Below are 110,265 nucleotides of genomic sequence, written 5' to 3'. Positions count from 1 at the left end.
AAGCAAAGGGCCTAAGAGTGAACATGGGTAAGACCAAAATAATGATCTCTGGCATCAACCAGAACTCCCTAAGAAGATCAGGAAAGCACCCTTGTTCGGTATGCCTAAATGGAACCGGTAGCAACTCTATCTTCTGCACTAAGTGCTCACACTGGGTCCACAAAAAGTGTGGTAGAATTAAAGGGTGACTCAGACCGGGCCCACACTACTCATGCACACGCTGTCAGGGCACAGCAAGACCAATAGATGGCAGGCCGGTAAGCGAAGTTGAGGTTGAAGGTGGCACACTTGACGTGGTAGTTGACTTTTGCTACGTTGGTGATACCATGTCTTCTGGAGAGGGGTGTGAGCATGCGGCTATAACTCGGTGCAAGTCAGCCTGGAAAAAGTTTAGAGAACTCCTCCCTATCCTCACAAGCAAGCAACTTCCTGCTGCAACCAGAGGACAAGTTTACTCCAGTTGTGTGAGGAGTGTCATGCTCTATGGCTCTGAAACGTGGGCTACTTTATCAAGCACCGTCAAGCGCCTACAACGTAATGAAAGAGCGATGGTAAGATGGACCTGCCCAGGCAAACCTGAAGACAACATCCATTTTGAGACTCTGCTATCAAAGCTCAAATTAAAAGACATCAGTGAAGTCCTCCAATTAGGCAGACTGAGATGGCTTGGTCACGTTGAGCGCAGCTCAAGCTGGATCTCACAGGTCAGATGTGTCAACATCGCAGCACAGCGGTGTCAAGGTAGACTAAAGCTTTCTTGGGAAGAACTTATAAAACGTGACCTTGTAGCCCTGAACATGGACTCTGCCATCCCAATAAATCGCGAGGTGTGGAGGGGAAGTCTTCGTTCTCGACAAACAGACAGGCCACGCCCTCGACATGAGGATTAATTCATGGCCTGTATAATCAAAATTGGTTGATGATGATGATAGTTCATCCTCGCCCACAATATTTTATAAATAATAATGTAATAAAATTTAATCTAGCAACATTTAGTTGCAGAGGTCTCTGTACTAAAGTAAAAAGAAACAACTATGGTAATAGCCTATATGAAACACGACTGCTAAGATATTATATCATAATGAGTTGAATCATCAAACTTCATTAATTCAGACATTTAGTTTAGAATCTCACACAAAATTTGAGGTACCCTACTCACATCACAAATTGATAACACAAGCCAACGCACTTTTTGTGTCAGCATAGTAAATGTCATTCTAGGGTATATTTTGGGTGCTGAATTCAAAAATCACATAAGATTTTTTGCATCACATCAGGATTTTATGATATCTGGATGCTGTTTTGGTAAAAATGGGCAAAATCGACTCCTGATCTGTATTGGTAGACTATGGCGTTTCATGGAATTTGAACTCTTTTTTGTCAACAAGGTCTGTGATAAAGTCTAAATTCATCACGATAAAGTCTAAAGTCTACACAAGAGATACAAACATAATATTAATGAAAACATTGAGGTATTTCAAGACCTGTTTTATTCTTTTTATTTTTAGTTTTATTGAAGTGTGGTAACTTGAACCTAATTCTTCAAAGATTATCTGCTAACACTAAACGTTCAACGTCATTTTTTTTACAAGAGTAGGCTACAATGTTACTTTTTTCGTGTTAAGAAGTAGGTTTGATGGCTGTGCAAATCCCCAATACATATTTTAAACCTTTTGGTTTTGCCATCTTTTCCTTTTGTTGGTGCTACAGTTGTGTGTTTGTAATGTCATTTGTTATTATGTTTGCGCCAGCAAAGAAAAATAAAATTGAAGAAATTGAATAGAATAGACACTTAAAAATAGGTTCAATTCTACAGAAAATTCACATGCACATTTGGGAAACGTTACTCTGGACAAACTTTCGCTTGCATGATTTTTGTGAATGTTGTGAGTGGATTTAAGATTTCCATTGATCTATCGTCTTAGGTTTTCCACACAAGCTTTACATGCAGCATGTGTGGAGCCCATGATTTGTCCTGATCACCCAGGCGAATTTTAAAGTATGTAAGATATGCTTGTTTTACAAAACTTGTTATGGTTTGCCTTTGGTTAGGAACAGTAGCCTATAACTGCTACATATGTAACAAAGAACATCAGGGTCATTTTCACACTTTTTTGAAGATGTCATTCTGCTACTTATTCACACCACAAACAGAATTAACACCTTGCTAATATGAAAAAATCTGAATACATGAAAGTTCAAATAAGAATGAGTCATAGACAAGTTTCACATGCGCTTAAATCTCCATGTTCAGCGAAAAAGATAAAACCGATGTTATTTATCAAAAAGTAGAATGGTACTAAGCATTCAGGCGAAAGTGAATGTAACCCTGCCTGTAAGGGGTGGTTTATGGACAGTTCTCAGAAGGTACATAAGTTGGATGGTCTACCATAGACAGATGGTCCACTAGCCAGATGGTCTAGGTGACTCGTTTGACCAGTGGACCATCTAGCTAGGGGGGCTTCTAACTAGTGTACCTTCTGAAGGTAGGTCGGTCACTCCAATGGTCATGGTGTCATCATACATCTCCAAATGTTACAAAATAAAATCATTTCCATAAATGTGACAAATTTTGAAACACTTTTGGCTCATAAGGTCTTTATAAAACGGTAACAGTAAGAGAAAATTCGGCCAAAAAGCCAATATTATGAGAAAAAGTATCATGCAAACATCTCAAAAACCTGATGTGATGGATAAAATCTGATGTGATTTTTGAAATTAGCAGCCTCAATATACCCCAAATCACATCTTACATTGCAGACACAAAATTTTTTATCTTTTTTGTTGGCCTGTGTAATTAATCTGCTTGAATAGAACATTAAGGATATTATGAGTAAGGTCAAAGGTAGGCTCATAAGTTCTAAATGTTTGTTCAAGCTTTCCATTTAGCTGTTCATTCTTTAACTTGGATCTAACTTAAACAAAACATAAGTCTTAAAAATTGCCCACCTAGTTTCAAACTAGGGGGGCAAAGAAAGGGCTAGGAGGGCAAGAAAAAGGACTAGGTGGACAATTGCCCACCTAGTTTATATGTGAAAAGATGCTATGATGTACTCCCGTCAACGTATGATCTACCAACCATCTGGTTTCATTGATAAAATTTGTACGGCATTGCAATAAAATTTCTGGATATATGATACCGATTTTTAACACTTTTAAGAGTCAGGTAGGCTATGCTTTTATACTTGCAGCACCTAAAGCTTGTTTTGGGATTGGTTTATCTTTCCAAATACGATATGAAAGCTCAAGGCAAGAGTTTATGAAACTTATCACACAGATATTATCTGACTCTCTTAACACTCTGTTACGTTAGATCAAGGACTTTCTCCATTTTGTTACAAGAAGCCTGGTCTTCATCTCGAAACATCAGTGTCGATCAGTTGTCTGCAGCTCTGTCGTTGGCTTCTTTAAAATACCAAGAATTAGTATTTGTTTTCTCATTTGATCCTTTCTTGACATCGTTGAAAAGCACAAATAACTTGAACTTTATTTAAACAGTTAATCTGTTAGCTTTTTTGGATTGAATTTAACTCATTTCTAGGATCTGCGGTCAAGAGACGTATGACGTTGGTCACGCTCTGTTGCTCTTTCTTCTTTATTTATTTTTATAGATCATTTCATGCATGCGGTTGTCTGCGGTGTGGCTGATGTAAATACTCACCAACATGAAGCTTTGAACGTCTTCGTCACGACAAACAGGTTTATCAATTCGGATGGATTTTTATTCAAGTTCAGTTTGTCACCGGAAGTATCAAAGTTCGTGTATTATATTTTATTTCAACTTAAGTAATTATAAATGTTTTTTTATTGACGCATTGTCCTGAATTTTTTTTCAGTTGAAATATTACTGTAACTTTTCTATGAATTTTTTTCAGCTGCATTGTAAATGTTTACCTACAGACATTAAACCTTATGCCGCATATAGCGCAGTTAATTTATCATTCTACTTACTAAAAGCGAAATCTAGGGTTTGTGAAAGCAGAAAACAGCCTACTTGAAAAAATGTTGCAACATTTTAAACATAAAATCTATATAAAGAATCGTTTTTATGATAGACGTGCCAGGAGATAATCATTTGTCCATAATCGCTACATCAGTATATTACTCGTGATGGCAGTCATCTTTTTTCGCCTCAAGTGCGATTATGTCTCATCCTCCCTCAATTGAAAGATAAGTGCTGCCTCCGACCGCAAGTTTCTCTCCAAAATTTAATTGCGAAAAAAATATCGACTCTTTTCTGCGTGATGTGTCGACGACAAATTTTTGCAAGAAAAAAAGGTTCAGCTGTTAATTTCAAATATAAATTAATTTCGTTCACCTGATAAAGGTAATAGCAGCGGAATTGTCTCGCATGCTGTTTCAGAGGAGCTGCGTTTGGTCAAAGAACTTGGATAAGAAAACAAAAAAGCAATTGTTTAATAGTGCTTACTTGGATTTGGCACTAAAGACCCAGGTTCAATTCAGGAGAAGATTCGGCAGTATACGGTAAAGTTTGTAAATTTGTTTGATTTATTGTGCTCACAGATTAATAACATAGTTCAGCTTTAAGGAGGAAATGAAGACGTTTTTCACAGAAGGTCTGTTGCTTTAAATTCATTAGCTTTTTTCATGCATTAGTTTCACTCTAGCTGCGATAGTGTTGTTGTTTAGTTCGGATATGGCTTGTGATGCGATTAAGAAAACTTTTGGAAGTTATTTTGACTTTGTTGTTAAATTACTCAACCTTGACATTAATGAAGATCTCTCTGCAAACTGTGGTCATATCTTCAAATTTGTTGAAATCTTTATTAAAACATTATTTACATCATGCCACGTTTTTCAAGGGAAATATGTGTGACCGTATCTGAAGATGATTGCGATTTATCATTTTAACCATGCAGTTTTTTACTGTGTTCAACCAACTTCAATTCTTGTAAATATGAAAAAGTTTGATTGAATCGAGACTTACAAATGAAAACGAACGATTGCAGAGTTGCCATTTAGAGTAGAAACAATGCAACAAGATGGTATAAACGTGTAGGCCTATGCGTTATTTTCTCTCAGTTAAAATCACGTAAGCACCAAGAATCAGAAAACAGCGAACTTCCAAGCACAACTGACTAATTATGACGACACATTAAAGAAGTATAAACGGCGGTGATATAAAGCGGTTAAACTAGTTGCGGTCCGCTAAACCTCTCCGGGCAATGTCAAGGCGCACCCATAGTTAACATCCTGCCTGCTGCAGGGTCGCCGTGCCTATTCGAGACGTCTTTTGCTCTGCTTGGAGCTCATTGTAATCGACTTTGGATGACAGCCCTTTTTTAGCTTTGAATTAACTCTTCCCAATTTTCTTGCGAACCATTTGCGGATCTTTGTTGAGATTCGGTGTTTCCGTTTTCATAAAATTATTATTGATCAAGTTTATCCCCGGTTTCATATAAGAAGAAATCAGTGAATAAGGCTGTTGCTACTCTAATGACTTCATCCGTTTTGAACTTACACCGTAAGGATGCAAAACTAAGCATGTGGTTATTTAAGTCATGGTGTTTTCACCTGAAAATACCTTTATTAAAAATACTCAATCACCACCTGGTTTGTCTCCACTAGTGAATCTGCAAACCTTGGTTCGATTCTCAGTCGGGTTATTTCAACAATTTTGAAAATGTATTTGATTATAGTCTTAGTGGTGTAAAGCAATCAGAGTAAGTCGGATTATAATGTGGTCACATCGTCAATGCGATACGAAATTGAAAAAAAGCATAACCGCTAAAAAACCTTGGTTATTTCGTTTACTGGAGCGACTACATTCGAACCATGCTATCATTATTGTTACCACTGCAAAAAATGGGGATTAGGTAAAGGGCCCATGCTCACTTACTACTCTTCGGGGATGAGGATATGGTTTTCATCATATTCGACTTTCGGCACTGATGCAAGGAGGGCTGCCAGTTTCTTTTTCCAGGGTTACCAGTTCACTTTCCCTTCAGCAATTACGCCTACCCAATTTATTATACCTTGGCTAGAAGTGAGCGGTCTTTATTAACAACCAGCTTAAGCCGGGAGTCGAACCAGCATTGCTATATTAGAAAACCATTGTCTTATTTGCTGCGACATCTTACCACTTATGTTCGATCATGTGGGCGAATATTTAGGAACCGCAGAATTTTTAACATGAACCCGAAGAATCGTAATTGAATGGTCTCAAATGATTATTATGTGTTGCTACTACTGCAAGGAATGAAAAAAGAAAACACACACACACTTGGCAGTTTTTATTTAACCTGATTTTGTCTTAAGCTCATAGGAATGTTGACTGGATAATTTTAAACTTTTTGACATCCATCTACAGAAAGTAGAAAGCAACACTGTTCGAAACAATAAAAAATCAAAACATTTTGTTTCAATAAAAAATTTCTGTGTTTTCTTCGTTTGGTTTCAAATCGAAATATGTTTTTAGGGATGTGCGTTGTTTTTGTTTTTTTTATTTGCTTTGAAACCAAAGAAACTCTATTTAGTGGTTGGCCTTGAGCGGTGCTCTTCCAACAGTAACCAGATTATTTAGGACAAAAGGAAAATAAAATTTTATTTCAATTTTACTAAAAAAGTCTTTGCTTTAATTTTGTATGGATTTACGTTTCTTGCCAATAAAGTAATATTTTTTTTTTATTTTGAGCAGTTTTTCTTGTGTTATAAGCACGTGGAGATTCATTTCTACTAAAAAAAGAAACAAAAAAGAAAAAAACGTTTTAAACAGCCCTAGTTGCCTAGTTGATAGGCATCAGCTGTAAAGAAAAATTAATAAGACGAAATAAAGTTGTAATCTTATCACTTGTTGTGATCTAAATAAATTCATTGTAATTTAAGAACAGGCCCACTTCCCACGTCTTCATAGAAGCACTAGAACTAAAAACATGGGCATCGTCTCTGATCTACGAAGATTCGCACCATCGCCTAGTAGCCGTGTCTGGCACAGCCAATCCTTACTTGAGCTTATGAGCTGTGCCCAGAGGCTAGTATTGTTCAAATGAAGGCTTCCACTTACGTTCAACAGAATCGTGCGTGTCTGAAGACGCTTTTGCACCTTCTAATGCATTATTTGACCTTCTTAAACACGTGGAATAGAGAAAAAATTGATGCGCAATTTTTTTTGAATTTTTTTTACATTGATGCAACTTGTTTACAAAATTCAGAGCTCAAAAATTTCTCATAAAGTCTCTTATTACCATCGTTGTGTTCACACGTATCTGGAACCTTATCTCACAGATTTGCTTGAAACAATACAAACTATCAAACTAAACTATCTCCAAAAGGGGTATGTTGTGCTGACTACAGTGGTTCATTTGTTTTAGGATCACCCAACTGGAGGTAGCTTACATTTACCCCTGGGGAAAATTACATTTCCAAAAGGGGTAAATTAAATGGAACAGTAAAGATAAACTTTTTCATAGATATAAACTCTCACGCAAAAATAGCTCAGAGAATGGTTAACTTCCCAAAGATCAGCTATTATTAAACACAAGTAAAAATTTTGAGATCTTGATAATAGGTGTAAGACGTCTTGTTAAGTCATAACTGGTGGTAGATCTGCAACTGCATACAAAACCCCAATGTTTTTGCTCAATTTTTAAAAATATTCGATGGAATGAGTCCAAGAAGTGACAAGTCTGAATCGTACACAATTTTTGGAGTAGGTAAATGCTCGAAATTTTTACCCAAAAAAAGCCGTCTAGGTGATAGTGATTTTACGTGCAACAAAAATTTAATGTCTTGATGTGCAATCAGGTTACTGATATAATCAGTGTTATATGTAAAAGGCGTGTTTCTTTATTGTATAACTCTAATAAATTAAAGATAACTAACATTTTGTTAATAAAACGATTTCTTGAATTTTAACAAACATAAAGTCTAGCCTACAAATGTTTTTCACATCTGAGGTTCAAATACAGAATTTGGCAGTGTTCTTCAAATACTACACTTGTTTAATTGTTCTTCACAAAAAAGTTTTTCTAGGTAAAAAGTAAATCTCCAACTGTTTTCCTATCAGGAGCACTGCAGTCAATTTTGCAATTTCATTTAGAAAAAAATCAATGTTAAAAAGGTGAAATTTTCTAGCTGTGCAAACTAAAACACAACTGGTTAATAAAATCGTGCGAACTTCCAACCCCTTTTGCTCACCAAACTTAGCAAAATTTATTTCTTACGTCTACAGTAATCTTTTATAAACCTCTTCGCATTAATGGTTTTCTTACTTGTCCCGGTTTTTATAATAGTTCATTAATTTAAGTAGAATCAACGTGTCTAGCAGCTTGATGAATGTAAGTAAGTTGCACATTTGCCTGCAGGGTTTGTTGAAGTCTTTGGTGTTTGGTAAAACTGATGCTTTGATAAAAATAATGCTTGTTATCAATGAAAAAGAATTCCATTAGAAGTTGCAATTTACCAACCGTCAGTAGGTGAAATCAAGGTTGCCTTGAGCAACGTCGTGCTATCAGCTAAGCTTGACTAGGAGCCAAGGAAAATAGCCTACCTACATGACAAACACGTTTCTGTCATTTTTAATTCCTCTTGAAACGATTTCTAGTCACAATCTGACAACTTGTATATATTTATTGCACCAGTTATAGTAGGGTTGTGCAGATAGACCTGCATATAGTTGGCGTGATAATGCAAATGAAAATATGTGGACTTGAAAATAAAACTAGCTACATGCGTGAGGCAATTATCGTACATCTTTTGCTTTTTCAAATCACATAAAAGTCATCAAAACTTTTTTCATAGTTTTTAAGTTTTAATTTTCCTTGAAAAATTGAATTTGTTGCTGTCCAGTAGAAATACCTCTATGTTTGTTTAGTTATTCTACTTCCATTTATTTTAGTAGTTAAATATTGTCGTTTATAAACAACTCAGTGTAAACGGTTCTTTATACTTTAACAGTGCGTCATGAGGACGTTACGTTGTCTCTTCGTAGCAATAACGACTTGCTTGCTGCAACGGTGCTTGGCCCAAACCAGGGAAGAAGACTTTTTGGCTCTGGCTACAGGAAAAATAAGAGTAAGTTTGTTTTTTTATCAATACAACAACTATAATCTATTTAACTTGTATTTTTTAGCGTTTAGTTTTATTGGTCGTACACAACAGATTGTCTACAAATAAAACAAAGCCTTGAACTCACATATAGAGCGGTAGAATTTATTATAGATGCCTCGATGCAATCACGATATAACTGCAAAAAATGAGTGAGTGATACAAAACAATGAAGTTCAACAGATTTTGTAAAATCTTATTTTGTATTTACTCTTTGAGTGATTCATCTTGTGGAAAATGATAAAAAAATAAATTTAGTTTTCATTTTTGTATGACACAGACGATTTTAAAATTGATTATTAGTGATTGAGATCTTTAATAACCATGCCCACTTGGATTACAAAGTAAAACGAACAACAAAAAATAATTTTATAAGTAAGATAAAACTTGCAGTTAAGATAAAAAATATTTTTGAATGCGCTTTTTTCTGGACATTCTGCATTACAAGACAGAGTTGCTGTTTGCCGGTACATTGAGTTTTTATGCGTTTTATCATGCAAACAAATTCAAATGGTGGTTGTGATCAACGCTGACTGCGATTGGTGTGTTTATTAAATACCTTTCTGTTGTTTTCAGCTTACTAGCTTTGAATCTGTGTACGAAGATTTTTTAGTCCCGTCAACAACCGCCGAGGTATACACTTGCGCGGTGCAAGACGACTTTAATGGACGTAGAATCAAACAGCACTGTAATTTCAATGGCGGTGAGTAGAATCACAAATTTTGTTAGCTAACATTTATATATTTTACGTGGAGGATCGTTAGACAATATATCAGGCGCGCTATCAAAATAAAAATTTAAACCTCAAAATATTTCTGCTTATACGGAAAAACCCGGCCCCTCTTTGTACTGGTAGTGTATGTAAAAAAGGTAAAGGTGAGTACTACACTTAATCCAAGCATCGAGAGATGAGAAGATAAAGTTCTCATTATAATAAGTCTTTGGCACTAACGAGAGTTCAGTGGCCAGTTCCTTTCTCTCAACCGCCTTTCCTTCAGCAACTACACCCACCCAATTTATTACACCCTAGGTAGAGGCGAGTAGTGTTTTTCAACAACCAGCTTAAGCCGGGAGTCGAACCAAGATTGCATGGTTGGAAAACAAGCGCCTTATCCACTGCGCCATCCCACCGTTCAGTAGAATATTGTATCTTAATACAGTTATAACAACAAAAAAGTTTTTAGAATTCATTTTTTTGTCACAAAGCAATGACAGGTATTTGGCACATATCGTCAAAAATCTGGGTTTTTAAAAAAGTCCAAAAGCCTGATCTAAAAGCATCTTCCATAACCCCTTTGTCAACTCTACTGTCCACGTAACTTTTGTGCTTTAATTCGTGCTAAATATAATGTGTATAATTTACACCAACGTTTGAATAAACCATAAATAGGCTTGCGTGCTTTCACATACAAAAAATCATTGTGAGTTAATATGCTAGTTCTATCGTGGAGCCCATTGTTTTTCAATTTTACGACAAACAAGCTTGGCAATTCAAATGTTTACGTTTTATTTCAGCAATTGTGGCCCAAGACAACATGACCGAATGTGTCAGGACCTACGGTTGTTGCTTTAACAGATTTGAAAACATTTTTTCACCTGGTGTGGTAAGTATGCTTATGTTTATATGCGTAGCATATGTTAAACACATATCTATAAACAGATTTACTGAATGTCTCTAACAGATCAGAGCAGTTACAAACTGATAATCATCGCCAACAGATAGTTTAGTTTTTCTCTTAGATTTTAACCGACATTGTATGAGAAGTGTTTCTCGGCTGGCTAGTGTGGAGGCTACACCGGTATGGTTACCGAAACACAATGCTCGCTGTTCTATAGTGAGTAGTCAGATAGTGCTGACGCCAGGAAGATCGCTCCTTCTCAATATTGTATAAGAACTTGTGTATTTTGCTATACACGTCATATATGTCACTTGGTATAGCAGTATGACGTAACATACCCTGATGAGCTCGACAACCGAAATCTTGTCTCGTAAAAAACGAAATCTTTACCTATCAAATATTAAGCCTCCGAAACAAGAGTGGACCAAAATCCATTGAAAAACGAGCTACATGTTTCTCACTGAAGATGTGTTGCGGAGTATGCGTTAGGAAGTTGGCTAATATTCATCAAAACTAAGCATGGGACCACCCTTGACACCCTCTACTTATTGTATCTTTGTTGTCAAATTGCATCTCAGTGATTTGGAATACTTTCTTGTTGTAGCCAATTTGTTATCAAACGGAACTCCTCACTAGTTACCGACAAGGTACAGGTACAGGGACATCGGTCCTTCCTTCTACTTTTGAAGGAACAGGAACTGGCTTTCCTGAAGGCACAGAGCCGGGTGCTGTGCTGACATCTTCTGGACCAGGAGCAACACCTTTGACGCAATCAAGTACGTAATTTTGACGCTATTTCACATGATTATAATAATAGCCATGTTTTTTATTGTGCACCCATTGTGACAGCATAGACTACGAATAACATATATGCAACACCACAGTCAGCTGGAAGTAGCGAAAGAACGTGAAGAACGTCGAGTTCTCTGCTCTCAAATAGTTTGAAATGCCATTGAGTGTCGTGCCGAGGTTCAGCCGCGTGTTCTGTAGCATTGTCTAACCGACGCCTATGCGAGTGTTGCGCAGACGTTCAAACCACCCCGACACGCAGCCATCAGATGATTGAGCATTCAACTGTAGCTAACTGACGTTTTGCGTTTGTCTTTTTTTTTCTACTGACATTTTTAATTTTTTTGTTTTATCAGTGAGGCCATTCATCTTCGGGGATCAAATGTTTACGTATAACATCGACCGTCACACTTATGCCGAGTCCATTCAAATGTGTAACCTTGCCGGGATGCGGCTTTTGACTATTGATACCCCAGAAATACAACAGGCCATTCTTCGAAACCTTATGCAGATTGGAATTCTCCCTCCTACTTCTTGGGAAAACATTTTAGCCCCAGGTTATTGGGTTAACGGAAATGACATTCAACAAGAAGGTGTTTGGAGGTGGGGTACTGGGAGTAGAATTCCACTTAATGATCAAGAACCTGGTTACCAAAACTGGTACCGACAAGGAAGATTTAACCAACCGGATGGGGCGAATCCAGCTGATGATTGCTTATACGTCAGTGGTTTGGTTCAAGCTGGAGGACTTGAAAATACTTTGGGAGCTTGGTTTGACAGCAATTGCTTTGCCAGAAAATACTTTATTTGTCAAGGTCCCCGCACGATACGAGGTAAGTGGATATGCGATTCTTCCACTTCATTTGTTGCACTTTGGGGCTGAAGATCTGTCCGCTTTTCAACCCTGATTAAAAAGGTTATCTCGGACTTCACTAAGTAGTTAGCAATTAGTCAATCTTAGCTATCGTTGTCTATCTGTCTGTTTGCTGTCGTCTGCGGCCTGTCCTTTAGAGTAACACTTGTAGTGGACATGCGGTAGCTCTTTATTTCTGCGGTGAACCGCCATTACGAGTGCATAGTAAAAAGTTTCAATGCGAATAAAATGTAATTAGATTGCTTTTTTTATGAGTTTTACGGATGTGTCATCACAGATGTAAAAATTGTTAAGGCATGCCTGTTGTGTTCGTTCGCTTTCTTTATAATGTGAACTCGTTGTTCTATAGTTTCCATGCTGTGCAGGTGTACTATGACAAAACCTTGTGCGGACATGTGAAAAAAAAAATCTATTTTTATTGAATATCTTATCGATTCTATGCTCTTGAACTTAATTTCATGATTGTTGCTCTTCAGATCCGTGTACGTCGTCTCCTTGCCGAAACAACGGCCTTTGTAGACCGACCCTAGGAACGAATTTTGAATGCCTTTGTCGGGAAGGATATTCAGGAAATCTATGTGAAGTCGCACCAGGTAAAAATTTGTCAACTTTTGTATTTTAAAAATTAAAAACTAAATTTTGTCAAGAGAATGAACCCATTGCAAGACTCTCGTTAGTCACACTGTCTCGATATATCAGCTCCGTTTTGAAACCAAAGAATTAAATTGCAAAGTAACAGAACAGTTTTGCGTGCGATGAACGTGGGTCGGGTTGCACGTTGCACATTTTACGAAATGACACCACAGACCTGTAATTGCTTATTACAGTGACCTTAAGTATTTTTGTAACAATAAGCGCTTTGACTTTAAAACTCGTCATTTTTGCGTATTTATTTTTAAGTGAAGATCGCAATGGCTTTTGGCCTTTGAAAATTAATGTAATTTTGATGAAAGAGATGCCAACACTTAAACACAAATAGCTGGGGATAATTTTGATTCCATTTTTACTTGTTTTTTTACAAAGCTTTCAGGCATTCAAATGTTGGTTCTTCTTACTTATTTGCATAAGATACAGATTGACCTTTCAAATTTAACAGAAAATGTTTATTTTGCTTGCATGAGAAAAAAATTTGCATTCTCTTTTAGCCATGTGCTCCATACTACATGAAAATGATCAGATACATGACTTTCATTTCTACAGTAGATTGCGCTGTCTGGAAATATCCATTGTTCATTATATTATGACGAATGTGCATGCAATAAATGACCACGCAGCTACCTCACGCCTAGCTAGCCTAATTTCACACTGGTTGAACTTGTCGGGTTGCCAAACAAAAAATAATGTTACTAAACGTTGCAAACTTAACCCGTTAAGTGTGTGATTAAATTTTCGCAACTCGAGTTACTGTGCTCATTTAATTCAACGATATTAGAGAGTCCCCAGCCTACAGAGCAACAAGCTTTTGTTTTAATTTTCTTTCGTATTTTTTTGCTTTATTTTGTCGTTTTGACCATTCCGGAGAAGTCAATATTGGACAATTGTTTTCTGATGTAATCGTATTGTCACTGAATTATTTCTGTCAGACTGTAATTGTCATTGCAAGCAATGATCCTCGGTTTCTTTATAGCGCTGTTCAGACAAAGCGAATAGACTTAGAGAAAAGTGAAATTAAAAGTTCCATGAATAGTTGCGATCACGAAAACGACAATATTTGTCGCACAGCCAGAGCGACTGTCTCGGACGACAATAAATTGTTGTCATACGCAACAGGTTATGACATAAATGAATCCTGACCTTTCCGCCGGCTACGGTTTGTACATCCTTGGTTTATCCCATGGTTTAGATGCTGTTCTCCATTTACACTAATTAGGCCAAGTTGCCAGCTTAGAAATGGCCACAGTTTGATAATGCTGTGGAAATCTTTGTGTAAAACTATACAAAGGCTATCTACAGCTTATACTGCATAGTGGTTGGCAGATATTAGTTCTAGAAGCTGGTGGTGGGTATGTGTAATTATTTTTGTTTATTTACATAATACGGCACTTTTTTATATTGAATATTACAATTTTCAAATAAACCTTACGATTCCTATCTTTTTGTAACATTTTGTAAAAATAAACAATATATTGTTTTGTTGCTTTAGTTTAAAGATGAAAACACGTGTTATTTATAAAACAGAACCAAAATCCAGGTCTCTAACATAACTTTATAATGTGTTTCTATTATACCTGAGAAATCTTGTTTAAATTTCACTTATGCATTTTACAGCAAATTCTTGCTCAACTGTGACTTGTAGAAATGGAGCAGCGTGCAGAAATGTTGGGAATTCGTTTCAATGTATCTGCGCGCAAGGGTTTTCTGGGACCTTCTGCGAAATCGGAAGTGATCCAGGTAGGCCAAATTCTTTTATTGCATCTTGATCGTGAAAAACTTAAAGCTTTATCATTTAATAAACTTTGATTCCTTTAATTTTCTGTTTAACAAAAGAGTTTAGTTTTCATGCATTCTGTTGAATAGTTGATTTATTGCAATTGTTTTAATATTTACGATGCATTTGCATGCCGATTTAGTCTTTTGCGAACACTTCGGTGTTAGTTTAGGCCTAAGTTTCAAAGCATTTGTAGCCTTGAAAACCAACTTCTTTAAAATTTCTGTTACCTGCTGTGATAAGACGATATTCAGTCTATATTAACGAATTCAACTTCTTTAGACCCCTGTGCCTTTTCACCATGCAGAAACGGAGCTCAATGTATCTCGACACAAACAGGCTTTCAATGCAACTGCCCAACAGGGTTCACTGGGCTTATATGCTCTGAAAGGGTGGCAGGTGACGTAAACCATTTGCTTCACATAAGCCTATGAAGATTAATGATAATAAATTCGTACGATGACAAGCCTTACATTCATCTACATTTACGTAAATATTTGAGTCATCTATTGCTTTCGCGTCGATTTTCTCGTTTTCTCGTCAAACGTAAAGAAACCAGGAGAACTCAAATCGAATGGAAACTGAACTGAAAGTACAACGCAAGCGATAGAATACGTCATAGCCTATGCAGTGTGAGGAAAAAAGAAACATAAAATTACTTAATCAAAAAGCGTACAACATAAAATGAATTGTGACGTTTGTACCAAGAACGCAGGACTTACAGGCGTGTATAATCTGAAAATTTACTTGTGCATTGTGCAGTGAATCCTTGCGCATCTGTGACTTGTAGAAATGGCGCAGCGTGTAGAAATACTGGGAATACATATCAATGCGTTTGCCGACAAGGGTTTTCTGGAACTTTTTGTGAAATTGGAAGCGAACCAGGTAGGCCATCGTTCTATGCTAGTTTAACATCCTAGTAGGCTAACTACTATTATTATGACGTTCTTCTATCGAGTCCTCTAAACTTGATTGATGCACCACAGATTGTTACATTTTTTTGCGACAGAGTTGTAGGCTGAAAGGTCCCATCTACTGTATGAGTGGTAAACTGAGGGCACGCAAGAAGATGGTTCGCTGTTTGTTCTAGTTACACTAATACATGTAGCTGGGCCTGTGTTGTAGCCTCACTTTACCATAGCAGATTTGTAGTACGGCCAACACCGATTCGGTTCGGAATCAGTTTAATATTTCCACTTTCCTCAAAAGGTATTTGCTCCTGGGGGGAGGGACCCTGATGGTAAAACCTTCATTTAAATAAAGGATAGGTCATGGAAGTATCGTTAGACGTTTTAGTAGAATTACGTTAAAGCGATGTAAAAATGGCAACGCACGCTACGTGGATGATTTCTAATAGCTTCTTTTCTATGTTAAGTAATGTAGTTAATACTGTATATGTACTGATCGTAGGCTACCTCCAGCAACTTTGAGTATAAATATTTTCTAACATGAAATCTCAGGAAGCCCAAAACTTTTCCTCGTTGGCTTTTGCTATAAATTTACTGATTGCATTGTACTTCATTGGGGAAAGTACTTTTAAAATCATTTTGCTAAGAAATTACTAAAAGCTGGATAGTTTGCACTCGTGTGCTTGAACCAAACTATATGACGAACTTCCTTGTTAACTGCATGAGTTGTCCGATGAAAAACTTCTGATTATTATGTTTTTTTGTTTTTGAAAGCCAGATTTGACTCTATGGTAACCTGGATAGTCCATCTGAGCTTATTCTAACGTGTTTAAATAGTTTTTCAATTTGTTGATACTTCTTGTAGAAGGAGCGTTCTACCTGGTGTAAGCATAAGGCTGAGTACTCGCCAAGGTAGCGTCGAGAACTCTGCGGCATGAATTAGTGGTGCGATACTGATGAGCCTAGCCTCAAAGGCAAAACACGTGTCTATCGCTGTCAATTCTTGCAACACTCGACTGCTGAGAAACATTTGTTAATGCTGTTTCAGACCCTTGCGAGTTTTCACCGTGCAGAAACGGAGGCCAATGTGTTTCTACACCCAACGGGTTCCGATGCAACTGCCCATCAGATTACTCTGGGCTGGTATGCTCTGTAAGAGTCTCGAGTAAGTATATTCTTGCATTTTACCTAAGTCTAGTTTTGTTGCGATTTATTATTTACTTCACGTAATCAAAATAATTTCTTAAACTGTTGTGTAACAAGTGTTATAATGCTCAACCCTGTTGTATTGTTGTGTCATGCCTGTCTTTGGTACAAGTAGAAAACTTGTTGAGAAAGCCTAGAAAATCTACTTTTAAACGTTTTTTGCCATTCTTTTGTTTTTTCAAATCTGAATCGTATTGTAGATCTGAATGTATTTAACATTTTGTTAAACATTCGTTAGTTCTGAAATTGTTTTTTGACTTCTTCATTCAACAAATGCAGTGTTTCAGTGTTTGGACAAACACTATAAAAAGACTGAAAACGGCCCCGAGTTCACCGGACCTTTTACATTTCATCATTAATATCGCCATAAGCAGTTGTAGTGGTTTGGTTATAGATAGCTCAATAAATTTGTATATGCATTACAGTGTTTACTTCTCGATCTCATTGCATTGTTTTTTCTTTATGGCATAACGATTAAGATAAAAAACGTTGAAACATTGACACAAATGTCATGCATTATTTAATTTCAATCATTTGTCGCATACAGATCCATGTGCGGCTAGACCTTGTCGGAGCAACGGCCAGTGCCGGCGACTCGGTGGCAGTCGATATGTATGTTTGTGTAGGTTTGGCTTCAGCGGCGCAAACTGTCAAAATGGTGAGTATTTCACTTACTTTTTTTTTGTATTTCATGACACTTCACCAAACTTTAGAGGGAAGTTCAACTTTCGAACTTTCGGTTATATGAAAGGTGCTGTTTTAACTTGTTTGCTTATACGTTCACTTGAACGACCAAGTGAATGTGGCCAAATATACGGTTGGATGAAGCTCGTACTATTTCTCAGTTAGATTTTTTGTCGTGCTGTTTCTCAGTTGAGTTGCGTTAGCGTAAAAACATTTATTGTAATGCTGCTTCGGTTTCAGCTTTATTTGATTTGTACTGTTTTTTGTTTTTTTTCTATTTTTCAATGAAAATTTGTCGTTTGCGGCAACCACATAGTGGTTTTTTGCTTTTGACCCTTTCCAAATCCAACCGTTCTGCTGGTGTTGTGCAGCAGGTACATGGTTAGTTGATTATTGTTATAAAATACTGTTTTCACTTTGCTCCAGGTCCTCCCGCAACTACTACTCCGACTACCACACAAAGAACTACAACCCGTGTGGTCATTAGTAAGTAAAAAGAGAAACTTGGTCTTTGTACAACAGCTAGCAAAAGTTTCCCTTTTTACATCGTTTTTACGTATGGTAGTGTTAAGTGAAACGATGTAAAAAGGCCAACGCTTTCGAGCTGAGTGTTTTCTTGTGTTATTGGAAAAGAGAAAAAAGGCTTGGTAGCTTTTTGCCCCAGATGAGTATCGTATTCAAGACCTCTCGAACGTTTGTTAGATACTTCATCCTTCATCCACGCTGGCGGCAGTTAGGCTACTATGATACATTTCCGTACAATATAAGCATCACTTGTCGGTCCTATCAAGGCGAAACATACCAACGAGAATAGGGTAGCCCATGGCCACCTAAAGATACGGCCTGATTTGTCACATTTTGCAGAAATTTCCAGGTTTTTCTAACTTTGGGCGAACGTTTGAATAAATTTTTCTAAAAATTAGATTTTTATGTTTTCTTTACTCTTTTTCTCAGATGACACAATAGGTTTTAACATCCTCTCATGTTGAAATACAAAGAAAATTCGATTTCGAAGATTTTAGTCAGACTGTTAATTTTTTAATAACAGTCTGATTTAGCATTTTTCAACTTACTTTTTCTCATTTGCTACTGCTTCCCCAAGGCAACAAAAAAGTTTTATGTCATTAGGAAACCGCAAAAAGTAAAAACATCTCAAAAAATGTCAGTCAAGCACTAGCAGTAGCTGTAATCAAAATCTGCAAAATTTGACAAATCAGGCCGCATCTCCAGGTGGCCATGGGTAGCCTCTTCCTTTCTCCCTGCCTCTGTTTCTTTAGCATCCACAAGTATACCTACCCAATTTATTACACCGCTGGTAAAAGTAAGCGGCTGTATAATACAGTATAATTTGGCTACATTAAGTTATAAAACTTTAACAGGAAGTGGCTGGTTGGAGTGGGGAAGTTGGTCCGAATGCAGCAGGACATGTGGTGCAGGAACATGGATCAGGTTCAGAGGATGCATCGGCGGTACCGCTGGAGGTTCTATCTGTCCTGGTGCCGGCCGTCAGGTTAAAAAAGTTCCGCTTGTTTTTGTCTTTTTTTTTACTGAACTTTGTCTGCGAGAGCGTGTATTCAGTGACTCTTGGTTCAACTAATTTAAAGAACATGAAGGCAATCAAAGGGAATTTTTGGAGTTCATCGAAATTTCTAGAAAAAAGTTGTTTACCATTTCAATTTTTTTAAATCTTAAGTTTCTCTTTTGCTGCATTGTGACAAGTTTTTTTTAGCCTCAGCTTACTAAACGTTTTGTACGATTTCCAGACCCAAGCCTGCAGCATCGTAGCCTGCCCAACAGCTCCCCCGATCCCTCCTATGGCTTGGGGACAATGGGGCTCATGGAACGCATGTCCCGTGTCTTGTGGAGGAGCCTTCCGACTCAGGTACCATCACTTTTCGTTCTTGTGATACTTTTTTTGCTCAATTGTTTCAAGTTTGTCAACACCCTGACAGAAAACCAATAGACTGGGAGATGCATTACTTTGAACCTGGAAAAGTAAAAGATTGGAAACCGAACATACTTTTGGTTGTGAAGGCTTGATCTAGTGTCAACAAACGTGATAGTTTAAACCCATTTTTCACCATTAAGGTTTTTGCTGTATGGGACCGCTCCATTCGCCAGTTCGTATAGAAAAGAGTCGTTTCAGTTGCAATCTTTAGATACACAGCATTAAGAACTGCATCACTATACTGTAGAATGATGATGTCATCATTTAAATAAACTTACACAGTTCTAAGTGCACATTGTTCATTTTTTCCTTTTGCAATCCAGGAGCCGGACATGTGAGAATGCCCGTCCTGGTCAGGAGTGTCCAGGAAGAGGAGCGGAACTGAACGAGTGCTCCACTAATGCTTGCCCAGCATGGAGCGAATGGACACAGTATTCCACCTGCTCGCTGACATGCTCAGGTGGCATACAATCTAGACAAAGGTGAATTGAATTTTTTTTTGTTTATTTTGCATAGATCTTCTTTTACATTCAATTTCAATATCCAGCAATCAACTCTTATCCATTGAACGATTGAACGCTGACTCTTCTTGCATTGCATCAATGTACATCATCAAAGCGAACAACACCTAAAAAGCAAATGATTAATTGGAGCCCAAATTTTTGTACCATGCAAGAATCTCGTATACTTTTTTTCATCATTGTCCTGTTGTACTGTACAACATTAAGTATTTTCATTTAAGCCATTCGGCATCTTTTTTTTATGCAAATATTGAATGGTAGAACTTGCCGAAACGGAAATGATTGTCGGGGAAGCAACGAAGAAACCAGGGTCTGCAACAGTGAGATTTGTCCATTCTGGGGACAGTGGAGTCAATACGGTGCTTGTCCAGTCACCTGCGGTGGAGGTAAAAAAAATAGAAGGTTATTTAAAATTGTGCGAAGTACTAGTTAGGCTCATGTTGTTTGTGTTTTATACGTTGTCCATTAATAACTACTTTACAGTAGGCTATATCAAAATATACTTCGCATGCAGAGAAATTGCTGTGATAAGTAAGATTTAAAAGTCATAGTGTAGCAGTCAACGTAGAAATGATATTCTTTTTCTCTGTTAGTGTGACGTACAAGAAATGTAGTTACGACGTCTGGTTACCCTCGACAGCGAAATAAAAATTACGGAGTTCAAAAAGAACGCAAACATTTGTTCGACACAGTGCTGACCAAAGCATGTGTTTGTATCTAATGTTTTTACCACAATCGATTGTACTTGATGAGTTGTGGAATGAATTGTTAGAATCTTTACTCTTGAAACGAAACAGCCTCTTTTATACCTCAATATTAGTAGTTACGCATCCTTGTCAAGGCTTTCAACGATGCAGTTCTAATCATCGAGTGACGGGTTGATGTGTGAAGTTTTGTTTACACTTATAGTTGAAGTGTCGTTGACTGCAGTAAATATTGTCCATCTATATGTTTATGATGTGAAATCAACTGCATTGCGTAGATTTTTTCATCTTTTCATGCATTTATTATACAACAGATCATCCACCCTCTGCCAAAGTTGTATTTTGATTAACATATCTTTATTTTTAGCCCAACAATCTCGCACAAGAGTATGCAGATTTGGCAACGTTGGCCAATCAGGCTGTGATAGCATCGATGATGCTGTTATGAGGAGGGATTGCGGTGCACAGAATTGCGAATTTTGGACCGAATGGTCGACAACTGATTGCTCGGTCACATGTGGCTCTGGGACAAGGGTAAGAAAGAAGAATTTGATTTTTAACCAATCATAAATTTGCGTAGAATGTAAATTAGAGCTGCTATATAAAGCTAGGCTTTTTGATGCAAACTGGAGAGAAATTTTACACCATTTCATCTATTTTTTTTTTGGCGATTTATCATAAGGGAGTCATGTCTACTACACTTTCCATGTGGGAGCATTCGAACATTTAATTCTCATCATTCTATGCCAATGTGGCTTTGACTCGAATGACTTTCAATTTTTGTGTGCTTTGATGATATTTTACGAAGTTGTTCAACTAAATATAGACGTACTTAAGAGCCTCCCTCCGCTCAGGTTACTAGGCTACGATCTATGGTTTGTTTTGTCAACAACAATCGCGAACAGTTAACCGTCAAACTTTTGTTGCCGTTGTTTACAACTGTGTCAATAAAGAAAATAAATGCCTGTTACAGACACGAAATCGAATCTGCTCGAATGGAACACCAGGGTTGCCAGGTTGTCCCGGCGACGACAGTGAAACTATATCGTGCTCAAGAGCTCCATGCCCGGCCTGGGGAGAGTGGAGTGATTTGAGCCAATGTTCAAGGACCTGTGGCGGAGGAACACAAACGCGTACAAGGTGATGTTTTAGTCTCTAGCAGTTGTCATCGAAACATGTTTTGTCCCATTTTATATTAGAAGCAAGTTGAAATATGTGGATTATTGAACAACAAACTAACTTCTATCGTCTTTATCTGTCACACTTGCAACTCTTGTTCTGACTAGTACTTTTTACAATAAGCGCCATTTTGTTACGAAATTAAAATAGTTGCACTTATTTTTATTTGTATCTAGTGCCTCGTGGTGTGACATACCGTACATAAGAAAAAGGATTTGTGAACACTGTGTCTTCCTTTCTGTAAGAATTTGTCGAGTTTATTTCATTGCTTAATAATGTCCGTGATCTTTGATTCCGTTCTTCCGTTAATAAAACTGATACCTCGGAATAAATTTTAAATTTGTTCCAAATATTCTGAAATCGTATAGCATGTTCATCATCCCTTTTCTACCTCAATGCAGGGAATGCCAAAACGGCAGAGAAGGCGTGGATTGCCCAGGAGATTCTATAGAAGGAATCACGTGCAACGGACGAGCTTGTGAAAGGTGGGGCGAATACTCAGACTATTCCTCTTGCTCACGAACATGCGGTGGTGGAACACAAACGAGAACCAGAAACTGCATCGGAGGATTACCCGGAGATCCCGGATGTCCAGGAGCAAGAGAGCAGGTGAATAGTTTTGTTTGGATGAAATTTGAATCATGGGAAGACCAACTGAAAATAAATCAAAGCACAGTATTGTCAACTTAGTTAACAGAATCTTACGAAAATACACGTCGACAGCTTTGTAATGTTTCTTTTTTTTAATTTGGACAAGTTGTTGGTAAATTCATAGAAATACTGCTACTTCTCCGAACAACACAACAATACGTATGAGACCCTTTTCTTAATGTTAGTTTGTGTGTTCATCAAATAAACAGTCAGAGAATAATTTGCTGATATGAATCTCATTGCATTTTAAATGGTAAGCTATTTTCAAGTTTTAGAAACGTTCACAGTTGCCGTTGTTTATTTTTCTACCGTTTTGCTACAGCTCCAAGATGTTATTTATAACCTGCTGATTTGGCCCTTGCACTTTTTGGAGCAGAGTTGTTGAATTTTGTTGCTTCTAACTAAAATAAATAACGAATAATAGGATTTGTTTAACGTTCGGCAAAATTCTACTGTTGCGACACAAATAAAATCATTGAACTTTTTCGAAGTTTACTGTACATCTGAAAAAGAGAAATATACGACAGTTAAATAATTGACAATTTTTATTTGATGACCGTACTTATGCATAAGTGGTAATTTAATCAAGATAACATTGTGTCTGCACCTACCACTGATACATGTTCAATTATATTTGTTATAACTTTACAGAGTCAAACGTGCCGGGCCAACACTTGTCCTACCTGGGGTCAGTGGGGGTCATATGACGACTGTCCAGTCACATGTGGAGAGGGGGTCCGAACCAGGCGCCGGACGTGCCAGCCATTTGGCACACCTGCTTCTCTTTGTGGCGGATCAGAAACTGACTCGATAACTTGTGTCGCGTCCGGTTCGTGCGACTTTCTCAGTCAATGGACGTTCATCGACACCTGTTCGGTGACGTGTGGAAGTGGAACGAGAAGACGATCGCGTCAATGTCTTGGTATTCTATTTGTGAAACTTATGATAATGACTTAATGTGTGAAGTAGATCGTGACCTGTCAAATGCGACTTGTAAACTTTTAAAACATTAGTTAATTTGAGAACTTATTCTGGAGAGATGAACTCACTGGCCTGATATTGTCATGCAGTCTCTTAAAATTCTCATTTACACCTTTTATGTGTACTTTGTTTATACACATTGGCTTTAAGTAATTAGGTCATAAAAACAGAAGCAGATGTTCTGTATGTTTTTTCAACCCCTTTTCAACAATAAAGGAAGCTTGTCTGATGGAAAACTTTTTTTTTCACTTAGGAGGTGGAACCGTTGGATTCGGAAACTGCATTGGTCCAGTGCAAGACACGGTTTCTTGCACTCTTCCTGATTGCCCTTCATGGGGACCCTGGAGTGCTTTAGATTGTAGCCAGACTTGTGGGAGTGGGTCAGTGATCCGTCGAAGAGAGTGCGTCGGCGGAGTGGAGTCCGATTGTCCTGGCTCCGCAACTCTCGTAGAATCCTGCAATCTTGCGGTAATTTTATAATAGTGTTTCATTTACAAAACTATTGCAGTAAGTTATTATATCTCTTGTTGCTAATATTTTTTTGTAAGAAGTTGATATTGTTACAATGAGGTGTCCCCCGATAACTTACGCGTTGCATGTCATTGTGCAGCGTGTGATTATTTGTCAATCCTCAATATTTAGTGTAGTATGTTTTTCGGCAGCCGATTGCAACAAGAATTGACAGCGATAGACACCTGTGCTGGCTGTTCTAGCGAGTGCACTGTTGTGCTTACTCCCATGAAAAATGCCTCTTACGTTTTAGTTTAGTGTCATACTAACAACTTTTTGATCGACATCCTAAAACATACATCATCTTTCAGAATTGCCCAATATTCACCCAGTGGGGTAATTGGGGGAGTTGTTCTCTCACTTGCGGCGCAAGCACGCAGACACGTGTGCGATCCTGTCAGTTCGGACGGGTTGGAGATAGCGGTTGTGAAGGCCAGGTAGTTGACACAAGAAACTGCGAAAGCAATCCCTGCCCAGCCTGGGGCGAGTGGTCATCATACACTACTTGCACGTATGTCGCTCATTTAACCTATGGTGGAAAATACTTTTTGTTGTTTTTTGTTGTTGTTGTGTAGTGTATCTTTGTTATACAGATATGAGCATATCATTGCATGTTCTCTAAACAAATAATGTTGAAGTGTAGGCTAAGATATCCAAAACAAAAATTAGATTTTCAGCTTTCGTACATGAGCTTTCAAACTGTTGATACATTCCATTAAAATGAGAATATACGTTGTTTTACCTCTTTTACTGATTGTTTGCTATTAGATGAGTGCGGTTGTTTTATTAAGTATTCTTCATCAGGCAAACCTGCGGAGTAGGAGGATCACGATTCCGTTCCCGATCTTGCCAGAATAGCGGAGGAGACAACTCCGTTTGTCCAGGTTCCGCCACAGAGTCGCAAAACTGCAACAGTCAAAACTGCCCCGTGTGGTCAGAATGGTCTCTTTACGGAGATTGTAATGTGCCTTGTGGCACTGGAAGTCAGGTAGGCACATCGTGTAATAGTTTGCGTGTAAGACTACACTATATTTTCATCTATTTTCAAAACATTTTCATCTTTGTTCAAACCCAACGGGTCCACAGAGATTATTTGACCTTGGGATTAGAACCCATGGGTACAGTGGGATCATGCTGTTCTTAAACCATGGTCGTTTTGCAAGTCACAAAATGTTTAATGTACTTGAAATATTTGAAAGCGCGTGAATGGTTTTATATACCGAAACGGTTCAAAACCATTTTAGTTTCATAGAATTGTTTTACTTCTGTTGTAAATTTTTTAAAAAACAAAAGCACCAGATACTTTTCAAAAAGGTTTGATCAATTAGCTGACTCTTCTGTTATGGTGGTTGCGATGTTGATATGAAATTTAACTTATTAATTTCAACTTCGTGAGCGAAAAATCACATCGGAATTTCAGATTTTATTGTTTAGGATTTTCAAACTCGAAAATTGAAAAGAAAAACTTTGAAAACTTTGTTGAGTTATTTTAGCCATGTAAGAAAAAGAAGAGGTGTACTTACAAACATCTGCCAGATTGTCTAATAATGCAAGAAATATCTACAATCTACAATAAATAAAAAATCCATTTAGGTATAATCAACTTTCAGCTTATAAACTTATACTTTGACGACATAGGTCCGTACACGCTCTTGCAACTTCGGCAACCCGACCCAAAACGGCTGCCGAGGTCCTCTCACCGAGTCTAGAATCTGCAACACACAACCTTGCAGCAACTGGACTCCATGGACAGACTTTACTCCCTGCTCTGTGCCATGCGATGGAGGCATCTCATTCAGAGAAAGAACTTGTGTACTTGTGGATGGAGCAGATGAAAGTGAGTCTTGAGTTCAATGGTTTCGCAATCTTTTTCTAAATAGCTGTTTTCATATTTAACATGCTTCATAATAGAAATTGGTAGAGACTTTTTAGTTGTGTCGTCGTAGCATGTTTTTATCATGTAAAATAAACTAAACCATCACTAAACTAAACCAGTTGTAAGTGATACTTTGCTTACTTTTTGGTTTCTAAACACGGCTGTTTTTTTTTATCAGGTAATGAATAAGTTTGTCAAGCATAGAATAGTTCACAGAACTACATTACTGTAAATAAACAATCAAAATAATAATAATTTTAAAATCAAAAAATGTGCAACTGAAAGGGTTAACATTCTGTGATACTTTAGCATATACACCAAAAAACTGTAGCTTACCATGCTCTAAATTAAATAATTAAGCCTACCTGTGTCATGATAAAGGTGTTTTACGTCTCAGCAGTGACGTGACCAAATGTTCCCTTGGATCCGCTACTGCTAACGGTAGTACTGTGCTACATGTTTGATTTCAATCTAATCTTGTTTTATCTTTGATTAGACCTTCGCATCTGCGTTGGGAACGGGAGAGAAGAAGTCACGTGCAACCTTGATCCTTGTGCCGGCTGGAGCCAATGGGGAGAATACAGCGAGTGCACTTTGACGTGCAACAGCGGACTTCGATCTCGACGGAGAACTTGCCTCAACGGCCAAGTATGTTGTTGCTACGTTATCACAAAGATTGCTCTGGGGAATTGCAGCATAAGTTAAATATATTCTTTCAGCAGTAACGAGTTTTGAAAGTTTGATTTGAAAAAGAGTCTTTACATACAAAAATTGTTCAAATAATAATTCGGTCTTGTCAGCACAAGCTCTTTAATGAATGCGACTTTTTTTTCTTTCAGCCTGAAGACTGTGGAGACTTGCCAAGAGCAGAAACAGTCGTTTGCAACACACAGGCTTGTCCTTTCTGGGAACCGTGGACAGCGTTTGAGCCATGCACGTCTTCCTGTAATGGTGGAACTCAATCCAGAAGACGTTCGTGTGTAAATGGCAACCCAGGAGATGTGGGCTGTCTTGGCTTGTCAGTTGAAATGACAAGTTGCAATTCTCAAGTAAGGCAGAAGTATTTGCTGTGAAGTAGTGTATAGTTTACTGTAGGCTTTACAGCTGTTGATAAAGTTTTGATCAGTAAATTAATAATCTATGACTTTACGGTGTGCAGCCTAATCAGAACAACAGCATGCCCGATCAACTTCTGTTAAAGACTTGTTCGTAAAAAAACCTTTGTTGAATGACCTTTGCAATGAGCACGTTTGAGTTTTGAACGCTATCTTTCATTAAGTCGTCAACTGCATAGCCGAGTGCTGAGAGCACTGGTAGGCTATAACATTCGAAAGACCGCTGATACGACATCACTCAAGGGTGTATAACTGTATAACTGAGTCTTTGGCAAAACATTTTAAGGTTGTCTTCCCATATACTTAATCTAAACCGTCAACTACTAGTCAAATCGTCAAGCCGTAATCCTGGATACGACAAGACAATATACGTTGAGATGTTGTTTATAGCTGTTATGTTGAATAAATAACCTTGAAAATTGAGTCACTGTTGCATTTTTAGTCCTGTCCCACCTGGGGCCCATGGACCCCTTTCTCTGAATGCTCTACTACCTGTGGAGGAGGACAAAGATCTAGATCCCGCAGCTGTTCCAATGGAGTCGTAGGAGAAGGCGAATGCACTCCTGGCGGAGATTCAGAAATACGTTCCTGCAGCGACCAGAATTGCCGTAAGCTTTTCTATAGCACGTTGTATATAGTATAACTTAGAGGAGAAGTAGTAAAGGCTGTCGCAAAAACATGATTTGCAGCAAAGTATTTGGGTTGAATTAAATTATGCAAAAACAAAACCAACAACGAAACAAGTTGTAAAGTTGGCGACGTCTATTTGTTGCTGACGAGGCATAGTGGTTTGCCGAAAATATTCCATTATTTTATTTTGTTGTTTTTTTTGTAGTGATGTTATTCAAGCCAATTATTGCGTAGTCGGTCACTTTTTTAAGTGTTCGTGGTAGCCATGATTGTTTTGTTTTTTTTGCTAGAAATATTCTAACTGGCGCACTGCTTTATTAACGTGGTGACTGTTACATTAAGGTTATATCAGACAGGTTTTGATGCCATTTTAAATCATAAATCAATCTTTTTAAAAGTGAAAACATAAAAAAAAACCGTTGTTAACTTTTCCAGCGATACTACTTGAGTGGACTCAATGGTCTGCTTGCAGCACTACCTGTGGCTCTGGGACGGAAAGACGAAGCAGAGTTTGTTCGTTTGGAGACTTTGGCTTCATTGGTTGCATTGGTGCTGCCACTGATGCCAGAGAGTGTCGTCGACCTGTAAGTATTGGTTTTTGAAACTATTTTCGAAGCAGAAGAGTCGACGTAAAAGAAAGAAATTCTAGGGTTTACACTTCGCACCTAGAGTTTACACTTCAGAAATAGGATGTTGCAGTAGCAAACTAAAGTGCTCACTGCATAAAGCAGAGCCAGAAGAAAAAAAAGTAACACTTTCAGACGCTGCAATCGTATTCTCACAGATGATGTAACTTAAATTTAATTGTTTTGAACTTATTAATTGTTCAAAGGCAAGATTCGTTCATAAAACACTAGATAAATTTTTTCATTTTTCTTCGCCAAAATGCTGGCATTCCAGACAGCCACTTTATCAGGTCCACATCTGGTAAAGATCTAGACCAGGTGAAGCGGCTCTCTCGGATGTGATTAATAATAATATAATCTTTTTACAGAATTATTTAATAAAAATCCATTTAGCTATGCCAGCATTAGCTAGCAGAGGTATATATTATTTTATTGTTTATTGCTGTTAAAACCAAGGCCAGTTTCTATAGTTTCATTACGTATTTAACGTCAATACTTTCATCACTGTATCAAGCTCATTTTTGTATCTAAGTGATATAACCAGCGTTTATTCTCTCCAGCCTCTTCCATGTGGGTCATGGGGCCCGTGGAACGCCATAGGATCTTGTTCAGTGACTTGTGGAATTGGCAGTCAGCGTCGATTCCGCGCTTGCCAAGGAGGAGTCGCCGGGAGCGTCGGATGTCCGGGAGCAGATGTGGATACAATCGATTGCTCTCCAAGAGTGTGTCCTATCTGGCAGGAATGGTCAGTGTGGTCACCCTGCAGTGACACGTGCGATGGCGGCGTAGAGGTATTTTTTTGATTTTCACTCTTTAGGTTTAGCTCTAATTCGTATTTATCTTTGCTTTTGTTGTTTATTTTTTGTTTCTATAACATTTATCATATTTTTTCACATTTGTTTTTTTTCCTTTAAATATACAGTTTTCTTGCTTTACGAGTTATAATACCATGTATTGTTATACAGTATTACATATTAAGATATAATAATACAGTATACTTTATTAAAACAAAAAACACCAAAATCCAAACGGTATATCGTGTAAGACGTGATTCCAATAGTTTAGTAAATCTCAAGGTTAGGGTAGAAAATCTAAAGTTTAGTTGATTGATTTTGCGGAAAATGTGATTATTCTTATCCCTGCTTTATTAGAGGCGTACAAGAAGTTGCGTGGACGACGATCCATTCCAAGTGCGTTGCGAAGGCGAATCGTCTCAGGTCCGATCTTGCAATGACTTCCCTTGTAGTAAGTGTTTTTAACTTTTTTTTGCATCTTAACTTAGCAATTACTTAAGATTAGATATCCTGTTTGTTTTTGTAAATCAGAGTTAGATGTTGTTTATTGTCTCGCATTGTTGTAGTCTTCCGTTAAAGAGATTATCTCCAAGTAGTGTATTTGTTTTTTGTTTGTTTGTCGTATCCAGGCTTACACCCGGTGGTTGAAGATTTAGATTAAGTGTTCGGGAAGGCAAAGAAGCCAATCTTCGTGTCCACCTGCAGGCATGCCTTTAAGTGTCCTGCCACAGCCGCATGCTCTTGAGCGGTGTCGAACCGGCGCCCTTTCGATTGCCGTTCCAGGGTTCGCATCACTCGCTTATGCAGCCGACTAAAGTGTATTTAATGGCTACTTCCGTTCATCTGCATCTACAGTGTATACAATCTCATACTTGTTTTTCAGTTGATGAACGCGACGGCTCGCTAGTCCGAGAAAGTAAGTTTCGTTTGAACGTTTTTGTGACCCTGGATCTACTTGATACAATGTTAGACATAAAACATTATGTTTTTTTTAATATTACAGATTTTAACTATAAGCAATTTTCTCCGTGTATCACAGAGGTGTACAGGAACAGGTTTCGGATCCGGACCCGAATGTTACTGTTGTACACCGGTTCAAAAAGCAAAAACGGATCGGATCAGGATCCTAAAAATCTTTGATCCGTACACTTCTGGTGTATTACACTGTTGAGGATGTTTACGTCTTGCCCATCAAACATTGATTGTGCAAAAACTTAAATGGTGGTGTGATGATCTTACGAAACTCAGTTAAAAGTTTTTCGTTATGGTTTTTGCTCTTTGATAGTCAGCTGAGTGGCCTGGTGGGTAGAGTACCGACCTCAAGTCTGCATGTTTAGGTTTGATACGCTGTCGGACCACACAAAAACTTTTTAAACACATTCTTAGATTTCTTTGTACTTTGCCACCAGCATTTAGGGGATGAACTTAGAGCGAAAATATAATGAGCGGCTGCATTGAAAGCATTTTCATTGCAAAGCGCTATAAGTTATATTTCATCTTGCAGACTGTACTGTTTTGGATGTTGGTCTGATCATTGATTCAAGCAGCAGCATAGGAGCCGATAACTTTGAAGTTGTGCGCGACTTTCTGCGCAGGTTGCTGATGAGATTAGACGTTGGACTGGACCTCACAAGGGTAACTTGTTCAGTGTTTTTGTGAAACTCAAGATTTTCGTTTGAATCGGTACTCAAGGAGTTGCTTAATCTCTCTTGAATTTTACGCAGATTACTTTTTTATTAATTTTGCAGAAAAGTAGGTGTCAAAAATTGCTTATAACTGAAAATGCTTAAAACACAAAAGTGTCATTTTATCATTCAAATAAAGATTAATGATTTCTAGGACATGTCATAAAATTTCACTTAATATAAGCCAGTAGTTTTCATGTAATCCATCAACGTTTTAGGTATAGATGTAACCCGTCCACTCGTTAGTCCAAATAAGGTTGAACATATTTAATCATTTCTAATACTTTGTCATGCGTTAGTGTGATGTAGTTTATCATAACTTTGTTAAAGTTACGGAAAATTCAGTTTTGCTTTTATGTAACAAATTCAAATTAGGCTTCTTGCCGTTGCTAATTATGGTAAAACTGATTTTGCTGGTTGACGTCTCGCAGTAGAGTAACGTTATCACTTTGACTGTAACTTTTCGTTATTTTAACGTTTTTTTACATATTTTTCTTGTAGTTTGCCGCTCTACGTTACAACAATCGCATCGAGCAGTTGTGGCGATTTTCCGACTCCATAAGCAGAGATGACTTGATCACTCGAGTCAACAGCATCACCTACAATGGGCAAGGCACACTGACTGGTTTGGCCTTGTCGTACGCCGCCGCTAATCTTTTTAGCACATTCCAAGGCAACCGACCGGATGTTCCTGACCTTGCCATTGTCTTGACAGATGGGAGAGCTCAAGATAATCCAGAAATTACAGTCGCTGTAAGATTTTACAATTTGGGTAGATAGGTTACTTTTTTTAACCATAAACAGACATAAATGCTGTGTTGTTGCTCAGTTATGTCTGTCAGATGTTTGCAGCCAAAGAAACTTCAATGCGATACTGTACTGCGATTCAATTTTTGCTTTTTTGTTTCCACAGTAAGGGTTACTGCTAAATCATTTTAAAAGTAGACACAACACTGGTTTATAGACAGTTCGTAATATTTGATTTTGTGTTTGCAGTTTCATATTTTACCTTTATTTTCAAAACGCAGCTTCTCAAAGAGCGGAACATCCTTGTTGTCGCCATTGCTGTCACCGACTTTGTCGACATCGACCAAATCAACGCCATCGCGTCTGATCCCGATGAGGCGAACGCTTTCTTCATCAACGACTTCGCTGGCTTGCTGAACGTCGTCGAAAACATCGCTATCTTTGCATGCGGACAAGGTACGCTGAATATCTTGGTACGCTGAATAGTTGATAACAAACTACGTTTTTGTAACGTTGTCAGCATGCTGAGCCAACGTCAAATGAATGAACTTTTGTTTCGTTGTCTTCATCGTTTTGGGCCAGGTCCAAGATCGTTGTACTGTGACAGTTTTGCATAACCAATTCATTTGACAAAGACTGCCATTTTTATATCATATCGTTTCAACGTTGCTATACGTTGAAAAAATGTAAAAATGGCAACCGTTGCTGATTGGGAATTTACTCTGTTTTGTTCATTTCACCGAAACAACCGTTCTGATATGAGTTCAGTTTAAAGTTTTCAAGATTCAAGATCGAAGGCTGACTTCACCCAGCCTATCGAAAGCTTTAACCTTTTATAAATATACCAAGTCTTTTTCAACATGACGTTGTATGTTTGTAAATATATCACGATTTAACGTTTTTACAGCACAATGGACGCCGTGGGGTTCATGGAGTGACTGCTCCGCTACATGCCAAGGCAGCACCCCCAATACTCGCACACGAAGGAGGGAATGTGTCGGAGGCTTCGGTATCAATGAAGGAATATGCGACGAAGGGCCTTCCTCGGAGACTGAGGTTATTCTTCTGTTTTATGGCATTTTTTTTACTGAACTAGAAAAAAATGTATTTGTTTATATTTAGATGGTTATCATCATCATCATTCATTTTGCTTCAAAGAAGCCTCGTCTTTATCTCGAAACAATAGGGCCGACCAAATATTTAGATGTTTGTACGGAAATAAATTTTGAATCTCCGAGCCTGCTTTTTTTCTAATTGAAAATGTAAGCTGTCAAAGAAGCTTTCCCAATCAAAGGATAAAGATCAAATCAAACTATCAAATTTTTTTACAAATAAAAAGTTTTTGAATTCAAAGTAGTATTTGTTTAAAATGAAAAGATCGTTCTCAAGTAAACTGAGTTTTCTCATTTAGAACTTCAAGTTTATTTGATTTTGTGGCAAAGCGAAATTAAACTTTTTTGTTTCAGATTTGCAATTCGGAAAATTGTCCGTCATGGTCACTCTGGACACGGTACACTGAGTGCACAGTCACGTGCGGCGGAGGTTCTCAAAGCAGATCAAGGACCTGTAGGTTCGGCACTGTGGGATTACAAGGCTGCATCGGAGAAATCAGTGAAACCGTCGATTGTAATGCACAGGTGATGATCACGTAGAAGCTATACTTATGTTCAAAAAACGCTTTGAAAAGAATATTGTGAACAGTAGTAGCGTTGACAGGGGTCCAAGGGGTACTTTTAGACCCGGCCGAGATGATTTTAAAGCCCCTTAACCTTAGGTCCGGGAACTTGAAGCAACCACTGTAACACTACATTATAAAGGATATACAATAGTGTCTCTTTCTTAAAAGTGTCTTCATTTGGGATCAGATGATCCCATTGGTATCGTTTCAAATTATCCTTTCAACGGCCATGGTGATTTTTTGACACCGTGACTGCTAAGATGCAGTTGTGTTTCATTGCTGAAGATGAAAACAGTTTAACTTTCAAAGCGTTGTGCAAACCAAAAGTTTATTTTCCAAATTTGTGATTGTTTTTAGAACTTATTGCAGTTGGTGTATTGTTTAGAAAAAAGAAAAAAATATTTTGAAATATGGTGTAGATTTTACTTAGATGTCAACAGTTTTAATCAACGGTCAACACCTGTTGATTGTTGACAGTCTTGAAAATACATACTAGACCTTTCCTTCCAGCAAACGGTCTCTGTGTTTTAATAGTACAGTATCAAAATCATTTAAACCCTTTGACCTATGCCACTGTTATTTAACATACTTTTGCTTGATTAGCTTAACAGGCTCTGTTCGTATTTCAGTCTTGTGCGTTTTGGAGCGAGTGGAACCAGTGGAGCACTTGTGACGTCACGTGCGGCAGGGGTGTAAGATCACGCGGACGCACGTGCGTCGGAGGCGTCGCAGGGTTTGCCGGTTGTACCGGTTTCTCCGCGGAGACTGAAGATTGCAATGCACAAGTATGTTGAATTGCAGATCATATCATCGTCAGATCACTTCATACAGATCCATCTGACTGGATTTCACGATTATAAGTTAGAAGCGATTTGTAATTTAAAGTAAAATCGAAAACTGATACACGATTTTGATAACTACTTTCAATTATCCTGTTTCAACATTTTTTAAAAACAAGTTTCACCGAGATGAAATGCTCGAATTAGTAGAATGAGCTAACCCAACTGTCGCAAAAGTTTAAAAGCTTTTGTCTGAAATTACCTGATCGTTTGATGATGATAATAACAAACGGTTGAAGGGCGATACGTTTTGGCGGCAACTTTAAACTGGTTAATTTTAATTTGATCTCCAGCCATGCCCGAATTGGACGCCTTGGGGGCCTTGGGCCGGATGCACCCAGACTTGCGGTGGGGGAACATCCACTCGAGTCAGAACGTGCCAGTTTGCTACCGACATAGATTCTTGTCCCGGTGATCGATCTGAAACGGTCGAGTGCAACTTACAGGTAAGAAAAACATCCCGTTTTAAGATGGCAACATTCTTTATTTGTAGCAGTTTCCAATTTTAACGCTTAATTATGCGTCGTTACCACATTGGCTGCATGATCGAGTGGTGAAAGCCGTGGTACAGCACTCGAAGGACTGGGTCGACACCGCTCAAAAGTATGTGTCTACGGCAGGACACTTAAAGTTGACGCGAAGATTTGTTTTCTTGCCTTCCCGTCCACTTAAAGTAATCTACATCTTCAGCAACCAACAAAGTAAATCACATCGGCTGAGTGTTCCATTAGTCGTTGCACTTTTATCCATTTGATTTAATACTTTTGATGTAAAATTGTGATTTTAAGAACCTTAGGTTTACCATTTTCATGTACGTATGTTAAGTTATTTACCTAGATAAGAAAGGTTTCATAATCTCTAAAAATTGCCGATTGAGTATCACGTGATCACTTGTAGAGTATTATGTGCTTAATCTATATAAGTTACAAAAAAACAATGCATTTTTATTTTTTCACGTACTAATTCCGTTTTAAATTGTTCCTGCAGTTATGTGGCTTTTGGAGAGAATGGTCTCCTTGGACTTCTTGTCCAGTCACCTGTGGTGGAGGATCTCAAACACGTTCCCGGGTCTGTGAAAATGGACTTCCTGGTTCTCCCGGATGTCTCGGCCTCGCTGACGAGCAACGGAACTGCGCTGACAACGTGAGGGCTTCTAAATGCAACTGAAGTTAACCGGTTTAATCTGGAATTTATTTTCTAGAAGTAACTCACCGTTCATTTTGTTGAAACCTAAAAAAAAACTTTTTTCATTTAATTAAGTCGATTGGTTTTAATCCTTTGCTTGTTAACTGAATGGAGAACAGTATTTGTCTCATTTTAAAATAAATGGACATTTGATTTGATTGGACAATAGCTCGCCACTTGACCAATGAGCTTTAATAAACTCTAGGAAAGTTTTGATTTTATTAGAAACTACATTCGATTAGATCTGGTGCGGATCTTTACCAAATTAACTGCCTGTTTGAGGAAGGAAAGCTGTGATCATTACAAATTGTATAGCCTATTCGATTACGATTTGTTACAATTAGAAAACAAGCGAGTATATTGTTTCCAGGACTGTCCAAACTGGGGTTCTTGGACAGCCTGGTCTGATTGCAGTGCAACTTGTGAGCTGGGAAGTCGAAGAAGAACTCGCACCTGTGTCACTTCCACCATTGGAGTGTTCTGTATCGGAGAAGATTTCCAAGTTGAATCTTGCACTTTGGAGGTTCGTTTCACCTTCGATTTTCAGAACTAAACATGTTTTATGCTGATAATTATGAATAACGTTGGAAACATCAAAACACCGTACCAAATTCAGTCAATTCAAAATAGCAATCTGTTCAAAAATTTTCCACTATGAAGCAAGAGCACTATAATTCGTTCTGCAATTTTTCGGCTTCACTTTGCGAAATCTAATTTTTTAATATTTAGAGTGTCTGTCCAACATGGACTCCATGGCCTACTCCTCCTGATCCATTAGAAAATGATCCTGATTGCTCTGAAAGATGTGGAGGAGGAACTTTGAGACAGCGGAGGTCATGCATTGGTGGCGATCCAGGAGATGTTGGATGCGAAGGATCAGACAGCCGCTTGGTATCATGCAATCAAATAGTAAGTTGTCAGTCTGTCGTCAGCCTGCTGGAAGGATGAGATGAAATATTAAAAACGAATTTCCTCTAAACTGCTTGTATGTAGTGCATAGGAAAAAATGATTCTTGCGTAAAAAATTGACAGAGTGTTGACAGTTGACAGAGTGTTGACAGTTGACAGAATGTTGACAGCTGTCATTTAACAGTAAAACAGCTCCATCATGCTGAAAATCACCTTTGAAAATTGCGTATTTTATCTATTAAAATGTTATCCTATTCTAAATCTATTCTATGTATTTTTTACGTTTATGTACTTCAACTTTCAGCCATGCAGTGGATGGACACCTTGGGAACAGTGGGGCACTTGCAGCTTCACCTGTGGGGATGGAGTCAGACGCAGAGCAAGAAGTTGTTTCAGAGGCGAGATATCAGCAAATGATTGCCCTGGTCTTCCTTCACAAGAAGAATCATGCTCACTTGGGGTTTGTACTGCGCGCTATGTCTTGTCTATCAATAAATTGCTCATTTTGATTCATCATCACATAATGTCAAAGGTTATAGTGATAGTTCAGACCTAAAGCAAACCTGAATCTGAGCTCATATTTGAGACGCTATCACATTAGTTAATGGCACGTTAATATAATGACGCCAATTTTAATGAAATCCAAAGTCCTCAGCTAGTTTATCTCACTGAGTGTCTTTATATTCTGTACTGTTTGTGTATACTTCCACATGTATTGCAAGGAAACTATTTTAAGACACTGGTTTGAACATTTCAGTCACATGTTACATTATTTGCGTTTTTTTAGATTTTTTTTAACTGGCTAGATATCTTCTATCATGTTTTTGTGCTGACTATAATTTATTGTTGAGTGGTATTTGACGCACACGATAGTTAAGATCTACTAGCAACCACAATTTCTCTTGTAGCCTGTTGCGTTGCTTGTCTGTAGTTGGTAGTTTCATTGTTCACGTTGTTGCTCTGAGCACTCCCACTAAACAAATGACACAGCTGTTAAATTCTTTTTTTCGTGACAGGACTGTCCCTTCTGGTCCGCATGGGGGAGCTGGACATCATGCTCCCTCTCCTGCGGAGGTGGTGTGAGATCTCAAGGAAGATTCTGCATCAATAGCGTGGATGGTGTAAATGAGTGTGATGGTGTGGACACAAATCGAGAAGCCTGTGCTACAGATGTAAGCTTACTGAACGATCTTGAATTGTATGATTTTTAACAAATTTTCAACAACTATTGTACTTAAAGGCTGTGCAATGTGCTTTGAGATACTCTTAGCATCTTTCCCCGACAGGGCTCATAACGTTTCAGATTTTTTTAAATCCGAGAAAAACAATGTTATTTTGCTAAATGTTGCGTCACACCATTTAGTCTAGCACGTATTATTAAATAAGGACCTTCTGTATCCTCCTTTTAGGGGGAAACAGGCTGTAGAGGTTTTAGAGAGTAATAACTATATTTGATGGTATAAGTAATTAAACTGACAAATCCAAGCAACAATGCGGCATTTATCACAGTAAAAAAAAAGTTGTTGGCATTGAATTCCTGTGCTTGTGGCTCTACTTAGCAACCTCTCTCCCAAAACTTTATCAATATTATGATGTAAAAAGATGAATGTTCTTTAAAACCATCAAATGTTTACTTCGATATTTTCCAGCCATGTCCGATGTGGAGTCCTTGGACATTCTGGAGCGGATGTAATGCTCCGTGTGGAGGAGGATTACGAAACAGGACACGATTCTGTAACATCAGACAAATTCCTCAAGACGGCTGTGAAGGAAGTGGTTTGGACCAGGAATTCTGTAACGGAGAGGTGCGAAGTTTTGAAATAGATTTGTAGGTCTAGATCAGTGATTTTCAACCAGGGTTCCGCGGAACCTTAAGGTTCCGCCAGTAAGTCTAGGTGTTCCGCAAGTTTACATTCAAATCCGAGAGTCTATTTTATTATTACATGCATATTGTTTAAATATAATCAAATATTGATTAGGTTTGCCACTATAATAAATTTGCTACACTTTAACACGTTCGCTGCGGTCCCGAATTTTCGTTGTTTTCTTGTGGTGCGATTACCTTTTACTTTCTACTTTCACGCTAAATTTCGTCGACATTTTTTCTTCTCTTCAAGGAGTTCTTTCAGACAGTTTAATCGTTTGTACACCGGTGGGTCAATTCTATTAATCAAATGATGTTTTTTGCATAAGGCAATTAAATTATTGAACAGAGGTTCCTCGAGCTTTTGGAATGTTTCATTGGGTTCCGTTCCACCAAAAAGGTTGAAAACCACTGGTCTAGATATACTTTTTATTGTATTTCATTCAAATTTAAACTGGTGCAAAGTCTACTCAGTCCAAAAATGAATCATTTTTATTTATTTTTTAATATCAACACTGAGTTATCACCTAAAGAGAGTTAAGCTATCAACTAAGCTGTAGCTGCATGACAACCGACTAAAGGGCGCGGACATATAAGTTATAGCGGACATTGCTTACTTTTTGCTGACTTGAGACCAGCCTAATTTCTCCCAATAACCAAATCTACTATCATTACATCAGAATTATACTGCTAGACAGAAAATAGCTTGAAATAACAACTTTGTTATTTACAGTACTTTTTCCGTAGTGTTTGATGTAAAAATCTAGCCTATATTAATTTACCTTTTGTTTCCGAGCAAGCGCTCGTGCATATTCTATTACTCACTCATACAGGCTACGTTTCGTGCTGCACGAGCGCCTAAAGAATAGCCCATAGCCATACAAAAGGAGAACTTTGGATTTCAAGATCGGTTTATTATTATTTCATTGTAAAATTGACGGTTGCAACAACTCATTTTTCATCCAGGCTTGCCCAACGTGGTCGGACTGGGGCATGTGGAGCGGTTGCGGTGTGACTTGTGGAGAAGCTACGCAAACAAGACGTCGCATTTGCGTTAATTTACGTGGGGATTTACCTCCATGCCAAGGAGCGAATTCTGAAACTATTTCTTGTAACTTGGAGGTACGTGATATGCAAGCACTTGCTAATGTAGCCGTGATATAACACAAAAAATTGCCATCCAAACATCTTTTGACAATATTGTTTTGCTCGACGATTCCTATTTTTATCTTTGTTTAGGTTTTACTAAAGTAGGCTACGACAATATGATTTTGTTTTTTGTACTAACAAACATTTCTTGACTTATTTCAGTACGTTGTTATGAGTTTGTGTCTCGCTTTTATGAAACGTTTCTTTGATGTTTTCTAAAGGTGTGTCCATCTTGGGGTCCATGGACGCCATATGGTGATTGCAGTGCCACTTGTGGTCAAGGAAGAAGAACAAGAACACGTCTTTGTGTTCGTGGCCCTAGCGGGCTTGGAGTTTGCATTGGAGATGACTCGGAGAGGCAGATATGTTCTCTGCAGGTGAGATTTACGCTGCAAAACTTTAATTTTAACAAAATTCTTTACAAATGGCTTAATGAAATGCACGCACACAGTGAAAGAATACGTTTCAACATTGATAGCTTATAGGATAGCTTTCTGCGCATGTTTATGTTCTATTTATGCAGTTTGCCAGGTTAAACCTCTTTATGGAATATTTCTCAAAATTCTTCTTAACGGACTATAGCTATGGAAGTAGTAGTGTGGCATTTCAGTTTTGTTTTAACTGTTGATATCTTTACACATTCTCACAACCAATATTCATGATCCGTTACGGAACCGTCCTAGACAAGACAGCTATTTGATCTTGTGCAGATCTTCACCTGATCAGATCAAAAACGATAGGTTCCGAGGCGAGGATCTGCAACAGGTTTAAGTGGCAGTCAAGGATTGAAACCATACTTCACTGACTTTCTCTCTGTTTTCCTGAATACCAAAATACAACATGGTGTAATCTTATTTAAATAATATTCTGCATTCCATTTTTTTTATCGGTTATATAGGTCGCATAATGTGCTATAGACGTGGGCTACACTCGGTGTGTTTAATGCGTTTTTATTCGTTATTCTGTACTGTACGTGTCCAATGCATGGTGCTACATTTTTACGCTTCTTTTAGGATTGTGCCTCTTGGTCTGAATGGGGCGAATATCAAGCTTGTACCCGATCTTGTGGCGGAGGAACGACTACCCGATTTAGGGTTTGCTTACCCACCGGTGCTGACTGTTCAGATTTAGGACCTTCGTCAGAAAGTTTGACTTGTAATGCCCAGGTTCGTATTTCATGTTTCCTGGTACACTTGTGCAAACTAAATCAATTTGTCAGCGTAAAGTTTATGATAGAAAGAGTGTAGCAGAAATATAGACTAAACAGAATATTTGTTGTAATCCTATGACTACAATTCAGTCTAGAATACAGTAATTATGTAATTCCATCTGATTTATTTTACAATACCCCGAAAGTCTTGTTTGTAAATGGCTATTCAATCTATATACCGTATATATAATTATAATTCAATCTACTGTAGTTATATATTCAATCTACTGTATATCTACTGATATTTATATATGATATATATATTATATAATAAGTTTTGTTTGTAGCGAAACATTAAATTTACGTTCACTCGGGAGTTTTAAATCCTTTTTAAAATCATCTGCACTTTTTCTTTGTTTTAAAGATGTTTTGCTATTTCATTTTTAAAATCTTTTTTAATATTTTCTCCTTGTAGCGTTGCCCTGATTGGAGTGATTGGACTCCCTATGAAGATTGCTCTGCTACATGCGGGATAGGAGTCCGTACTCGGAGGAGAAGATGCAATAACCCGGCTCCTGGAGAAGATAGCGGATGCGATGGTGCTTCTAGTGAAGCTGACAGTTGTGAAACAGGGGTGGGTCTCAAATAGAAAAAGCTTTGTGTGCTCTGACGATTTATGTTGAATTTAGCACCTAGAAATGTTTTTAATTTAGTTTTTATATCCTTGCAATTGCTTACTTTTTTAAATTAGTAAGTGGAATGTCAGCAACCTTCACGCTGTAGTGATACGTCACCAGATTTAAAATTAGAGATTTATTTGGAGACACACATTTCACTTCAATTATTTTATATTTTTGTCAGCTCGCTACTTATACTTTAATGATAATGGTTCATTTTCACAGTTGAATCGTTAGCATCAGCTCTCGTGGTAATGATCTTTGTTCTAAAGTTTTAAACCCGTTGCAGCTTTGTCCATCTTGGACTCCGTGGACACCTTGGAGCGACTGCAGCAGAACTTGTGGAAGAGGAAGACGTCAGCAATTGCGATCTTGTGAAAACGGATTCCCAGGCCAGCTTGGGTGTATTGGAGACGTGGAATCGACAGAGGACTGCAACATCAACGTAAGATCGCCAGAATCGATTCGAAACGTTAATTTTTGTCATTTATTGATCATCATCTGGGACATTCAGTTTGTCTGAGCGTTTTTTTGTGAAAAGTGCTTCAGTTACCTCTTCTTTTTAGAGGCAGCAATTCAGGCAACATCCTCCAGCTGTTGCAACCAGTCTATTGTCTCGGCGTTAGGGTTGGTGAAGTTTACATTTCCTTAACTTGCTGCAAGTCTTGAAAGTAACTTTTGAGTTTTAGTTATTAAAATTTAGGTCATTTTTAACCACTGATTTTCTTGCAGCCCTGTCCCACGTGGACACCTTGGGGACCATGGGGTGAATGCGGGGAAACTTGTGGCAATTCACAGCGATTCCGCATTCGTTCCTGTAATAATGGTTTCGTCGGACAGAAGGGTTGCCTTGGCAACGAGAGGGATTGGGAACCGTGCATTCAAAATGTAAGATAGATTTATTCCACATGTAAGGACAAATTTTTCGTTTGTTATGTTTGAGGCTGATTTACCATTGTCTATTATACTTTATTACCTAATGTAGTAATTGCATGCAGTCTAAAACTTTTAACCTCCCTTTTCATGTTTTGATTCAATAGCACTTGGGATGAAAACAATTTGATTTTTGAAACGTTTGCTGAACATGAGCTCAGTATCTATACATCGAGCTCTTTATTTTTTTGATTTATTAGCCTATAACCTACCACATTATTAACCTGATGCCGTTTGTTCGATGAAGTGATGGGAGCGTAGTCTGCCCGATACACGAAAGGCATTAGATGTCATTCTTCTCGAGAGCACGGGCGGTATTTTCGCTAAGAAGCAGCTCATTTCCAAGCAAGCCTGTTTGGTTGTTTTAGAGTTACGATGCAAAAGCGGATTTTAAAGTTTGAAATACAGAACCCTGTAGCTTGCATGAGCAAAAACATGTTACAGATTTTGAGTATATTTCTTTGTGCTTGGGAATGTAGTTCTCTCATGAGATTGAGCATTCAATGAATTAAAATATTTTTTATCGCAGGCTTGTCCATTCTGGTCAGCTTGGTCATCTTGGACGACATGTAGTCTCAGCTGCAACGGAGGAGCAAGGACCCGCTCAAGAACCTGCATCAATGGAATAGATGGTCTTGACCTCTGCGGCACAGAATACACGAATGCCATACCATGTAATATTCAGGTAAGTGTTTTTAAAACTTTTTTCCCGCAAGAAATCGATGTTATATTCTAAAGTCAGTGTGACCTGCATTGCGATTTGAACTAGTAAGAAGCATTCAGGGTATACTGCGGCCTAAATCGTATTAGTTTGATGGTTGTGTTTGGTTTGCTGCCTTATTAATCGACTTACTTTATTTCAAAATCTTAGTAAGCTATTTCGTTGTGTTCCAATGCTGGGTTGTTCAGTTGTTTATTGCAAGAAATCCTACGGCAGTAGTGCAATGCATGACCAAAAGTAACTTAATACTGCACAAAACTTTAACCTTGCTCTGTTGTAGGTTTGCCCTGTCTGGAGCGAATGGACTCCATTCAGCGATTGCAGTAGACGTTGTGGAGTCGGATTCATAACTAGAAACCGCACCTGCTTCGGTGGCTACCCTGGTGACGACGGTTGCTCTGGCTCTGAATTTGACAGGGTATCCTGCACTGGACGGGTGAGTCGAACAAATATGGATATTACTAAGTTAAGTTGCCTCTAAAGTTGATATTTTAGTTCAATTTACCTAATAACTGCATTGACGCTTTTAGGTTAGGAATATTCAATAATTCGATATCTAGTAGGATAATTTGCAAAGTACCTAAGTCGGCACTTTTGTTTTTGTATAGCGCTGTATCCATTGCAGAATGCGTTGCTCCTAAGCGCTTTACGAAAGCTGACAGTGTCAATACAGCCGTATAGAGGCGCAACGGAGTACATTATTACCCGAATCCATTTCATTGCGCAGTGCCAAGCAGGAATTAGATTCAGTACCATTTTTTAAAAATCTTCGGGATAACCCGACAGGGTATCGAACTATAGAGCTACCGATTCAGAGGCGGACGCACTAACCACTAAGCCACTGAGTTTTTTGTAATGAACAAAGCTGTAAAGGATGCATAGTCGGGTGGGCTATAGCGCAACACATGAGCACGCGTTGTATGCCACGTATCATCATGCTTATGCACTTTGGTTGTATAGTAAGCTATTTATAAACATGGCATTGTTAACATCAAAGACCTAAAGCGGCTCCCTTTGACTGTAATTGTGCTGTTATTTTATTTTGGCTATTCTGCTTTCAGGATTGTGCAAACTGGGTGGACTGGGCCGAGTGGTCTATCTGCTCTGTTACTTGTGGAATAGGAACAAGGCGCAGAACCAGAGTTTGCTTTTCGGATAGTGGATTGAGCAATGACTGCGTTGGGCCCAGCCTCGAAGAAGGAGACTGCTTTGGATCGGTGAGCAATGATATTGAGATAAAACTAATCGTCATTAAAGTGTAGGCTACACGTAGATGTCTCGTTGTTTTGTGAACCCTTTTCCGTTCGCTAACACAATCGTCGATTGAAAACAGCAGGAAACGTCAGATATACTTTGTTTGCTTATAAACTATGTAAAGTCAACGATACAAACGGATACCACCATTTTAAAATTTGTTGTGAATAGTATAGGTTTGGTAGAGAGATAATTCTTGAATGCCATAGATAGATAATTCGATAGCAACTTGGTAGGATTGAATTGCATAATTCAAAAACAATACATAAAACAAAAAGATAACCGCATAAAATCGAACGTTTTCGGCAAAACCTTTTGCCCTCGTCAGGAAAATAACTAATTCATCTAAACAAAATAGCAGATACTCGTAAAATATTAATAATAAATGATTGAAATTAATTACAATCTGCACTGAGCTATGTACAAATACAACTGAATGAAGCACAGACACAAAAGGTGTTAACATTCTGTTATAAACCATACGGGAGTGTGGTCACAAGACAAGATAGCGAGCGGTAACAACATTAAGAAAATCAAGGAAAACCACTAAACAACATAAAACAAACGTAATTTAGTACAAATTTAATGAGAAAGATACTCTTCGGGCGAATAATTGCTTGTTAAGTTTAGGGTTGTGCTGCTTTATTTGGAGTGTCTCGTGAATTTTAGTTTCAAACTCTGATTGACAGTTTCGAAGTTTTGACAATTTATGTAGTTAGCTATTTATTTTATGTATTGTTTTTAAATTATGCAATTCAATCCTATCAAATTGCTTATTGTCTGAATCTGTTTATGTTATGAATAAAGATCAGGTAAAGGTATAAAAAGAAGTTAAAATTACACTGAACATTTTTTGCAAGGACTTTACATATTCGATTGCGTACATTCCAAACAGATTTGTGCCTATTGGTCGGAGTGGAACTTCTGGTCACGCTGTTCTGCGTCATGTGACGGCGGCACACGCTCCCGACGTCGAGTGTGCGTCAACGGTTTCGAAGGGGACGATGGTTGCACGGGAGGTTCTGAGGAAACGTCTCCTTGCAGTCCTGAAGTATGTCGCTTGTTTGCTGTTTATTTTACCGAAACATTCATTTATTAACACAATTTAAGCCTCACGTTGATTTTAAGAACATAGAATTTTAATATTTAAGTTTAGGTAATGGTCCTTCCGGCTGCACAGAAACTGTACAACTAAGGCTGTCCGCACGCAATTAGCAAGAGTACGATGAATAAGAGCGTAAGGCTTTCAGAATAAAATTACTGGACTTTTCTGTATAGCGTACTACAAGTGAAGAAGTGTTCCTATTAGCCTAAATACTAGTTGTCAACAAAGCAATAAAACCACGAGCGATCGTTGCAGCTATTGTGCTCTTTGACAGGCCTGTCCTGCTTGGACTTCCTGGACAGAATCTGTGCCATGCAGCGCATCATGTGGCGGTGGGATGCGTGTCCTCATTCGTGTCTGTGTTGGAAGCGACGATCCTGCAGCTTGTGGAGGAGAAAGTCGCAGAGAAGAATTCTGTAATGATCAGGTACCTTTACAACTTGACTTCTGACTTTGACATTACAATCAATGTTGTGAAAGGTGAAAATTTTGAACTTTTGTGTTCGGAAAATACTGGTGATTTTCTGATGCACGATTGATGCTAATTTCAAGGCGTGGCATTGTATGATTTGGCCAAATGATGACTAGGATCACCCGTTTTCCAACCAGGCTGCCCATTGCCCAAGTCCAGAAAATATAAAAACAATATCATCATTTGTTGAAAGGGTGCATAAAATTATATTCGTCTTTCAAAACTGTCTTAGAGGTTCAAGGCTTGTTCAGTCAATTTCCAAAATGTATATCTTTGATTTAAACCGAGTATCCTTGGACCTTCTAAACGAACCTTCTGGAAGATAAATGGTTATTCGGTTTTTATTTTTTACCACTGTTAATCTTTTGTTGTAACTTGTATCATTTAGCGATGCCCAGCATGGTCTCGGTGGGGTCAGTGGAATCAATGCTCTCAAACATGTGGTGATGGCTTCCGCTCCCACTTCAGAACCTGCCTGTACGGCGGCGATGACAATTCAGAGTGCGAAGGAGAAGAGTTTGAAAGTGACAACTGTTTCGAAAGAGTAAGTTTTTTTTTTTTTATGTAGCAGTTAAACGTGTCTCGACTTTTGAGCCTTCCAGGCTCTTACTGGCCTATTCACAAGCTGTGCATTACATATTGTTGCTTTGGTAATTGCTTTGTCATTTTTTTTTTGTAGAGCTCTATACTTGCACTATGATTTTACAAAACTAACGAACACATTGATGAGAAGATTAAGTTTGATTTATTTGTTATGTAACAATTAAAGTTGAATCACTACCACACATTCACATACCAAAGCTTAATATTGAAAACTGTTGAAACAGTAGCCTACGCAATTAAAACGTCATCCGAAAAGACGACTCTAGGCAGGCGACGTGCTACAGGAGCTTTCAACAAGATTATCATTCTTTTTTATTTTTCAGCCTTGCCCCGCCTGGAGCGAATGGGGCGACTGGTCATCATGTGATAGAACTTGTGGTGGTGGACGACAGAGCCGTATTCGAAATTGCAACAACGGAGTTAGAGGCTCTGACGGTTGCACCGGCAACTATGTTCAAACTTTGGAGTGCGCAACTCAAGTACGAAAAGTCTTGCAATGGTTTCATAAAACTCTTAATAATAAAAACTTGCTCTTTAATAACATTTTGTTGTGTAGTCGCCCACTTATTATGTCGTCACTTCTGTTTTGTGATAGCCTAAGTTCCGTATTTTATTGCGATTGTACCCTACTTGTTCAAGTTTTTTATTATTTTTACTTTTTTACAAAATACAGTCATGTCCGTTCTGGGACAACTGGTCAGAATGGAGTACCTGCTCTCAGACATGTGGTAGTGGCATTAGAAGCCATGTGCGATCATGTGTGAACGGAGTACCGGGCGATGTTGGATGCAGAGGAGACGTAACCCAAACAGACAACTGCAATGTCCAGGTAATGGAAGCTGTAGCTACTGTATGTACACGATTAAACTAAATCTTACTGGATAAAAGAGCTCACATCACAACATATTTCCATGCTAATCTCATTTTTTGTGGTTTTAATGAAACTGTTGGTAGCAGGCTATTACCCATGCTTATCTAATCCTTATGGAATCCAAGTAAAATAGCACTGTTTACATTCATGCATCAGCAGCTGTGGCATTAATGTAAAAAGGACTGATTTTGCTGCGTGGGTATTCTATTACATTTGCTTTAATCCATAGGCAAATCTGTTATTGTTTCTTTCTTACTTTTTTTGAGAAATAAAGGCTTAAAAACGGTTCTTGTGTTTTTTTTTCCATGATCGAAGCTTGCACTGTTTTACATTTTCTCAGGTTTGTCCAAGATTTTCCGACTGGTCTTTGTGGACCACCTGCTCGGCTACTTGCGGCCGTGGGACAAGGTCTCATATACGAAACTGTCAATATGGAGTGTTTGGAGACATCGGATGCGACATTGGAGAGTTGTTAGAAAGAGAAGATTGCACCCGAGAGGTAGGTTTATGTCCTATATGACGCTAACTTTTGAAATACCAATTATTTTAATGTATATTTGTGTAGCTTGGCGTGAATGGCCAAGTAGAGTTCCCTTTCGCTGCGTGTGTAAGTTTAATGTCGAAATAAGGGGAGCAGTTGACTCGAAGACTACATGTCACTTCGCTGCTTCCTGTCGCCTGTTGTATCGCATCTGGGATCGCAGTGTTATGTATGCTATTGCAATGGGCGCAAACAAAAGCATGGTTATTTATTATTGTTATTAAACATGAAAGACTTCGAACTAGAGTAGCTTGACATTAGTTGGAAACGATAGGTTTAGTGCAAATTTTTGTGACACGAAACGCGTCACATATCTTCAGTGATGTCAATGTCAAACAATAAACTATGCACGGTTACTTTGCAGGTGTGTCCGATATGGTCGGCGTGGGGCGAATGGGCTTCCTGCTCAGCAAGTTGTGGTGGCGGTACGCAGACCCACTCCCGTATCTGCCTTGTTGATGGCGAAGAAGGAATGGGATGTTTTGGATCCGCATCGGAATATCGTTCGTGCAACACACCGGTATGTTCTTCTATGTGAACTCTTAGTTTCAGGATATCTCTTTACCGCTCCGTTAAGGTTCAATACTGAATGCAGGAAACATGTTTTGTTCTTTAGCTTGAAATATCCTAATTTTTTTTTATAAATTTTCAGAGTTGCTCGTACTGGAGCAACTGGAATCCATTCCGACGATGCAGTATATCATGTGGTGGAGGAAACCGCATCCGGACTCGAGTGTGTCTCAACGGAGAGGCTGGCGATCCTGGATGTCCCGGAGGAGCAGCAGAAGCTGAGTTATGCAACACACAAGTAGGGTTTGTTTTTAAATTGTTTTCAAATCTTTAAAATGAAAGAATGTGAAAAATGTCCCGAAAAACGCGCCTTAAAATCTCTTTTTAACACAATAAGTAATGTGATTGTGTCATTGAGTCTTGCTTTATTTCATATTGAGCTTTCTGAGTTTATTCTTTCTGTGCTATGATGTTTGTTGACATTTTGAAGAATATTTGTCGTTTTAGCGATGTTGTTTTATCTCTAGATATGTCCAACATGGGCGTTATGGGGTGAATGGTCCGACTGCTCAGCAACTTGTGGCGGCGGCAGAAGCTCACGATCCCGATTGTGTATCGGTGGCATTGTTGGCTTGTCTGGCTGCTTGGAAGACGCTCGAGAATACAGAACATGCGCTCTTCAGGTTTGAACTCCTCATTTTTGCGTCGATTAACTTCGGGCAAAAATCTCAACAGTATTTTGTGCTTGATTTCTATAAATCGTTATTAGGCTTTTATCTAAACTTGGCCTCGCTAGAGAGTTAAATAAAGAGCTTAGCATGTTGTAAATCACCTTCATTTTAAGAGCATTATCATTTTATTTACTGACCAAATACAAGCTTTCGTGTAACGCACGATTGTTTGTTTTTTATTAGACCAAATGACAAGGCTAAGATGTGTTTTCGTTTTATAAAATCGAAGCCAGTTTTCATACAAGCTTCTGCAGAATTTTGTGATGTCAGTCTGATGTCGGCAAAATCTTGCCTTCTTTTGGTCTGCTTCATCTTCAAACTTCAATGCGCGCGATTACAGTCCTGAGTACTTTGTGATCACATTCAGACCTTCACAACCTATTGAAGCAAATTTCAAAAGTTTAATTTTAACAACATGTCTTCAGGAATGTCCGGCATGGTCAGGCTGGACTGAATTCAACGATTGCAGTGTAACATGTGGAAGGGGAACACGAAGTCGTAGCAGACGATGCAGCGCCACGGAGGCGTGTGGAAGATCTGCAGATGGCGTTCAAATTATTGGGTGCACCATTGGGGTAAGAAAACTTGTGGAACTACCATACATATTCATATTGTCGAGTCCTTTCAAATTTCTGTTTCACAACACGCCTCTGGGTTTTTTCATTATATGTCTCTGGTCAGCATCGCAGCTCTTTTGAAAGAGGACCCTTTTATTGATGTTTAACTGTGTCCTTTGAGATGTTAAATTCACACTTAGTGCAAAATCCAGTATGGCTAAAGCTGTTGCTGGTTCAAATTATCTTTTTCTACTAAAAGCCTTTGTTTTTTTTTTATTAAATTTATAGGATATTTAATTTTTTTGCGTTTGCGTAGTTTTATATATTTATGGAACAACATAATGAACTCTACTTTCTCTCAAAGTTTAATCACCAGCCTGGTTTCAGTGAACGTGTAGTTGTATGGCCACGTCGATTGAATTAATGTTTTTAATAAAATAGGATTGTCCATTCTGGAGAGACTGGGGTCAATGGAGCAGATGCAGCACAAGTTGTGGAGACGTGGGGCTTCGATCTCGTCTCCGGTTTTGTCAGAACGGAAATCCAGGCGTGGAAGGATGCGAGGGACCCGAATCGGAGACTGAAGAATGTGGAGGAAATGTATGTTGACTAAACCTTTGAGCACCTAAAAGCGTCAAGCTATTCTTCAAGAAAGTTGCTATATCTTCACCTGTAACTCATGATCCATAATTCAAATTACTAAAATTGACGTGACGTGTAGTTTAGCCAGAAAATAGCCTGCAAATCTCAAGCTTTGAGTTCATTGTTTTCATTTTTTTCTTAAAGAAAATCTTTTTTCTAGAAACTTTAACCCACACCGGAGAAGGCGGTTGGATTTTCTCATATGATGTTTGCAAATACGTAGGCTACAACCTAACTAAATGTCAAAGAAATTTAATCGATGAACAGGCTGTCAGACTTGTGACACACGACACTTTTCAATTTAACTTTACTTGCAAATTAAATTTACCACATGTTGGTTATTTTGTACAGCAATGCCCTTCGTTTTCGAACTGGTCTCTTTGGGCTGACTGTTCAGTGACTTGTGGAGGTGGAGTCCGATCGCGAACAAGATTCTGCGTCAATGGAATTCTTGGCCAGGAAGGATGCCAAAGCTATACCACTGATCAAGGATTCTGTAATGGCCAAGTACGATTGATGACTAAAGAATTAAGATTAACTACAACAACTATGATGTTGTAACTCAGATATGCTAATAGTCCTGTGGATATATGGTTCATTGGTATCAAACCACCAGATCAAAATTTAGTGATTCCTGCGATACTTCAGGTATCTTTAGGCCACAATCTCATGTTCGGTATGTAGTTATATTAAAAATTCAAAGTAAGCAATGATGAATACAGCTTCCGCAATGTCACCCATTTTGAGTTGTACTTGGGCTTTCATCAAGCTTCAGCATTGCAGTCAATTTGGTTTTTGCAACCTCATCGTTACTTCTATCGTCAGGCTTGTCCATTTTTCCCACCGTGGTCTCCCTGGTCCCTGTGCACTCAACCATGTGGAGGAGGAACACGTGTCCGATCACGAAGCTGCATCAACGGAGAAGCAGGAGACGCCGGATGCGTTGGAGACGTACTCCAACCTGGAAACTGCAATGACTTCGTAAGACTTTTGTTTGAAGTGGAATTTGTCTAATATGTTTTTTTTATTTTTAATGACACAATTTGTAGATAGTTTAGTGGAAGTTGTGCTTTAATATCTTAAAATGTTTTGCTTCCTTTGCTTTCTTGACAAGTGACCACGTGCTACTTTTCTTCAAGAAATGTGTTCTGTGCTTCATGAGAATGCAAAGTGCTAAGTTTTCTGACCTTTGTTACAGGTTTGCCCTACGTGGACACCATGGGGATTATGGAGCAGATGCAGCAGGTCATGCAGTGGAGGCATTAGACGAAGATCAAGAACTTGCTCGATCAATGATGATGCCGCTTATCTTGATTGTCTTGGAGACCTGGATGAAGCTGAACTATGCAACAACTTTGTAAGCGAGCACCTAAAAGTGCTTTTCAAATCCATTTAATTTATTGAAGAAGAAAATAGAACGATGTTGCATTTAACCAAATGTCTTCGTAAGAAAATGATATCGCTACGATTTCTAAAGAAACCATGAATTTATTTGAATTGGGTTACAGACATGTGCAGCGTGGTCAATATGGAACTCATGGACTGACTGTTCCGTATCCTGCGGCCAAGGAGCAAGATCTCGCTCCCGTGTATGCTCTGGAGGTATCCCGGATGTTCTTGATCAATGTCCTGGATTGGCTCTTGACACTGAAACTTGCATCAGAGGAGTAAGTTGTGCTGTTTACGAAAACAAAAAGATGTACCATCATCATGTTTCTGCTTTGTCTAAATCATGATACAAATGTGATGAATGGAGACTGAGGATGTGCCTTGCCAGACCCCGTCCTACCCTGATTCTAGGAAATGAGACGTAAAACAGGAAGTAGAAAAAGAAGAAATTGTTGGATTGTTAAGTTATATTTACCTTCTCTAGAACTGCGCGTTCTTGGATGACTGGACCCAATGGAGCGACTGCAGCGCCACATGTGGATCGGATGGTGAGAGATCACGCTCACGAAGATGCGTTGGTGGAGAGATCGGTCAGGATGGTTGTTTTGGAGATGCGGGACAATTGGAGACTTGTAACAATGTGGTAAGGGTAATAGTTGTCGTAATGAGAGTACATAACCTATTTTTAAATAGTATTTTTTTACAATTTGGAATGCTTTCGGTACGTTTTTATCACCTTGCTTCAAAGTTCACCTTACCAAGTAGTCGAAAGAAGATTCAAATCAGCTGTACAAACGTAAAAATCTTGCATTTACTACACCGTTTGATAGAATTTCTCTTTTAAAATTCTTGACAGAGCCTACCCTTTTGTAATGCAGTGGCATGAATGCTTGCAATCTTCTTCATGTGTTACACGACCGTAGCTCAGAGCATCACCCAAGCTCTTGCTGTATTCTTGAACTCTACTAAGTGTCATACAAAACACTTTTCAGACCAGGGCATTCGAGAGAATGATACATCGCTTGTTCCTGTTGGCATTCACAACTAGTGTTTTGTAAGGGATACTTTAAGTGCTACTTCAATGTTTGCGTGCATTTGCCGTTGCGGGTTCAGTCAGTCTAGATTTCTTGCAGTGTGTAATCGTGCTTTTGCAAAAACTCTTGCCCAAATCAACGTTTGCGGTTATTTCTCTTCTGTTTTTGTGATGCGATTTTATTATTTTTCTTACCTTCATTGATTCATTTTTTTTCCTTTTTATATTTTTTCAGCCTTGCCCAGTGTGGTCAATATGGGGAGAATGGTCAATTTGCAGCTCCACGTGCGGCGGTGGATCAAGATCTCGTGAGAGGATCTGCATTGATGGAGATGTCAATAACGCCGGATGCCAAGGACCATCCAGCCAGGAAGATTACTGTGCAGGAGATGTAAGATAACGTTGTTTCAAGAAATTCTGTCAAACCTACCGAATAAATCAAGTGACTGAGGATTGCTTAATATCTACTCTGTTTTGTACAAACTGGAATGCAAGTGTAGCTAGCATAGCTTTCGCAGAGTGATTGGTCCTGTTTTTTTCGCCTGTTCAAATATCTTCGACACAAAGTATAAATAAGACACAAGAAACAAAGTACAGAAAACAAAAAACATTATCCTGAAAACCTCTTCCTCGTGTGTCTGTGGCACGAAACAGCTTAATCTGCTTTCGGGAGTTAGCTCCATTTCGGTACCACAAACTCAAGTTGTTTCTGGTATAACATAAGGGTCGATTGCCTTCGCTGAGCAACCCAACAAAAAGCGTGCTTTGTAAAAACGTATTAAAAAACAGTAATGATATTGCTGTTAAATTAGCACGCTTAATTCAATTCCACAGGCGTGTCCGTACTGGTCCACATGGAGCGAGTACGGTCCATGCTCAAGGACATGTGCAGGAGGAGGATCGAGATCCCATTCTCGCATCTGCATCAATGGTGAGGTCGGCGACATTGGTTGTCTTGGCGCGACTGTTGAAGATGATTCCTGCAACAACAGAGTGAGTTTTTCTTCCGTCTATTTGTTATCACAAGCTACTGTGGTGGAGCAGTTTGTTTAAAAATAAACTCAATAAGATTTTTTTTTGGAAATATTAAACATGAACAGTTCAAACAAAGTTTATAAGTTATACAAATTAAATGGTTAAGTTTTCGGTTTGTTGAAGCAATGTTCGTCATATCTGCGGACAATGGACCGTAACAAAAATACCAGCGGCAGAGAGCTGTTTTGGCGTTTAGCGGTGAGCTAGTTTTTCAGTCTCGCAAGTATGAAATCGTACTTGCGAGGCTTATAAAAGACAATTCTATATTCAGCCTTGTCCGTTCCTGAGCCCCTGGTCGCGATTTACCGACTGCAGTCTTACTTGTGGAAGTGGCGTCACTAGACGGACTCGAACCTGTGTTGGTGGAACATACGGACAGGCTGGCTGCACTGACGATCTGACCGAAACCGTGCAGTGCAACGTCCAGGTGCAGTAGAAATATCAGAATTAACTTTACCATGTGCCATGCCTGTTTTCAGGCCAAGTTTGTCTTTGTGTACTCTCCTTCGTTGAGTTTCACGCAACACTTTAAGGTACATTTTAATAAATACCTCACATTGTGACCGGACATAAGCAAGGTTGCCATGTTTTCTGTAGAACTGAGCGAAGGCTGCTGTTTTCAACATTCCAGCAATCTGATAAATTTTAAACTTGTATGTAACTTTCCATGTTTCTACATTTCTTTTTCAGGACTGCCCTCGCTACGGAGATTGGGGAGAGTGGTCAGAGTGCACGGTGACGTGTGGAAGAGGAGTAAGAAGACACAGAAGAGAATGCTTAAACGGGGAATTTGGTGACGTCGGATGTGAAGGAGATGCAATCATGTTTGAAGATTGCATCAGAGGCGTAAGTAGAAAATGCTCAAGTAGATAGCAAAGGTCAAGACGTTAAGACAATAATATTGAATTAGAGCACATGTGTGTATAATACCCTAAGTTGTTTCTGTTCGAGAATTTGAACCATCATATTATCGTTTTGAACATTAATTGAAAAGAATGCGGTCTGTCATAAAAGAATTTACTGTTGTGATTGGTCGAAAAAAAATCAATTTTTTACATAAAATTTTCAGAAATGCTCATTCTGGCAAGATTGGACGTCATGGACTGCCTGTAGCGCCACCTGCGGTGGGAACTCAACCAGGAGCAGATGGCGGAAGTGCGTGAATGGTGTCGTTGGTTTAGGAGGTTGCCTGGGACAAGGAAGAGAAGAAGAAAGATGCGTTTTACCGGTAATTTTTTCTAGTCCATCAACTATTACTTTTGTGTTATTGTACTGTAGATACATACGCTCAAGCTATATTTAACAGATCGATTGAAATAAAAATCAAATTGTCCGTTAAAATTCTATTCACTTGGCTACGCAGTTTGTTTTCTACAAAATGTCCTAGTCACTAAGTTTTTGTGAAAGTTTACTGATTGAAGTGAGTTTGTATTGTTTATTTAATTCTTCAATACTAAGTTTAGTGTTCCTCTATCTTGATCTTCAATCTCGGCGCTAAACCACCGCATCACTATCATCATACAAACAAACTCGTTTTCTGCTGCAGGAATGCCCATTCTGGTCCTTCTGGACCAACTGGAACGACTGCAGCGAGCCGTGCGGGGGCGGCGTCCGTGCGCGATCTCGCCTTTGTATAGGTGCCGACCCTGGCGTCGAAGGATGTCTAGGCCCAACCACAGAGGAAGATTACTGTAACGAACAGGTTTGAATTGGCTTCGAAAAAATTTTTTTTTTGAACTAGAAGCGCAGAATCTGTAGTCTGTAACTCACACGCATTTTACACACACTACAGCAATTAACAACCTTTAATAAGAACGCCATTTATGGGTGACTGGCGTTTTATTGCACGATTGACCTAAAAAGTATTTTTCCATCAAATAGTTTTTGTAAAATCTATGTTTCACTTGTTAAAAGTAATTGGTTGATATGCTTCAGAAGTAAGATATGCAACATTTTTGAAATTCCAAAAAATGTCATTTTTGTTGGTTTTTTTTTGTGGCCGTTGTTGAAACTATTCATCCTACAGTACCATGACCTAACTTTCCCATTACTACGTAGACTAACTTGAAGACATGATAGCAATCGAAAGTTCTTTTTATGTTTTCTTTTTCGGAATATCATTTAGATTTTTGGAGACCAATAGATTACTCTTGTGTGGAAATTTAATATTTCTCTTACTCAGCAATGCGCCTACTACACGGATTGGAACTCCTGGGGCAGGTGCTCAGAGACCTGTGGCGGTGGAGTCTACACCCGACGAAGAACTTGCATCAACGGAAATGAAGGCGAAGGCGGATGCTTCGGACCAGCTACTGACAGTGGAATATGCGCACAAGTCGTAAGTAATTTTGTGCTTATAGGCTAGCATACTATGCGCTTGGCTTATTATATCATGTTAAATATAATAACTTTAAATTGTTAGCTTTTAAGTTTTTTTTTCACCATAAAAGAATGTTTCTTGCGTAAAGTGTTTTCTGTAAATAACAAATTTGAAGAGTTAGACATATTCCGCTTTGTAAAGTTTTGACTTTTGGACACTAACGTCAACAACTTTTGAAATATATGGTAAAGAAATTCGTTTCTGGCATTAAAACTAAACAAAAACATCTAACAAACAACCACGTGATACGTCACGCTAACCGTCATGCTCCAATGATCCTTGATACGCAGGAATGTCCGGAATGGACGGAGTGGGGTTTCTGGTCGGCATGCAGCGTTACTTGTGGTGGCGGTTATTCTCGACGCACGCGGGAATGCAGCACCGCCGGCAGATGCATCGGTGAGCCAGAGGAAACACGAACCTGTTCCACTGACGTAAGTTTGTTAAATCTGACTTTAATGACTTGTTTGTCTGTCGCTGCCATATTTGCTGTACGAATTACAATTTCTGTGATGAGTTGTTTGTATTTTATTGACAAAAACCAAATCAACTAAACTGAGGAGGCTTGAAAACATGCTTTTCGCTTGATCATTTCCATATAAGCTTAACTATTGCGTTATCCAGGTCGTTAAAACCTTTCCTGGGTAGTTGTGGGTGGTATTCCATTCCTGATCTACTACTGTTGTGAATCTTGCATTTTGGTGCAGTGATATCCACTACATAATGAAAAGTGGTAATTAATAAAGTCCTTCGCAATAAATCTGTTTTAGAAAGAGATCACACGCATTTTGATCATGGATTTAATAAAGATATCATACGACGATTAATTACTTACACCTTCCTCAACTGCATAAAAAGAACCATGTTGATCAACACATTAACTTCTTTAGAGCTGTCCTTCCTGGGCTGAGTGGGGCGAATGGTCGGCGTGCAGTGAGAGTTGTGGACGTGGTTTGCGGTCAAGGTTCAGAAGCTGTGTCGACGGCGCCATTGGGGATGAGGGTTGCCCTGCCGGACAAGAAAGCATGACTGAAAGCTGCATTCGAGGGGTGAGATCTTTTAGATATATGTCTCCATCTGCATGGTTTTTGGATATTTTATTCGACTGTTACTTTCAACTTGTTATGCTGAGCGTAAAACTTGCATTTTCTCGACTTTGCATTTACAAGGTATATGGCTGACCACCACGTTGGCTATAGAACCCAATGATAGCAAATAATTTGGAGTTGACTATTTTCTTGCAAAGTTTTTTTTAACTTAGCTCTTACTTGAAAATTTTATTTCTGCAAGTCACTTTGAGGCTGCTTTCATGCCGTTCAATTAAACATCTTTCAGTTCTGCTCCTACTGGGCCGAGTGGTCGGGCTGGAGCCGTTGCTCTGTGACTTGCAACGGAGGAGCGAGGAGTAGAAACCGGCTCTGCGTCAACAATGGTTTGTTCGGATGCAGCGGCGAAGACGCTGAACAAGAGTCTTGTGCCACCCAGGTGTGTACCCTGCTGCAAAATTGTTTATGATCCATCGCAAACGGTTTTCAAGTATAAATGTTGCTTCCTAGAACCACCCGCCCCAATAAAGGATCCTGTTATTTTCTGTAGGTAATGGAAGATTGATTTTATAAACAAATATAACCATAGTCTCCAGAATCTAAATGCAACTTATTTAATTGTTCACCACTAAAGTTGGTATTTTGCCGTAGTTTCATTTATATGAAAGAGCGTTTGAGAAAATAATAATCTTTCAAATATAAACATTGTAAGAGAGACGTCCGTAAATCGGAAAATGTGCAAACAGAATAATTCATTGTATGATTACAATATTTGATATTTAAAACTTATCTGGTCGTCATTAATAGGATTGTCCATTGTGGAGTGTATGGGAGAACTGGTCTGCCTGTTCAGTTAGATGTGGTGGCGGAATCCGGCAAAGGAGAAGATCTTGTGTTAACGGATTCCCCGGACTCATTGGATGTGGCGGCGACACGCAACAGGATGACTTTTGCAACTCAGAGGTGGGTTATCCTCTTTATTGTCGATTGCTTCTTCTCCAGGAAAGGGTGGGATAATGGTAGTAGTTTCGTATGACACTTTCACACGAGAGGCTCGTTGGGTTTGGGTTAATAGGCAAAAACCTGCTGTAAATCAACTTGCATTAATTTTTATCGTGTTATGTTTAAGTGAAAAATACCTTTAATAAAAGTATTTCTTATAACAAGTTTTCATCGCTTTCATTTGCAACATAGATCATCTGAAGCATAAAACTTTCAAATTAAACCTGCAAATATTGACAAAGTGTGCTTGTCATTGCTCCCTAGGTTTGCGACATCTGGTCAGCATGGGGAGCATGGTCGACCTGTACCGAGACCTGCCAGGGTGGTTTCACTACCAGAGTGCGCACTTGCATGAGCGAAGACGATCAACTTGACTGCGATGGCTCGTCAAGTGACATCAACATTTGCAACCAACAGGTGAAGATTTATAATGACTCGCTATTTAAAGTTACGTCTGACCAGATTGATAAATGGATGTGGGCCACTTGGTTGCTGTTCAAAAATATTTAACTTTTCTGACAACAATGATGCAAGATTGTTTGCTGCGCTGTTATTATTTTCGTCAACAGTTGCTGATTTTACGTCCATGGGCTATTAGGTATAGCTGAAAATTAAGAATATTTTCACATTGCATTTGAATTTTTGGAATATAATGCTTTCAATTTTTCCTAGAGTATTTAAACTTTTAAGAAATATTTGTTTTTGACAGCCTTGTCCATTCTGGGACGACTGGACCGAATGGGCCGCTTGCAATGTGCCATGCGGTGGTGGACTGCGCAGAAGAACCAGAGTTTGTCAGAATGGCTACCCAGGTGACAGTGGTTGCTTCGGCCTAGGAAGAGAACAAGAAGACTGTAATGAAAGGGTAAGTGTGTTTTCGAGCATTTGTAATGAGTGAACATAGTTAGTACCAAGATCCCCGAATACTCAGGATAAGACACACGGGCGTGGTATTTGAAAGAATGCAAAATTGATCAGACTACTGACTTTAAATAATTATTGTCTTATTTTATAGTCTTTGTTCAGCACTGTAGCTGTGTTACACTCCAGCCCATTTTTTGCATTACAATAAATTGGGGACCACCAGTGTTATTAACAATATGGTTTGAAGAGTAATGTAGTGTTTGTTTCTGCTTCAAAGTTTTGTGCCTTTAGAAATATGAAAAATAACCTGGAATCATGCAAATTGTTACAAATTTTGTTTGCAATTTTCTAAGCATCATAAAGTCCAAAAAGAATTGTCGTTGTTTCTCGCAGTTTCAATGCCATTAGCCCACTTGGAGTCAATATCAGAATTTGAACCCGGTCGCTGTTTTGAATATTTTTTTTCAAGCATTCGTTTTTATGCTCTTTACTAGCACTTGGATTCAAGTATGGGACTCACCTTCACCTTACTAGCACTTGAAACTTTTATTTGGCAGGCCTGTGTCTTCTGGAGCGAATGGGCCAACTGGACACCTTGCTCCATATCTTGCGGAAGAGGAAATAGGTCTCGTTTCAGAACATGTGTCAATGCGGACGAGGACAACTTGTGCGACGGCGATGCTTCTCAAACCGAGAACTGTGTTCGAGGGGTAAGTAGTTTTTTATTTTTTCAGCACAAATCCAGCTTCAGCCCTTGTAGATGAAAGTATATAGACTGCGTCATGCAGCTGTTAGGGCTATATGACTTTTCCGTTGCTATGTTATTAGTTTCAAAAATTGTTAGGCATTTGAATTTTTTCTTTGGAAATTATGCACAGTTTTCTACCACTTATCAAGTTCTATTTATCATCATACCTAGTTTTTGTCATTATTATGCAGGCCTACTTTTATTTTGACAAATATTTGTCCTTGTCTTTTTAAGACTTCTAATTAAATTTGGTCTAGAATAATCTCAAATCTCGGAAATCACGTTTACGTTTCCACAGTGATCAGTTTTATATGTGACGTTTGCAGACATGTCCATTCTTTAACGATTGGTCAAGCTGGACTACGTGCTCTGTGACGTGTGCTGGAGGGACGCAACGTAGAACTCGCGCCTGCATCGGTGCACAGGTTGGAGATGAAGGCTGTATCGGACCTGATGAAAACGAGAGACAATGCAACAACAGGGTTAGTTACAACTTCCAGTTTTATTTATGGCTACTCAACATAACAAACATTGCAACATCGATGACTAAAATATTGCGCAGGTTATCTATTTTTTGTTTAACAATGTCAACACCATTTTGTGCTTTATTGTTTCAAGTGTGAGAGAAAGAGAGTGAGAAATTACATCACAATAACATACAATTCATAGACATAGAGGAATGCATAAGTAAGCTTACTGTTGAATAACTCAATCTAATTAGCCAGGAGCAGAGAAAGACTATTTTGTCATTCAGTCAGCTGCTCCCCACTGCTAGGTGCGGTTGCACTGCACCTAACTTTCTGAAAGACGCAAAATAAATAAATCATTTGAACTCTTTCTCACAGCCATGCCCAACTTGGTCATCATGGGGCAACTGGACAGAGTGTAGCGCCTCATGCGGGGGCGGTGTCCGATCCCACACCAGGGAGTGCTTCAATGGACAGCCGGGCGATTACGGATGCAATGGGCCTGTGACTGTGCAAGAGTATTGTCAAAGTCAAGTAAGTGCCGCCATGTTGTTTTCGAAGTCACGTTTTTTACCTAGCAACTGTGCTGTGATATCTCAATTGTGATCGGCTTAGACTTATCATTGCGCTAATGCTCAACAGTTACAAGATAATTACGCCAGAATTCGATGATAAACAATTGGTTGGCCAAAGTTTCATTCAGTGCATTGCTACGTAACTTTTGGAAAACCAAAGTTTATCGAAATGTAAGGTGGTTTGACGTGGGATATACTTTGATACTGTTGATGCTAACCTGTTAAGTATCCATCATCATGGTTACGATAACACATTGTTTTATAGGCGTGTCCATCTTGGTCCACTTGGAACTTATGGTCATCATGTAGCCAGTCCTGTGGTGGAGGTCAAAGGTCACGATCTCGGCAATGCGTTAATGGTCTGGTTGGTGAAATCGGTTGCACTGGTCAGGCTGACGAAACAGGCATATGCATGATCAGGGTAAGTGTCAGCTGAACAGAACTTAAACTTTAGGCAAGGTTGTATTTTATAGGGGATCTAGGAGAATTTCTGATATTGAAACCAACAGCCTTATCAAGGTAAAATCGTTTCTCATATAACAAAGTTTTTCATTTCGCGTTTATGCAACGTCCACAAACGTATTCGTTGGGTTGATAGTTTTGCTCATTTTGTTGTGTGAAGCCAGAATTTGTCGGCAAAGACATTCAGTATTAGTTGCTTGATTTTAACATCAGCTAGCATTATTCCAACGTTATTACAGTGATTTGAATGCAAAATGCTAAGGCAAGTGTTACTTCCTGCAAACTTTTTTATTGATTTTAATAGGATTTGTGTGATTGCTTTGTTATGTTGATACAACGTAGCTTTCACAACCACACTGAAACCTCAGATGACACTGCTTTTTGTAAACAACTGACTTTGATAAGTGATCATACAATTTGCTTTCCCGTTTAGGACTGTCCCTTCTGGCAACCCTGGGTTGAATGGTCGACATGCACCCGAACATGCGCTGGTGGGTATCAACGTCGATCAAGGTTATGCATCAATGGGCGGCCTGGGTACGCTGGGTGCAGTGGCTCCGAGGGCGAAGAGCGTCTTTGCAATGAAGAAGTACGTATAGTGTAATATTTGTATCATAAAGATTATATGTTTGTTAAGTTATATTATTATAATTATACAACAATATTTGTAGTGCTAGATCTTATTGGGAATAAGTCTTAATGTCTTTTTTAACTCAACCTAACTTTTACAAAGTCTTCTTTTTGGGCCGTTTTATTTCAACTTTTTTTTCTTTCAGGACTGCCCGACATGGGGAGCTTGGGTACCCTGGTCGTTCTGTAGCGCTCCGTGCGGCGGGGGAACCAGATCTAGATCTCGAGCTTGTAGCGCGCCGTTTGGGTGCCAAGGACCGGCCAATGAAGAAGGAACTTGCAATAATCAAGTACAATCATTTCTATATACTTTTGAACAATTTTTGTTAAAAGTTTTATATTAACAATTCGTGAAATACGTAGACTATTTGGTTGTTTTGTGGTGTAGTCAATCTTTATTCTTTACCCATTTTTAAATCTACCACCCCGTTGAACCAAACCTGTTTGGTTTCACTATCATGGAGTCTTAATTAGCGTGGTTGACTGCCGTATTTATAACTTGACCGTTTGTTGCTTATTTTTGTCCGAAGTGATATTATAAATTCTTACGTAATGACGTATACTCAGCTCTGCGCAACGTGGTCCTACTGGTCATCCTACTCGCGGTGTAGTTTGACGTGCAACAGCGGAGTTCAAGTCCGAAACAGAACTTGCTTGAACGGAGAAGTAGGCGACGACGGTTGTGAGGGACCAGTACTTGACGCAATCAGTTGCAACACACAAGTGAGTGTTTTAGGCACATTTCTTTAAGGTTCCGCCATTGAGGTTTCTTTCTCCAGTAGCACATGCTTTTTTTTGCATAGTGGAAAGTACGAAACCGACTCCGAATCGGTCTTGGCCGTATCAAATATGTGATGGTGAAATGGAAAAAATACGAGCTCAATTTCATGGTCCTGGAGCACCGAACCCCTAACAATAAACTTGCTACACACCCTTGGCTGAGTAAGACTTTGCAGAGTACAGCTCTGTCGTGGAATGAATAAAATTTAGAAGACTCCACAAAATAAAAGCTTTTAGAAAACTATCAATCATTGGTTTACCTAGAACTATTCATTTTAAGCTACTACATCTTTTGATGACCCTTTTTGTGGTGACGTCAGTTTACTTTCTGCCCAGTATGGCACATTTTCTAAATTGCAGTTGCGTTGTTTTAAAAGTTTAATTTCTTTTAAAAAGGTGATTATGTAATTATCTGTAGAAAACTAAAAAAAATACTTTTTGCTTGATTAATAGCATAAGATCAAATATTTTTGATAAATAATTGTCTGTTAGGAAATGTTTTAGAGAAGCTTCTTTGTGAGTATCTTCAAATTTATTTATTGCGTTTTTCAGGCCTGTCCAGCCTGGACAGAATGGACAGTATGGTCAACCTGCAGTAGAACTTGCGGCAGCGGCCAACAAAGCAGGGAACGCAGATGCGAGCGTGGAATCCGCGGTGTGATGGGTTGCCGTGGCGATAGGCAAATGTTCAGGCCGTGCAGCATCCAAGTAAGCAGCTTTGTTGTGCAAAAGCCAGGAACTATGTGTGCCATGAGCAACAGCCGTTTTTATTAAATATATGTTTGTTGATGGTCTTTCAATATTACTTTTTGCAATTTAGATTCAGTTGTTTTAATTTTGACTTTCATTCTGATTAGGATTGCCCACGATACAGCGATTGGTCGCAATGGAGTGTGTGTTCCAACACGTGTGGCCTGGGCACTCGAACACGTGCACGAGTGTGCTCAGACACATTTGGTAACAGCTGTGTTGGATCTGCTGTGGAAAGCTCGTCTTGCGCCGAAGGCGTAAGTAAAAAACTGTTACTTTGTTCTAAAAGTTAGAGTTTGTTTCTATGCAATTTCTTGTTGAGCTTTACTGGTTGTATTTACTGCTTCAGTGTGTTGAACACATTGCATAAGATGATCATGTGAATCTATCGAGGTCCACAATGTTAATTTCATATTAAAAACAAATCAAACTTGTTTTTATTTTTTAGAATTGCGCCTACTACAGCTTGTGGGGCTTATGGTCACAATGCACTGTCTCTTGCGGTGGAGGAACTTATACGAGGTCAAGAGTTTGCGTCAACGGTGAAATCGGAGAACCCGGATGTGAAGAAGAGGACTCTGAAATTGGAGTTTGCGAACTTCAGGTTTGATGACCATGAAATTCTTATACGTGGACATTTCTTACTTGTGATAATTTATGCTGAAACATTTAGAGAACTGCTTCTTTTGACTTCTTGGATTTTTTTAACAGCCATGTCCAATCTTAACACCATGGACCAATTGGGAAGCCTGCAGTGCCACGTGCGGAGGAGGAGTACGGTCCCGAGAGCGATCTTGCATCAACAGAGCCAGTGGAAGCTGCAATGCTCCTGAAACAGGAGAAGAATCGTGCAATGAACAGGTTGGACTTTTTGAATATTTTCTTTCTAGTTTAACCTCTTGATATTGAAGTATTTCAGTCTCAGAGTTTATTGCACTTTTGAGATATTTTTATTGTAGACAAATACAGAATCACTGATGTCATCCACATAGAATGTTTGGAATGTCGTTTCCAAACTTACACGAATTTCACTTTTGCATACGTTTGAATAAACTGAGTATGACTATACGGTCATTGGAAATGGCAGCACTGCTGTTTTGTAGTTTGATTGGCTTCTTCACAAATACATGAAAACTAAACAGTAATGGCAATACGAAATCTGATTACGGAGAGAGGTCAGGAAAATCATAAATGTTTGGGAGTCGTTGTGCATGAAAAACATAAAAGTCTTCGAATAAATTTTTTAATGATTATTTGACACATCTTTCAGGATTGCTTTTTAATCACTTCGCATGGTACATAATTTTTTGATTATTTATGTATAACCAAACTGTTCTCTGACTTGCAGCCGTGCCCATTCTGGTCCCAATGGAACGACTTCGGTCCCTGCACCCGATCATGTGGAGGAGGAACGAGAGTTCACTTCCGTTCTTGCGTCAACGGGGAGCCTGGAGACGGAGGTTGTGAAGGGGAGCCGACAGAGATTCGTTCTTGCAACGGACAGGTGAGACCAAAGAAACTATTGCATGATGGTGCGGTTTGTAGCAATAAATTTTAAAGCTTTTTGTTACGGTTTAGTTTTCAAGATTAATTAGTTCACTTTATAGCCTTCGAAACATCAACTTAGACAGCACCAGTAAACCATACACTAAGTAACTCAACTAAATATCCTAGGCGCTTTAAATTTAAGCTTCTTGTCTTCTTTTGTATGAAACAGAATTTCAAAGTTCAGAATCGGTGATGTAAACCTGGTCCAGATAGATTCATACAAGGTTTACATAAGACGTGCATTTTCAGTACATTTTTTCGATGCTCTGCTCTATCGCACCAACGACTTGGCAGAAAATCCAGACTAAAGTTTGCAGAGCAGTCAATTTACTAAAAAGAGCATGGTTGAACGTACTCTGATGAAACTACGAATTCTATTAATAAATAAACGATATTGAACAAGTAGCTGTTGGCTTACACAAATCTAAGCTTTATAAAAAATTATATGTGCTTTAGCTTTAATAAACATAGAAATTGGATGCAATTTAACTTAAAATTTACATCTTAGGAATGCCCAGCGTGGTCCGAGTGGGGAAATTGGGGACAATGCAGCGTCTCATGCAATGGTGGGATCCGTGCCAGGACCAGAGCCTGCATCAATGAAGGTTGCGAAGGACCTTCGCTTGAGCAGGAAGCCTGCCAATTACAAGTAAGTGTGAGTCTGTTAGCCCTGAAGAAAAAAAATGGCCAGTCATGCCATTGAAAAAACGAACAACTATTTTGTTTGGCTTTTTACAAATAGTTAATTAAATAGTGCGAAGATTTTTGGTGGTTATGTAAAATAATAATATTTTTTTATTGTTAGGCTTGTCCATACTTTTCACAATGGTCTACATGGTCGCCGTGCAATACCACATGCGGAGGGGGAGTGCGCACACACACGCGTATATGCGTCAACGGTCGCTTCGGAAATGTTGGTTGCATTGGAACCCGATTTGAATCAGAGATTTGTGATGCAGGGGTAAGTCTCATGAGTTCAAACCGAATTGTTACTTAGAGAAAGGATTTTTAAAGTACAGTTTCACGTGAAAACAGCATTCACACCTTTAAACCAACTAATTTCTAGTAACAACAAATGAAGCGTTTTGCATTTTACTATATTAAAGTGCCATTACCATGCTTTACAATTTTCTTAAACATGTTAAATATTACGCCCTTTAAGGGAAATGAAAACAGAATACTTACGTGTTAGACCAATTAATTGAACAAATTTATCAACAGAGCTGTGCATATTGGGCAGTATGGACTCCATACAGCCCATGCTCACAGACATGTGGTGGAGGCATCAGAGAGAGGGCTCGAGAATGCGTTGGAGGGGTTGAAGGCGCCCCTGGGTGCCCTGGAGTTGGGTCCCAGCAACGAGTCTGCAACCAGCAGGTACGTTTGCGTGATTTTTAGTGTAAATTGTTGTGTTCGTTCTTTTTTTAATGTTTTTTTTTGTATTTTTGTAAAGTGTAAAAAAGTTTAGGTTTAATCATTTTTATATAGGTGTTTGAAAATGTTAAGTTTAATTTTTCAGTAGATCATGTACAAGCAAAAGTGTAGGTGATGTTTATAGAATTTTAGATTAGAAAAGCCTTGTGGGTATTACTGTAGGTCTCAAATTTGCAGCTGTTTTCAGCACAAACGTTCAGTGATTTACGGTTTAAAAAATCATTTTTCAATTGTTTTGCGTTTGCAGCCATGTCCTTTCTGGGATGAATGGACTCCTTGGAGTTCTTGCAGCAGGACCTGCGGAGGAGGCAGATCCACTCGGGATCGAAGATGCGTAAACGGATTTGTTGGTGACATCGGATGCGATGTTGGAGCTGCAGTGCAAGCACTGGAATGCAACACAGATGTGAGAATTTCAGTTGACAGAAAATATTTTCTTTAGACTATAAAAATTTGGCAAGACTAATATTTCACTTACAGATGACGCTCATTTAAAACTTAGCAATATCCCGTTCCTCTGCTGTCTTCATGCAACAGTGCAACATATTGCCACATCTCAATTTTCCAGCTTGCAATGTATTTTACTTTCATGTCTTATGAAATGAACAAGTGCAATGTTAACGTTAAACTTCAACGTTGCAGGATTGTCCGTATTGGTCTGGCTGGGGTGCATGGACTTCCTGCAGCATGACTTGTGGAAGAGGTTTCAGATCTCATACCAGGACGTGCGTTAATGGAAACATTGGAGATAGAGGCTGTGAAGGAATCACTGTGCAGTCTACTACCTGCATTGCTGGGGTAAGCAATTTCTTATAAACGATGCTTCAGATTCAAACTCGATAATTTGCGGCACTCGGCGGTTCAAGGCCTAAGTTAAATGCAGTTTAGTCTACTTCTTACGCGAAACTTTGCAAACATCAGCTGAAATTTTCTAACATAGAAAGTTGTATTCTGCAATCTACTTGCGTTAAGTCAAGTACACCTCTATCCTTGATTTTGGTTATTTTGCTTTTAAAATCTGTATTCATACACTACGCTGTGTTGTAAAGCTAATCCCCACACATTAATCTAAGCATGGGGAATGAGAAGATAAGGGTTCTCATTATACTAAGGTTTTGGCACAAACGAAAGTAGGGTGGTGGCCAGTTCTTTTATCTCTGACGCATTTTCTTCAGCGACAACGTTCACCCAATTTACTACGCTCTGGGTTGCGATCAGTGGGTGAGCCGAGCATCGAACCATTGTCCTTTGATTGGAAAGCGAGAGATTTTCATTTGACTTGTAGCTATCTTTTGATTAGTAAGTGAACACTTGTTTCTTTGTGATAACGTGGAACTGTTATATTGCAGCGTTGTCCATTCTGGTCGGAATGGAGTCCATTTGCTGGATGCAGCGAAGAGTGTGGCGGTGGTTTTACTCAGCGATATCGTAACTGCATCAATGGAGAAATTGGAGATGGAGATTGCATCGGACCTACCAGACAAAACAGCACGTGCAACAACGAGGTATTTTATTACTTTAAAGCTAAGGTTGGATTTGTTCAATTTCAGAACCACTTGTGGAACTAACATGAATTTATTTTATCTCTCTACAATTTTTGCTTCAACAACGCTGCACTTTAAATGGCATAGCTATGCTCATAAAAAACTATTCACAAAAAAAGCAAAAAAATAGCTACCTCTTCATTCTCATTTTAACTTCCATGTATTCTCAGCCCTGTGCTCAATGGTCTCCGTGGGCAGAATGGACTCTTTGCTCGCAAACTTGCAACGGAGGAAAGCGATCCCGGGAGCGCATCTGCATCAACGGAGCGTTTGGTGACCGTGGTTGTTTGGGCGCCATCGATGGCCAGGATTACTGCAACGCTCAGGTAAGATGAAGCGGTGTTGCATCCCTAAAAATGACTTTTAAACGCTTCTTAAGTCTAGAAATCTGTGATGCTAATGTATCATGCCTTGTGTGTATTCCCCAATATCGTTCATGGCGAGATAGTCGCCAAAGACTTGACGATTATCGGCATGTCCAACGAACTTGTCTAAGACCTAGAGAGTTGGATGTCAAAAGTTGTCACAGCGACCGAAAGAGACAAGCTTGTAGATGAAGAAGAATTAAATGCATCCAATACAGTTTAAGCCAAATTTTTTAATTTGTGTTTTAATTATTTTCTTTTAGCCATGTCCCGCATGGTCACTGTGGTTAGGATGGAGCCAGTGTTCCGAAAGATGTGGAGGAGGAACCAGGTCAAGGACTCGGTTATGCTTGAATGGAGATTCAGGAGATGACGGATGTGTTGGTCCGGACTCCATCTTTTCATCTTGCAACGAGCAGGTGATGAACAATTTTAAGAAGATAATTCACTGAAAATGATGATGCTGATGATAAACAATTGTACAACCATCAAGGAACAACAAGTTTTTTTAAATGATTTTTCTTGTTTGACTGCTTAACGAATTGTGACCAATTTTTTTTTTGCTTTCAGACTTGCCCTATGTGGTCGCCATGGGCATCATGGGGTCTTTGCAGCCGGACATGTGGAGGAGGAACAAGAGGAAGATCTCGTACTTGCTTCAATGCAACACTCACTGGTGTCTTCTGTGAAGGTGATGCCGATGATTATGGTTCTTGCAACGAAAACGTAAGTTTCGGTTTATTCCCATTTTATTTCTAACTATCACAACGATAACACAGCAGAGGTTTGGAAGAAGATGCAAGCCACAAAACGCGCACGTTAATACATGACTAAGATATGATGGTAGAAGGATGACTTAGATACTTGATTTCCAGCCACTGCTCAACTGCAACATCCTAAAGAAGCACTTTCTATCTCATCGTTCTTTCCAGAGACATCTCATATAGCTAAGCATATGCTTTGACCATGGGGCGTTGCACAGTCACTAAGGGGCAGGTTACCCACTCAATAAATATAGCAGAGATGGTTCACACAAAAGCATGCATTGGGATTTCTTTGTACCAACAATGGCTGTACCGAAAAGTTGTCAAATGTCAGTCATCGTGTTTTGCTAATCTTTAGAAAAAAGATACTGCATAGAAACCTTCATTATTAGATCTTTTACTCAATGAGCCAGCAGCGTAATATGTACTCTAAGAACAGTGCCGTTCTGTCGTACGCCATCAACAAAGCGTTGCAAGAATTTGTAAAAGCTGTGGAAAGGCAAACACATGCTGTTAATGTGAGGTTCACGTCGAGAAAAGCAAAGATACAACAAACAGCGTTGAGTTTAGGTGAAAATCTGGAATTATTTAAAATTTGGTTCTCATGCTGAAGACTGGAACTTGCTCAAAATGTGCATGCATAGGAATAAAAGAACGCATTGACAATGTGTAGCCGTATTGCTAGAGCAACTGCAGTGATTGTACAATTTCGCCAACGTTTGAATAAACTAGAATACCGTGGGAGGTTATATTCATATTTAAGAACAGCTGTCATACAATACAAACTAACCGCACCTTATATTCATTTTTTGTGCAGGAATTATAATTACCTAATTACTTAATAAAATTTGCAGCTTTGTCCTATCTGGGACGGTTGGACTCCCTGGACGGAATGCACGGTCTCGTGCGGTAGAGGCTCTACCTCTCGTAGCAGGGTGTGCATAAACGGACAGGTTGGACAACGAGGGTGCGAAGGCGATGCTGAAGCGTCCATCACTTGCATCAGAGGGGTGAGTTTCTTGTTTTGTCAAGTTACTTCTAAGTTAATGAACGGCGACGTGAAAGGATTTTTGCAACGATTGGTTTTAATAAGTTTAAGCTGTAAACTGTTGCTGGAATAAGCAGTATAGTGAAAATGCATAGCTGACTGTGTAACTGTCCTTCACTGCGCCTGGCTAATCAGATTGATTTGTTTGATGATGCTACAAATTTTCCGCCATTTTTTGTGAATTGTGTAGCCTACAGTATTGTGGTACAAAGTTTGTATGCCATTGTGTTACCAAATTAGCAAATAAAGTTACTTTTCTCTGGTCAAGTTTGAATTTTACCGGAATCAATGTTGTCATCAGAGATGTGTCTCAATATGTGCTGCAATGACCGAAGTTTTTAATGTTGGAGTCATATTTCGAATATCTGCGCCAGCAGCAGTCACGCAGGCTTGCACTGATGCAATAGTTTTATAAAAAGAATTGATATCCGTTGGTGTGGAAGATTACCTTTTTATGTTATGAGCCGTCAAACACCTGGGTATCTGTTTATCAAGATGCATGTTTGGGAATCTAGAGGTATCTGCAACATACAACATCAAAGATATTCTAATTCAAATGTAAAGATGTTGCAAATGATCTTTGCAGGACTGCGCCTTCTGGGCAGACTGGTCAACTTGGAGCGACTGTGGAGTGAGCTGCGGTGGAGGAGATCGACAAAGAGTCCGAGTCTGCACAAACGGAGTTCCTGGTGATGTTGGATGCGAAGGATCAGATACAATGACAGAGCCATGTAACCTACAAGTAAGTCCACAAGACATCAAGCTGTAAAAGAAAGATCATATCTTGCTGCAAGACGATTTCTTAAACAAATTGTAAACTAAAGAGCATGTATCTTACATTGTACTTGCATTGTGTCACATCGTATTGAACATTTTTATGACGTTACTTGTACAGAGTTGTCCGCGGTGGACAGCCTGGGGCAATTGGACTGAGTGCAGTTCTTCCTGTGGAGGTGGAATACGATCACGCTCCAGATTCTGCTTGTTTGGCTTGCTTGGGGACTCCGGTTGCTCTGGAAGAAATTTGGACAACGATTTCTGCAATGCCCATGTACGGTGATCAGATCATGTCAAATTTTGCATAAAAACAACTAAAAATGTCATTCTTTTTTGGGAATAAGCAACAGTAACATGTTGGAGCTGCAAATTACGAGTTTTCCTATCCGACTTTCTAAAAATAAGAGTTGCTGCAAACAATTGATCTCCCCTGATGATGCGGTACAAGGGTCAGGTTTCTATGAAGCAAGGTGGAGATAGTTTCTGAAAAAATCTGAAATGCCTTGTTTTTGTTTGTTTCACAGTCATGCCCAGAGTGGTCGCAATGGTCTCCCACATCACCTTGTCCCGTGTCCTGTGGAGGAGGAGAGATGACTTACATCCGACGATGCGTCAACGGACCTGTAGGAGGAAGAGGATGCATTGGATCGGATGAAGATCCACGAAGCTGCAATAGCAACGTAAGAAATTGATTGGTGTAAAGACTTTTCCTCTGAAAAGTAAAATAATAAGTTATCAAAATTATCATTAGTACCATTTTCTTCGATACAACGGATGCATATTTGTAATCGGTAGGTCTCTGCAGCAGATGGAGTATTTTGACTGGTAGACATTTTAACATAGGACAATTTTCTGTATGAACCAGCTGATTGCAACATTGTGAGCCTTCTTGCACTCTGCCAAAGAGTTAATTCTTGCATTGAACTATGTTTGGTAATTAGGGAAGAAAAAAAGGTAATGGCAGGGATGGGAATCAAACCCGTCGTCGAAATGACTACTCACTGGCCCTAATCTTCTAGACCACGCTGCCGACGGCGAAACGTTTATTTAATTTACTTTCCAACGTGCATGAATGAGAATGACTGGAATTAACTGATTTAAATATTGTCTTCTGATTGATTGATTGATTGATAAACCTCATCTGCTGCAGCTACCTGCAGATTACAAATACGCTAATAGTAACTAACCATTGCATAGTACTCATATTGCTTTTGAGAAATTGTCATTAGTTCACAAGACATAGATGGATAGTGGCTCCACTAACTTACGGTGTTCAAAAATTTATCAACGTCGCACTAACGTCAATTGTTGTCGCATTACCATAACAACCGGATGTGTTTACTATTTTCTGCTTTAATGAATTGTTTTTATAAATGTCATACAATTCAGCAACATTCATGAAGCTTTGATATTCCATTGTTTCTACAACAACTTGTTTACTTTCAGCCGTGCCCTGTTTGGGATAACTGGGAGCCTTGGACCGATTGCTCCAGATTCTGTGGAGGAGGAAGACGAAATCGCGTCAGGATGTGCATCAACGGACTTCCAGGAGACATCGGATGCGAAGGAAGAATTATTGGAAATGAAGGGTGCAATACGAATGTGAGTCGCAGTATTAGTTTAGTTTACGTTTGGAGAGTTTTGCTGTATTTGGAGCCGATGATTTATCATTTTGCTACTCCATAAGTGGCGATGTTTCAAGAACTGCATCGAAATGCTGCTGGAGAGCATCATCCAAGACATACAGACCTTTTAGACGTTGTTATTTCGGATTACTGATATAGTCATCTTTACGACGCCAAACTTTTCAATAAAGTAGATTGCTGAACCAGGTTGCTGGCATTTACCAGATCTACAGTAGATAAAGTACTCACAGCCATTGGTTGACTTTTTTCGTTACTTTTAACTGATTCTAACGTGCGGTGGCGAGAAATCTAAACTCTACTTCAGTGTTGAAGCACATTAGGTTGTGATTTCGGTGTCTTGGATATTTAGTGCTGGTATCTATGTTTAGCTATGTTTGCTGCAACAAATATTCTCACATTACGTAGTTTAGGAAATGACGTTTTTAAACGTTTTTGCCATTTCAGCGCTGCGCCAGATTCCAATCTTGGTCTTCATGGTCGTCATGTTCTGTCAGCTGCGGAAGAGGCTCCTACACCAGGACTCGAATTTGTATTGATGGTGAAGTTGGCAATTTTGGATGCATCGGAGATGTCATTGAAAATGGGGAGTGTATTGAAGGGGTGGGTTGCTTTGAAAAAGTTTTTTTTTTGGAGGTCTTTTACACTTTGCATTTTTTATTTTGCGTGAAATTAAATGTCTTCAGTTAAATAAGTCTGTAAAATACCCACATCGCGAATTAACTTGCAAAATGTTTTTCGGCAATTTTCTACAGTGGAATTTTACTAGAAAGACTACAAGCGTGGGTGGATTTGTGGTTTATATGGTCCAAAGTTGTATTTTGTGTTCTAAACTTTGCAGAACTGCCCATACTGGACAGAATGGTCTGACTTTGACTTCTGCACCGCATCATGCGGAGGTGGAACTTGGAGGAGATACCGTCGCTGCATCAATGGACCTCCAGGAGAAGGAAACTGCTCTGGAAGCTCAGAAGATATTGCTGCTTGCAATGTTCAGGTGAGATTCTTGCAAAAAATAGTCACAATATTTTTAAGTGTAAATAATTATTGTAATTTTTAAACTGTAAACAATAATCTCTTTTTGCTCAAAAACTTTTCCAAATTGTGTGATCTAACAGCATCTTCTCCGGTGTGACCTCTTCTTAAATTGCAGTTGTGTGTGTCCTGGGCACCTTGGGGAGCATGGTCAGAATGTTCATCTGTATGCGGCTATGGGCGAGTCATGCGCAATCGAGGCTGTATTAATGGCAACGTAGGTGATGAAGGATGCCTTGGTGAAGATGAAGAGACGAGAGGTTGCTACCAAGTGGTAAGTCTACGACTGTTTACGTCAACAGTGGTTTTCGATCCCACCTGCCCAGGTTTGCCTTTCGAGCAATGTAGATGCTGAAAAGCACTGCCCTTATTTTTTTACTCAATTTCCAACAATTGAAATACGATTTTTGACTGAAAAAGTCTAAAAGTCTTTTGAGTTTTGTTTTTACGGTAAATTTGTTAGGAAAGCAACTTTGCGTTCTCCATTCGTTGCTGCACTATTCTAGCTTAATTGTTTTATTGTACAAAAATAGCAGCTGATTTTGCTGAATCTGTGGCTTTTGGAGTCACTCTATAGCTGTCTAGTACTATGCTGAGTATAATCTGTGTTATTTTCGCAGTCCATCTGCTGTTGCAAGCCTACTTAAAATACAAAATTCAAATCTAAAGTTCAGTTCCCTGCATAACCAACCACTTAGTACTATATTACTTTAAGATTGCACCATAACAAGCGAATTAAGTTGTTTGTTAAGTCCTTCTTGGCTGCAACGCATATCGACAAAAGTTTTTACGTGTTTCCTTCAAGTGATGTGTAAATGACCACTTAACAATATGACACAATATGAGATTAAATAAAAATATGTAAACAGTTTTACTTTTCCCACTTGTGATCAGCTTAAAGTGCGTTTATTGCGAAGGTCTTGCTTTTTAAATAGAAAGGAAATTCCTTTTTTTCAATGTTTGCATCTTTATTGTAGGCGTGCCCGTCCTTCAGTGATTGGACAGAGTTCGGTCGCTGTTCGATGACGTGTGGCGGTGGCCTTCGGGTCAGAAGTCGGGAATGTCGCAACGCTATTCAAGACGTCATCGATTGTGAGGGAGATCTTCTTGAAGCAGTGCCATGCAACACCAAGGTATTGTGTGTAACTTGCAGAGTTCATTGTAGAAAAATATACTCGTAGTTGATTACGAAAAATCATATCGACCTCAAATACACAACAGAACCTACGTAGTTACACAACTTTAGACTCAGCAACAGAAAATTAGAATCATCCTTAGGTACATCATATACTGCATAACTGCATATGCTTATCATATTATCATATGCAATTATGCACTTTACATCCCACTGTATGCATTGCTATCGGCGATGTGCAATACAGTTTTAGCGCAAACAAGTCGGTTATTAGCGCAGTATACCGTGGAGTGCCAATGGGTTGCAAAAAAAATTTCAGTGCCTATTTACAAGTTTTTGTTTGACCTACTGAGTATCAAACCCGTAATTACTTTTTCTCAAAAACTTGATGTAAGTTAAGCCATGGCCACCTAAAGATATGGCCTGATTTGTCACATTTTGCAGAAATTTCCAGGTTTTTCTAACTTTGAGCGAACGTTTCAATATTTTTTTTTAAAAATCATATTCTTACGCTTTCTTTATTCTTTTCCCCAGATGACACAATAGGTTTCAACATTCTCACATGTTGAAAAACAAAGAAAATTTGATTTTGAAGACTTTAGTCAGACTGTTAATTTTCAATAACAGTCTGATTTCGCGTTTTTCAACTTCCTTTTTCTCATTTGCTACTGCTTCCCCAAGGCAACACAAAAGTTTTATGTCATTAGGAAACCGCAAAAAAGAAAAACATCTCAAAAAATGTCAGTCAACCACCAGCAGTAGCTGTAATCAAAATCTGCAAAATGTGACAAATCAGGCCGCATCTCCAGGTGGCCATGGTTAAGCTAATCCTTATGGGACAACTTCGCATTCATGTTTACTCCAAATTTTTTAACATCTTTTAGGATTTCTCAGAAACTTTAAAACAATTTTATATCGATCCTATATATCAGGTCTGTCCAACGTGGTCGGAGTGGTCCGATTTCTCAGACTGTTCTGCAAGTTGCGGAAGTGGATTGTCCAGGCGAACAAGACGATGCGAGAATGGCATTCCTGGTGTGATGGGATGCAGAGGACCGACCTGGGAGTATGTGATATGCAATGAACAGGTATTTTTGTTGTTTACTTACGTCGTTAAAAAAACGTTGCCATTTTTCTATATCATTTAACGTCGCCAGATGCTGAGACAAAGCAAAATGACATTTTTTGTTGCTTGAGAGATTGCCTTTAAGAGATTTGTAAACAGAAATATTGTGTACAAAAATTTCCAAAATTTTTCTCCCAACACTCTTCAATATAGCAAGTTTGTTGTTTTTGTTATGAATCAGCATCTTTCGCTGAAACAGTCTCTGCAATGTTGTTGACATTTCTAGGAATGTCCCTTCTACACCAACTGGACTCCTTGGACAGATTGCACTGTAACATGCGGCAGAGGTACACGATCGCACACAAGATTATGCATAAACGGAGCTGAAGGAGATTTCGGATGCGACGGTCCCTCAGACGAAACCGCAGACTGCATTGTAAACGTAAGCTTCATATATCCCTAGCTTCATAACTAGACCCTTTGCATCAAATTTATGTTTGAGCACACAAAATTAATCTGACCTTTTCTAATTTTTTGCTCAGCTGATACACAACACAACCTCTGAGCTTTCATTTCTTTCAATGCTGAAATCTTTTATCTGCTGGTTAAGAGAGGCCTAGAAATGAATTGAATTCCATGAAAGAAAACGATTTTAGTGTTAAAGTTATGCCCAACTTGTGTGAAGCAAAAACTTGTATTTGTCATCGGTAGACGAAGACTCGCACAGTTTCTACATGTACTGCGTTTGCCTTTTCTCCTCTGAACTTGCTATCCCTGTAAACGTTGCTGTTTATTTTCAGTCGTGTCCGTTCTATACTGAGTGGTCTTCTTGGAGTGAGTGCAGCCGTACTTGTGGCGGTGGCGATCAGTCGCAAACACGCATTTGTGTCAACGCTGTCAATGAAGATGACTGTGAGGGACCCAGTACGGTCAGGCGAACTTGCAACGAACAAGTAAGAATTTAAATGATGTATTGCATTATTATGTTTTACCCAGTCAGCAAATTACCCCTTTTTTTACATGGATTTTAGGTTTTTCGACGTTCAATCAATATAAAAATGACTGATATGCTAGTTGGAATAAATAGCAGCTCAACTTTCTCTAATAGGCTGGTTATGATTCAGGTAAAAAAAAAAATGAAAAAAATTACACCTAGATGGATTCTAATTTAGTTATAAAATACTTTTGTGTAAAGTAAAACAGCTTAGTATGAACAATCAAAGCAAAGCAATACCCGATAATAATAATAATAACGCAATAAAGCTGTTTTTGGATACACGTTGGTGCCTATTAAAATGCGATATCTGGTCAACCCTTTTATACAATTCTGAAACTTAGACAGTGTCACAAAAAACTGAGAAATGGATCGATGCCTTCGAGCTCTGGACATACAGGAGAATGTTAAAAACTCACGAAAACAAAAGATCACTGACGATGAAGTATTATTCAAATTCAATTCAAGCAAAATTCTCTTAAAAATAGTCAAATCAAGAAAATTGAACTATTTCGAACACGCAATAAGGCAAAACTCGTTACAAAGATAGAAGGGAAGATGAGTGGCGAAAGAAACAAAGGCAGACCAAGAATGATTTGGACAAGAAACATCTCTAAATGGACAAAATTAAATTATGAAAGTGCAGTACGAAAAGCTCATTATCGAGAACAATGGCGCATTGTATCCATGCGAAGAAGGAACGTAATAATGATGATGATTAATGTTTAAATTATGTTTCTTTTAAAATATAAATAAAGCTGCGGATGTAAATCTTACACTTTTGTATATCAGGCCTGTCCAATATGGACAGAATTTGGAAACTACACCGAATGCAGTAGAACATGCGGCGGTGGTGTACAACGGCACACTAGAACGTGCTTCAATGGGGAACCTGGAGACATAGGTTGTCGTGGCCCAGAGAGTGAAGAGCGTTATTGTAACGGCCAGGTAAAATATTATTTCTTTTGATTGCTAAATTGTTGCTATCACTTGTGAGGTACTTGGTAAAAATCATTTCTGAAATAGTAGTTAGTTTTGTAACTTTCTGTCATTCTCTATCATAAGAACCTTTCACGATGAAAGCTGAAGAAATAAGTATAAAATCCTTCTCTAGCCATGTCCATACTTCCTGCCATGGGGACCATGGAGAGCTTGCTCTGTGACCTGCGGTGGAGGAACCAGGACCCGATCTCGCCTCTGTGTGAACGGAATACAGGGACTTCCTGGTTGTATAGGAAATATAGGACAAGTCGAACAATGCTCTACAGATGTAAGTAGAATAACGAAACTTCATCTGGGAAAAAGTTTTCTGTGTTTAGGTTTGGTTTGTTAATAAAAGCTACGGAGTTTGTAGACAAACGGCCTTTGTTGTTGTTTCGTATCACGCTAAATACACACTTCACTACAAGTGCCAAACGCTTTTATTTATCCAATTTTTGAGGTCATTTGTGGACTGTGTGATATCCTTCTTACAACTGAGTTACTGGACAATCCAAAACGAAATCATCTATTGTTTGGTTTGAGGCATTGCATTTTAGACAACATAGTTGAGTTACCGTTCTTCCTCGATAAAGGTTTTCAGAGAGCAAATCAGTCGTTTTTTACACTGATTCAACATCTACAAACGTTAAAAAACGTCTAATTTGCCCTTTGGGTTGGCTTTTGCTCTTGTGCGGCAAGCAAAGGGCTGTAAAACGTCACTATAACACTTTCAAGTCAAAATATGAAAATTGGAGAAGTATTTTGCATGATATTTTTAAAAGTTTACACAATCAATGCAAGAAATTGTTCCCACAGGAATGCCCAACGTGGTCCAACTGGTTGTCATGGGCGTCCTGTTCCTCCACATGCGGAGGTGGATTACAATCCAGACAGCGTCTGTGCTTCGGTGGTGTCCTCGGTCAAATTGGTTGCCATGATGGCGGCATCCAAGAATCGCGCTCCTGCAGTGAAAACGTAAGAAATTACCAAAATAAACGTATAAGGTTTCATTTGGTTATTCGGATGTAGTGGGTTACAATTTTTTGCTTGTGCAGAGCAATAGTTAGATGTGCAAGTTTGCTTTAAATTTTTCTGTAAACACTGTGTGTGTTTTAATTGTTTAAGTAGGTGTATTTTTTATAAACAATTTATTTTTTTGCATGTATTTTGCCCAAAACTTGGTGGAAGTTTATGTTGGACCATCACAGAAAAGCGATATATTATGTTCCGTTTTAAATCTCTCATCTCACCACTGCTTCCATGCATCTTCACAAGTACCCCACCATGAATACAAACTTAAATCAAGTCTTAACTTTAGGAATGTGATTTCTGGTCTTTCTGGTCTGACTGGACAACTTGTAGCGAAGATTGCGGCAGAGGTGAAAGGTCACGTTCCAGACAGTGTGTCAACGGGGTCATAGGTGAAGGGTCATGCCTCGGAGCAAGTGTGCTCTCCGAAGTTTGCGAGCGAGGAGTAAGTACTAGCTACATTGCAACACAGCAATATAGTGTAGAACATATCACAAAACTTTAAGGGTTTTTAATAAAATTTACCAATTTCCTTTCTGTTTAATTCCATGTCGCAGCCTAGCAAAGTGCAATAAAATCTTTCGTCTGGTTCAAAGCGTCTTTTTGCTGGTAATCATAACAAAACTGATTGTTTTGAAGACAAACGCTTGCTCAAAGTTTCCATGGGAATTGTTTTCTTTTCTAACCAGGCCTGTGCTTTCTGGGGCGATTGGTCGACTTGGAGCGACTGTGGCGTCACTTGCGGCGGTGGCAACCGTGTGAGAATCCGACGTTGTTTCAATGCACTTCCGGGAGATGCCGGATGTGAAGGTCCTGATGTAGAGTCTCAGCTCTGTGGAATTACTGTAAGTATATGATCGATATGTATAATCCTTCTCAGCACAAGCATGCACGAGAAACCGAATAACTTCTTTTATTTATGTTCAATATATTGTACCAACCTTTCAAGCCGTTATTCTGCCTGTTAATTTAGCACCTAAGTTCTTAAAAAAGCTAAAGAATTGTCGTCTATTTTGTTTAAAAAAGTGTATTGTCTTATTACTTTAGACTTGTCCGTTCTGGAGCGACTTCAGCAACTACACAGCGTGTAGCGTATCCTGCGGAAGAGGAGTACGATCCAGAGATCGGGAGTGCCAATTTGGATCACCTGGTGATCAAGGATGCATCGGCGCAGCTGTTGTACAGGAGTCATGCTTCAACAGGGTATGCTGTCATTTAACATTGTTGAATAGGTACTGTAAAGACTTAAAGCCTACAGTTGGTCGTTGATAGAAATTTGCAATGGTATTGAAGTAAGCTAGCTACACTGGCTCGCAATTACGGTTAAACACGCTTTTGTGAGTTGAGGAAATGTTGTACGAAGTGTGACTTTGACGGTTCTTTTTCCTCTATTTCACTCGGAATCGATATTTCCAAACCTGTGTCGGAACTAATGAAATGAAAGTACATCAATAAAAATGTAAGAACAATGACGCAATGTAACAAAATATGAGAGCAATGACCCTGTGTGCGTATGCATTTACGGAAGACAACGCTTGTAATTCCGCTTTTGGTTGAGTGTTGGAAGTTTCGTCTACGGAGCGGTGTCTCGACATGTTTTCCTAATTTTTCTCTGTATTTTTCAGTTGTGCCCGCGGTTAGCCAACTGGGGTCAGTGGACAGAATGCACCTCCCCGTGTGCAGGTGGCTTGTCCTTGAGGACGCGCTCATGCGTGAACGGAAATATTGGAGAGCAAGGTTGCGATGAACGTGTCCAAGAAATTCGAAGTTGCAACGAAGAGGTGGATGATTTGCTTGCGCTTTTATTGCGGATTTGCACCATCTGTTTTTACTGATGGGCTTCACAAATTTACACCCCGACTAATACAAAGGCTCTTTAACTATTTTGTTTTATAGGCTACATTACGTCAATATATTTTACTGATAAACTTTAGATTTATAAAGTTGAACTTTGCATTAAATTGCATGTTGTAAAACGTAAAATAAGTTTTTCTTGTAGTGTAGTTAGTTTCTTTTCCTCTTTTTACGTTGTTTTGGTTAAAATAATCTTTCTACAATTATCTGCGTAGATTGTCAGAAAATATCACCTCTTGTATGAAAGTTCTTAAACTTCAAGAGTTAGGTTGCCACTTTCGTTTTGGTAAAACGCTATTAATACTATTTGTATTCTTTAGCCTTGTCCGTTGTGGACCGATTGGACCCTCTGGTCTTCATGCAGCGTCGATTGTGGTGGTGGAATACGTAGAAGAAGCAGAACGTGCGAAAATGGCGATCCTGGTGATACGGGCTGCGAGGGAGAGCCGATGGAAAGAGAAGTCTGCAATATCGAGGTTTGTTTTTTCGTATTTCCGTTTGAACTGATGCCTAGAGCCACACAGCCATGCTTAGCTTTACATTTCATCATGAAACTATTTTTGTGTTTCAGGCATGCCCAATGTGGTCATCATGGGATACGTGGTCCGAATGCAGCACGACTTGCGGTCGGGGCGTCAGAAGACACTCCAGGACTTGTACCGTGCCAGGGCAATGCCAGGGCGATGCTGTTGAGTTGGAAGAATGCCGTCGCGGTGTAAGTGTCTTCATGTTTTTCTGCAATACTTTCTCTTAGTAGTTACAACTTCAACCCGATTTCTTTCCCCAGCAATGCGAATTCTTTACCACGTGGTCGTCTTGGAGCGTGTGCTCAATGACGTGTGGTGGTGGTATCCGCACACACACCCGTATCTGCATCAACGGCGTTGAAGGAGATCCAGGTTGTTTGGGTGAGACTTTCGAAGCAGATCCATGCAATGGACAGGTTGGTCATGCATACCATTTTTACTTAGCAAGATTTTTCGAAAAGTGGTGTCGCCAATAGAATTTTTTTGTTTGTATCAATTTGATGCAATAATTGTATTTTTTTCCTGCTCAGTCCTGTCCAACCTGGTCTGATTGGTCACCCTGGTCGCGCTGTACTGCACCATGTGGTGGCGGTGTGAGGTCACATCAACGGGAATGCGTCGGTGGCGATATCGGCCAAAGCGGTTGTGTCGGTCCCACGCTGGAAGAACAATACTGCAATGGACAGGTGCATAAGAAAACAATTTTATTTGTTCAAACTTGCTTCTAATGTTGGTTTTCAAAACCAGATGCTAATTCATAATTTTAGTGTCATATTCCCTTTGCTTATGCAATATTCATCTTTTTGCATGAATTTGGTCCCACAGTTTTATCCGATTATGATATATCCACAAATAATACCGAACTTAGTTGTCGGTTAATTATTCTTGCTAGCCATCTCATTAATTTTTTATCAACGCAATTTGAATTTTTTTAGTTTAACAGTAAATGCTCTGTTGTCAAACTTGCTTCTAATTTTCTCACCAACTGTAGAAAAGTGGCGAGTTTTAAAATGATTTCTGCCGTTTAGTCGCAAGCCTTGGTGCTGCTGAGGTTGGTGGTTGTAACATTTTCTGCTTGTTGTGCAGCAATGCTCTGAATGGTCACCATGGGGACCATACGACCAATGCAGTGTCACTTGCGGCAATGGAACCCAAGTAAGACGACGTACATGCGTTGGTGGGGGTTGCCCCGGCGAGGACATCAACATACTGGATTGCAACACTGAGGTACGACGCATGGCAAGGTTTTTTTTTCTTTTAAAATTACATTAAGTTTACATCCACAACCTGCCAAGCAAAGTCTCCCTAAAATGCGCGTATGCGAATGACCTGCCAATTTTGCATTGCACAAAAACTTAAAAAAGCTCTTAGCCAAGGCATAAAAACCCTCTTAGCTTATCTCCTAGAAATGGCGACTGAAAAGCGGTTATTTGAGCGGACCATAAATTGAAATCTGAAGGGAAGTCAAGTATCACCAGACTCCGTTCATTGTTTTCATTATTATATTATCTTTGAAAAGAAATATTGACAAACATATCACATAATACCATTTCCAAGAAAATTCTCGGAGCTTACACCATAAAGTCTGGGTATTCACATAGGCTATCTAGGATTTAGCTACTACTCTAGGCTACCAATAACTTTTGATGTAAGATGATATCCTGCTATTTGCATTGTCATACGAGAGTGGCAAGTGATTTTGTTGACCCTGTGGTCTTTCGCTAAACCCGTTTATCCTAAAAGCTGAAGGCTAACGGCGGTGATAAGCACGTCTCGGTTACAAATCACTTTGAAACATAATGTCATTTTTACTGTATAGAGCTGTACGATAACTTGTTTTGTTGAAAGGCGTAAGCCTACACCACTTTGAGTAACCATTTTCTCACTCGTTTAGGAGTGTCCAGCTCTTGATCCATGGGTTCCATGGTCAGTTTGCAGTAGAACGTGTGGAACTGGTCTAAGACGAAGATCTCGAGGTTGCTTCCAACAGCGATTGAGGTCGTTTGCCTGCAGTGGAAGTCTTGGGGATTCCGAACCATGCGCTGTCCAGGTGCTGTCTTCATTTTTCTAATTGTGTTTTAATTTAGTTAATTTTCAACTGTAATCGCCCCCACACTATCGAGCTGTTGGTGGTGCTGCAATTCGAATGGCACATCGTACTTTTTTTTTAATATAGGTTTCTTTAGTGCTTGTAGAAATTTAATCTTTTTTTCTCGTGATATTTTTAATTCTTCTGCAATAGCTGAGTTTTTCAGTTCAACTTGAACAATCAGCATGTATTTCTGTTGAGAAGGAGCGATCTACCTGGAGTTAGCACTGCCTGACTACTCACTATAGAACTGCGAGCATGATGCGTCTGATGAGCACTGATGAGTCCAGCCTCATGGGCTAAACACGTGTTTATCATTGTCAATTGTTGCTGCACTCGGCTGCCGAGAAACTCATACAGTACAGTATATGTCCGATGGAGTTGTGGTGCAGCTTGATTCAACCAAAGCGTCTTTGTTTTTGTTTACTTGTGTTTTACCCTTTCTAACAAATTAACGCTCAGTGACAGTTTCCGCCACAATGGGACCAATTCCGATGAGAAAGTCCAGCTAATGCTGACCAACAAACATGCGACTAAAGCAATTTATTTATTTATCATTACGTTGATTGTTTTTAGGACTGCGCGTTTTGGGACTTCTGGTCTCCTTGGTCGCCGTGTTCCGTGTCATGTGGAAGAGGAGAATCTACTCGAACAAGAACCTGCATCAACGCTGATCCTGGTGATCCCGGATGTCTTGGTGACGTTTTGGAGAGACAAACATGCATTTTAGGAGTAAGGATTTTGTATAGATTTGTGAAGTTTCTTGAACTTATTCTTGATTGTTATGGTACTTGTGCTTTCATAGCGCTGACCGTACGACGTGATAAAAAACATAATACTGTTTGTTTTTTTAATATAGAACCGCGTCCATCACAGATTTGCGTTGCTCTTAGCGCTTTACTAAACAAACGGTGCCAACGCAGCCGAATAGAGAGGCAACCGATTACATTATTGCCCTCAATGATGTAACACTCTATAAAGGTGTTTGCTATGAACAGACACGGTATTGAACCCATGTCTATTAATTCGTAGGCGGACACTCTAACCACTAAGCCACCGAGCCGTATTTTAATTACATTTTCTTTGCTTGTGTTCAGACTTGTCCCTTCTGGTCTCCATGGGGCCCGTGGTCACCTTGTGATCAAACCTGCGGCCGTGGTGTCCGATCCCATACTCGTCGTTGTATAAACGGAGCTGAAGGAGATGAAGGATGTTTGGGGGCTCCAGTAGAACAAGCTGAATGTGCGACTCAGGTGATGACAAGCACTTTCTTAATATTGACTGCTTCCAGAAGTGGAGCCACGCTGTAAAGCAAACTTTGTAAACCAAGTTATAAAGCAGTCGTGAGGTAGATTACCTAAGAGAGAATTATTGTCAAGTTTTATGACTAAGTTTATTACTCAACGAATGTTTTATCAACTCGCTTCAAAATATTAAAGTGAGCACGCTATCCTCATAATGATTGCTTCTTTACTTGTTCTCATTTTTCCACCAGGACTGTCCATTCTGGTCTCCATGGTCTGACTACTCTTCGTGCACCTTCAGTTGCGGAGGAGGCCAGCAGTCTCGCACCAGGGAGTGTATCAACGGCGAACCAGGACAGATTGGATGTGCTGGAACAGCTTCGTATGATCGCTTCTGCAATGGAAATGTATGTAGCACTAGTTTTGTTAACTTTTTTAAACTTTTTTTAACAAAACAAACTCTCTTCCAAATCTTTATCTTCTTTTAAACGAGTAGGCCGAATGGTGACTACGGTAATGCAGATCATTTTCTAAGCTGATATGAAAGTTTAAAGGATCTGGTAAACCATGACATCATTGAAGTTACACATCAAGAGAAAAGCTGATCACACCTTTCAGATTGATTGATTGAATCTTTATCCTCGTACTGGGAAAGCTTCTTTGAGAGCTTAGTCCTGGCAGTTTCGCATTCTTGTAGACGTTTTAAACTAGTGACGCAGGACCGGTCACCGAGATTGACAGACGGAAGTTTCCGATTGTTAAAGTGTTGTTGCTGGGGAATTATTCCATTCATTAGATGCTGCTGAATGGAGAGAGTCCTTACGTGTGTTGCTCAAGCACACACCCCGAGAATGGAACCAGCGCCGCTTGATCCTAAAGCTTCTTCGTTTCAGAAGTCACGCGCTAACCAATTGAGCGATCGGAGCCGAACGTATTATTAAATTTTTGAAAGTCTTTTCAACAGTATACTCTTTATTAAGTTATAAAAAATCTTAGCTGATAAAAAAATGTTTTTCTTACCAAAAAGAGGTCTGTTTCCCTCTTTGTTATAAAGTGCAAATGAATATTTTAACACACGTGGATGTCATTTTTAGCCTTGCGAATTCTGGTCGCGATGGGGAACTTGGGGCTTGTGCAGCGCTATCTGCAACACCGGTGTACAGAGAAGAAGACGTGTCTGTATCAATCAATTTGAAGGAACTCCTCCATGCTTTGGCAACGCCACTCAAGAAACTTTCTGCAACACAGAGGTTTGTACGCTTTTTTTCTACTGTTGCTCTTAGATAAAAATGCGCTTGAGATCTGATGCAACCGATCAGCGTTTCCAAATAAAAATATCAAATACAAAATTAATTTTAGAAGGGGCTGATAAAAACTTTGATTTTTTTGGTTTAGAATAGTAGCAAACGTGTCTCTGACATGCATTGTATCATTATTAGGCATGTTCATCCTGGTCTGTATGGGGAACATGGAGCGAATGTTCTAGAACTTGTGGAGGAGGAATTCGTAATCAAAGAAGAGTTTGCATCGGAGATCGTGGAACATGTGATGGAGATGCAGAGCGATCAGAAAACTGCAACTCAGGAGTAAGTTTCTTTATTTTATCTTTAAAATTCGAACGAATCTTCGCCACTTCTCATCAACTGGCTCTGATGTTGAAAACTGTAACAAACTATTTTGTTTCAATTTTAAAGAACTGTCCATCATGGTCTCCTTGGGGCAACTGGGGTGACTGCAGCGTCACTTGTGGTATTGGCACAAGGTCGCATGTCCGCATCTGCATTGATGGATCACCAGGTGATGTTGGATGTCTCGGGTCGCCTACAGAGGAGGCCTCATGTACTGATGCGGTGAGTACTGAAAGATTTTCACTCTTTGCAAGAGTTAGGATAAAAACGAAAGCTTGAAAGGTTTACAATAAATTTCACGATGGTTTTTATTCTTTGAAGTGTAGTGGCTATTAACGTTTGTGGTTACCACTGATGGATTTGTGTAAAGCTTTCTCTTAAGGAAAGTAGCATTATTTCCGATCAAACCGACATTTTTATATTCTCATGTTTTCGACACAGATATGCTCTTATTGGAGCACATGGGGTCCATGGACACGTTGTTCGACGACGTGTGGATTCGGAATTCGAACACACACACGAGAATGTGTGAATGGCGATGCTGGTGAAGGTGGCTGCCTGGGAAGTGTCTCGGAAAGCGCTAGCTGTGACGGACCGGTTTGTCTTCTCTTTTCTAATATTTTATCTGACCTTTAGTTGATAAATCAAAAAGTTACATTTCACAACGTCGACTTTTTCATTTATAAAACAGAATATCTAGCTAAGATACTCACTCTGTTTTCGCCGAGCAAAACGCCATAAATTTGTGGAGTTTTCCCAATAAACCTTACGTGAGAGTTAAACTTATTTCTAATGTATTACATCTAGGATTGCATCATCGACTTTGACTGGACACCGTGGAGCTCTTGCACACGCACCTGTGGCGTCGGAAAGCGATTCAGAAGCAGACAATGCGATGGTGAGCTCGCTGGTATCTGTGACGACTTGCCAGGACAAGAAGAGATTTGCAATGAGCAGGTATAGAAAAGCAGCGAAAGAAATAAACTTTTGTGACAATGCCAGATGTGGCGGATAAAAACGTGATGCCGAGAGGGCTCGTGACATTCAAGCAATTACTTAGAGAACCAAATTTGCAGGCCAGATACCTTGATATTGTTCCCTCGATCCTCAGCTTTTTTTAAGCGTAGTAATATTAGTGTTTGTCATATTTTATCACACATATTGTATTTTCGTAGCATATTTTTCATTCACTGATTTATCAACCAACACAAAACAATAGTATGCATGCTCTCAATGATGATCAGCTATTCTGTGAGAAACTTTATTTTCTGCTGCTGATTTGGTTTCAGAATGCTTTTTATACTCACGTATTCTTACTATTCTTTGAAATTGTGAAAAAATTTGAATTATAACCCAATTATGTAATCGGAGATGCATTTCCAGACTTGTCCTTATTGGACAGAATGGGTCACGTGGTCTCGTTGTAGCATGACATGCGGTGGTGGAACGCGAAACCGCAACAGAGTCTGCGTTGGTGGAATCATTGGCGATGTGGGCTGCTTGGGAGACGCCCAAAATTCTGAAAGCTGTGGTGAAGGCGTAAGTCAATTTCGTCAGAAGTTGTAAAAAATATATCATCAGCTTGCAAACACACAAAAAAAAAAACGAAAAGAAAAAGATAACTATGTAGTTTGTATCTTGAACTATGTTTTTCTTTTCTGCTTCTCAAAAACCTACAATTGAACTCATTCTTTGATGGATACAAACGACCAAACTAGATCTTTCAGTTTTTTGTACTGATTATTTTCTTGCGCAGCCTTGCCCATCCTGGGGAGAATGGGAGAGCTGGAGCGGATGCAGTGAGACGTGCGGTGTTGGTACCTGGTTCCGCCGTAGAACGTGCGAAAACCGCGTTGGAGGATCTCCTGGATGTCCCGGAAGTGCGACGCAACAAGGAACATGTGGAAGTGAAGTAGGAGCAATTTGAATTAAATTCAATTTAAAGTCTCACGTTTTTGAACCCAATGAAGGAGACTCGTAGACAATAGGTTTGTGTGTTTAACATGAGCCCGCAATTTTATGATGGAAAAACAAAACACTAAAATGAATATTTTGTTTGATGAATGAATTCTCAAATTTCCAATTTTTTTTTCAGGATGATTCTTGTCCAAGGTGGTCCTCATGGACACAATGGAGTGATTGCTCCGTGTCTTGCGACGGTGGATCTCGCAACCGCAGAAGATCATGCATCAACGGGTCGCCTGGAGAAAATGGGTGTATCGGAGAAAGACAAGAAACCGGACTTTGCAACTTCCAGGTTGTTATTTTAACCACGAATCAGTGCTAAAATATAAGCAACTATCACAGACAATTTAGTAAAAATAAGGTTTTCTTCCTGGTGGTTTTTCATCCGTTTGTTCCATCTTTAGTAGGTGGATTCCTGCGTTTGTTCCCGGTAGCAAGAGTCCTAATGTTTTGCAGCCCCTCCGCCAAACTTTCCAGTTGTTAGAGTTGACTTCTCCTAATTTCCTTCATTTAATGTCGTCTTCTACCAGCTAGCATCTCTTCCTTGGCCTACCAATCCCCTCTTTGCTGAAGCGTTTTTGCCATTATAGGTGCCTTGTTATCAACCGTTCCTTTAACTTATCAGCGAATGACTGATATCACTAACCTAACCAATGATACTCATTACAAAGGCATGTGCAGTTTTTAAACAGTTTGTTGGAAAATTTTTTAACTTTTTTAGTCATGTCCCACTTGGGAGCAATGGGGATCTTGGTCCACTTGCTCCTCATCATGCGGAGGAGGTACTTACACAAGAACAAGGATCTGCATGTTTGGCACTGTTGGACTCTTCGGCTGCATCGGTGATACGTCCGAATCGGGAGAATGTAATAGCCAGGTAATGTTTGTAAACTCAATATTAAAATTATTCTATTGATCAATAACGTTCATTTGACAGTATTCTCTGTCAACTTACAGTTACCAACATTTGCACTAGTTTTACAGCTTTAATTTACCTTTAAAATAAGATGAAACTCTGCTGAAGAATTCCGGGATTATCATCCGATATAATTGTCATTTGCAGGACTGTCCACGATGGTCTTCCTGGAGCTCATGGGGAGACTGCAGTGTCACTTGTGGTTCAGGCATATTCACTCATGTCAGGGCATGTATCGGAGGCCAAGTTGGAGAGCTTGGGTGTATTGGACCCGTATCCGAAGAAGGAGCTTGCCAAGAAGAGGTTTGATAACGTTGGCGTATAGGTTATATATAAATAAATTTTAAATTACCAGAAAAGAAACGTTTTTAATTTAAAGCTTGGTGTAACATAATTGTTGGAGTGATAAATTTTATGTGGTGATTAAACATATATTTTTACTTTAATTTTTTGTCATTTGCACGAAATCTGGCATTCCAGGCATGCGCCTATTGGGCGAACTGGGGCAAGTACAGCAAGTGTTCGCAATCGTGCGAAGGAGGAACTTCAACACGTACAAGAGAATGCGTCAATGGCGACGCTGGAGACCCAGGCTGTCCAGGCTCTGTCAGAGACATCATTCCTTGCAATACTGAAGTGAGTTAAAGAAACTACTCAAGTTTTATTTTTTTTTAGCACAAATGTTTGGACATTTTTATAAGAACCTACACTGCAATTTTGTTAACTTTGACGAAGACAAGAGAACGTTTTTAGACTTGTTCAAATTTATAACTTGATGGTTTTTCTAGAACTGTCCTACCTGGGGAACTTGGTCTGAGTGGTCCGATTGTTCCCACTCTTGCGGAACGGGAAGACGGACCCACGTACGTACGTGCTTATTTGGTGTGCCAGGATTGGATGGTTGCATAGGATCCAAAGAAGAACATGAACCATGCAATGTTGAGGTACGCTTTCTCGACTGGCCTTAAGAATTTCTGCTCAAACCAACTTAAGTTTGAAAGAAAGAAACCTTTTTTTTTTATAAATATGCCGTTTAAACAAACGAATCCCTCAATTAAAATTATTCAAAAACTCACAAATGCTAACTGCTTTCGTGCTTTCTTATCCTGAAACTTTCATTTACTAATATAATCTCACTGTCGCAAGTTTCTACGAGTCTGTAAGCGAGCAACCCCGGCGACTGAAATCGAGACACCCATTTGTACATGCCGCATAACTTTTGATGAAAACTGCTGAAGACCAATCTATCAGTGCGGCTACCTAAGCGGACCAACCGTGGAGCTCGGAGTGGTAGAAGAACTCCTCAAGACTCCAAAGTTTTTTCTCCGACACCGGCCTCCATCCAACAGGAATTCTTTTACCAAGGAAGGCCTGGTTGCGGCTCGACCGCCTGCGCCCTGGCGTCGCACTATTCAGCTCTAACATGCACAAATGGGGGATGGATTAATCCGCGATCTGTGAGTATGGCAAGAAGGAACAAACCGCAAACGACACCATCTGCATTCAGCAACTGCGTCATCTACCAGGCGCCAAATGGTGTAGTGATCTGGATGACGAATCAATTCAGTGGCTGCTCGACGCCTGCCCAAACATCTAGACCTAGTCGCCTCCATGCCCAAGGATTACAAAGGCAGAGCCCCTCGACCCCTGGAGTGGCGAAGAAGGTTCACACAGAGAAGATGAAAAAGATCTCACTGCAGCAGATTAATAGTTGTCATTTTCAATGATCAAGGTCAAGAAGATTAAGAAATCTAAAGTAGCGATTATGTCACAATGTCAATCCCGATCTTGAAACAATTAAAGTTTATTATTAATGTTACCTGCAAGAGGTTTAAATCATTTTTCCATTGAAATTTATTTCTATGTAGAAATTTAATTTAAAAAAGAGCATGTTGCAAAGTGATAGAACTAGAGATCATTCTTCCATGTGGATCGTTTTATTTCTTGACTTTCAACATCTCATATCAACATTTATTTACTTAACGTGTTTCATGTTCAGCCTTGCCGTATGTGGTCGCCATGGGGACCATGGTCACAATGTTCCCGCACGTGCGATGGAGGAACACAAACAAGGACACGCGATTGTGACGGAGCGGAAGATGAGTGTGTTGGAGAGGGATCTGCTTCCAGAGGATGCAACTTTAATGTAAGGAGAATCTTTTTAGTCTGTGACTCTTCTTTCAACCTGTCATTGTGTGAAAGAAGTTTCTAGATGCCAAATGTTTAAGTGCTCCACAGAAGCACCATTGAGCTTAGTGCCACCGATAACGCTTCGATTCTGGATGATGACTCGTAATTTGTCCATGTTCTTCACGTTTCAGCATGTTTATTTTCAGGCTTGTCCGTACTGGGGTCCTTGGAGCGAATACACTCCTTGCAGTGTGTCTTGCGGAAACGGCACGCGATCACACACAAGAGTCTGCATCGGCGGGATGGTTGGACAACGAGGCTGCATCGGCGAGACCAGAGAAACCAACGTCTGCAGCACTGGGGTAAGTAAGAGACCAACATATTTACGTAACAGCGTAGAAAGATCCGCATTAGCGACATGCTGGCATCTTCAGATATATCGAAATTATAGCCTGTAGTTTGACATGCTAATGTGCATCTTTACCACCCACATGCAGTACAAATACAATATATCTATGGATTATTTTGCTTATCATTATTTGTACTTCTAATGCTGTGTTTGTGTTAACAAACCCTGTTTGCTTAGAGCTAATACGTCAATGCTATGTGTTGTTGACTTTAATTGTTTTTATGGTTCTTTACTTTGTTTTCTCTCGTTTTACAGTTCTGCCCGCAATGGGCTCCATGGGGAGAATACACGCCTTGTACACTGACTTGTAATGGCGGTAGTATCACCAGACAACGTATTTGCGTTTATGGTTCCATTGGAGACATCGGCTGTCCAGCTGGAGAAAGCATTGAAAGCCTGCCTTGCAACACCGGGGTACAAAGTCACACAGTTTTTCCCTCTTAAACTGAACAACTAATCACTTCTGAAATAATTGTTGCGGCTCAGATTTCTTGCTCGAACTTCAGTCTGGCCAGTGAATAAGTCCATCCAGTTTTCCGTAACCCATCGTCTTGCTTGTCTTCATTTAAAGTTTACAGACGTTGAACTTGTGTAAAAAAAGATGTTCTAGCTATAAACGTAGGCACTACCGCCTAGTAATAGCAATCATCACTTGATATAACACTTGATCATCTATTACCTTAAATATTCTAAAGTTACCAACATGTTTTTTATTTCAGAACTGCCCTGGATGGACTCCATGGACTCAGTTCGATCCTTGCTCCACGACATGTTCAAATGGAGTAAGAACTAGAAGACGATCCTGCAGAGATGGAGAACCTGGTGAACGTGGCTGTGACATTGGATTGAGCTCCGAAAACGCTGTCTGTAACCTCGGGGTAATTACTTAGATTTAGTTTGAAAAATTTCATTGCCAGTGGTCTACTTTGTGCTTATTGCTTATGCATACCGTTTTTAATCTTCTAAAAATAGAGGAAACGCTGTATTTTATAATCTAGATTGCCTTAACACACTGTGGTGAAATTATTTTTACATAAAAACGAGGTTTTTAAACCGCCAACACTAAAAAAAGATGTCAGACCTCACATTTGAGATAGCGGTTCTCGGAAAGACGCCATTGTGTAATTTTAAAACATTATTTATCAACCAAGTAGCCACTGTTCTAATGCACAATCGCGATTGTTCTTGTTTATAGCTCTGTCCAGTTTGGGGACCGTGGACAAGTTGGAGTTCCTGCAGTTTAACTTGCGGTGGTGGTCTTCGAACACAGACAAGAACTTGCATCAACGGCGAGCAAGGACAAGAGGGATGCATTGGACCAACCAGTCGCGATGGAGATTGCAACATCCAAGTATGTCATCTCAGTTTATTCGAGCCATGAGTGAGAGTTTAAAATCGAAAAAGATGGTGCAAAAGTAACAAATTCAATTGGTTTATAATTTCAAATTTAAGATTTTTGTAAATATATAAAAAGGTAAGTCCCATACTTGATCCAAGCATCGGGGAATGAGAAGATGAGGTTCTCATTGTACCAAGCCTTCGGTACTAACGAGAGTAGGGTGGCCAGTTCCGTTCTCTCGGCCGCCTTTACTTCAGCAACTACGCCCACCCAATTCATTACGCTCTGATAGAGGTGTTTAGTGCGGTATTTTTCGACAACCAGCTTAAGCCGGGAGTCGAACCAGGTTGCATGATTGGAAAGGGAACGACTTATCCGCTGCGCCATCCCACCGCTGCGTGAATATATATTAATGCTAAATTATACACATGAGTTTTTTGGTACCGTATACAATTTTTCATTATATTTTTCAAACAGATGCCACATGCAAGAGTAAATTCCAAGTAACAGAGAAGTTTGCTGATGCGCTACATTTTTTGTCTTTTCTAAGTTTCATCAATACGTGTTCGCGATTTACTATAAAAGTATACTATTTTATCCATTAACAATTCCTGACCCTTGCCTTCTGTTACAAAGGACTGTCCTTTCTGGGGCCCTTGGAGCGACTTTACCCCATGTGGGGTGACCTGTGGAGGTGGAACTGTGACAAGAAACAGGGTCTGCATCAATGGGAACAGATTCGATGTCGGATGCGAAGGACCCGATGTGGAAGCTGCAGATTGTAACTCACAAGTAGGCCGCCGTATGAATACGTTGCTTTGCTTGAATTCAATTGTTTTTGTGAAATGAACAATATCCCAGACAGCAAAAGCCGTGATTTTTACATTGATTCTGATCGTATGCAGACGTTGAATCAATGTAAAAATAACGGATTTGCTGTCTGGGATGTTTTCGGTGAGATGCGTCATTTTTGTTTGTCCCGTCAATTAAAAAGGAAACTGTTTTTAATGATTTTAACCACCACTGTTGAGAAAGCGACACATTTTTGACTGTGTTCAATGATTTGAGTTAAAAAATCACCTCAAAAACATGTTGCTATGTTACTCTTTAGGAATGTCCGAGATTTGGTCCGTGGACTCCATGGACAGCTTGCTCCGAATCTTGTGGAGGAGGAACCAGATCCCATTCGAGAGAATGCATGAATGGTGAAGCCGGTCAACTTGGTTGTGAAGGCGCCACGTTTGAACAACAGGAATGCAACAACCAAGTGAGCAAACATGAAATTTATGAAAATGTAACATTTAAAAATGTCTCAATAAATGCGATTTTATTAAAAGAAAACTTATGTCCTGTGCATGGGTTTTGTCGCTGTCAAAATGTATGTAGACTTATGCAATTGAGTTTCAAGAATTATGTCACTAACTTTGCCTAATTTCTTTTATATTCTTATTTCGCTACATCACTCCCGCAGCTTTAAATTGTAGTTCAATTTGTTAGATTTGTTTCTGCTAATGATTTGCTTGTGACACAGTAGTTCCTATGATTTTAAAGATCTGCCCTAACTGGTCCCGATGGACTCCATGGGGAGACTGCTCCGCATCTTGTGGAGGAGGAAGCTACACCAGAACAAGACGATGCCTCAACCAAGACTTTGGAGGAGGCTGTGAAGGTGAATCATCACAAACCAGCGTCTGCAACGGACACGTGAGTTATTTCTTCTTGCTGATCAAAACCAGGAAATGGACTGCCTTGTGTATACATCTGTGAACGAACTATGTTGCTTTCAGCTTAAAATTTATAAAAACAAAATACGTAGTAAATATGTATGAAAGTGGTAAAGTGACGTCAATAGTCAAGTGACGTCAAAGTAGTAGTCAAGTGACGTCGTAAAGGACAGTATTTTTAGTAAAGCCGTGTTTGTAAAAAATAACCTTTAAGTTTAATTTTATAGGCTATTGGTTTTGCGGATTCAATATATAATCTTATAAACGTTCTAACTTGCAAACCCAACATAACGAACCAACAACCATAATTTCCAACCTTGTGTACAAAATGCTTAACAAGTTGCAAACAAAAACAAAAATTTTAACACGAACTCACATCATTCTAGTTGTGCCCGAACTGGGCAACCTGGCAGTTGTGGTCGGTATGCTCGAGAACCTGCGGCGGTGGTGGACGACGACGTATAAGGGTTTGCGTCGTGGACAGCACACGGCGAACTGACGTATGCGTCGGCTTCAACACGGAAGATGAAGATTGTAACAGTCAGGTATGAAGCGACGTGTTGAGAGTGTATGATGTGATGAGACACTGCAGCCTTGTTGGAAATATTTGTTGTTCTTCCACTATCATATAATATTAAACAACACTACGTGGTTGGGTACTTTATAAATTTAGCACAAAGAATAGAAACGGATTGTTTTCAGCGACCTAGGTACGCAAAAAAGCATTTGATTTTATTAACTGACTGCAGTAGCGTTACTTGACATTTTTGAAAACAAGTTTGATTTATAGTTACTGACAATTGAATTAACTTGTTAGAAAATTCAAACTAGAATTATCTAGTCACCTCAAAGGTTTTCTTCAGTTTTAAAGTTCATAGAAGTTTAAAATCATACTGTTCCCTTAGACTTGTCCCATGTGGGCTCCTTGGACTCCATTTGGAGATTGCAGTCGGACTTGCGGAGGAGGAAGCTACACAAGAACAAGAGGTTGCTTGTTTGGAGAGCCTGGGGACATCGGTTGCATCATTGGAGGAACCTCAGAATCCGACATCTGCAACACCCGGGTATGACCGTCATTGTTCAGGCTCCTCCTGTTGATTGGATTGTATCAATCTGGTCGCAATCTTCATCATCGTCAAGATGAACAATTTTACGAATAAAATCGGTGCACATTGGTGCTTCTATCGAATCTTCTCAATTTGGTTGATACCCCACAGATTGGCACATTCTTTTGCGACGGAAGTGTATACATAGGCATAAAAAAAAACGGTGATTGAAGACTGAATAGTCAAGCCAAAGACGAAACTACTACCGTAGCTATTGTGCCTGTAATATGATTTCTTATTTTTGTTCAGTCTTGTGCCACATGGTCACCATGGGGAGAGTATGATGAGTGCACACAGACCTGTAACGGAGGTATACAGACCAGAAGAAGGATCTGCTTCAACGCTAATTTTGATGGAAGTGGGTGCGAAGGTCCAGAGACAAGCGATAGAGCTTGCAACATCCAGGCTTGTCCAAGTACGTACGGTCGTGCCTCTTCAGCTGGAGTATACAGTGCATTTATTTGATTGTTCGCATGGCAATTACGCATTAATTAATTCTAATTTAACCGCTTGTTTGTTGATCCCTCAGTCATGGAAATAATTTTTAGTTGCTTAAGTTACAAAAGGAGCTTACTGAGGTACTGTACATCGAACTTCATTTGTATTTGTGATAAAAAGTCTCCAAACTCATTCTTGTTTCCACATCTTTGACGACAACTTACTTAGTTTCTTGCTGTACAATGTACATGTGTTGTAACATATATCCTAACCTACTATGTGTTCTTACATCTTACTATGTAACATAGGCCTACATACATCTTACTACTTCACTTTTCTCAACAGCGTGTTCGCCTGATTACGAAATTAACGGCTTGCAATTTGGCTTCGTTGTTTGTACCGACTCGATAAATGTGGGATCGTTTTGTACATTTAATTGCCGACAAGATTATCAGATCGTTGGAATTTCAACTTTGGTTTGCGTGGAAACTGAACCGGGTGTGGCACAATGGAGCCAACCGCCCCCGACTTGCCAAGGTAAAATATGCCCTGTTCAATGTTCATAGTTCAATGACGTAATATACAGAGGTCATGAATTTGTTCCACGAGTGATTCTCGTGGAATTGGCCTTCCAGTATCTGTATTATAGTTGTGACTTTGGGCAATGCTTGTCCCTTTGCACAAACCTACCTTGACAGGCTTTAGTTATATCATTGCTATTTTATTATCCTTTATTGTAGTAGTCACAGTATGCTTCTTATAAAATCATGGCCACCGAGACGGAACGCACGCATCTCACTGACAACTCCATTTTCTCCTGCAAACGCTCAAGTATACCGTAGAAGCTACGTGTAGCCTATGTGATGTCTCTTCTGTAAATTATGATCCCGCATAGAAAGCAAATTAGCCTACTGCCACTAGGCCTAACTTTCACAATGGAGCTTGTTTAAATTTTGTTCATAATTCCCGATCCAAAAACTGACAAACAGTGATATTTATGTCAAACTGTGAAATGCATCTATTGCTGAAACATCATATGGATGTAAACATTTTAAGGGCACAACCTAACAATCTATCATAATCTTTCACCAGAAAAGTGCACAGACCAAGTGGATGCCGTGTTCGTTATTGACAGCTCCTCAAGTATTGGCCTTGACAATTTCCGAGTTCTCCGAAGTTTTGTCGAAGCTTTGATCCTGAGATTCGAAGTCGGGCCTGACGCTGCACAGGTTGGAAAGCGAAGCATCTTCCAGCAAGCAAAATCTGTATACATTGATTGATTACATCGATTCGGCGTTTGCAAGCGATGAATCAATGTTAGGGATCAATACAAAAACAGATTTTTCTGGCTGCCATTGCATATTGCAGGCTAGTAGTAGGCCACTGTGATTGCTTTGTATTTTTGTTTGTTCAATATGGCGTTTGGCTGTAAAACGATTTTTTTGCTTTCTAATATTGCAGGCTTTCATCAAACAATAAGTTATTACCTCAATAGCTCTAGCAAGCGAAACCTTTTAAAGCTTTATCTTAAGCTTTCTTATGTCTTGTTTCAGCTAGACGACGACAAGATGTTTTGTATGAAACAAATTGGTGTACCAATGTATTATTAGTTATAAAATTTCCTTTATCATTCTAACCAGAAATACAGTAGATAATTGATACTTTTCTGAACGATAATATAACTTATCAATTTTCTTCATAGAATTATATTGTTACCGTGTCAAAAGCTTTTTGGTTACCAACTCACCAACTAACGCTCTTCTCCGTTTCAGTTTGCCGCTGTTCGCTATAACAACAGAGTTGACCATTTGTGGAACCTCAATTCCTTCCCAGTGAAGGATGATCTGCTAAGTGCAGTTGCTAACGTTCCGTACAATGGAGTTGGTACCTTAACAGGGGCGGCCATTAATTACACGCGACAGAACATCTTCCTCCCTGAACTCGGCAGAAGACGAAACGTCGCCAAGATTGTTGTTGTTCTCACAGACGGTATGGTGCATTCAAAATCTTAAATGTGCGACATTTGGTTAGGATAAGAATTTAACGTTTATGACAGCGTTTTCATATACGTTCTGTAGTCTACATGAAATTTTATTGTGTCTTTTTAGGAAGTTTATCAGGTACTTAATTTGATGACATAACTTGCTGCACAAAGATCGAATTTTTAATGATTGTGTCGTCAGAGAACTTTTTATCGTTTTTCATCCACTTGTGCAATGTGACCCGGATGTTTCGCTGTAGCGAAAAACGTGAGAAGCTTCATGATCACTTAAAATTGCTAATTCAACCTCACTTCTTCACATGTTGCAGAAGACAGAGTAACTTTTATTATGGTGTTCCAGGTATCTCTCAGGATGATGTTGTGATTCCATCGCAACTCCTCAAGGAAGACAACACTCTGGTTGTTGCCGTCGGAATTGGAAACGTGGATATCCAGGAAATCAACGAAATCGCATCTGATCCAGACCGGGATTTCGCCACCACCGTTCAAGACTTTAATTCTCTTAACATTATAGTTAACACCATCACGTCACAGATTAGGTTATGTCAGGTATGATATTAGTTGGGCTTTTATTAAATTTTCAATTGCGTCGTCGTTTTTATATCAAATCTTCAATTTTATGTTGCTAATTTTCGTAGATTTTATTTTCCAACGAGACTTTTAGCAATAAAAGCTAACAACTTTTCTCTCTCCTTGCACAACTTACTTGCACCCATTTAATCTTATCCCTTTACCTTGTTAGAACATGGGTGAAGCCATCACCGAATGCCCTCCGAATCCTGTCATGGATGTGGTGTTCATTGTGGATAGCTCCTCCAGCATCGGAGACGACAACTTTGAGGCCATACGGGCGTTCATCATTCAACTTGTCATGACGTTCAACGTTGGAGGGGACTCAACGAGAGTAAGAACACGTTTTTTAATTGATGATGCTGTTTTTATCAATTAACCAATTGTATGAGAAACAAGACTCCTCTCTGTATAGTTAAACCGGTGTTTGAAACAGAGTGGCATCACCGCATGGCTACCAGGAGCCTACACCACGAGCATGATCTCGGTTAAGTAAATTATTTCCTTAATAAATGAGTTAAATTGAGTGCTTTAACTTGAGGAAAAACATTTCTCAGTAATTTATCAGTTAGTTTGACTTAAAACATGCAATTTTAAATTATAGGCCTAAAGCGGTGATCTTTAAACGTATATATATTTTCACTGATCAGTGCCAAGTTTACTTTTCATCTGCAGCTGTGGAGATAGGTCAAGGTTTTGCACTGACTTAAAACTGGTTTAAACCTGATTTATTTGTTGTTTTTTTGCGGCATGATGATTGAAATTACATCTCTTTAGATTGGATTGCTGCGCTACAACAACCAAATAGATGAGAGATTCTTGTTGAGTGACTTCGATACGACGGAAGACGTTGTGGCCGGTAAGAAAATTAATCTCTTTGTCTTTATTATAAACAGATTTTTCACAGGTCAGGTGTTAGAAAGCTTGGCCTGGTAGCTTTATTCAGTGCTGCCATGCATTCCGTTTGATGTCTTATAACACTTGAGTTGAAACTCTTCAACCGCCACGCTTTTTTGATGCATTTTTTAAAATTTAGCTTGAGGAAGGCTTTGATTTTGAAGTGCTGTATTTTGAGAACAGTAACTGCCATAAAAAATGAAAACATGAAAGTTGTATTTTTAACAGTTTGTTGGTCTCCAGGTATTGTGTATTTTTTCTCGAAAATTCATCAAATAACTACAGTTTCTGACAAACTACAAAAAATTTGCGTTTTTTTGATTTTTTGTTTTTGTTTGAACATCTGAAAAAAAATCTTCAAACTGCAATAAACTTGGCCATGGCAGTTAAAGGATTTTAAGTATAACATGATCAGCAGTTTGCTTCTTCGTGCCTAATTTGCAGACCCCTAAAGGAGCCAAACCCACCTCTGCATACTGACATGGTAACGGCTAACTTCTGTTCATCGTCGATATGATAAGATTGTATGGTATAGTGATAGGTTGACCATGAAATTTAAATGTGTCATACAAATTTCAATACTATCTACAGCTGTTCGAGCAATACCGTACGAGGGTGAGGGTACCAACACAGGCACCGCAATCACCTACGCGGTCTCCAACTCTCTGCGCGCATTTTCTGGTAGACGACCGGGAATACCTGCGGTTGCTGTTGTGATCACAGATGGTAAGATTTATTGACTTACACTGTATGGAATTAGCTTACTGGCTTCCATCAAAGCATATCTGTAACATACGCCTAGTTAGCTCAGTGGTTTCGCGCATGACTCAAGATCACGCGGTGCTGGTTCGACTTTTAGGGTGTGCGCTTGAGCAACTTATTTCAAGACTTCTCTGCGTTCAGCGACATCTAGTGGATAGAATAATTCCCCGGCAACAACCTTTTAACAATCGGAAACTTCACTCTGTCAATCTCGGTAACCGGCCCTGCGTCAAGAGCCTCTACAAGTATGCGAAACTACCAGGAATAACCTATCAAGGCTTCGTCAGTTCAAGGATAAACATTCAAAAACCAAACCATACATGATGTTATGAACAGATGAAAATTTTATAGCAATTCGTTTACAGTAAACTGTATTTTCCTTTGTTATTGGCGCTTTTGGTGACGCTTATCTTTGAACACGATCATGCTCTCACGCAGAACACAAATCTTGCAGTAGGATTATGCAAAATAACTTTGCGCAATTCAGGAACAAAAACGGCTGATCTGCTAAAACGTTTTTTTTTTTTTTTTTATCTTTTTTTTTTTTCGATACGACAACATTGCATCGCAAACACAAATGCAATGCAAAATTACAACTTCAGTTTGGATTTTCAACTGGAAAATGTTTTTGTCGCTTAAACTCTATGACTTCGCAATCGGAAGTTGAAAACTTTTTCTTGTGGACTTTCTAAATTGAAGCGTCCACTTATTTATTACCGTCTCTCAAAACACTATTAAAACTTGCCCCTCATTGTACTGCCGTGACGAGATGTCCGAGTAGGTAATAATTAGGCTAATCCAACTAAAGTTCTCTCGCGTGTTGAATTTTCTGCTTGAGTTCCATCTATGCCGCAGTAATCAAGAGCCATCGATACTCGATAGTATCCAGATTTGTTCTCTATTTAGTAGGCAAAATAAATCAATGCGTTAGCACTTCGCACTTCAGATCCAGCTAATAATTATTATTATTTTTTTATTTCAGGTAAATCTCTTGACGACGTTGAAATGCCAGCAGCTGCCTTGCAACGAGCCGCTCAAGTTGTAGCCGTCGGTATCCAAAACGCAGATGAAGCAGAATTAAGGATGATAGCCAGTGATGAAAACAATGTCTTCAATGTTGAAGACTTTGAAGCACTAGCTGATATCAGCCAACAGATCAGTGCCGCAGTGTGTTTCGCTGGCCGTGGTGCTTCTGCGGACGGAGTAGTAGGCCTACCATAACTTCCATAACTTATCAATTTATATTTTTATGCGTTTCATCATTTCGGATGATAGCCTACAGCCTATCCTGCCTATGCGTTGTTAATTTTGTTGCCGTTTTTGTACCGTATCAATAACACGCGCTTTAAGTTTACGCAGCCTGCAACGAAAGCATCATTCTACGGATGCAAAAGTGATGATAAATAAACTAACACTCGAGACTTTAGTGGCGTGTTTATATCTTTTTGAAAAGTCACTTTTATTCAAGTTTCGTTGAAATCGTCACAGATTGCCCAGGTTCCATATTAAATGTTGACTAATGCTCAGCATATGCAAATGATTAGGAATAACTAGCACAACGTCTGTTCTATTGACGCTTTTTGTCAAGCGAGCTAAAATGTTTAAGAGCTGAAAGGTTGGTATAGGCTGCTGATAGGATTGAGACCTCTTTATGAAGCTGAGGTTGCGGTCAGTTCGCCCCGTTAGCTTAGTTGTTAAGCGCTCGGCTCAAGATGAAGTGGCGCTAGTTCGACTGTCGGGGTGTGCGCTTAAACAATACTATTCAGGACTGCTCTCCATTCAGCGGCACCAATATCGGTAACCAGCCCTGCGTTAGTGGTTCGAAGCCTCTACAAGTAGCCTATGCAAACCTGTCAGGAATAACGTATCCAAGGCTTTGTCAATCCGAGGATGAAGATTCAAAGCCAACCAGAGACGTAGGCTCAGGTAAAGTTTGAAGCTCCTGCCAAGCAAACGAAATCAGCATTGATGAAGTGATTCCATCGCAATTGCTTCATTTTGACAGAAACTACACCATTATGCCCGAGCTAAGTTACAAGTGGCCATTTTTATAGCCTATAGCAGCGTTTCTCAAAGTAGGGAAAATCGCCCCCTGGGGGCGATTTCGAGCGCTAGGGCGGCGAAAAAATCAAAGAGGGCGAAAACACTCGAAGAGAGCGAATTTATCAAACCACCAATCTAGACTTACCATAATTTCTTGGGCATAATCCGGGACAAACTCAAAACTATGAATGAAATAACTGGCCGAAGGCCTAAGCTTGGCAAATTTTTATTCCATGTTTAAATTTATAAGCTTTAATATTGCATAATAAAGTATTCTACTTAGATTGAATAAAGATTTTTATTACTTTGTTTAAAGGAAAATACATGTTAATTTAAGCAACACTAAGTCACAAATCAGACATTTATAAGAAAAAAGAACAAACACTGAGAACAAAGAAATAACACTAACTAACTCACAAATCAAACATTTATAGGGGGATGCATTCAGAAACCATTGGCTTCATCGTTTCATTGAAGTCAATAGAATAATGACGCAATAAACGTCACTCATTATTCCCTAACTATTCCCTAACTAAAGGATTTCTCAAGCTATGCGCGATATTTTACTCAACCTAATAAGCTAAAAAAATTAAGATATTAAAATAAGCCTCGAGTTAAAGCAAGGTTAAGCCTTTTGGGACGGAATTATTTTATAATTTGCATCAGGTTGGAGTTAATTTTGAAAATTTCACTAAAGTAAAATTCCGGAACATTTTGCTAACCGGGACGGGACACCGGGACAGACGTTTAAACCGGGACGTATGGTAGGTCTACCAATAACAGTCCAACGCGCAAACCATTCACTGCAAATAGATGAATCCACCTTAACTGACAATGTATTGCTGCTGCTTGGATATGTGCGTTTTGTTCATAATATGAGAACAAGAAGAAATGATTTTTGCGCTCAGTCTTCCTACAGATATTCGGGCATCAAGCATCTTTAATGCAGTAAAAAACTTCTACGAAGAGAAGGGGATTCCACTGAAGAATATTCTACAATGCGCAACTGATGGTGCTCCGGCAATGATTGGAAAGCATCGAGGGTTCATTGCACTGATGAAAAGAGCAATTTCTGGACTTATTGCAATAAATTGTGTAATTCACCGTAAGCATTTGATTGCCCGTAAGCTCAGTTCTGAACTGCATGAATCACTGAATATTGTGATAAAATGCGTCAACAAGATAAAAGCGCATGGTTTCAACGACAGATTATTTCGTTCCGTTTGTTGCCAAAATGATGAACAATTTAAACGTCTTTTATTGCATACCGCTGTAAAGATGGCTTTCAAAAGGTGCTTGTTTGGGCCGCTTTTATGCCTTTTTTGTTTCAGTTATCGAATTCTTATTAAGCACTGACACGACATTAGCTGAAGATGTGATACTCTTAAAGAATGACATCGCATATTTGGCGGACATTTTCAATGCCATAAAGTCATAAACGAAGTATACAAAAAGCTTCAGGCAGAAATAATAACTCTCATCAAGTGCAAAAACTTGATTAGGCTACTTCATTCATTGCAAAGCTATCTTTATTCAAAAAAAAAAAATTGGGTCAAAATGTCTTAACTGAGTTTCCCAATTTGAACGAGAATGTTATTACAGAAGAACAACGGCAAAAATACTGCTCACATTTAGACATGCTTCAAAAAGACATGAAACTTCGCTTTGCAGATCTCGTGGACCTCCATGTTCCAAACTGTAGGCTACAAACATTTTCTACCTAACCCACAGACATAGAAGTGGAACTTCAAGAGCAGTTCATCGATATGCAAACAGATGATGAGTCAAGAGTGAAATTCAGAAATGATTGATACGATTTGTTTTGGTGCCAGGTTGCTGGCAAATATGAGCTTCTCTGGAAAGCTAGAATGTGGATTTTGTCGTTTCCTATATGGCTGAAAAGGGATTTTCGGCTGTGACATTGATGCTTTCAATTCAAAGAAATCGCTTGCTAGTTCATAAACGGGGTGATCTTCGACTCTATCTTACGAAGATGTCGCCAAACATTTCAAAACTTTGTAAAAGTCGCCAAGCTCATCCATCTCATTGAACATTATCATGTTACTGTCAATTTCGTTCAGTTCAGTTCAGTTGTTTTTATTTCTGACCATCATATCAAAAACAATACACGTCAACATAGCAAAGGTCGAGACAAGGGTAGAAGCGACAAAACGCGAACGTTAAAACGTGCTTGAGACCGAAGTAAGTTATTGAGTTGAAAGAAATTTGGCAGGGTCGCAACACCTTCAGAAAAATTTAAGATATAAAGGGAAAATAAAAAAAGAAAATGTTACAAAAACGACATATATTTAGACTATAGCTTTATTAGCCCACATAGCTTTAACTGATATATTTAAGATGTGTATGGACAGTTGCTATGATTCTATGAAGATCGGCCATGGTGCGTTATCAAGAGTGCTGATGGTGGTAAGGGGAACACGTCTTGATGCGTTTAGCTCATAGCAAAGAAGAGCAAGGCAGGCAAAGAAAACCCCACAAAGAAATCCTACCACGGGCAAAGCCATTTCAAGCGCAACGCATCATAGGCCTTGCACGACTCACAACATAGATAGGCTATAACTTGACGACATGAAAACTTCAAAAAATAAAAACTTGAAAAAAAAGCTTCAAAAACTTTCAAAAAAAAGCTTAAAAAAATAATATCAACACTCTGCGTGACAAAAAAAATTAAGCCTTTCCTAAACAAACAAGCACTTCTCTCTATTTAGCCTACCATTCTCTAGTTGAGAGTCAGATATTATATTGTATCTCAACATGGTGTCATGAAAACAAAACTAGGCCTACATTGCAAAAGCTGCAACGTACATGCAATAACTTTCTTCGTATTTTATTTGACATTGACCGCAGAGAAAGCATAAAAGGTGTAATGGAACTCAATAATTTAAAATCAATTAACCACATGAAAAATACAGAGATTACAACTTTCATGTTTAAATATTTTAAAAAAAGCTACTTCCCACAACATTCAATGATATAATTATGTGTAAACAATCAAGTAGCCTAACAACAAGAAGTAATTCTCCTTATATTCCGATATATTGCAGAATTAACACTTGCAAACAATCAATAAGGTACATGGGGCCAACAGTTTGGAATAAGCTTCCCCCTACTATAAGAAATGAATGCAAAACTGTAAAAGGCTTTAAATCAAAAATGAACAAGCTAAATCTTCCTTGAAATAATCCTATCTAAGTAGGCTATTACATGCACCAAACTTACTAATATATCTTTTTTTGCCCAGAAATGATAGGCCAATGGGTGTAGATTTATTAGCAAAATAGTAAGGTTGTAAGTACTCCTACTGGCCTTCTGGTTCTTGTGTTTTTTTTGTCCACAGAAGTTCTACAGAGTCTGCATAAGTTTTTCCATCCTCTTCGACCAATCGCCATCTTTCGATGAAGCGGTGGCCATGTGCTCCAACCAGTTGTTTTATATCAATATCTTGGACTGGATCGTCATGCTATTGTCTGATTGTTTATCTATTTTTCTAACATGCCGAATTGGATTTTTTTTTCACTCTTGTTATGGTTTAACGTGTAAAACATACGGTAACCCAAATTTATCATATTACTGTGACATGCCACTATTACATCACGGCTGGCGATGCCTGTCGTTTTTGCATTAATTCAACGTTTGCTAACGCTGGATCAGTGTGGAGGTGACGAGTTTAGCTGACTGGGGTCTAAAATTATCGCTTTATCAATGCAACTTTTATCAAAGCACGCTTGATATCTTCAAGACATAACTTCCCTGGGTATAATTGAATTTCCGCAAGATGATGATGTTGTTTTTGCTAGTTTGTTTTATTTTTTTTTGTTATTGTAAATTCCCAAAACTAAATTTGTAGCCTATATCACTTTATTATCAATGTTTATTTTACTTGACAGAATTAGGGGGCGAAATTTTATTTCAATAACAAAAAGGGGGCGATGAACTAAAAGAGTTTGGGAAACACTGGCCTATAGCCTACTTTATTTTTTTGTATTACAATATCCAAAATAAATGTTTCTAGTAGCCTACCTTTTGTTGTCCTTGATAGCATAATGGTAAAAACATCCGTGAAAGATCACCAGTCATCAACGGCGATGAATGTGCAAATTTGTGCTAAGTTAATTTTAAAACATTCAGTTTACGATTTTATAGCAACAATTTTGTTCATTCAAGGAGTAAAAGGTTTATTGCAAAATGAACATTATCCCAAGTTCTAGCCACAGAAATGGTCTTAAACTTTAGTCTACGCTGGATAACTATAGGCTAAAAACATTAGGCTACATAGAAATGAGTAAAGACCCGGCTATACAAGATCGCTTTCATCTGCAAAAACTTTCAAACTAGTCCACCCCGTTAGCTCAGTGGTTACGCGCCCTGCTCAAGATTACGCGCGCTGGTTCAGTTATCGGGGTGTGCGCTTGAGCAACGCACTTTTAGGACTGCCTTCCATTCGGCGGCACCTAGTGAGTGGATTCCCCGGCAACACTTCAACAATCGGAAAACTTCACTCTGCCAATCTCGGTAGGCTACCTGTAGCCGGCCCTGCGTCAAGAGCCTCTACAACAGTGGTTCCCAACCTTTTTGTTGCCACGGACCCCTTTAGACATTTTTTTAATTCTGCGGACCCCTACTTAAATTTTGCCTGAAACACAATTAACATACTATTGACTATTGTAATAATTATGCTACTCAACGGCTGTACTGTGTCATATTGCATTGCCGCTATGAATCCTACGGCAAATATCAGGTTAAACATTTGCTCAAATAAGAAAAACAGTGAATTGTTCAAGAAATGTCAGCAGTATTTGAATATTAAGGTGGCCCAAAGTGCCATGCTGAAACTTTTTCAACGTAAGCAAATTTAATGAGAGGGCTGTTGTTGCCTTTCCTGAACTAAACGACTGAACTGTGGTTGAGTTTTTGACAATGCAACACGCATGTCATCTTCAACGTCCAGGCGATTTCGATGTTTAGTTTTTATTATAACAAGAGATGAGAATCCTGCCTCGCTAAGGTAGCCTAAGTGGTTATGACGGAATGGCCCGTTTCGGCTAGTCCGATTCGGTTAGTTCCTTATTCGGGTACAGTCTTTCTGGGCTAGTTCCCTATTCGGCAAATTTTTGAAAATCCAACCTTAATCCTTCTGTAATCCAACAAAATTCTTCCGTAAACACTGCAGCCGAATCGGACTAGCCGAATCGGACCAGCCGAGTCGGACTAGCCGAATAGTAGCAGACCCTGGTTATGAAACCAAGATAACTTTTTTTTCTTACGCAAGTGTGCACAAAGTTTTTCTCTCATAGTGATCAAAAGAATAAGTTACATTCTTTTTGAGTTTCATCCATCAACATAAGATCTTCTAACATTGGAAAGTTAGCGTAATTACCAGCTTCCAATCTGCGTTTTCAAACCGGCAACTTGGCTAAAAACGCTTTCAGTTTTTCAGCTGCATCAATTATTTTCACACCTGGTCCATGAGTGCCACGATTAACATTGTTAATATGACCGAAAATATCGGCTAAGTAGGCCATGCCGTATAGAAAACTTTTATTCTCAAGCAATTTTGAATGAGGACTTCCTTTTGCTTTCAAAAGAGTTGATACCGTACCTCATTTTTTAGCTGCTGCAATCGTTTTAAAACTTCTCCTCTGGATATCCAACGTACCTCAAAATGATATACCGGTATACAAAAGTACTTCGTAATCTGACCCTACTTCGACAGAACGATTTAAAAGTACGGTGTACTTGACACATTTGCATTTAAACAGAGAAATGAAAGTAAAAAGATCGCTTTTCGTTTTTTTTTTCTCCAAAATTCATCAAGGTAATCACGGACCCCCAAATGCTTCCTCACGGACCCGGGACCCCCAAGGGGTCCGCGAACCCCAGGTTGGGAACCACTGCTCTACAAGTATGCAAAACTACCTGGAATAACCTATCAAGGCTTTGTCAGTCCGAGGATAAAGATTTAAAACCAAACCAAAAACTTTATAGGCCTACCAGTGGTGTTGACAAAAATTTTACATGGGAAAGGTTTACGAAAAAATTGCACTAGCAGCTACGAATTAACAAAAAATTATGTTAAAACAAAAACGTTCTCCTCTAACATAAGACAATGACGAAGCTTTTTTTGACGCAAGGCCGCAGGCCCGTAGCCAGCCGGGGGCCCCCCTGAAAAAAATTTCGCCCCCCCCCCTGGCAAAATCCCAACATTCTTGAGCAACAGCTGCAATTATAATGATTTTGCCCATTTTCCCGTTGCACAGCTCCAACTGGCCCAATTAACTACAATTGTTTTGTTTAGTTAACAGCTATGATGATTAAACAATTTCGCTCCCCCCCCTAACTCCTCCTTTGGCAACCTCAACAGGTTCAATTCAACCAAGGCCAACACGTGTTAGGTTGGTAAAAAAATTGTCAGAAACTGTGTAAAATAAAAATGTTTTGGGAAAGAATGATAACCTAACAAAGAGGGAATGGATTTCCAGCAGGCCTACAAACCGTTACAAATTAGGCTATACTTAATTCTTACCATTCTTAAATACTTACCATACTTAATTCATACTTAATTCATACCCATTACTTACCATACTTAATTCTAAGGGTCAGTGATAACCAATCTGTGCAGTGATAAACCAAATTTGTGCAGTTAAGCAGTGTTTATTTTTTTTCTTCAATCCAATCAGTGTAAATAAATTTTGTTTCTAGTTTTCTGATCTGTAAAGTGTTCAACCTTGCAGCAGATATTGCTACATTTGAATCTAGCACTGCCGTTTGTGAGTGTGGATTCTCAGTGTTAACAAGGGCTGACGCTCCCACTAGACGGAGCATGTTACAACCAAGACAGGCAAACTTAGTGCTTATGGCCTTTGAACATTCTGTATCGAAATCTATCGATTTAGACTTGTTTGTGAGACGGCTTGCATCCAAACATCCGCGACTGCAATTGCAATAGACTAGCTCACGGTTGTATAGGCGGAATGTAATCATATATATCAAAATCCTCGGCACTAGCTTCTTCGAGCCAGTTAAAGTTTTTGCTCGTAACAAGTACCGCTATTTATACAACAAGTCAACAATTGCTTTGTTATGTTGGTCATTGTAATATGGTTGCCGTGATAAAAGACCAGTGTTGGTCTTAACCAGTGGCGTAGCCAAAGGGGGGGGGGGGTTACAACCCCAACCTAGAATGTTCAAGTACGAAAATAATTTTTTGCCAGCATGTTTCTCTGGCTACTTTATTAAACTAGACGACATACATCAACATGATACAAGACATAAGGCTAAAACCAGATTTTTTCTTCCCAGGTTTGAAACAAACTTTGGCAAAAAAACACTCCATTTCTTGTGTGTGCAAGTGTGGAGTGAAATTTCACACGATATAAAAGATTTACCGTTCCAATGCTTTAAAAAAAATGTCAAAAACCAACTGTTACATGAATATACATGCGTACCTTAAGTGCTCAATACAAAGGATAACTTACCTTTACAGTATATCATCATATCGTACTTATTAATCTTTGTTCTCTATAGTTAGTATCAAATTGCCCTGTTTTTGTATGCTTTACATAAAAATTGTTGCAATTCGGTGGTGGTATTCACGTTTTTCCCCGTTATTTCAAGAAAACTTTCGCAAGTGCTGTAGCCTATTATAGCACACAATCACTTATTGGTCGTTGGTTAATTCTTGGTCGCTGGTTTGAATCTTCATCCTCGGCTTACTCAGTTTGAGGATGCAGATTCAAACCAACAGCAGTTGTTTTTCAATCTCAGTGGCGAACCTTTTTATTCAATGAAGTAGTGTGCCTGCCTCTGCACACTATTGTGTATGAATGTGTATAGTTAGATTTACTGTGACGGGGTGGTGGCTGACTAGATGACTGCTTATGGTCTTTCGCTACCATCCTGATTGCGCCATAATCTAACCAACAGTTGTACAATGCATGGTTTTGACAACTACATTTTACTCTGATTGTTTGTTAATATATGGCGCTGTTAAAACAAAATAAATTGACTTGACTTGACCTTTGGCACGCGTGTGACGTCACGATATTGAGAATGATGCTTTCAGTCTCTTTATGCTTGAGCATGATGCTTTCAGTCTAAAAAAATTTGCCTAATTTTAAACAAAACTGCATTAAAAGAGCGAGTTGT

At 39.1% G+C, this 110,265-nt stretch overlaps 3 protein-coding genes across 3 annotated transcripts; all 3 read left to right on the top strand.

The window, feature by feature from the left end:
- The first annotated feature begins 19,388 nt into the window (after positions 1 to 19,388).
- On the top strand, positions 19,389 to 24,038 carry LOC145781619 (coadhesin-like). The gene is made up of 8 exons (XM_082593294.1): positions 19,389 to 19,456; positions 19,846 to 20,004; positions 20,305 to 20,429; positions 21,115 to 21,281; positions 21,721 to 21,887; positions 22,328 to 22,535; positions 23,229 to 23,499; positions 23,812 to 24,038. Exons 1-8 carry the CDS (start codon positions 19,389 to 19,391, stop codon positions 24,036 to 24,038), a joined length of 1,392 nt encoding a protein of 463 aa, XP_082449420.1.
- Positions 24,039 to 24,123: 85 nt separating this feature from the next.
- LOC145781618 (SCO-spondin-like) lies at positions 24,124 to 37,363 on the top strand. The gene is made up of 23 exons (XM_082593292.1): positions 24,124 to 24,128; positions 24,380 to 24,505; positions 24,873 to 25,056; positions 25,707 to 25,905; positions 26,441 to 26,592; positions 26,784 to 26,993; positions 27,502 to 27,667; positions 28,125 to 28,273; positions 28,876 to 29,106; positions 29,467 to 29,560; positions 29,993 to 30,025; positions 30,614 to 30,744; positions 31,296 to 31,547; positions 31,823 to 31,997; positions 32,449 to 32,597; positions 33,008 to 33,178; positions 33,849 to 34,004; positions 34,352 to 34,504; positions 35,046 to 35,201; positions 35,614 to 35,766; positions 35,973 to 36,152; positions 36,457 to 36,612; positions 37,169 to 37,363. Exons 1-23 carry the CDS (start codon positions 24,124 to 24,126, stop codon positions 37,361 to 37,363), a joined length of 3,576 nt encoding a protein of 1,191 aa, XP_082449418.1.
- On the top strand, positions 37,273 to 101,482 carry LOC145781905 (uncharacterized). The gene is made up of 120 exons (XM_082593598.1): positions 37,273 to 37,324; positions 37,802 to 37,957; positions 38,983 to 39,138; positions 39,387 to 39,542; positions 40,179 to 40,331; positions 40,791 to 40,949; positions 41,282 to 41,437; positions 41,725 to 41,880; positions 42,455 to 42,610; positions 42,927 to 43,082; positions 43,708 to 43,863; positions 44,796 to 44,951; positions 45,280 to 45,432; positions 45,866 to 46,021; positions 46,404 to 46,559; positions 46,754 to 46,909; positions 47,292 to 47,450; positions 47,857 to 48,012; positions 48,145 to 48,300; positions 48,530 to 48,685; positions 49,159 to 49,308; positions 49,732 to 49,890; positions 50,284 to 50,439; positions 50,758 to 50,913; positions 51,131 to 51,289; positions 51,441 to 51,599; positions 51,806 to 51,964; positions 52,590 to 52,745; positions 53,189 to 53,347; positions 53,661 to 53,816; positions 54,080 to 54,235; positions 54,459 to 54,617; positions 54,936 to 55,091; positions 55,572 to 55,727; positions 56,060 to 56,203; positions 56,660 to 56,818; positions 57,105 to 57,254; positions 57,623 to 57,778; positions 58,082 to 58,234; positions 58,527 to 58,682; positions 59,239 to 59,391; positions 59,756 to 59,911; positions 60,275 to 60,430; positions 60,737 to 60,892; positions 61,367 to 61,522; positions 61,710 to 61,853; positions 62,131 to 62,286; positions 62,896 to 63,051; positions 63,201 to 63,350; positions 63,542 to 63,697; positions 63,805 to 63,954; positions 64,442 to 64,597; positions 65,150 to 65,290; positions 65,447 to 65,602; positions 65,863 to 66,018; positions 66,323 to 66,481; positions 66,718 to 66,873; positions 67,425 to 67,580; positions 67,790 to 67,945; positions 68,248 to 68,403; positions 68,555 to 68,710; positions 69,603 to 69,758; positions 70,383 to 70,538; positions 70,692 to 70,847; positions 71,098 to 71,253; positions 72,020 to 72,175; positions 72,664 to 72,819; positions 73,058 to 73,213; positions 73,370 to 73,525; positions 74,229 to 74,384; positions 75,319 to 75,474; positions 75,739 to 75,894; positions 76,253 to 76,405; positions 77,239 to 77,394; positions 77,561 to 77,716; positions 78,244 to 78,402; positions 78,746 to 78,901; positions 79,146 to 79,301; positions 79,504 to 79,659; positions 80,082 to 80,237; positions 80,631 to 80,786; positions 80,882 to 81,025; positions 81,098 to 81,253; positions 81,368 to 81,523; positions 81,924 to 82,064; positions 82,732 to 82,887; positions 83,503 to 83,658; positions 84,024 to 84,179; positions 84,422 to 84,577; positions 85,265 to 85,420; positions 85,610 to 85,756; positions 85,865 to 86,020; positions 86,240 to 86,395; positions 86,606 to 86,755; positions 87,182 to 87,337; positions 87,555 to 87,710; positions 87,894 to 88,055; positions 88,485 to 88,640; positions 88,827 to 88,982; positions 89,160 to 89,315; positions 89,468 to 89,623; positions 90,679 to 90,825; positions 91,016 to 91,171; positions 91,474 to 91,632; positions 91,938 to 92,096; positions 92,414 to 92,569; positions 93,194 to 93,349; positions 93,669 to 93,824; positions 94,109 to 94,261; positions 94,668 to 94,826; positions 95,187 to 95,345; positions 95,637 to 95,802; positions 96,171 to 96,362; positions 96,918 to 97,054; positions 97,598 to 97,814; positions 98,168 to 98,376; positions 98,570 to 98,731; positions 99,175 to 99,256; positions 99,886 to 100,020; positions 101,039 to 101,482. The coding sequence occupies exons 2-120, from the start codon at positions 37,811 to 37,813 to the stop codon at positions 101,275 to 101,277; spliced, it is 18,609 nt and encodes a 6,202-aa protein (XP_082449724.1). The 5' UTR covers positions 37,273 to 37,324; positions 37,802 to 37,810; the 3' UTR covers positions 101,278 to 101,482.
- The last annotated feature ends 8,783 nt before the right edge of the window (positions 101,483 to 110,265 follow it).

This window comes from Aplidium turbinatum, chromosome 13 (assembly GCF_918807975.1).
Source record: "Aplidium turbinatum chromosome 13, kaAplTurb1.1, whole genome shotgun sequence".
Lineage (NCBI taxonomy): Eukaryota > Metazoa > Chordata > Ascidiacea > Aplousobranchia > Polyclinidae > Aplidium > Aplidium turbinatum.
The sequence above is the reverse complement of the archived record's forward strand: the minus strand, read 5'-3'. Positions and strand labels throughout refer to the sequence as shown.

Coding starts and splice junctions, on each gene's coding strand:
- LOC145781619 (XM_082593294.1), top strand. CDS start 19,389: ATGGCTTGGGGACAATGGGGCTCATGGAACGCATGTCCCGTGTCTTGT. Junction 21,282..21,720: donor CATGTGGCTCTGGGACAAGG/GTAAGAAAGAAG, acceptor TGCCTGTTACAG/ACACGAAATCGAATCTGCTC. Junction 23,500..23,811: donor ACGATCGCGTCAATGTCTTG/GTATTCTATTTG, acceptor TTTTTCACTTAG/GAGGTGGAACCGTTGGATTC.
- LOC145781618 (XM_082593292.1), top strand. Junction 28,274..28,875: donor CCAGAGAGTGTCGTCGACCT/GTAAGTATTGGT, acceptor TATTCTCTCCAG/CCTCTTCCATGTGGGTCATG. Junction 31,548..31,822: donor ATCCAGAAATTACAGTCGCT/GTAAGATTTTAC, acceptor TTCAAAACGCAG/CTTCTCAAAGAGCGGAACAT.
- LOC145781905 (XM_082593598.1), top strand. CDS start 37,811: ATGTGGAGTCCTTGGACATTCTGGAGCGGATGTAATGCTCCGTGTGGA. Junction 54,618..54,935: donor AAGAAAGATGCGTTTTACCG/GTAATTTTTTCT, acceptor TTTCTGCTGCAG/GAATGCCCATTCTGGTCCTT. Junction 55,092..55,571: donor AAGATTACTGTAACGAACAG/GTTTGAATTGGC, acceptor TCTCTTACTCAG/CAATGCGCCTACTACACGGA.